This window comes from Carcharhinus amblyrhynchos, chromosome 20 (genome assembly GCF_965287045.1).
Source record: "Carcharhinus amblyrhynchos chromosome 20, sCarAmb.v2.hapA, whole genome shotgun sequence".
NCBI classification, from domain to species: Eukaryota; Metazoa; Chordata; class Chondrichthyes; order Carcharhiniformes; family Carcharhinidae; genus Carcharhinus; species Carcharhinus amblyrhynchos.
Genome location: NC_137343.1, coordinates 48005128 through 48146904, shown reverse-complemented (window position 1 = coordinate 48146904; position 141777 = coordinate 48005128). Strand labels below are relative to the sequence as shown.

At 46.4% G+C, this 141777-nt stretch overlaps 2 protein-coding genes and 1 non-coding gene across 3 annotated transcripts in view; 1 reads left to right on the top strand and 2 right to left on the bottom strand.

The window, feature by feature from the left end:
* The first annotated feature begins 20129 nt into the window (after positions 1–20129).
* sxph (saxiphilin) lies at positions 20130–102548 on the top strand. Its single transcript, XM_080208774.1, has 17 exons — positions 20130–20242; positions 33521–33684; positions 35542–35641; positions 37454–37630; positions 59268–59430; positions 59824–59888; positions 64724–64881; positions 74650–74836; positions 80617–80765; positions 82465–82555; positions 83446–83502; positions 84584–84766; positions 87011–87173; positions 90669–90751; positions 98135–98319; positions 102024–102210; positions 102306–102548. Exons 1-17 carry the CDS (start codon positions 20197–20199, stop codon positions 102347–102349), a joined length of 2202 nt encoding a protein of 733 aa, XP_080064900.1. The 5' UTR covers positions 20130–20196; the 3' UTR covers positions 102350–102548.
* Positions 39036–39234, bottom strand: LOC145356224 (U2 spliceosomal RNA). The gene has a single exon (XR_013889091.1). It is a non-coding gene; the product is annotated as a U2 spliceosomal RNA (small nuclear RNA).
* Positions 102549–131749: 29201 nt separating the features above from the next.
* The window catches only part of LOC145355998 (protein PRR14L), an 11200-nt gene continuing 1172 nt past the window's right edge, over positions 131750–141777 (bottom strand). Inside the window, exons 2-4 of the mRNA XM_080208553.1 lie at positions 140855–140988; positions 135400–135471; positions 131750–133735 (exon numbers count right to left, since the gene is read on the bottom strand). Coding sequence (XP_080064679.1) covers positions 133483–133735; positions 135400–135471; positions 140855–140988 — 459 coding nt within the window. The 3' untranslated portion in view covers positions 131750–133482. The remainder of the gene's footprint in view (positions 133736–135399; positions 135472–140854; positions 140989–141777) is intronic.

Sequence of the window (141777 nt, the reverse complement as noted above, 5' to 3'; positions counted from 1 at the left end):
CACACATACATCCACACACACACACATACATCCACACACACACACATCCACACACACACACATACATCCACACACTCACACATACATCCACACACACACACACATACATCCACACACACATACATCCACACACACACACACATCCACACACACCCACACCCACACACGTCCACACACACACACGTCCACACACACGTCCACACACACACACATCCATCCACACACACACACACACGTCCACACACACACACGTCCACACACACACACGTCCACACACACACACATCCACACACACACACGTCCACACACATACATCCACACCCACACATACATCCACACCCACACATACATCCACACCCACACATACATCCACACCCACACATACATCCACACACACACACACATCCACACACACACACACATCCACACACACACGTCCACACACACGTCCACACACACACACATCCATCCACACACACACACACGTCCACACACACACACGTCCACACACACACACGTCCACACACACACACGTCCACACACACACACGTCCACACACACACACGTCCACACACATACATCCACACACATACATCCACACCCACACATACATCCACACACACACACACACACATCCACACACACACACACATCCACACACACACATCCACACACACACATACATCCACACACACACATCCACACACACGTCCACGCACACACACACATACGTCCACGCACACACACACATACGTCCACACACACACACATACGTCCACACACACACACATACGTCCACACACACACACATACATCCACACACACACATACATCCACACACACACACATACATCCACACACACACATCCACACACACACATACATCCACACACACACACACATACATCCACACATCCACACACACACACACATCCACGCACACACAAACACACACACATCCACATCCACACACACACACACATACATCCACACATCCACACACACACACACATCCACGCACACACAAACACACACACATCCACATCCACACACACACACGCACATCCACACACACACGCATCCACACACACACGCATCCACACACACACGCATCCACACACACACGCATCCACACACACATCCACACACACACATACATCCACACACACATACATCCACACACACATACATCCACACACACATCCGTCCACACACACACATCCGTCCACACACACACATCCGTCCACACACACACATCCGTCCACACACACACATCCGTCCACACACACACATCCGTCCACACACACACATCCGTCCACACACACACATCCGTCCACACACACACATCCGTCCACACACACACATCCGTCCACACACACACATCCGTCCACACACACACACATCCGTCCACACACACACACATCCGTCCACACACACACATCCGTCCACACACACACATCCGTCCACACACACACATCCGTCCACACACACACGTCCACACACACACGTCCCCACACACACACACGTACATCCACACACACACACGTACATCCACACACACACACGTACATCCACACACACACACGTACATCCACACACACTCACACGTCCACACTCACACGTCCACACTCACACGTCCACACTCACACGTCCACACTCACACGTCCACACTCACACGTCCACACTCACACGTCCACACTCTCACGTCCACACTCTCACGTCCACACTCTCACACGTCCACACTCACACACGTCCACACTCACACACGTCCACACTCACACACGTCCACACTCACACACGTCCACACTCACACACGTCCACACTCACACACGTCCACACTCACACACGTCCACACTCACACACGTCCACACTCACACACGTCCACACTCACACACGTCCACACTCACACACGTCCACACTCACACACGTCCACACTCACACACGTCCACACTCACACACGTCCACACTCACACACGTCCACACACACACATACATCCACACACACACACATACATCCACACCCACACATACATCCCCACACACACACATCCACACACACACACACATCCACACACACACACACATCCACACACACACACACACACACACATCCACACACACACACATCCACACACACACACATCCACACACACACATACATCCCCACACACACACACATCCACACACACACATACATCCACACACACACACACATACATCCACACACACACACATACGTCCACACACACACACACATACATCCACACACACACACACATCCACACACACACACATACATCCACACATACATCCACACACACACACATACATCCACACACACACACACACATACGTCCACACACACACATACGTCCACACACACACATACGTCCACACACACACATACGTCCACACACACACATACGTCCACACACACACACACATATACATCCACACACACACACATACGTCCACACACACACACACACACATACGTCCACACACACACACACACACACATCCACACACACACACGTCCACACACACACATGTCCACACACACACACGTCCACACACACACACACGTCCACACACACACACGTCCACACACACACGTCCACACACATACATCCACACACACACATACATCCACACACACACACACATACATCCACACACACACGTCCACACACACACGTCCACGCACACACACACATACGTCCACGCACACACACACATACGTCCACGCACACACACACATACGTCCACACACACACATATACATCCACACACACACGTCCACACACACATACATCCACGCACACATACATCCACACACACACACATACATCCACGCACACACACATACATCCACACACACATACATCCACACACACACACACACGTCCACACACATACATCCACACACACATACATCCACACACACACACATACGTCCCCACACACACATACGTCCCCACACACACACATACGTCCACACACACACACGCACGTCCACACACGCACGTCCACACACGCACGTCCACACACGCACGTCCACACACGCACGTCCACACACGCACGTCCACACACGCACGTCCACACACGCACGTCCACACACGCACGTCCACACACGCACGTCCACACACGCACGTCCACACACGCACGTCCACACACGCACGTCCACACACGCACGTCCACACACGCACGTCCACACACACGTATACATCCACACACACACACACGTCCACACACACACGTCCACACACACATATACATCCACACACACACACACGTCCACACACACACGTCCACACACACACACACACACACACGTCCACACACACACACACACACGTCCACACACACACACACACACATCACATACATCCACACACACACGCGCATACATCCACACACGCGCGCATCCACCCGCACACACGCGCACGCCGCATCCATCCACACGCGCGCGCGCGCATCCATCCACATAGATACATGCGCGCGCGCGCATCCGTCCACACACACTCAACTTTCGCCGAGGCCTAAACACAGTAACCCCCCCCTGCCAACCTGACGCAGCCTCTCCTCGCCACCACCTCCTCTCATTGCATTTTTTGCCACTGGGTCCCGCTGCCAGCTCGATGCTTGCTTTTGGTCACAAACTTGTCTGCCCTCACTGAAACTTACAAAATTATTAGCAGGCTCGACATGGTAGATGCAGAAAGCATGTTTTCTCTGGTTACTCTAGAACCAGGAGACACAGTTGTAAAATTAGGCTTTCTTCACTCAGAGGATAGTGAATGTGTGGAAGATGAAAATGTTCAAGTCAAGATCTAATTGAGTGAGAGAGCAGGCTTGAGCAGCTTAATGGCCTACACCTTGTTCCTATGTTCTTAACATCGGGATAGATTATTTGTGGACATGTCTTTAACCTTAGCATTTTTCTGTCTAATCGCTATGAAGATTTATAATGCAAATTATTTTCTACAACTAATTAATTCCAGCTAACATAGCTGAAGCACCATCACCACAACAACAGCAGCAGTTGTGGAGGTGGTACACCAATAGCTTTAAAGGGCAGCCAGAGAGGAAAGATTCAGCCGGAATCCGGAGAACAAATGAAAAATGTCAGTTTCCTCCTGATCATGCTTTCTGCATGTATTTGAACAGCCTGCCCATTACCGCGCACAATAAACATTTCACTGGCATTTTCCTGGAACTGCTACCCTTTGTTTTGAAAAGAAGCCATAGTTTGGTTTCTGATATTCATTTTTAAATTTAAATTTTTCCTCTGGGAGGAAATATCTGCAGAATCCATCAAGCGTTTTGCAAGATCCCTTCCTCCCTGATGCTTTAATAATACATACAAGAGGCCAAAACAAGTCTGTTAGAATTAAAAGAATAATTGTCCATTTGCACAAGGCAGCTGGTGAGTAAGTGAAGCAAAGACACAGAAGTATCTGGCCTCTTCTGCAGCCTGACAGAGTGTGTCATGGCTCCAATACATTTCTGCACCACTGCCAATGACAGCTCCAAACTGCTTGGAATATGGCAAGTGACAAACACCTGTTTCACACTGCATGTCTTTTTCGATGCCTATGCTAATATGGTGACAGCACATTTCCCACTCAGCAGGCTGGGCTCAGAGATGGGGAAGAGCTAAAGGTAGCCCCACCAGGCGGATGCCAGTTCCTCTGCTCCATCCTGTGGTCTGGGGGGCCAGTGCTCCGGGCAGACCTGTGGACTGCTAAACCTTGCTAGGCTGTCACCTGGTTTGGAAAACTGCACCAAATGGCAAACATCCAATGTGATTTTCCCCCGGGATGGCTGACTAGTGACTAGAGAGAGGACTCGACATCCAAGTAACTCTGGTGGGCAAGATCTCAAAGCTGGAGGCTCATCCAGATGCCTTCCGGCTGGAAAGGAGTTTTTTTTAATCAGTGTCATGAGAAAACACTGCAATGAAGTAACTGTGAAAATCCCCTAGTCGCCACACTCTGGGGCCTGTTCTGGTACACTGAGGGAGAACTTAGCACGGCCAATGCATCTAACCAAGACGCCTTTCGGACTGTGGGAGAAAACCAGAGCACCTGGAGGAAACCCACGCAGACACAGGAAGAATGTGCAAACTCTGAACGAACGGTGACCCAAACCAGGAATCGAAATCAGGTCCCTGGCGCTGTGAGGCAACAGCGCTAACCACCATGCCACCCATTGTGCCACCATGCTGCAGGTAATTCAGAGAGACTGTGCCCCAAAAAGGGAGATGCCCTTTAAAAATTTGATCCAGAAATGAGGCCATCGTTGTGTGGGTGGAGAGTGGGATCCTCTCTGTAAGGCAGCCTGTGATTGCTGTTCCCGTGCATCTGGTCCTCTTGTCCTTTGTGGTGGTAGAGGTTGCGGGTTTGGAAGGTGCTATTGAAGAACCTCTCAATCCCTGACTGTTAATCCATTGACAGGGAGGGTCTGCCACCATCCATCCTCCTGGCTCTGTTCCCAGAAGACCATCTCCAGGCATCTAAACTAGCACCCCCTGACTGTGGAAGCCTGCAGGCTTTCTGGAAAAGCTGAGTGGCAGGTGGGCAGGTAGTCCTGCCGAACCCCTCCATCCTTCAGGATGAAATCATAGAACCAGCATGTGTCAGTGCAGCTGCTTTCAGCTCCTGGTCACCTCCGATCCTAGCCCCGGTGAGGCCCAGGATGTGTGCACACTCAGCCCACCATACTGAATGTTTTTGTGTCTGTTTTATACCTGTTAAACAAGCACAGTATCATTGAATTTCCGCCTCACAACTTTTAAAGTCTTATGTAATAACTAATTGCAACGGGCCAACCTTGGCATGCACTCATCGAGCACTTCCCAAAGTCACACACTCCCAGTCTCAGTTGTACAGCATTTGGCCGAGAGTGAGCAATTTTGCAATATTTTCTTCCAAAGTGTGCCAAGAGCGACAGATGGGAAGTTTTACTCCATAACTTCCTAGTAGTCCATGTAAATTTTCACTATTCCCTTTTTGCAGTTTCTCTCCTCTAAGTGGGAGCAGCAGTGCCACTGATACTATCAACTGTGCCCCAAACCCAACACCAAAACCTTACTATAATACTCAATTCCCACTGCAATAAAGCCCACAATCATCTTTGTCTACCTACAAATGACCTTTTCTATCCAGCTTCGAAAGGTCATGGTTTAGCATCTCCTTTGATGTTCCCATTTGCTCAGTTCACCTTTTTCCCTGAAGGCTCTGACTCTTAGGTACAGCTTTATCAGGTCCTGTAGCTCTTATTCATTGAAGTCAATGTGATAATTTATTTTGGTGAGTATTTTTATTAGGAGGAATGTGAGTGTTGCATTTTTATTGCCCATCTCTAATTGTCTTTGAGAAGATGTTGATGAGCCACCTTCTTGAAGCACTGGAGTCCATTTGATGTAGGTACATCCACAGTGCTGTTTAGGAGGGATCCCAAGATTTTGACCCTGCAACAGTGAAGGAACAACGATATAGTTCCAACTCAGGATGGTGTGTGGCTTATCAGGGAATTTGCAGGTGGTGTTCCCGTGCATCTGGTCCCCTTTGTCCTTCGTGGTGGTAGAGGTTGTGGGTTTGGAAGGTGCTATTGAAGAACCTCTCAATCCCTGACTGTTAATCCAGTGTCACAACTCTTCAACACTTTGTATATGCCTCAGGTTGTCAGTATAAATATATGTAGAATTTCATAGAATCATACAGCATAGAAAGGGGCATGTGGCATATTGTATCTGTTCTTTGGAAGAGTTATCCAATTAGTCCCAGTCCAATCTGCATGTACACATATTCTAGCACATGCTTTCAAAAGGATACCACATAGTTGATGAACAAGATAGAGGAGATAGTTTTCGACTTCAGGAAGTATAGTGGAGGACATGCCCCTGTCTACATCAATGGGGGCGAAGTAGATAGGATTGAGAGCTTCAAGTTTCTAGGTGTCCAGATCATCAACAACCTGTCCTGTCCCTCCTTGCCCATGCTAAGGTTAAGAAAGCCCACCAAAGCCTCTACTTTCTCAGGAGGCTAAGGAAGTTTGGCAAATCAGCTATGATTCTCACCAACTTTTACAGATGCACCATAGAAAGCATTAATTCTAGTTATATCACAGCTTGGCACAGCTCCCCTTCTGTCCAAGACAGTAATAAACCAGAAAGGGTTGTGAACAAAGCCCACTCCATCACACAAACCAGCCCCCCATCCATTAACTCTTCTATACGTCCTGCTGCTTTGGGACCCTATACAACACGGACATACTCTTCTACATTTGTCCGTTGGGAAAAAGATACAAAAGTCTGAGGTCACGTACCAACCGACTCAAGAACAGCTTCTTCCCTGTTGCATCAGACTTTTGAATGGACCTACCTCACATTAAGTTGATCTTTCTCTACAGCCTAGCTATGACTGTGACACTACATTCTGCACTCTCGCCTTTCCTTCTCTATGTACAGTATGCTTTGTATAGCATGCAAGAAACAATACTTTGCACTGTAGCCCAATACATCTGACAATAATAAATCAAATCATGAAGTAGAAAGGGTCATGAGCCACAAATTTTTAGGTGTCCAGATCACCAACAACCTGTCCTAGTCTCCCCATGCTGACATTATAGTTAAGAAAGCCCACCAATGCCTCTACTTTCTCAGAAGACTAAGGAAATTTGGCATGTCAGCTACAGCTCTCACCAACTTTTACAGATGCACCATAGAAAGCATTCTTTTTGGTTGTATCACAGCTTGGTCTGGCTCCTGCTCTGCCCAAGACTGGAAGGAGTTATAAAAGGTCGTGAGTGTAGCCCAATCCATCATGCAAACCAGCCTCCCATCGATTAAGTCTGTCTACACGTCCCACTGCCTCAGCAAAGCAGCCAACATAATTAAGGACCCCATGCACCCCAGACATTCTCTGTTCCGCCTTCTTCCTTCGGGAAAAAGATACAAAGATCTGAGGCCTTGTATCAACCGACTCAAGAACAGCTTCTTCCCTGCTACTGTCAGACTTTTGAATAGACTTACCTTGCATTAAGTTGATCTTTTTCTACACCCAAGCTATGACTGTGACACCACATTCTGCACACACTCATTTCCTTCTCTATGAACAGTATGTTTTGTCTGAATAGCACACAAGAAACAACAATTTTCACAGTATGTTAATAAATGTGACAAAAATAAATCAAACCTAATCATGAAAAATATGAGAGCTTGTGCAGCGAGGACGCAAATAGCTGAATGGATAGGAAATTAATTATAAAATCAAAGCTGAGAATGGGGAAAGCATACTTACTCTGATTGGAGGAAGATACGGAGCAGCATAAGGATCAGAACTGGGATCATTGTTAGTCATCATTTACATGATTGATTTGGACTTAAGGAGATGATTTTGGTAGGAAAAATGGAATAATCACACAGCTCAGAAACTGAAAAACTCAATGGCTCCTTAAACCTCAGCCTCCTCTCTTTCCCCATACCCACTCCCTATGCCCCTCAGGTCCCAATGCCATGAATACCCCACAGATCCCCTATGACATCTCCATGTCACTTCAGATATCTCATGCCCTCAAAGTCCCCTCATATTTTCTCCATGCCCCCTCAGACCCCAAATGCCACTCTATGCCCCCCTGTATCCTCCCTTGTTAATGGGAACTATTTTGCATGCAGCTGTAAAGAAACTAAACCCAGGGCACTGTAATCAAACTTTCATTCAAAGATCTGTTATTGATACTACGAATGGATTTCTCCATTTAAAAAAAATGCTTTAAGTGACCTTTAAGTTGTATAGACAGATAACCATGTACTCTGAAAGCATATCAAATGCTGACTGCTATAGCAAGCTGGTACAATGTTCTGTCCATCCCCCTGAACTGCAGTGTCAACCAGCTGGAAGCATTTGAGACTCAGTCAAACATTCATAATGGACACGGCTATCACAATATTATTACAACTCCCAGAGCCTGAAATTGAAAGAACAAATGGTGTCTTCTCCGTTTCAAAACGGATTGCATGTGAATCAATGAAAGAGTACAACTATTCAAATTTCTTATTCCTTTCAAACACAAGGGGATTTTTTCTGACAGTCAAAGCTGTATACGTATTTAAATTTCTGTGACAAGCATGACACAGAGTTTATTGACACATATTTCTACATTTTTGAATGCATTCTGACACTTTATCCATTGGTAAAGGTACTCTAATGCACGTCAACACTTACACAATAATATGTGTAGTGGTTAACTTACCTTTGCAGAACAGAGCCTTACACTGCATCATTGCTTTAAAACATGTCTAGATTTCAATGCAGCATTGAATTGTGTTGTTTGATGGTTTGGAAACATTTTACACATAGTTTTCAGAATTTCCCCGATTCCTTGACAGGTTTTCCCCAGTGATCACAAACTCTCAAAGTAAGTGAGATTTTCTAAGGCTTTCAAAACCTGCACCAGCACTGGAAAATAGTGCAAATTACTCATCCTCTCAAACTAAAAGTTTATTGGCACCTCACCAATGTGAAATCTGGTTGTGCCACAGTGGTAATACGCTGGGGCAGCATTGATGAGTGCAGAATGGCACCTCCACCTCAAGCTCTAGTATCCCAGAACTAATGACCACTGCTGGAGCTAGAGACAGTCTCCACCAAGAAGTGAAAACATTTTGTGGACTTCAAGCAAGCTGTAGGGTTCAGGGTGAGGGGGAGGGAAGAGGGGCATGACTGGGAGACTCTGCAAAGGACACTGCAAAGCAGTGGGGAGGGGATGTACAAAGAGGGGTACCATCTCAGGGGATGCCCTCAATGAGCAAGGGAGGCAACCCCCACTTTCTTGTCTGGTAACTGTCCGCAGTAAGAAAGCTGCCGGGCTTCTTGCTTTGCTTTCACCTTCCCCTGATGACAAAGGAATTGCGGCAGATATGGAATAAGGGCCTTCCATGATGGTTAGTTATCTACTTAAGGGCCTCAATAGGTATGAGAGCAGTGTTGGGTGGGGGAAGCGGTGATGGCTGATGCCTTACCTGCCTTGGTAATATGTGGGAGAGGACGGAGGGTAGCAGGCTGGCCATGAGCTTTATTTTACATGCCCCCACTATGTCTTCAAATAAACCAGCAAGGTTGCTGTAAAATTCACCCCAAGATAATTAGTAATAAATTCATTTGAGAAATTAGGAGAAGTTTTACTCAAAGAACAGTTAGAATGTGGAACTCATTACCATAATGGCAAATGATTAAGATGCTTTCAAAATGGAAATGGGTGAGTAAATGAGAGAAAAGAAAGTAAATACGCTGAAATGCTGAGATAGATTGATAGAAATTTATGTGAATTGTAAAGAGAAGCACAAACTGGTTGGGCCAAATGGCCTGTTTCTGTTCAGTATGTTCCACGTAATTCCAGTCTTGGATAGCCATAAGGAGTGGGAATAGTTGGCTTTCCCTTCTTTAGTGCAGTGACTCTTAGACAATGATTCCAACAAAGCTTGGCTGAGATCTATTAATCATGAGACTTTGTGCTTTGTCTGACTCTGTCCTACTCAATCCAGAGAGGTCTTGTGACACTGTGGATGTTGTCCCTGCCTCTGGGTTACAAACTCTGCGTTCGAGTCCCACTGGCCATGGAAGTTGTTTGTAACCCGGTTATCAACCTGTAAATCCTACCAATGTGACCATGGCAGGAGTGAGAACAGGAGAGTCTCCTTTCCAGCCATGTCTGATGTGGAGCCCCTCAAGCTACAGTGGCTGACAGCTTGTTCCAGGAAAAATTATCTAAAGATATAGATTTACACATTCTTGGTAAGCTTCATTGCAATTGGTGTGGGAAGAAAGAATTAAAAGACTCAATCCAGCATAGTTACCTAATAAGATGTTAATTTTAATTAAGCTGCTATAACAATTCCCTTTATTGCTTTGAAGCATTGCTAAAATTCTATTATTTTCACTCACAATCTACTATTTGGCAATTGCACACAATAATTCGGGCAAATATTTATTAGTCCTGGATGAACATGAAATATTTCTTCACTCATCAGTTCTGTACTATGGGAAGTGATCTGGTACATTGGAATCCCCTGTTTGGAATAGAAACTTGTCTATCTGGGTCAAATGAATTGCGACATCTGTAACCAGATGTTTCATCCTATTAGTTTGGATAACAATAAGGACCTTCACAAAACAAATGTCTCCAGTTCCAAGTAGGGCTGCAAATCCAAACATGTTATAGGAGGTTACATCAGATAACTTCCTACAACCAGTCTCTTCGATTAGACACTTGCTGGCACTTGCTAACTCCCAGCATGTTATAAAGGTTCAGTGGATGGCACCCATGCCTCTGAGAGGCTGTGTGTTGTTGCTTTTCCCTACCCTAGAGATATAAGCACGAAATCTAGTCTCACACTCCAGGAAAAGGAGTAGGCCATTCAGCCCATCGAGTCTGCTCCACCATTCAATAAGATCATGGCTGATCATCTACTTCAATGTCCTTATCCCACACTCTCCTCATATCTCGTTATATTTAGAAGTCTGTAAATCTCTACTTTAAACAGAACTTCCATAGCACCTGGGGTAGAGAATTCCAAAAATTCACGCCTCTCTGAGTAAAATCATTTCTTCTCATCTTGGTATTAAGTGGCTTTCTTCCTATTTTGAAATTACATCCCCTGGTTCTAGACTCCCCAACCAGGGGGAACCTCTTACCAGCGTGTCTCCCTTTTGTTAGGGTGCTGGACCAGAACTCCAAGTTATCTGATGACACCAGACTAGACCCCAACAATTTTGCTATTTTGACATAAATGTGAGGGTAGGATGATTCGCTCCAGAGTAATTCCACTGACAAATTAGCAATCTTTTATTGTAAAATAAACTTTATTCAATAACACAATTTAAATATAACAAATAAAGCAGCTTAACTATAAACAGTTGAACAAAATGTGAAAATGAAAAGGCAGCAATTTTAATTTCTAATTTATTGCTTTTCAGTTCCAAATAAGCAACATTCCACTTACAGAGTTAAATGTCATTGGGCGACTGCATTGGGCAATGTATTGTTTCCTTTTAAAAATGATTCACTTTTTCTTTTTCTGATCTTTCACCTTCAGGCATGAACCTCGCTGGGATGGGTAGATATGACCTGGATGTTGGTGAGGACCCTAGCCTGAGCCTATGGTGATTCCTCCAGCAGCCAGTTGAGCTCCTTGTCATTGCTGATGCGTGAGCTGCAGGTTGTGGAGAATGACATGAATCATCTTGTGGTTCCGGGGCCACATTGCCCATCCAGCTCCTGGGTCTCAGAGATCAGGTATTCAAGACCAGTGGTCAATTAGATGGGGCATTCAGGAGAGCAATTTTGACTCAGTGAAGGACTGGTGAGTTAGGGTGATGTGTGGCTTGCAAAAGAATTAGTAGGTGGTGATGTCTCCATGCGTCTCCTCTCCTTCCAGGTGATAGAGGTCATGGGTATGGAAGGTGCTGTCACACAGCCTTGAAGAGTAGTTAGCTTTCTTAATCTCTGATATACTTTTAAATTTACTTCTCAGTTGTGCTACATTTAGTTTGTTAATTACATCGTTGACTATTTCTTTACTGTACCACTTCCCCTACCCTTGGCACAGTGTCCTTTTCCCCAGAGTTGGCAAAGACATTATTCCCTTGAATTCCCAAGTGCTTCTGATTACTAATGACTGCTTCCAAATGAAGAAGACAGCTTCCATGACCTTGACAAGCAGTTACGCCTTTCGAGTAGTTTTGAGAGTTTTTAATAATGCTCATTAAAGGGATTCTTTTCATTATAAAGGAACATCAATTTTGAGGATGAATACTCATCCCAAATTGCACCATTTGAAGTTAGATAAGCATTGAATGCTTATGAACTTTTATTTTTATTCAATTATGGGATATGGATGTCACTGGCCGGCCAGCAGTTATTGCCCATCTGTGGTTGTCCTTGAGAAGGTGGTGGTGAGCTGCCTTCTTGAATTGCTGCAGTCCATGTTCTGTGGGTTGACCCACAATGCTGATAGGGAGGAATTCCAGGATTTTGACCCAGTGACTGCGAAGGAATGGTGATATATTTCCAAGTGAGGATGGTGAGTGGCTTGGAGGGGAACTTTATCTGCTGCCCTTATTCTTCTAGATGAAATTGGTTGTGGATTTGGAAGGTGCTGTCTAAGGATCTTTGGTGAATTGCTGCAGTGCATCTTGTAGATAGTACAGACTGCTGCTGCTGAGCATCGGTGGTGGAAGGATTGAATGTTTGTAGATGTTGTATCAATCAAGTGGGATGCTTTGTCCTGGATGGTGTCAAGCTTCTTGAGTGTTGTTGGAGCCGCACCCATCCAGACAAGTGGGGAGTATTCCATCACACTCCTGATTTGTGCTTCAGGGAGTCAGGAGATGAGTTGCTTTCTGCATTCTTCAGCCTAAAATTGCTCACAGGAAAGAATGCACATTGAAATAATCTTTATTGCTTAAATTTTATTACACAGCTGGAGATCATTCAGCCCATTGTGACAGTGCTGGCTCTTTGAAAATGTCATCAAATAGAGCCATTCTTCTGCGCTCTCCCCAATGCCCTATAAAACTTTTCCATTCAAGTACTTTTCAGAATTCCTTTTCAAAAGTTACTTTTGAGTATGTCCTCACCATCCAACATCAAAGAAACTCCTAATTCTCCCCTCTGCTTCTTTTGCACTTTTAATCGCCTTCCACTGAGTTAAAATTTCTCAGTTTGGACGAAATGGGAAAAGAGAGACTTTGGGTGGGAGGGATCACTACAAGAGTAAGCAGGATTTGTTCATGTGAATTTAATAATTTCTCCTCTGTCTCCCCTCACCTCATTAGGGTGCCACACAACTCACGTTAAAACGCCGCTTCCAGAGTATTGACCAAATCAATTTTGACCATTCTTCATATGGTGGAGAATGTCATGGCCAGTTCCCATCATGTCCTGATGCAAGGGTTGCACACTAATACCAAAATTCCATTCCAGCCATGGAGCATATGGCATACTGAAAGAAACAGGCATTGTGACAAATTTCTAACACGGTGTACGTCACAACTGCTGAAATGTAAACTGTCCACTGACTAACTGGTAGAGCTCTGAGAATGGGAAGACTCCCCAGTATAGAGAAAATTTAGAGGGAGCGTGCAGTAGACAAATACCATTGAATAGCCTCTCTCCACAGATGTTGCCAGACTTATTCAATATTTCCAGCACATTCTATTTTTATTTCTGATTTCCAGCATCTGCAGTATTTTATTTTCCCGTTGGATCATTTTCTTTAATTCGTTCAAGAGATATGGTCTTCGCTGGTTAGGCCGACATTTGTTGTCCACCCCTGGAGAAGTTGGTGAAGAGCTGCTTCTGAACTGCTACAGCCCATGTGTTGTAGGTACACCCACAGTGCTGTTAGGGCGGGAGGTCCAGGATCTTGAGCCAGTGGCTGTGAAGGAACAGCGATATATTTTCAAGTCAGGGTAATCAGTATCTTGGAGGGAAACTTCCTGGTGGCAATGTTCTCATGTGTCTGCTGCTCTTGTTTTTCTCGATGTTATGGTCATGTGTTTGTAAGGTGCTGTCTGGAAAGTCTAGGCGAGTTCCTACAATGCACCTTGTAAATGGTACAGACTGCCGCTACCGTGCATCGCTGGTGGAGGGAGTGAACGTTTGTAGATGGGGTGCTAACCAGGCTGCTTTGTCCTGGATGATATCAAGCTTCTTGATTGTTGTTTGAGCTCATCCAGCCAGCTAAACAGTATTCATCACACACCTGACTTGTGGCTTGTAGATTTTGGACAGATTTTGGGGAGTCTGGAGGTGAGTTAATATGACTTGCTGTAGAAGCAGTATCTTTATGGCTGGTCCTGTTAAGTTTCTGGCAATGCCATTGAATGTCAATGGGGTGATAGTTAGATCCTCTCTTGTTGGATTTAGTCATGCACTGTTTCAGTATCTGAGAAGTCACAAATGATGCTGAACATTATGCAGTCAACAGCAAACACTCCCACGTCTGGCTTATCATGAAGGAAAATCATTGATGAAGTAATTGAAGACGGTTGAGCCTAGGATACTATCCCGATGAACTCCAAGTAATGTCCTGGAACTGAAATGACTGACTTCCAACACCCACAACCGTCTTCCTATGCGCCAGGTATGACTCTAACCAGTGGAGAGTTTTCCCTGTGATTCCCATTGACTCCAGTTATGCTAGGGCTCCTTGATGGAAAATGCAGTCAAATGTGACCTTGATGTGAAGGGCAGTCACTCTTACCTCACCTCTGCCATTTAGCTCTTTTATCCATGTTTGAACCCAGGCTGTAATGACACCAGGAGCTGAGTGATCCTGGCGGAACCCTAACTGGGCATCTGTGAGCAGGTTATTGCTGAGTAAGTGCTGTTTGATAGTGCTGTTGATGACCCATTCCATCACTTTATTGATGATCAAGAGTATACTGATTGGGCAGTAGTCGACTAGGTTGCATTTGTCCTGCTTTTTATGTATAGGACATACTTGCTCAATTTTCCACAATGCCGGGTAGATGCCATTGTTGTAGCTGTACTGGAACGTGGGAAGTCCTGGAGCACAAGTCTTAAGTAATATTATTTAAATATTCTCAGGACCCATTGCTTTTGCTGTATCCAAGACTGTTATAGATTTAAAAAGGGTGCAGTTGCTTTAAGAGCTGATCACATGACTGATGGCGATGTCATGAGGGTTTGTGCTCAGGCTGCTAGTTTAATTTCAGTTTTGTACTTGATGTGGTACAGTGAGCAGCTCCTCATTAAAACCTGTTGTGTGCTTGTTTGAATCTACATATGCAAACCAAGTCTTTTATTTTTCTGTTAACCTACAAACCGTAACATAGGACATTACAAGTGCCTTTGGCCACTTTTTGATATTACCATGGGCCTTTTTTAATAGAATCCCATCTTACAAAAAATAATTGGCTTGGCTGCTTTTATGGTATAAGAGCTGATTCCCTGATCTTGCCAACTGGTGTTTATGCTCTACACAAATCTCTTCCCACCACATTTTATTTATCCTTCTGTCCCTTTCTTTCAAGTATCTGGCTTTCCCTTAAAGGCATCTGTGCAATTTGCCACCGGTTCTCAATATTTTGATCATTCCCCTGGGGAAAGAAGTGTCTCATGAACTCTTTCTTGGATTTATTAGTTATTATCTTATTTTTAATGCCTCTATTTTTAGTCTCTTCCATAAGTGGAAACATCTTCTCTGCATGAATTGAGGAATTAAAAGAGTGAATGGATTGTTCATAATTATATTTTAGACTGCTAGGCAGAGTTAGGAGATGATTTGATGACTGATGAATAAAGCTAATCATGACTGATTTGCATTGATAATCCAATCTCCTGCAGCAAGAATTACAAGCTGATCCTCTCATTAGTGTTCTTCCATTGCAATCAAGTTGCTGCAATCTGATTGGTTTTGCTAACCTGGTCTTGGGCTTTCCATTCCAATTCTCTTCCTGTACCTCGTGGTATGAGGCGGACTTTGTCTGTCTGTTTTGTAGAGCTGAGGGTGCCCATATCCATGCCAACATGAAGATTGCCAATGCCCATCTCCATAATGCTTTACCCAGCTTTGCCCTTGCCCCAACTCTCATCCCTGCCTTTGTTGCCTCATAACTTGTCAATGGCAACTTCCAACATGCCATCCAAAAACCTGTTGCTAATGGTCTAACCCTCACCCCATGCTCTCTGACCTACATTTCCTTCCAGTTAAGTAACCTCTTGACTGTGGTGCTAAAGACTTGTGTCCCTCACCAATTTGTTCCAGTATTGTAGCATTTACCTGACAAAGTGAAAAATTGCTCAGGCATGTCCCTCCCCTCAAAAAGTACTTAGTCACCAGTACCCTCACCATTGCTCAGTTTGGGTTCTGCCAGTACAGCACAGCTCCAATTACGGCTTTGGTCCAAACACAAAAAGAAGAGTTGAGGGTGAGAGGAGAGTTGATTGCCTTTGGCATCAAGGCAGTGTTTGCCCAAAGATCAGCTTAGTTAAATTGAAATTAATGGGTATGAGGGAAATCTCTGCACTGGCTGGTATCAAAGCTCACACAAAGGAAAATGCTTGTGGTTTTTGAAGGCCAGTTATCCTAGCCCCAGGACATCACCACACAACAGTGCCCTCAGCCCAATCATCTTCAGCTAGTACATTAATAACCTTTCCTCTCTCATGAGGTCAGACGTGGGGATGTTCATCAATGATTGAGGAATATTCAGTTCCATTTGTAACTAATCAGATAATGAAATAGTTTGTGCCGCATGCAAAAGACTGGGTGGAGATCTTACTGGCTCATCACACCGGTCAATTGGTGTGGTGAGCTGAAAAACTGGCTCATGCCTGGTTTCTCACCTCGTGTGATATTATCGGCTTTGTTTGGCCGGGAACGGCACAGGACTGATTTTAATATTATTTATAATTTAACATTATTATTGGTCCTGGGATGCAGTTGCCTAGGCTCACTTATCTTAACAACTTTGCTGGTGGAGTTCCTCACCAGTGAGGATCACGTATGGTCCCCACGAAAAGGGACCAGATGTGATGGTATCACTGGTGGGGCCAGAAGCCATTGAAACTCCCTGGCTGGTCGGGGGAAAAAGCAAGGGCAGACAGTGCCCCTTCAGCGCTGCCATCTTGGCACTGCCAGCCCGAGACCCTGGCACTGCCATCCTGGAAACCTGGCACCGCCCACCGGGCACTGGGATCCTTTTTAGATTTATCTTGTTGTGATCAACAGAGGGGTTGAATGAAGAAAGGGTTCCTCACCAGGGCATAACCATTTGGATGTATCTCAAATGGACATTAACAGATTTGAGCGCTCGTCCGGGACTTAAACAAATTGTGGGCTTGTGCTGAGATAATTCCTGAGATAGGGGATGGAGGGTCCCAAATTGAGGAATCTCATCTGGTTTAACAAATTTGGGAAACCTCACATTGAGGACTGGTCATAATCCTCTTCAATCGTCTCTACAGCATCCCAGTCACAATGACACTCTACAAGAGCTGAGATCTGTCAACCAATCCTCAGTGGTCTCATAGCTGTATGCCTTCAATACCACAAAGCATATCCATCAAACCCACTTCTCTAGAAATACATCTAATTATCTCAGAATCACAAGTTTGAGGGTTCAGGTCCATCTCCAGAGAATTAAGTACGAAATGCAGGCTAACATCTGTATGCAGTATGTGAGGCGGCATGGTGGTGGGGATGGCATGGTGGCACCATGGTTAGCACTGTTGCCTCATAGCTGTATGGAATGGTTAGAAAAACTCATACTGCCTTCAGAGGAGGCACCTGAGAAAGGTGTGTAAAATATAGTGAAAACCTGATCTTAATGCCTCTGATTTAGCGCGAATTTGGATATAATGCGATGAATCATTGAACCCTTTTTTTTTGCTCTTTCCGGGGAACTGAGAAGGGACCTGGGTTCGATTCCCTGCTTGGCTGACCGTGTGGCATTTGCACATTCTCCCCATGTCTGCATGGGTTTCCTCCGGGTGTTCCGATTTCCTCCCACAGTCCGAAGATGTGCAAATTAGGTGAATTGGCCATGTTAAATTCTCCCTGTGTACCTGAACAGGCACTGCAATGTGGTGATAAGGGGAGTTTCACAGTGCAGTGTTAGTGTCAGCTTACTTATGACTAATAAATAAATAAACTTAAATAAACTATTACACTGTAGGATTCTATGATTCTACGATACTGAGAGTGTGCTGTATTGTCAGGCATGCCTTCTTTCAAATGAGATGCCAAACCAAGGATATTGTTTGCTTTCTCTGATGGATGCAAAAGAGTCCGTTACAGTGATACAAATGACAGCAGGGAGTATGATTTATCCTTCAATCAACACCACAAAATATTGCACATTTGGCCACTATCATATTGCTGTTTGTGGGATCTTGCTGTGTGTAAATCAGCTGCCTCATTTCCTACATTTCAACAATGACTATGTGATAATGGCATTTAATCAGCTGTAACAGGCTTTGGGACATTCTGAGGTTGTAAGAACTGTGATATACATGCAAGTCTTTCTTCTTGACAGTATTCACTTCTGGTCATCGGAACGCAGGGATTCATCTGAGCCTTGGGTGGGTGAAGTGTGAGAGGAACGAACTGTATGGAATGGTTAGAAAAACTCATACTGCCTTCAGAGGAGGCACCTGGAAAGATGCACAAAATATAGTGAAACCCCGATTTTACACATTTAGCGCGAATTCGGATATAATTCGATGAATCATTGAACCTTCTTTTTGCTCTTTCAGGGGAAACCGAAAAGTTTTTGGTGAGTTAATTTCGTGTTTTGTTTTGTTTATTAAAAAGCTTTACTAAAAATTAATTCGTGTTTGAATTTCTACTGTAACAACAATGATTTATTCGTGAAATTCTTTAATTAAAAGGTAATTTACTTGCCAGATGGTAAACGTACAAAAAAACGGGTCAGATAGGGGATAATAGGGGTGTTTTAGGATGTTAAGTCAACATTGGGTCAGTTTGAACGCTAATTTTCTTGAACCCCGATTTAGCGTGACCCCGCTTTTCTTGCGATAACATTTTATGGATCCCAACCATCACGTTATAACAGGGCCGTACCAAGCAAAATAACAAATTCATTTTTCCTTGAAACCAGAGGCTTTTGAAAGTTGAACCTTCCAACTGTTTGACTTCAAGTCTCGTTATACCCTCTTTGGAAGGGGTTGGCAGAGCTTTGAACTTTCTTCAGCAGGTTTTTTTTTAATCCACCAAATTTCTGTAATTGGAACCATCATCCTGAAACAGTTAAAATGCTGCAAAGCAGACCCGTGCTGAGATTTTGACAAGTGCATGCAGTATTGCTAGTTTCCATCCCTTTCAACCCCTGACCACAGTCTGGTTGTAATAAAGAAAAAGAGATAATTATTTCCATATGGAAGATTTGTGATTTCAAATCCCGTTCCCAGCAGCTTCCGAATGTCATTTGTCAGTGAAGAATAGGGCATTTCTTCCCATCCCTAAACTTGCTTTGGACTCAGTTATTGCCAGGTACAGTCTGGAGTGCTCATTGTGTCCTAATAGGAATGTGTGCAGCTCTCTGAGTCAAACCTCACACCGCACACTGCATTTGCTACAATCTGTCACAGGAGCGTGAAGATTGATTGTGAGTAGTGAAGAGAAACATTGGCGATTTCAGCATGAAGGGAGCAATTGTTTTAATCTCATTTATCACTCTTGCTTTTGGTAAGTTTTCTCTCTTGAACTTGTACATCTCGAACACGCGAGCCAGTCCTGGTAATGCATTTCACTGCATAATATATTGCTAGTACACTTCTCTGTGTAATATGTTGGTAATGTATCACACGGTGCAATTTACTAGCCATTATCTTCAGTTCCCTAGCCACCAACTCCATCCCTTGCCCTGGCAACTGTCTGAGCTGAACCACACTATTTGCAACCCAGTGCCACATTTGAATCCTGAGGTGAGTTTCCAGCCACATATTTCCACCTCACCCTGTCTCTGCTGCTGCAGCCCTCACCCCACCATTGTTACCCTTGGATTTGACTATTCCAGCTCACTCCAGGCTGTTATCCCACACTCCATTTTCCATAAACCCAACATCATCCAAAGCTCTATTGTCCATGTCCTAACTCCCACTATGTCCTACTCGCCTATCCATCCCTATGTTATAGAATCTCTACAGTGCAAAAGGAGTTTGTACCGACTGTACAACAGGACATCTTACCTAGAGCCCCCCCCCCCTCCTCTATCCCCGTAATCCTAAGTATTTACCCCACTAATCCTCTTAACTTACATATCTCGGGACACTAAGTAGCAATTTAGAATAGCCAATCCACCTAAACCTGCACGTTTTTGGAGTGTAGGAGGAAACCGGAGCACCTGGAGGAAACCCACGCAGCCATGGGGTAATGTACAAACCCCGCACAGGCAGTCACCCAAGCTGGGAATTGAACTCGGATCCCCGGCACCATGAGACAGTAGTGCTAACCACTGTGCCACCATGCTGCCCCTGAATTCTTTGGCTTCTGGTTAGACAACACTTGGTTTTAAAAATTCTTGCCCTTGTATTCCCCTTTTCACCTCACAACCCTCCAGAGACCTCTGTGCCCCTCTAATCCTGGTATCTTGAACACCCCCAATTTTCCCTTGGCATCCATGCTTTCATCTGCCTAAACTCAAGAATTGCACCCCTCAACCTCAGTGTCCCTTTATTTCTCTTTCCTCATTTAGGAGACTCCTTAAAATCTCTTTGACCAAGCTTTTATCTGGTACTTTTTCATATGGCTTGGCATCAAGTTTTGCTTTATTTTCCTCTTGTGAAACAATTGGAGCGTTTTATCATGTCAGAGGCGTTATAAAAGTGGAAGTTCAGTTGTAATGTGTAATGTACTCTGACAATGTAATTTACAACAGTGACTACACTTCAAAGAGTTGAACTGGCTGAAAAGGGTTTTTGTCTGTTCTGAGACTGTGAAAGGTGGGGTATGAATATAAATCCTTTTTGTTGGAATGCTGCAGTGAAATTGAGGTTTAACATACTGGGTTCTGCAGGAATAGACCGAGGTTCAAGCCCCATCTTGGGCCGAATCTGGCCTGACATTTCCTTAGGCAGTGCTTTGGTGTTAACATAGAATCTTACAGCACAGGAGACCACTCAACCCATTGGACAAATTTTACCGGCACGTTCGCCCGAGAACAACAGAAAATGCTGTTCTCCGAGCCTTGCCCGCCCTTGGAATTGGAGCAGGCATGTCTGTAAATTCCGGCCATTGTGCCTGTTCTGGTTCTTTGGTAGAGCAGTACCATTTTCTGCTTCTCTTTTCCCTTTGCCTTGTAATTTTTTCCTTTCCAAGGTGGAATTCTCCTGGTCTAAAAACCGGAAATTCCTGCCCGACTGTCAATGGGCCTTCACATTGTCCATAACCTGCCCACTACAATTACAGTGGTGGGCCGGGTGGGCAAATTCTGGCCAAGCGTATGTTCAGTTCTCTTTGGAAAATTACTATTTCAGGTAGTACATTCCAGATCATAGCAACTCGCTGGGGGGACTTTTCCCATCCCAGCCACCATAAGAATCATAACAGGGGGGTGTGGGGAGGGGGAGGTCGTTGGGCGCCGACCATGCAAAGATCTGTTGGTCTCAAGGGGGATTTTCCAGTTTTGAGCCGAGGCAGCTGGAAAATCCCACCTACTGTGTCAAAAACATTCTCAACTCCCTCTCTGAATGTTATTGGGTTAAATCCGAGTCCTCTTGTCACTGACCCTATGACTGGAATTTTTGGGCCGTTCACACCAGTAGAATTCTCTGATCCCACTGCAGTGAATGGGGATCTGGCTGAGTGCCAAATTCTCTGTCCTCACTTGCAACAGCAGCAGGGCATGAGTGGCTGGAAAATTCCGGCCTACAGATTTCCTCATCTATTCTCTCAAAACCCCTCATAATTCAGAATGTCTATGAGTGGGGCAGCACAGTAGCAGGGACAGGTAGAGGTCAGAGAGCCCCAGTCAGATCCGACCCTTGCATGAGCCTTGGGAATTAGACATGGAGAAAAACTCAACAAGGGAGAGTCACTCCTGGGCAGCAGACATCATCATTTACTGGGTGGCTCTGGAGGAAACTCTTGGCTGGTTCTTCTAGATTGGTGGCACAGTGGCATACTGGTTAGCACTGTTGCCTCACAGTGCCATGGACCTGGTTTCAATTCCGGCCTTGGATCACTGTCTGTAGAATCTGCACGTGCTCCTGTGTCTGTGTGGGTTTCCACTGGTTTCCTCCCACAGTCCAAAAGACGTGCTGGTTAGATGCATTGGCCATGCTAAATTCTCCCTCAGTGTACCCGAACAGGTACCCGACTAGGGGATTTTCACAGTAACCTAATTGCAACATTAATGTAAGCCTACTTGTGACACTAATAACTAAAGTTTAAGTTTTTATAGTTTATTTACGCTAACAGTTAGAAAAGGGGAGGATAAAAGTGAGAAAAAATACAAGGCAAAGATGGAGGGAATCAAAAGGAGATCACCCAAAAAAAGGACTATGTCCAGTGTATTAAAGTATCAGCAGCATTCTGTGTGTTGTGGACATTTTAAATTGTTCTCAGCCACCACAAGCGAATGAAGGAAGTCTAAATTCCAATGAATGGAGCATTATTCCAGCAGCACAACGGAGTGATCATTTCCTTGTTAGTAAATATAATGCTGGCTGCTTCATTCTAGAGTTTACCTGTTAAATATGTTATTTCTTTTAAATTCAAATGCCCTTCCATTCATTTCTCCAGTGCTTTAAATTAATTTGATTTGGTTTGATTTATTATTGTCGCATGTATTATCATACAGTGCAAAGTATTGTTTCTTGCACGCTATACAGACAAAACATACCGTTCATAAAGAAGGAGAGGAGAGATTGCAGAATGTAGTGTTACAGTCATAGCTAGGGTGTAGAGAAAGATCAACTTAATGCAAGGTAGGTCCATTCAAAAGTCTGATGTAGCAGGGGAGAAGCTGTTCTTGAGTCGGTTGGTACGTGACCTCAGACTTTTGTATCTTTTTCCTGAAGAAAGAAGGTGGAAGAGAGAATGTCCGGGGTGCATGGGGTCCTTAATTATGCTGGCTGCTTTGCTGAGGCAGTGGGAAGTATAGACAGAGTCAATGGATGGGAGGCTGGTTTGTGTGATGGATTGGGGCTACATTTACAACCTTTTATATCTCCTTGCGGTCTTGGGCAGAGCAGGAGCCATACCAAGCTGTGATACAACCAGAAAGAATGTTTTCTATGGTGCATCTGTAAAAGTTGGTGAGAGTCGTAGCTGACATGCCAAATTTCCTTAGTCTTCTGAGAAAGTAGAGGCATTGGTGGGCTTTCTTAACTAGAGTGTCAGCATGGGGGGGGGAACCCAGACAGGTTGTTGGTGATCTGGACATCTAAAAACTTGAAGCTCTCAACCTTTTCTACTTCGTCCCCATTAATGTAGACGGGGGCATGTTCTCCTTTAAGCTTCCTGAAGTTGATGAAATCTCCTTCGTTTTATTGACATTGAGGGAGAGATTATTGTTGCCGCACCAGTTCACCAGACCCTCTCTCTCATTCCTGTATTCTGTCTCGTCATTGTTTGAGATCTCGTGCTATTTAGTTGCATGATAATAATGTTTACCTGCCCATTCCCCAACAATAAGAACAGCTCTGATAATTTTTCATCTATCTTCCTGTGTTAGCCTTGGTAAGAAATGTAGATTATTTGTCCTGGAAACAATTATCCTGCTGTAATCAACAGAAAACAGAACTGGTCTAAAATGGAGGAAGTCAAAAGGGGATCACTCTAAAAAAAAGACTATGTCCAGAGCATTGAAGTATCAGTAGCATTCTGTGTGTTGTGGACATTTTAACTTGTTCTCAGCCACCATAGGTGAATGAAGGAAGTCTAAATTCCAATGCTTTATCTGTCTTTTCTTGAATATAGATGAATTAATGACTTTTACTCCACTCTGAAGTTTTCCTCTATACTCCGAAGAAGGACTCAGGGGAAAGGGGTCTTGGGACACTTTGGAGGCAAATGTTTCACAATAACACAATGAATGGAATCAGGAGTGGATGATATGGCCTATTGAACCTGCCTCACCGTTCCGTGGCCGATCTTGGGCTTCAACTCCACGTTCTCATCCATTCCCTTTATCCCTTATTTCCCCGAGAGACCAAAAATATGTCCATCTCAGATTTAAATATATTCAACGAGGGGGCATCCAAACCCTCTGGATTAGAGAATTCCAAAGATTCACAACCCTCTGAATGAAGCCATTTCCCCTCACCTCAGTGCTAAATAATTGGTCCTCTATCCTGAGACTGAGCTCTCGTGCTTTAGATTTCCCGACCAGTGGAAACAGTGTCTCAATGTCTAGCCTATCAAACCCCTTCAGAATCCTGTATATTCCAATGAGATTGACTCTCATTCTTCTAAAATCATGGAGAATAAGGAGAAAGGTAATAAAGTCTGAAAGCATTGGGGTGGGTTGTGCATTTGTTCATAATGTGAGAGACTGGAACCAGAGCCAGGCATGTTAGTGTAAATAGAACATAGAACATTACAGCGCAGCACAGGCTCTTCGGCCCTCGATGTTGCACTGACCAGTGGAACAAATCTAATGACCCTCTAAACTATTCCAATGTTATCCATATGCCTATCCACTGACCATTTGAATGCCCTTAAAGTTGGTGAGTCCACAACTGCTGCAGGCAGGGCATTCCACACCCTTACTACCCTCTGAGTAAAGAACCTACCTCTGACATCCGTCCTATAATTACCACCCCTTAGTTTAAAGCTATGTCCCCTCGTGTTAGCAGTCACCATCCGAGGAAAAAGGTTCTCACTGTCCACCCTATCTAATCCTCTGATCACCTTGTATGCCTCAATTAGGTCGCCCCTTAACCTTCTTCTCTCTAACGAAAACAACCTCAAGTCCCTCGGCCTTTCCTCATAAGACCTTCCCACCAAAATGAGGCTGAAAAGCAATTTGGGCTGAGGTTGGAGCAGGATGATGGTAAAAGTGTTGCTGAAAGCAACCAGAAGTGGAAATGGGTCAGTGGCGGGAGTGGGACAAGGGCTGAACTTCGGATTTAAAGTGTGGATGGGCATTACAGAACATAAATATAATCAGAGCAGAATCACAGGCAGACTGGGAGTTGAACAGTGGGAAGGGGAATAAAGCTGGTGTTGTAAGCAGAAACTGAAACAGGACCAGAAAGTATATTCTAAATCTGTATTCTTTCAAACATTAGCTTCTTTACACTCTTTGATGATATTGTAACTTCTTACCATGAGTTTTACTGTAAGTGGAGGATATGGGAGATACGAGGCAGATACAACAGTCCCACCTTTAATCTGGAGGCTGAGGCACTTTACCAAGAGACATGGCAACCAGATGTGGCCGTACACATAACATTGAGAATGTTGGCACAAACATTGACATTATGTCAACATACAAAGTGTGACTCATTATCATGACTCATAAAATTACATGAGAGTGCACGGGAAGGGTGTGCCATTTACAAGGCTTTTTATATCAATTTCCCTGGTCTAAAGGGAATGAGGAGTTCCCACTACTCAATCCTTCCCTTCCAATCTTTCAATGAGTGGGCTTATTGCTGCTGCCTGGGACGTGCTACCACTCTTCTCCTGACAGTTTCTGAGGTTGGCAGGGAACCAGCCAGGTCAAGTGTGACAGTGTGACATATTTATAAAGGCAGTTTTCATTACCATAAGGGAGGTGGGTGGTCTGAGTGATTAGATAGAAGACTGACACTAGTTTTCTCACAACTCTGGCTTGTCCCAAAGCACCTTACAGCCAACGAAGCACTTTTGGAGTGTAGCATCTATTAGGAAACACATCAGGCAATTGGTACACTGCAAAGCCCAAATGTATAGTGGTCAGATAATCTGTGGGTTGGGTGATATAGATTGGGTAGGACACTAGCGGGGTTGGGGAGAGAACTTCCCCACTCCCTATTTTCCCTATGTCTATGTGGGTTTCCTCCGGGTGCTCCAGTTTCTTCCCACAGTCCAAAGATGTGCGGTTAGCTGGATTGGCTATGCAAAATTGCCCCTTAAAGACCAAAGATGTATAGATTAGGTGGATTAACTATAGTAAAATGCACAAAGTTACAGAGTAGGGTGAGCCTGGTAAGATGCTCTTTCAGAGAGTTGGTGCAGGCTCGATGAGCTTGATGGGCTGAATGGCCTCCTTTTGCACTGTAGGGATTCTGTGGTTCCATGGTTCTCTATTGGGATCTTTTACATAGGAGCAAGAGTAGGTTATTCAACTACATCATAGCTGATTCTCTACCTCAGCACCATTTTTCTGTACTATCCTCATATCCCATAGTATCTTTAATGTCTCGAAATCTATCGATTTCTGTTTTGAACAATCTCAATGACTGAGCCCCCACAGCACTCTGGGGTAGAAAATTCCAACAAATCACCACCTCTGAGTGAATAAACTCCCCCTCATCTCAGCTCTAAATGGCCTCTCTTATTCCGATTCCCTGGTTTTAGAAATACCAGTCAGGAAAATACCCTTCCTGTATCTACTCTGTTGAGCCCTGTGAGAATTTTGTATGTTTCAGTGAGAACACCCCTCATTCTTCTAAACTCTAGAGGATATAGGCCCGGTCTCCTGAATCTTTTCTCATAGAACAACCCTGTATCCCAGGGATCAGTCTGATGAACCTTTGTTACAATTCTTCTATAGCTAGTATATCCTTGGATAAAGAGACCAAAACTGCATATGACACTCCAGGTGTGGCCTGTTACTTGATCACTTAAACCCAAGGGCAGTACTGATGATTCACCCCACTCAGTTCCAGCCAACCCTGCAACGTAAAAAAAACTGTAACAATAGCCCTGTTAAGTAGGAGTTCAATACAATTGCTCCATACAATTGCAGCAAGATATACACTGATGAGGACAGGAAGGGCCTTAGCTGAACACCTCATCTGGCAGTGCCACACTTCCTTATCACTGCCAAAAGTGTCAGCTTAGATTTTATGTTCGACTTTGGAATGAGACTTGAAAACACGACCTTCTGACTGAGAGATGACTTTGCTACGATTGAGCTGGAACTGACCCATGTCAAAATGGTAATACTGAATGGTAAAATGGTAATAAACAACTTGAACTTTTATTTTTAACAAGGTCACTGTCCATTGCTGCCAATGATGTCTTGAGGACAGCCATTGATCATGGACTAGGCCAAACTCTCCACTCTTGCCCGCAGCTGGGATTCTCTGGTCCTGCTGTAGCGAATGGGGATTTGGCTGAGTGCTAAATTCTCCATTCCCCCCGGCAGCAGTGGTGGGTATGAACAATTGGAGAATTCCGGCCATTATCAAAGCATTTCATTTCAGAGTGTAACTTCACCCCTTGTAGCCTTACAACAGTGAGCTAATATTCACTACCAAAAACTAACAAGTCTCTAGCGCACAAAATCTACCTGCTCGCACAGCACGGTACATCTTACAGATTGACGCTGGTTCCAAGGTGTTTGGACCCACCAGGATTTTCCGTTCAGGGTCCTCCACACCAGTTCCCAGAGACAGCTCCAGGCTAACAGCACCAATTATTGAGATTGTTCCTGATGGACAATGCAACTGCAGTGTGTTTCAAGAAGGCAACTAAGGTGAATTAAACAAATCAGATGTGATGACCACAGGAACTTATGGTCAGAGGGTATAACAGTCTATCCAGGTTAACCAGCGTCAATCTGTTAGATGTACTATGCTGTGCGAACAGGTAGATTTTGTGCACCAGAGGCTTGTTGGTTTTTGGTTGTGAACATCAGCTCACTGCTGTAAGGGACTTTCCAGTCACGTTCGTCTCAAGGTCAGAAAATCCCACCTGAGATCAGTGGACTTTTGCACGGTCCTCCCCATCTGCTACAATTCCCATGGCCGGAGGGATGGGAAAATTCCGCCCAATGCATGACTCAAAAACTAGTTTAAGATTACTTACTAGCATGTGTTGGCCACCAATCCAGTTTAGGCAGATTTCCTCCCCTCCCACCAAAAGTTCATTCAAACATGACATCACCCCCAACTTACCTGGTTCTCAAGAACACACTATTCCCAGTTCATGGAAAGCAGCAACTTCTGTATCCAATCCACAGTGCATTTACCTGTGAATAACATGTGAGTCAGACACTGATCTGACAATCAGTATTTGCAAAAATCTCCTGAAGACTGGGCACAAATATATTTTCTCACTCTCACAGATGACAGGGCCTCTGAAACACACTCCCAACAAGTGATTCTGTTCCTTGAGGGGAGAGGAGTGGGTATTTTTTGGGATTGAGGTAGCTCCAAGATGACATGCCTGGTGGTGGAAGTTCAGAACCAATTCAGACTTGCCTGGTACTTGAACACCTAAACCTGAGGCAGGCAGGTGAATCTGCACTGCCCAAGGGCAGTATTGATGATTCATCCCACTCAGTTCCAGCTAACCCTGTAATGCAAAACTGTAACAGTAGCCCTGTTAAGTAAGAGTTCAAGAATTGGTTTCCTCCAGCAGTCCTGTAGGTTAGGGTTGATTGGCCATACTAAATTGCCCCTTAGTGTCCATAGATGCATAGGTTAAGGAGATTAGCGGGGTGTATGCATTGAGTGTGCCATGTTAGGATACTCTGTCAGACAGTCGATGCAAACTCAATGGGCCGAATGGCCTCCTTCTGACTGTAGGGATACTATGATTCTATGAATTTTCCACATTCTACATTCCTAGGCTGAGGTGCTTAAATCCTGCAGTGTCCTTGCAAATATTTGGGCATTGCTTTAATGCTTTAAACAGCACCAGACTCCCCTGGAGTTAGTGAAGCATTCCCGTGGGAAAGGCTGTGTCTCTACACTGACTTGTGCTGTATATGTGTAGTTTGCTCAGTAGTTTCAGTCAGTGCTTTTTCTGATTGGCCGTCAGTGACCAGTGGGGTACGGCAGGGATCTGTGCTAGGAACCCAACTGTTCACATTATATATAAATGATTTGGAAGAGGGAACTGAATGTATTATCTCCAAATTTGCAGATGATACAAAGTTGGGTGCGAGGGTGAGCTGTGAGGAGGATGCAAAGATGCTTCAACATGATTTGGATAGGCTGAGTGCGTGGGCATCTGCATGGCAGATATAGTATAATCTGGATAAATGTGAGGTTATCCACTTTGGTAGCAATAATAGGAAGACAGATTATTACTTGAATGGATGCAAGTTGAGAGAGATGGATACTCAACGATACCTTGGAGTCCTTGTGCATCAGTTGCTGAAAGTAAGCGTGCAAGTACAGCAGGTAGTAAAGAAGGCAAATGGTATGTTGGCCTTTATAGTGTGAGGATTTGAGTATAAGGATAGGGATGTTTTGCTGCAATTGTATAAGCTGTTGGTGAGGCAACACCTGGAGTATTGTATGCAGTTTTTGTGTCCTTATCTGAGGAAGGATACCCTTGCTATAGAGGGAGTACAGTGAAGATTTACCAGGCTGATTCCTGGGAAGGCAGGTCTGTCATCTGAGGAGAGACTAAATTGGTTAGGATTATATTCACTGGAGTTTAGAAGAGTGAGAGGGGATCTCATAGAAACTTATAAAATTGTAACAGAGTTAGATCGGTAGATTCAGAAAGGATGTTCCCAGTGGTGGGGCGAGTCTAGAGCTGGAGGTCATAGTTTGAGGATAAGAGGCAAACAGTTTAGGACTGAGGAAAGAAGAAATTTCTTCACCCAAAGGGTGGTGAATGTGTGGAATTCACTACCACAAATGTGGCTGAAGCTAAAACGTTGTCTGATTCCAAGAAGAAATTAGATATAGCTCTTGGTGCAAAAGGAATCAAAGGATTATGAGGGGGGGGAAGGGGGGATCAGGATATTGAATTCGATGATCAGCCATGATCAAAGTGAGTGGCAGAGCAGACTTGAAGGGCCGAATGGCCTACTCCTGTTTCTATGCTGGGTTTAAATGACTGCCATTCCTTCCAAAAACAATATTCTGCATTCAGTGGCACTGTAAGTCATGGTCAGAATGGATATGATTGGGTAATTCCCCCATCAATCACACCTGGAGACTCCATTGCTGTAAATCACTTGGATTGAATGAATCGTATAATGTGAGTTATGTAGCTATCTCCTACTGACTGTATTGTGCTGGACAAATCCTTTTGTGGTTGGGGGGGGGGTGGGAGGGAAAGGGTTTGCCGTCATTTCAGATATAGTTTAGAGATTTTCAACTTCTGCCCCATCTCCAACCCCTCAATATTAACCCTTCCATAATTGGTGGGATGGAGGGGGTTAAAAAGTGAAATGCACGGATAGTGAACCCAGCCTGCCATGCACAGGATTTCTGCCATTTATTTGCTGTTTGATGTTGGGATTTCTGATTGACAATTTTATTAACATTGGCCTGTAAAATTCTGTGCTTCGGCTGTGCAGGCTACCCAAAGTTCAGCAAACCCAACGGGCAATAGAGGCTAGAGTCACTGGCTCACCAGGCTTTCCACTATTACAGCACTGCTGGTGGGCTAAGAAGAGCAGGAATGCTTCTAGCACCAATTTAATTAAGGCTGAAGCTACCTCCAGTCTCCCACTCACCGCACAATCCAGTCTCTCCTCACCTCAGACCCAATATCTTCTCCTCCCTAACCCTGATCTCTTCCATTCTCCTGTTCAATCTTCCTGTCCCCCCTGCTGAAATCTCTAACCTCTTTCCCAATCCTGATCTCCTCATTCCCCCAGCCCCGAACTGCCCTCCTCCCAACCCTCATTACCAATCTCCTGCACTCAGGATTTCACCCCACCCTCACTCCCAATCACTTGCTCTCTTCCTCCCCCTCCCCTGTCCCATTCCCCCACCAACATGATCCTCTGCTCCCTCAGCCAGGACCCTCCTTACTTGCCCACCCTGCCTAATGCTGTCCTCTCCTCCTCCTGATTATCAATCCTCTCCCTTCTCCTGGTCTTGTGTTCATTTCCCCATTCTACTGCTTTGTCACCAAATATCCCCAATGACCCATAGCTCTTGCTGCTAGTGCTTCATTCTGCCTACCATCAGACTGCCTGCCAGGTTAGGGGAGCTGCAAGATATTAATGTGGCCCCACCATTAAGATCAGTAGGAACTTTACGTTCCTGACCTTTCTGGGTTCTTTGTCTGTTTTCCCGCTTTTCCACACGCTCCCTGGAATTGCTGCACAGACACGTGGGCTGAATGGCCTTTTTCTGTGCCATAATGTTTCTATGAATTCTACGGTTCTGTGAGGTTAATACTGACACACTAGCCTCAATAGTGTGTCAATTCTCACTCCAGAAAGAAAATTTCAAGGACAGAACCTCTTCATTTTAATAACCCAATGCTGGCAAATAAACATAATATTTCTGACTGTCTTTAAAAAGATACTGTACACATGAACCAACAGACCAGTACTGACACAGGCAAATGAATAGGTAAATTAGATTGCTGAGTGTAAGGACCCAATTTATGCAGTGTTTTTAACCTTGACAAGTTTTGGACTGGACAAATCTAGAGAGCCAGACTGTCTCAACTTTAAAATCAGGTCACACTTACTGGCATGGGGAGGCGGTGGCAGAGTGGTATTGTCACTGCAGTGCTCAGGGGACCTGGGTTTGAATCTCAGAACGGCAGGTGGAATTTGAATTCAATAAAATTCTGGAATTAGAAATCTAATGATGACCGTGAAACCATTGTGTAAAAACCCATCTGATTCAATAATGTTCTTAGGGAAGGAAATTTGTTTCAAGTTCATTTATTAATGTCACAAGTAGGCCTACATTAACACTACAATGAACTTACTGTGAAAATCCCCTAGTCGCTACACTCCGGTGCTTGTTCGGGTACACTGAGGGAGAGTTTAGCATGGCCAATGCACCTAACCAGTACACCTTTCAGACTGTGGGAGCATTGGCTGTATTGCTCAGTGGTTAGAACACTGGTCTTGTAAACCAGAGGTCATGAGTTCAATTCTTCAATTTATGGACGAAAAGGGATTGGTTTAGGTTAGTGGGTCATTGTTTTGTAACTAGTCGGCGCAGCATCGTGGACCGAAGGGCCTGTTCTGCGCTGTAATGTTCTATGTTCTATGTTCTATGCTGGAGCCTGTAGCAAAATTTAGGGCGGCACAATGGCACAGTGGTTAGCACTGCTGCCTCACAGCACCAGGGACCTGGATTTGATTCCCGGCTCGGGTCACTGTCTGTTTGGAGTTTGCACGTTCTCCCTGTGTGGGTTTCCTCTGGGTGCTCCGGTTTCCACCCACTATCCAAAGATGTGCAGGTTAGGGGGATTGGCCATGCTACATTGCCCCACACCGTCAGGGGGAATAGCAGGATAAATGTATGGGGATAGGGCCTGGGTGGGATTGTGGTCGATGCAGACTTGATGGGCCAAATGGCCTCCTTCTGCACTGTTGGATTCTGTGAAAACTGGAACATCCAGGAAAATCCACGCAGACACGGGGAGAACGTGCAGACAGTGACCCAAGCCAGGAATCAAACCCGGGTCACTGTCGTTGTGAGACAGCAGTGCTAACCATTGTGCCACCATGCCACAATACTGTGCCACCATGGTCTGGCCTACATGTGACTCCAGATCTATAGCAATGTGGTTGATTCTTAAATGCCCTCTAAATAGACAATTCAAGGGCAATGAGGGATGGGCAATAAATGCAGGCCTAGCCAGTGAATGTCCACACCCTGTAAATAATTTTTTTAAACGCTCCAGCTTCCATCTCTATGATCTCACCACTTTCTCCAACCCACCGCATAGGCCAGACCATGGTGGCATGGTGACACAGTATTGAGGCATGGTGGCACAGTAGTTATCACTGCTGCCTCACAGCGTCAGCGACCAGGTTCGATTCCCGCCTTAGGTCACTGTCTGCCATCTCTATCTCACCACTTCAGATCCATTCTGAATTGATTCGCTAAGCTTTCCCTGATGTAAATACTTGTTTTGAACTTGCAGCAAAGAAGTTCAGGTGGTGCAACTTATCAGAGATGGAACAGAGAAAATGTGCTGAACTTTCCAAGGCACTCCAAGCAGTGTTACCTCCCACAACGAAGAATTCATTCACAAAGTTGTCTTGCATTAAAGCACACAATATAAAGGACTGCATCAAGAAGATACGGGTAAGGAAGGAAAAATCAATTGTCAGGCCATTGTTAGAATGTAACCAGCGATAACATTGGATCTGTTGTAAAGTGACCAATGGTAACAAGCTGCAAGTGTCAGCTGACCCAGTAAACCATGTAACCAATGACAGAATGATGTGATGATCAGCTGGTCAGCTGACTCAGTATAAATTAGAATCTGTTGGGGATTGTGGGGAGCTTGGAATGGCCCATAGTGGAGTCTCAAGTTTGGAGTAAGTCTCAAGTTTTGGCTAAGATCAAGTGTAGTATGGACTTGCTGTACTTGGTTGAAGTCATTAGGTTACGTTTTAGCTTCATTGGAAGCAATTATTAAAAGCGGCATCTCGGCCTTTTGGCTAAGATGCAAATGAGATCAAGCCTCGGAGGAGATGCAATGTCAACTCCAATCAGCTTGGATCATATAGATCAAGCCCAGGACAGGTGGTGAAAGCCCTGTCTTGTCAGCTTGGATCAGGAGTGTCTCAACTTGTTGAGACTCTGAATTGGACTTGATTGGATTGAATTGGAATAAAAACAAAAAAAAAATGACATTTCTTTATTAAACCTTTTCTTTGATTTATAAGTTGAAGTAAGTTTTGTTATATTTTTACTGTCTACATTTGAAGAGTTTCTTCTGGATGAACAGCCACCAGTTCATGTTTCCTTAATAAAGTATTTATATGTGGCATCTTATAAAATGTTTTGCAATGCTGCACACAAAACGACTTATTTTCATAGATGGCGACTGTCATAATGAAGCAATCTAGTTCAAAGAGTCCACAATCCTCCTACCTAAGAAAGGATAGAGTTCCCATAGAGGGAGTGCAGCAGAGGTTCACTAGGATGATACTGGGGTTGGCGGGACCATCCTATGAGGAGAGATTGGTCTGACTGGGCGTACATTCACTAGAGTTTAGAGGATGAGAGGAGGCCTGATTGAAATGTACAATATTCTGACAGAGCTGGACAGACCACGTGCAGGGAGGGGAATCTAGAACCAGGGGGCACAGTCTCAGGATATGTAATAGACCATTTAGGACTGAGATGAAATATTTCTTCAATCAAAGGGTACTGAGCCTGTGGAATTCTATACCACTGAAGGCTGTGGAGGCCGAGTCACTGAATGTATTCAAGAAAGAAATAGATAATTTTTAAAGATTTTAATGGCTTCAAGGGGTATGGGCTACATGGCATTGAGATCGAGGATCAACCATGACCATATTGAATGATGGAGCAGGCGCGAAGGACTGAATGGCCTACCCTTGCTCCTAGTTTCTAAGTAAAAATCTCAGAAACAACAAAGAGATGAGTGTCTGGTTACTCTTTTCTTGGTGGTGCTTGTCTCGATGAATGTTGGTCTGGACAGTGGAAGGAACTTCCTTCACCTCTCCAAATGGCACCATTGAATCTTAAACTTTCACTGGAAACAGGTAGATGGCAGGTTAATCCATGGCACAGCGGAAGGGTGGCACCTCCAACAACATCAAACTCTGTCAAGTACTGCCTAAAGTATCATCTTAGATTATCTCTTCAACCTATAGAGTGGGGTTTGAATCCACAATCTTTTAACAGAAGCAGAAGTGCCACACATTGAATAATATCTATGAAGTTTTCCTGTTGCTCAGACATAGTGGGTTAGAAATTGGCGTCAGATGGTGACACAAAATGGAAAGCATCTGATTGGCCACCCATTATATGTAGGGCCTGATACTCAATTCCATTGAGTGGCATGGAATTAAATATCAGGTGCTGCGTATGTGGTCAGTCTGATACGGCCTAATTTGCATCACTTCCCAAGACAAATCTCTAGCCAAATGGCTTCTAAAAAGACTAAACAAACTATATGTTTTGCAGGGAAACAAGGCGGATGCCATTTCATTAGATGCTGGTGATGTCTACACTGCTGCAAAATTTTATGATCTCACTGTTGTGGCAAAAGAAATGTATCAGGATGGTGAGTGTCTGTAATTAATAGAGCTTGCAAGCTTCAGCTCGCTGAGCTCTTGCAGTATTGGGGCTGGAATTCTCTGGCCTCGCACATCCCGTTTTCACTGCCTGTGACACCAGAGAATTTGGCACTCGGTCAAATCTCCATTCCCTGCAGTGGGACCGGAGAATCCCAGCTGCGGGTGGGGTTGGAGAATCCGGTTCTGTATCTATACCCTGCATACAGTGAGGGTGAACTCTATTCAATATCTAATACACAGCATTTCCCACTCCCTGTGTAGTCAGGGTGGGTTCTGCGGTATCTATAATAGGGAGTAGTCCATACTCCTAACTCCATTCCTTACCTGGATAACAGTTTGAGGTTAAGCTAGCCTATTCATTACTTTGTTGTCACACTTGATCTTTATGATGAGTTTCCAATATCATATTTGTGTCATTCCTAATATCGCTCATTTCCACCTCCGTAACGTTTCTTGACTTTGCTTGTGCGTCAGCTCATCTGATACTGGAATTCTTGTCCATGCTTTAGCTACTTTTCGATTTGAATATTCCAATTCAGAATAAAATCAGATTAGACATGATCTTATTGAATGGTGAGCAGGCTCGAGGGGTAAATGGCCTATATGTTTGTATGCATGTAATGCACTCCTAGCTGGTCTCCCACATTCTACCCTCTAAACTTGAAGTCATCTGAAAACTTTGCTGCCTGTGTCTTCATCACAGCAAGTTTTGTTGGCCTGTCCTCTCTGTGCTTGCTGACTTTAATTGACCGTGTGTCAAGCAATACTTTGATTTTAAAATTCTCAGCCTTGTTTTCAAATCCGTCCATGTTCTCACTCCACTTTACTTCTGTGCATCCTCCAGCTCTACAAAGGGGAGATGGTGGCGTTTTTGTATTATCACTGGACTAGTATTCCAGAGACATAGGGTACTGCATTGTTCAAATCCCACTTCAACATATGGTGAAACTTGAATTCAATTAAAATAATCTGGAATTTAAAGTCTATAATGATGACCATGAAACCATTGTCGTAAAAGCCCATCTGGTTCATAAATGTCCTTTAGGGAAGGAAATCTGCCGTCTTTACCTGGTCTGGCCTACATGTGACTCCAGACCCCGAAGGAAATCTGCCATCTTTACTTGGCCTGGCCTACATGTGACTCCAGACCCCACAGCAATAACTCTTAACTGCCTTCTGAATTGGCCTAGCTAGTCACTCAGTTAAGAGACAATTAAGGATGGGCAATAAGTGCTGGACCAGCGATGCCCAGTTAATAAAAAAACCTCCAAGGTATCTGTGCTCTTCTAATCCTGATTTCTTGCACATTCCCAATTATAATTGCTTCATCATCAGTGGCTGTGCCTTCAGTTGCCTAGGCTCCAAGCCCTCTCTACCTCACTTTCCTTCTTTAAGACACTTCTTTGAGCAAGTTTTTGGTCATCTGACCTAATAAATATATCCTCATGTGCCTCAGTGTCGCACCTTGTTTTATAATACTCCTGTGAAGCGGATTGGGGCTTTTCATTACATTAAACCCTCTATATAAATGTAACTTCTTGTTCCATGCTTTATTTCTAGTTTTGGTCAGGGAAAAATGTCACACTGAGCAACAGTTAATTAAAACACGTGATCCAAATCTAAACCCAGACTGAACCTGACTTCTGAGTGTTTGATATCAGCACCGAGTGAGAAAATATTTCATCAACCATTTCTAAGATGCAGAAATTCCTTCCCCTCACACAAAGAATGTACAGGATTTTAGCTGTCAATCTCATCATCTGACATTTAACTATCTTCTTTCCTGTTCTGTCTGCAAGGAGGTTGTTTGTATTCTGTGGCAGTGGTGCGAAATGAAAGCCTGGATATTCGGCAGCTGAGAGGAAAGAGAAGCTGCCATAATGGTGCTAGACGAACAGCAGGCTGGAACATTCCCCTCGGATTCCTGCTATCGCGGAATTACCTCCACTGGCACGAGAATCAAACTGTGATCGAAGGTAACCCACTTTCCAGTGTTTGAATTTGAAGTATGGATCATCTGCTCCTGAGACATGCACTGACCAGGAGGTTTCCAGGCTGGTGCTGGGCTGTGTTGAATTAGCGGTAGTAAAAGTGAGAAAATGCTCCTGATCACCTCTGTGTGATCTTTGCTGCAGAATCCTTTTAAAATTGGTACCGTATTGAAGTCTACAGAAAATAACATCTTTTAACTGTGACTGAGGATGTTAAAGTCTGCATTGCACCCATTTGTTTTTTTCCTTTATGTCTTTTGAATGGGACAGTCAAAAACACATTGCCTGGAAAGTCCAGACCAATTTGCTTTAAACCTTTCATAGTAACCTGACACCTGATGGATGCTACATTCACTCAAGGCAAATAGTGGGTTCTCAGTCTTCAACTTCAAGGAGCAGGACACACACTTGTACTGTTTTCATTGCTCCATACCATGTTGCTTAATCCGAGTGAAAATGTTTCTTTAAGTTTCAGTCTTAAATGTGGACTTTGAATTTTAGTCCCATTGAGACGTATAAGATGATGAATGGGATGGATAGGATAGAGGTGGAGAGACTCTTCCCGCTCAAAAAAGACAGTAGGACTAGGGGGCACAGCCTCAAGATAAAGGGGAGGCGGTTTAGAACGGAGTTGAGGAGGAACTTCTTCACTCAAAGGGTGGTGAATCTCTGGAATTCTCTGCCCGTTGAAGTGGTGGAGGCTGCCTCGCTAAATATTTTTAAGAAGCGGGTTGATGGGTTTTTGATAAGAGAAGGGATTAAGGGTTATGGGGAGAGGGCGGGAAAGTGGAACTGAGCCACGACAGATCAGCCATGATCTTATTGAATGGCGGGGCAGGCTCGAAGGGCTAGATGGCCTACTCCTGCTCCTATTTCTTATGTTCTTATGTTCTTATTGCATTTGCAGTACTCCTGTAGTGTCGATGCCAACTACTTCACTCTGTGTACAGAAAGTTGATCTTTCTCTACAGTCTAGCTATGACTGTAACACTACATTTTGCACCCTCTCCTTTCCTTTTCTATGAACAGTATGCTTTTTCTGTATAGTGCACAAGAAACAATATTTTTCACTATATATGAATACACACAATAATAAAATCAAATAAAACTGAGTACACATTTGGAGTCAGAATTAGCAAACTAAGGCTGTCATTTGGGATTTGCACCTTACACCAAGCTCTAGTGTAAATGCCCCTGTACTTTATTTATAAGGGCACATTTTCCACATGGACATTTGCAGGACTTACCCTCACCCATCCTGCCCAAATAACTTAGCACAACTTTTTTTTATTCCAATTCAATCCAATCAAGTCCAATTCAGAGTCTCAACAAGTTGAGACATTCCTGGTCCAAGCTGACAAGACAGGGCTCTTGTCTTCCTGTCTTGGGCTTGATCTACATGATCCAAGCTGATTGGAGTAGGCATAGCTCCTCCTCCAAGGCTTGATCTCATTTGCATCTTAGCCAAAAGGCCGAGATGCCGCTTTTAAAAATTGCTTCAAATGAAGCTAAAATGTAAACTAATGACTTCAACCAAGCCCTGCATGTCCATACTACACTTGATCTTAGCCAAAAGACCAAGAAGCGATACACTTAGCAAAGCTAATCCAACAGGCATGGTAGCACAGTAATTAGCACTGCTGCTTCACAGCTCCAGGGACCTGGGTTCGATTCCTGGCTCGGGTCACTGTCTGTGTGGCGCTTGCACATTCTCCTTGTGTCTGTGTAGGTTTCCTCCAGATGCTCCCGTTTCCTCCCACAGTCCAATGATGTGCGGGTTAGGTTGATTGGCCATGCAAAAAAATTGCCCTTAGTGTCCTGAGATGCGTGGGTTAGAGGGATTAGTGGGTAAATAGGTGGAGATATGGGGGTAGGACCTGGGTGGGATTGTTGTCGGTACAGACTCGATGGGCCAAATGGCCTCCTTCCACACTGTGGGGCTTCTATGATTCTATGTTAACAGGGAGACAACATATAGCTGCCATGCAGATGTCATCACATTTTATTTATGCTTTTCATGACAAGCAGGCCTACTTTCAGGTGGATGTAAAAGATTCCACAGCATTATTTTGAAGAAGTGCAGTGGTCCCAGACAACATTTATCCCTCAACAACACTTAGAAACAGATTGTCCAGTCGTTATCACTTTGCAATTTGTGTGACCTCTCTGAGTGCAAATTGCTGAGCTGTTTTTCCACAACATAAACATACTTCAAAAACGCATTTCATTGGCTGTAAAGGTCTTTGGTATGCACTGAGATCATGAAAGACCATGGCTAGGATTTTCATGGCCAAAGGTGCAGAGGGTAGAGCAGAAGTCCCAAAATGGCTCCTGCACCAGTGCGATTTCCCCGCTCAATTATCCCTGCTCCCTGCCAATGATATAACAGGAATGTCAGCTTTAAAAATGGCAATCTCCATTTACATCAGTTTGAATCTCATTATCAGGTCTTTATGCCTGACCTTATTTTCATTTATGGGACATGGGTGTCACTGGCTGGCTTATTGCCCGTCCCCACATTGCTGTGGCTCTGGAGTCTCCACACTTTCAATTGCCACCCATGGTGTGAACAGAGCTCGCCGGAGATGCATAGCTGATCACAAGCCCTGGGACAAGTGCCGGAGGGGTGGGGGGGGGGGGGGGTGCTGCAGGATCCTGGGATGAGGAAAATGCCAGGGCAGTGCGAGGGTGAGGATATTCCTTAGGATTGGGGAAGAGAGTAGTTTCTGTGAATGTGGGGGAAGCTCTGTATTGGTGGTGGAGGGGAGGGAGGTACTTTTGCAGGGTTGACGGGGGGGGGGGGTGCCGTTCTGTGGTAGAGGTTGAGGGTTTGGTTGGGAGGGGGTGAGGAGTTCCATGCGTGAGTTTGTTATTTTGATTTTGATAATTCAAAAGTCTAAATTGCTTGAGAGATGGGGGTCCAGTCAGAGCGCACCCCGCCAGCATGACACCGTGACATCCGCCCCAGCCATTGTTTTTCACAAAGCGTTTGAAAATATGGCAGCAAAACCCGGCAAGGCAGCCGTTAGGGCTTCTCTCTGCTTTTCCCGCCCGAGCCAGCACTTCGGAAAAAATTGGGAAAATCCAGCCAACAAATGCAAATTCTTCCTTTCAGTAAAAGGCCAATTTTCCAGAGTTATGCCATCAACAGGGACTTGGGATACTTTGGGGAATCACAAGCCAGGCTCCCAGCAGATAACACAAACTTGGAAAATCGCCCCCCTTGGACAAGTTTTGCTTTTACTTGTGCTCCCGTTTACTCCTTGGGGAAATTTATAATCTTTGATTTTGTCTTCCATATTTTAATTCTAGTCTTTTTAGGCACCTCCTTTTACAAAATTAATGTTATTAAGAAGGGTAGATGTGCTATTTTTGTTCACATACAGCCCACAATGACACAAGGCATAACAAATTGAGAGTTTCAAGTTATAACATCTGTTCCATGAGTTATAGATCCAGGATTCTTTTACTGTTACAGATAATTGTAATTTAATTTTATGTTGGCAGCCAGGAAACAAAGAGTACGAATAAACAGGTGTTTTTCCAAATGGCAGACAGTGACTAGTGGAGTACCGCAGGAACTAGTGCTGGGACCCCAGCTATTGCCATTATATATTAATGATTTAGATGAGGGAACTAAATGCAATGTCTTTGAATTTGCAGCTGACACAAAGCTGGGTGGGAGGGTGGCCTGTGAGGAGGATGCAGAGATGCTTCAGTGTGATTTGGACAGGCTGAGTGAATGGGCAAATATATGGCAGATGCAATATAATGTGGATAAGTACAAGGTTATCCACTTTGGTAGCAAAAACAGGAAGTCAGATTATTATCTGAATGGCTATAGATTGAGGGAGGGGAATATGCAATGAGACTTGATGTCCTCCTACACCAGTTGCTGAAGGCATGCATACAGGTGCAGCCAACGGTGAAGAAGGCAAATGGTATGTTGGCCTTCATAGTGAGAGGATTTGAGTATAGTGGCAGGGATGCCTTGTTGCAATTATACAGGGCCTTGGTGAGGCCACGTCTGGAATATAGTGTGCAAGTTTGGTCTCTCTATCTGAGAAAGGTTGTTCTTGCTATAGTGGGAGTGCAGCAAAAGTCACCAGATTGATTCCTGGGATGGCAGGACTGCAGAGGAGAGATTCAGTTGATTGAGTCGATTGAGATGGTGGCACAGCGGTTACTGCTGCCTCACAGAGCCAGGGACCCATGTTCAATTCCGGCCTCAGAACTTCTTCATTAGAGGACCTTAGGATTTGGGAACAGGAATAGGCCGTTCTGCCCTTCAAGCCTGCTTGATAGGATCATCACTGATCTGATTGTGTTCGAAACGCTACTTTCCTGTCTGACTTCACAATTCTTGATTTCCTGGTCTATCAAAATCCCGTCTAATTGTACCTTGAATAGATTCAATGACTCAGCCTCCATGGCTCTTTGGGAAGGAGAACTCCAAACACAAAACAACCCTGAGAAAAAAGATATCGTCTCAACTCTGTGATACAGGGAGACCTTGGGAGAGATTCACTGGCCGCATCGCCAATGGCATGAATCCCGATTGCCCACTGAATCGGGTGTTGGGGCTGGAAGTGGGAATCCCGTTGGGCATGAGGGCTATTGGGATTCATCAGACCTGACCCACCCTGCCAGCCCCAACCAGACTCCCCCCAGAGCAGGTGGCAAGCCAATTATTATGCAAACCCGTTAATTGTAATCAGTGGTTTGATGGCCCATTCACCAGCTCCCTCAGGCAGAATTGCACCAGGTGGGTCTAGGTATTGGTCATCGCCAACGTGGACACCAGGGTCCAGGGTAGCACCATCAGCCACTCAGAAAACATGGGCATCCTCCCTCCCATCACTCAAATCACAGGTCACTCCCCCCCCCTCCACACCATGCAGGCATGAGGGTGACCCAACCCAATCTCCCATCTGTTCTTAGACACTCACTCAGGTCACCCTCCCCCCTCCAACTCCCCACAGGTCTGCTCAGCCCCCTTCCCACTCAGACGCCCCCCAGTCAGCTCCCCTCTCCCCTCAAACTCACTGTCCAGTCCCCTCCCTACTCAAACCCCCCAGTCAGCTCCCCTTAAACTCAGCCCGCTCCCTACTCAGACCTGCCAGTCAGCTGCCCGCTCCCCTCCGAAACCCCCTCCATTCAGCCTCCACCTTACTCAGACCCCCCCGACAGCCTCCCTCCCCTCCCCACCCTAACCCCAATCAGTCCCCCTGCCCTCACACCTTCCACAGTGCCCCCTCCCCAATCAAACCCCCAACACAGCCTCCTCCCCCACCACATCCCACGAAGGCCCCCTCTCCCTCTTTGACCCTCATTCAAGCCCACATTCAAGCCACGCTCCTTGGCAATGCCAACAATGCAGTACCCCTGGCACTGACACCCTAACCTGGCACTTTAGGGGGATGGTTAAGGAGGTAGGTTCAGCGGTCATTTGCCCCTCTGCCACTGCAGACTGCAGAGGATGGGTCCCACAAGACCCCTGGGGGTTGGGTGGGCTCTGGCTGTGGGAAAAGGGTTGACCTTTGCCACTGTCCCCTAGAATGTGGGTCATTTGGCTGGGTTGCCCCTTCTAGACCTGGCAGACTTGAAGGTCACCTTTGGCATGGTGATTTCAGACCGCCCTGTCAGATGTGGAAATTTTGAAATGACCAGGTCACTTTAATCTCCATGTCCCCCAGTCATCTGGCAGATTTTAATATCAGTGCAGCACTCCTTTCTGAGCAAAGATTTCCCTTTCACTGTGTCAGAAGCTGAAGGTGAGAGCAGACCCCTTTGAAGCCCTCTGTCAGAGAGATGTCAATTTCACATGGGGAGGGGACATCATTCTGCCCAGCTGTGCATTCAGCCCCAATGTATTCACATAGCTTTGAAGTTTCTGAGGCTTCCTAGCAAGCTGAAACCTTTGAACCCATCTCTATTCCTTTGGAAACCTTTGATCTCTGTCAATTTCAAAGTGCATTGCTTTGAAAGCAGCTGATTTCTACTCAGGCTCCAGTTTATTTACATTTCCTTTCACGCTTGAATGCATCTAACCATTATTCCTAACTGCAATGTTAACATTGACTCTAAGCCTGATTGACAGCTTTGGTTTCTTCAAAGAGAGTAAGTGGGAATTTCCCCATTTTCAGCAGGTGGGAAAGGGGGCAGAGAATCCAGCGGATGTCCCCAAAATGCCTTTATGCCGGCTGGATTTCCTGTTGACATAGTTCCTGCCCTCCATGAAAAATATAGTGTGGGTCCTGCCATGAAAGGTTGGGAATTCCGTTACTATAGAATTAAATATCGTTAGCGGGCTTCCCCACTGTATTGTCACACCTCCATATAAGGAAACCTCCCATGTCATGTTGGTGGGGTTTAACAACAGGTTTGGATGGCGTCGAGCGAGTAGTTTGCATTGGGGATGTCCAGGTGAGTTCAGCCCCCAAGTGGGTGAGGGTCGTACACAGGCAGTACTCCTGGCAACTGTCCTTTGGCTTTCTTGTGTGCAGTTTTGGTCACCGCACTTGTGGAAGGATATATTGGCCTTGGAGGGAGTGCAGAGGAGGTTCACTAGGCTGATACCAGAGATGAGGGGGTTGGACTATGAAGAGAGACTAAATAGACTGGGTGTGTACTTGTTGGAGTTTAGAAGGATGAGGGGGGATCTTATAGAGACGTATAACATAATGAAGGGGATGGATAGGGTAGAGGTAGAGAGATTCTTCCCGCTTAGAAAGGATAGCAGGACTAGAGGGCACAGCCTCAAGATAATTGGGGGGCAGTTTAGATCGGAGTTGAGGAGGAACTTCTTCACTCAAAGGGTGGTGAATCTCTGGAATTCTCTGCCCGTTGAAGTGGTGGAGGCTACCTCGCTAAATATATTTAAGTCACGGGTAGATAGGTTTTTGATAGACAAGTGAATTAAGGGATATGGAGAGAAAGCGGGAAAGTGGAACTGATCCACTTCAGATCAGCCATGATCTTATTGAATGGCGGGGCAGACTCGAAGGGCTAGATGGCCTACGCCTGCTCCTATTTCTTATGTTCTTGTGTTTATTCTGATGTCTGCAAGACAAAAAGCTTCAACTACACGTCTCTTTTTTCAGGAACATTTATTTTTAATGTTTTTTGCAAGGCTGTGATGCTTTGATCTGTGCCACATTTTGTATCTGATTCTTGACGGAGCGAGATATATTTATTTGGAAATCAGAGAAGCTAGTTACAAAACAGAACAGTTTGATTTTGGCATAGAAGAAACAACGCTTAAATTCCAAAGGCAGCATATTTGTTGAGTACTATCTACACAGTTTTCTGGACCAACATGTTCTGAAACCAACAAGAGAACTGATCATCTTAGATTTAATCATGAACAATGAAACTGTATTAATTATTACTCTAATGTTGACGGAACACCTAGGTAACAGTGACCATGGTATGATAGAATTCAATATCAGGTTTGAGGAGAAAGGTGGATCGTGAACTAAGATTTAGGTTTAGGTAATAAAAACAGAAAATGTTGGAAAAACCCAGCAGGTCTAGCAGCATTTTGGAGAGAGAATCAGAGTTAACATTTCAGATCCAAAATCACTCTTCTTAAGAACTAAGAAATGTGTGGATTTTATGCTATTTTAAAAGGGGAGAATGGGCAAGTGGAGCAAAATTGAGGGTCAGGGATAGGTGAGAGGCAGGAGAGATTCATAGAATCGTACAGTGCAGAAGGAGGCCGTTTGGCCCATCGAGTCTGCACCAATCACAAACCTATCCAGGGCCTATGCCCATGACCCATGCATTTACCCTAGCTAGTCCCCCTGACACTAAGGAGCAATTTAGCATGGCCAATCCATCAAAGCCACTCATCTTTGAATGACAAAGATGTCATGGAACACGTGGAAGACAAAGGGAGTGGTAATGGTATTGGTATTAAAGTCTAAAGCTTTGGTCCAGAGTACATGTTGAGATAGCAGAATAAAGGTCAGTGCTGTCTGAAAGCGAAATAGCAGAATGTGTTAATAGCTGAATAAAGGTCAGCGCTGTCTGAAAGCAAAATAGCAGAATGTGTTAATAGCTGAATAAAGGCCAGCCCTCTGAAAGGAAAACATGCAAACAAGAAACAGTATGGGAAAAAATTCAAAATGGTGGACAGAGTTTGTGGTCTGAAGTTGTTGAACTTAATGGGTGGGATTTTCTAGCCGCGCTCGTCCCAATTTTCAGAAAATTCCGCCTGAGGTCAACAGACCTTTACATGGTTCCCGTGGTGGGTGGGACAGGAAAAATCTGCCGTGTTGAGTCCAGAAGGCTGTAGTGTGTCTGGTTGGGAGATGAGGTGCTGTTCCTCCAGCTTGAGTTGGGCTTCACTGGAACAGTGTAAAGACCAACAATAGAACTGTAGGCATGGGAGCAAGATCGTGAATTGAAATGGTAGGTGACAGGAAAGTTGGGGTCATGCTTGTGGACCGAGCGAAGGTGTTCCACAGGCTGGTCACCCAATCCGCATTTGGTCTCCCCAACGTGAAGTAGACCGTGTTGTGCACAGCACATACAGTAGACTAAATTGAAAGAAGTACAAATAAATTGTTGCTTCACCTGGAAGGAGTGTTTGGATTTTAATAAATCACACCTATTACTCATTGCCACTTCCTTTTGTCTTGTGTTCCGAGACACCTTTATCATTTAATCTCTCTTGCCTCTAACCTATCCCTGATGTTCTATTTTGCCCGACTTTCCCCTCCCCCTTTTACAACAGCATAAAATCCATTACGTTTCTACCTCTCTCCCACTCCAAAGAGAAAAGTTGGATAGATAAACCAAGAAGCTACAGGTTAATCAGTCTAATGTGAGTTATGGAGAAACTACTAGAATCTGTTATAGACTGAACATTTGGAAAAACGATATAATCAGTGAGGGACAGAGATTTTTAAAATGTAAATCACATCTCAAAAACCTAGTTGAACTTTGTGGGAAGTCACTCATGAGAGGGTGTCTTTTGATATTATTTATATGGGCTTCCAGAGGTGTTTGACAAGATTCCTGTAATGACTCAGGAAACCCGACTGGAAAGGAACATAGTTTATTATACAATGCAAAGTAAAACCACTACTGCAGCGTACACACATTAGGCTTGCCTGGGACTGCAGTTCAGTCGGTCCAGTCCTGGACATGCCTTATAAAAGGCTTAGGCAATGAGTTCCAGTTGGGCAGACCATTACTCAACGAGCCCCACAGGAGGTCAATCAGTGATTTTCCATGGACCTCATGGGGGTTATCACGGTCCAATAATCAGTTACTATTAAAGTTTTAAAGTTTATTTATTAATGTTGCAAGTAGGCTTACATTAACACCGCAATGAAGTTACTGTGAAAATCATAACAAATATGGAAGTGGATCGTGATGGAGACAACACATTGGCTTCATTTGGAAGTTATTAGGAGACAGAGGGAAAGGGTAATAGGTATGTATGCGAGAAAGTAATGTATAACTATTTACTGGAGTTATTTGAAGAGGTAACAGAGAGGGCTGATGAGGGTAATACTGTTTATGTGATGCATATGAACCTACAAAAGGTGTTTAATACAGTGCCATATAACAGACTTGTGAGCAAATTTAGCTCATGGATTAAAAGGGACAACGTGGAAATGGAAACAGCTGAATGACAGAAAACAAAGAGTTAATGACTGTTTTTCAGGCTAGAGGAAAGTTTGTAGCGATATTCTCGAGGGGTCAGTATTGTTTTTCCCAATATATATCAATGACCGAGACCTTGGTGTACATACAGGGCACAGTTTCCATGTGGGCTGCACAATGGCACAGTGGTTAGCACTGCTGCCTCGCAATGCCAAGGGCCTGGGTTCGATTCCTGACTTGGGTCACTGTCTATGTGGAATTTGCATGTTCTCCCTGTGTCTGCATGCGTTTCCTCCCATTGTTCAAAGATTAGGTGGATTGGCCATGCTAAGTTCCCCCTTAGTGTAAGGGGGACTAGCTAGGATAAATGCATGGGGCTATGGGGGTAGGGTGCCAGACAAAGTGTGGTCCAAACTGTCCCTAAAGGCAGAACAGGCAATGGAAGAAGACTTAACATTTCATTGGTTGTGAAGGTGGAAGACAGCAATGGCAAGGTCTTAGTCATTGGTCATTGTGTCCATGAGTCCTGGTCATTGTGATTTGAACTTCCATCAAAATCTGACCACCAAGATCATGATGGCATCCCACCTTCAATCAAGTTACATGCAGGCTAAAACCAGGGTCCAGAGAAGGAAAGAGAAGCGATGCTGCACTCTGGGTCCCACTATCTCATGGATACCCTTCCCCATGATCCCAAAGATCCGGAGGTTGGAAATCGGCCTGCTCAGTCACATGAAGACCTGTGACAGAAACTTGCAGCTCTGAATAGACCTCATCCTTGAATTGAGAGCCAACTGATGAGTAGGTGATTGAATTGTGGTGTTTAACATCACTTTAAAAAGTTTATCCACGTGTTTAACTCATTGCAGTTTGTGGGACCTTGCTGTCTCCAAATCATTCAATATACATAAAGAATTCCTATAGTGCAGAAGGAGGCCTTTTGGCCCATCGGGCCTGCAACAAAAGAGCATCTTATCCAGGCCCAACCTCCTACCCTATAACCCTACACATTTACCATGGCTAATCAACACAATTTTTGACACTAAGGGGTAATTTAGCACAGACAATCCACCTAACCATCTTTCCTCCCACAGTCCATCTTTGGACTGTGGGAGGAAACTGGAACTCTCCGAGGAAACCCATGCAGAAAGGAGGAGAACGTGCAAATTCCAGATAGACAGTCATCAAGACAGGAATTGATCCCGGTCCCTGACGCTGTGAGGCAGCAGTGCTAACCACTGTGCCACCCCTAACTGACTGCTGTATATGCCTATATTACAGAGAGTGACTATGCTTCAAAAGTACTTTATTGCTATAAAACATTCTGGGATGCAAAAGATGTTCCATTTTGTGAAAATTCCATTGTTATATTTGATAAATAAACTGAATCATTGATGATCTCTTTATAAATGTAGGAAGTAGCATTGTTATTGTACTGTTTAAATTCTGTGGTTGTGCGCAGAGAGTTAAGGGACTATTCACTTTTTGGCCTTTGATGTTGTGCAGAGAGGAATGGTGAAGGAGACGTTCTCTTTCTCTTGTCAGTTTTCCATCTTGGCAGTCCGAGAGACCAGTGTCGCCAGAGTGTGCTTTTACATAATATGACTCACTATTGTCTAGGCACAAGTCCAAATGATCCAAATAAAAGCAGTAACAGGCTGTCAAACACATTGAAGATTCCAGCTGGATCAATACTCTGAAACAAACAATGATGGCTGTTTTGATATCAGTTTTAAGAATATTGCAAATTTTTCCTGCCCAGTTTCCAAATCCATTTTTGCAACACCTACCTTGAAAGGTATGTGAAAGATCCTTGTTGCTGGAATGATGTACAAAGACTAATTGCTCTGTTCCAAATTCCCTGGAAATGGGTACTGAAGTGCAGTGCGTTTCAATTCTTTCTGCACAAAACAACTTGCAATTTTAGAGCACCTGGAAAACTTCACAGGCTATTAAAGGAGCAGGGAGACATGCAGAGGAGGGAGGTTTAGGAAGCTAATTCCAAACAGCTGCCTTTCCACATGCTTTGTGCTGCTCTGTTGTGCTCTGTCTCACCCTTGTTGATTTCCATCTCTGTGACCGCCTTGCCAATACCATGATCCTCCCCTTCATTAAAGTCAGTGTAAGATAGACTATCTAGCCCTAGAATGACTCTTCTCACTCATCCCGAAGTGTGCAGTAGCTTAAGGGAGAGCTATCTTCAAGATGCATTGCAGCCACTAGCTCCTTCCCCAGCATCTCTGAACCTCGAGGCCTTTACAAAGACAAGGGCAGCAAATGCACGAGGGCACCTTCACCCGCAATATCCTCTTCAAGCCACACATCATCACCTTGGCATAAGAAGTTGGCTCAATATCACCGCCTTGAGGGCAGTTAGGAGCAGGCAATAAATACTGGCCTTACCAGCGATGCCTACATCCTGTGAAGATACTCAGCATCCTGTTCAGTAGCTCCTTAAAATTATCGACCATTCCTCCTATCAGCTACTATTTTTGAGCAATTGTAAAAGGTAGAGCTTGTAAGAGCTTTGACAAACAAATAAAAAGGAAGGTTTTAGCACAAGTAAACATGAGTCCCTTAGAGGCAGAGAATGGAGAAATCATAATGGGAAATAAGGAGATACTGGATGTTTAAAAAATATTTGGGTTAAACAAATGGAGAACCAAGGCTCTAATGAGAAAGAGGAACTTAAAGTAATTACTTTTAGTGAAGAAGTGATATTGGAAAAATTAACCCAAAGCCTACAATTCCTAAGGAGCTGATTGCTAAGATTTAAAAAAAAAGTTGATGTACCCATTTTAGCCTCTTGTAAAGTGGTTGCAGTACAAAGACTAAATGTCTTGCTGTAATTTTAATGCGTTTTGGTGAGACCACACCTGGAGTACTTTGTACAGTGTGGGTCGCTTTACCTAGAGAAGGATATCCCTTGTTTTAGGAACGCAATCAATAGCATGTGCTCTTGGTGCAATTAAGCAAATCGGTTCCTAAACTGATTTTGCAGGTGCACATTGCAAATCTGTTTCTAAGTAGAAAAATGCATATATGTAATATTTTAATTGGCTGGAAAGAAACTGAGGATTGTGTGGCATTGGCTTACAAGAAGCATATTTACCAGATTAACTGAAACCATTTTAAGAGATTTCTATAATTCTTGGGTTAATTTTTAATTTCTTGCAGCCCATTGAAATGAGTCCAGATACGAAAAGGTAAAGATTGAAAGACTGATTCCCCGCACGGAGCTTCCCTAATCTGGTATTTCTGCAGTCTATACTCCTCTTTAGTGAGATTCCTTTGGGTGAAATTTTACTAAACAATTCAAATGCTGAACAAGCAAGAGTTTCAGACCCATTTTCTCGGTGATTTTGAAAATGCAGTCTCATGGCACTTTGTCACTTTTTTGAACAGATCCTCACCACTAGGGGGAACAGAGCCTAAGCTTGCTGGTGAAGCCACTTAGGGGGACAGAGCACTTAGGGTGTCATTGCACAGACATCCCAATATCCCAATGTATTAGGAGATCTCCAGTGCCCTGGGACCAGGAAGAACAGTAAGAAGTCTCGCAACACCAGGTTAAAGTCCAACAGGTTTACTTGGTAGTGAAAGCCACTAGCTTTCGAAGCGCCGCTCCTTAGTCAGGTAGGTGGAAGTTCTGTTCACAAGCAGGGCATATAAGGACACAACCTCAATTTACAGAATAATGGTTGGAATGTGAGCCTTTACAGGTAATCAAGTCTCAAAGGTACAGACAATGTGAATCGAGAGAGGGTTAAGCACAGGTTAAAGAGTTGTGTATTGTCTCCAGACAGGACAGTTAGTGAGATTTTGCAAGCCCAGGCAAGTTGTGGTGGTTACAGATAATGTAACATGAACCCAAGATCCTGGTTGAGGGGTACTCCCCACGTTGGAGATCTCTACTGCCTCCCAAAGATACACAAGGCAAACACACCCAGCTGTCCCACTGTATCGGGCAATGGGACCCTGTGCAAGAACTTCTCCGGCTACGTTGAGGGCATCCTGAAACCCATTGTACAAAGAACTCCCAGCTTTTGTTGCGACACCATGGACTTCCTACAGAAACTCAGCTCACATGGAGCAGTTGAACCAGGAGCACTCCTCGTCACAATGGATGTCTCGGCGTTCTACACCAGCATCCCCCATGACGATGGCATTGTTGCAACTGCCTCAGTACTCAATACTGACATCTGCCAATCTCCAGATGCAATTTTACAACTCATCCACTTTATCCTGGACCACAATGTTTTCACCTTGAATAACCAGTTCTTCATCCAGACACACGGAACAGTCATGGGGACCAAATTTGCACCTCAATATGCCAACATCTTCATGCACAGGTTCGAACAAGACCTCTTCACCACACAGGACCTTCAACCGATGCTATGCACCAGATACATTGATGACATTTTCTTCCTTCAGACTCATGGTGAACAATCACTGAAACAACTATATGCTGACATCAACAAGTTCCATCCCACCATCACCATGGACTGCTTTCCAGAATCAGTTGCACTCTTGGACACATGCATCTCCATCAAGGACGGTCACCTCAGTACTTCACTGTACCGCAAGCCCATTGATAACCTCATGATGCTCCACTTCTCCAGCTTCCACCCTAAACACATTAAAGAAGCCATTCCCTACTGACATCTGCTCAGATGAGTGGATCTCAACAGACACCTCCAGACACTGAAAGATGCCCTCAAAAGAACAGGATATGGCGCTCGACTCATCGATCGACAGTTCCGACGCGTCACAGGGAAAAACCGCACCGACCTCCTCAGAAGACAAACACGGGACACGGTGGACAGAGTACCTTTCGTCGTCCAGTACTTCCCCAGAGCGGAGAAGCTACGACATCTTCTCTGGAGCCTTCAACATCTCATTGATGAAGACGAACATCTCGCCAAAGCCATCCCCAGACCCCCATCTCTTGCCTTCAAACAACCGCACAACCTCAAAAAGGCCATTGTCTGCAGCAAACTACCCAGCTTTCAGAAGAACAGTGACCACAACACCACACAATCCTACCACAGCAACCTCTGCAAGACATGCCGGATCATCGACATGGATGCCATCATTTCACATGACAACACCATCCACCAGGTACACAGTACATACTCGTGCAACTTGGCCAATATTGTCTACTTGATACACTGCAAGAAAGGATGTCCCGAGGCTTGGTACATTGGGGAGACCATACAGACGCTACGACAATGGATGAACACTGCTTGACAATCACCAGGCAAGACTGTTCTCTTCCTGTTGGGGAACATTTTAGCGGTCATGGACATTTGGCCTCTGATCTTCGGGTAAGCATTCTCCAAGGCGGCCTTCACAACAACGCAAAGTCGCTGAGCAGAGACTGATAGCCAAGTTCTGCACATACGAGGACGGTCTCAACCAGGATCTTGGGTTCATGTCACACTATCTGTAATTGCCTCAACTTGCCTGGGCTTGCAAAATGTCACTAACTATCCTTTCTGGAGACAATACACATCTCTTTAACTTGTGCTTAACCCTCTCTCCACTCACATTTTCTGTACCTTTAAGACTTGATGACCTGTAAAGACTCGCATTCTAAACAGTATTCTGTAAATTGAGTTTGTACCTTTATATGCCCTGTTTGTGAACAGAACTCCCACTTATCTGATGAAAGAGCAGTGTTCTGAAAGCTAATGGCGTTTTGTTACCAAATAAACCTGTTGGACTTTAACCTGGTGTGGTAAGACTTCTTACTGTGCTTACCCCAGTCCAACACTGGCATCTCCACACCAGAAAGAAGCCATTTGTGCCATCCAGCCTGCACTGACTCTCTGAAAGAGCATCCCACCCAGGCCTTCCCCTCCCCCCCACCCCCCCCCCCCACCCCTCCTGCCCCCCACAGACATTGCCTACCTCCCCTGCCAATTGCTCCCTGTGCAGGTTCTCCCCCACCCCACTGGTATCAATCGCTCCATATCTGGCACTCCCCTGCCAATTGATCCCTGTGCCAGTCCCTCCCCTCACTGCCGATTGCTCCTTGTGGCGGTCCCTCCTTCACCAACCTCCATGATCACACCCCCATCAGCAGAGCTCCTCCCCCTGCTGATCTCCCCCTATGCAGAACTCCATTCTTGCTTCCCCCCATCATTGTCCCACTACCACTCAGGCCCTACTCCTGCCTGGGCCTCATCCCCTTGGCAATGCCCCTAGCTCAGTTATAGTGCCAGGTAGGCAGTGCCAGGGTGCCTGGCACTGCCAGACTGGCACTTCCCCAAGAACACAGCCTGCCCATGCCCCTGACCACCCGGTGGTCTCTGATTCCCCCCAGCATAGCCATGAATTTTGGTGCCTATTGGTAGGGACCAATGAATGATTGATTCCTGTGGGCAAGAGGGGGGTCCTGAACCTCCTCTCACTCTTGTTGCAAGAATTCTTGCTTTGATGTTGCTAAACATAGCTACATGGGTTAAAATGATTGAGGGACAAACCTTGTTATCTGTGTCTTTATTAGCAATATGTGATAAATAATGTACTTATCAGCATGTTAAGTGTTAGCTGTGGTTAAGTTGGTAGCACTGTATCCCCTGGGACAAACTCCCGCAAGTGACTTCTTACCTCTATCATGCCTCACCTTTGTCCAAATTGTTCCTACATAACTGGTTTCCTGTACTTTAGTCATCCGTCTATTGAGTCACTAATTAATTGCGTATCACGAAATCCAGCTTTTGCACACAGTGAGGGTTATGGGGAAAAAGGCAGGAGAATGGGGATGAGAAAAATAAAGATTGAATGGCGGAACAGACTCGATGGGCTGAGTGGCCAAATTCTGCTTCTAGGTCTTATGGCGATGTCTTAGTTATGAAATAAAGTTCCTTTAGCAGGTCAGCCTGCCGATCAATCCAGTAATAAAGCCAAGGCGATACCAGGTCAGGAGAGTGTTAAGCAAAATATATGCATTGTTAGCTTCCCTAGTCGAGTGGCCTTCATGTGTCTGTAATTTACACGCTCCATTCCATCCCTGGCTGCCCACCACATTTACTAGATTGACAATTATAAGTAATCTATACAGAAGCTTAAATTGTAGCTAATTAATCAGGACCTTGTGATGCGTCTCAGTGATTGCTCTTAGATTTTCCATGATCAAGTGAAGTACAGTTTGCATGATTGAATTGATTTGGCAGAACAGTTTGTTTTCACCATGCGGCAGAGAAACAAGTTTTGAGTCCCTTGTCGCTTCCTGTGAACATACTGTTAGCAATGTATTACTGATATTAGTCAGTGGATGTCCGCAAGATAATGGTGTACTATAGGAATGACGCAAATCAAGAGAATGATTTGTTTGCTTTTGTTCCTATCAACCACCAAACAATATTTTCTAGCTCTACACGGGATTAAAACATGGGTCCACACCAACACTTTGCTGGAAAAATCCAGAACAAGTCTCACTGCTCTATTCCCTCCTCTGAAACCTATCTCTTCCTCTGCGTAAACTTTTTAACCTTCCTTCCCCTTAAAAGACACAAAAGTATGTGTTATGATAAAGCCATGATGTGGAGATGCTGGCGTTGCACTGGGGTAAACACAGTAAGAAGTCCAACCAATTTATTTGATAGTAAACCCACAAGCTTTCGGGGTTTGCCCCTTCGTCAGGTGATTCACCAAAAGCTAGTGAGTTTACTATCAAATAAATCGGTTGGACTTAAACCTGGTGTTGTCAGACTTCTTACTTATGATAAAGCCACAGAGGAACCGTCAGTAGATCTTTGTGGAGTATGAACTGCGTTATTGAGTGAGCAGAGGGAATGGGGAGCAGCCAGTAGGTGTTTTTAACCCTTTAACTTTATCCAGACCGGAGTTGTAGGTCCCAGGGTGAAGACTATCTGACTGTAAGCTGTGGCCTTTTCCATTGGTGGACAATAAAGGGTGTTGGTGATAGGAAACTTCTGTTTGGCTGAATTCCTACACTGGCGACAAGTATGGGATATCCTTTATTTTCCTCCATCTTTCCCTCCAAACAACCTCTGAATTTCAAGAATTTCTCTGGTTTTAAAAAAAAGCAAGGATGCCTAATTTGGAAAAACTCGAGCCGTAGATATTAGTAGGGAAAACTGGGTCCAATACACTGAGTACTTGCATTACCTCTTCTGTGCTAGCAGCATTGAAAGAGACAAAAAGCAAACATCATGCAAGTCCCCAGCTCTTAGTGTAACGAGAAGTCTGACCTAAAAGGATGCCCTTGACTCAGAATCTTTTAATATACTGGTAAGCCTGGTGAATAAACCACTACAACCTAAAGCCCATGATTCTCTGATGAGACCATTTCACCACGTCTGGGAGAACACCTGGGGAACCTATCATTGAGTCCTTGGCTAGGTTGGGAAACGAGCTGAATACTGTTGCATGTCTATTTATGTTTATTGGTGTCTCCTTTTACATTCACAGGTGATTTGGTCCACCTTGTTGGCCAACAAGGGGCATACACACGGTGGGTCGTGCGAGGGCTGCTCTTGGGTGTTGCTTCAAGAGTTGCCTAGTGCCTCACGTCGTTAGTGTACGCTTAAACTGGACCATCTGACGGGCAACACGACAGCTCAGTGACTATCACTGTTTGCTGTACAGTTACAGGGGCCCGGGTCGGATCTCCAACTTGGGTCGGTGTCTGTGGGAGTTTGCACATTCTCCCCGTGCTTGCGTGGGTTTTCTCCAGTTTCCTCCCACACCCCAAAAACGTGCTTTTTAGGCTGATTGGTGTCAATAAATTGTCCCTGAATTGGATCTCCCTTAATCTGGCGCATATATAATTCCCTAAATTTGCACCCCCTTTATTGTGGAGTTCCACTAGAAGTAGGCAAAACGTCGATGATCGACTAAAGATTTGAATAAGGCACTCACTGAGTGTTAAAATGGATGGCGCAGGCTTGAAGGGCCTGTTTCCTGTGCTGTACTGTTCTTTGTTCTTTTGTATTGAATTTGGACCACCTCTTAGTGAGGTTGCAGGACAGATTGGTATGTGGCATAAATGACCCAACCATCCAAGAGAAACTGCTGGTAGAACCCAATTTGGACTCTCAAAAAAACCACTGAGAGCCTTGTGAGCTGAGAACACAAAAAAAGTAGCTCAGAAGCTACAAGGGGCATCAGGCAGCAATGTCTTCCAACTAGGGAGAGGGATCTCAAATAATCAGTCCTCAACGGAGAGTGCTAGTGTCAATCAGGTATTAAAGGGCTGCATTTGATATGGGAACCTTAATGTCACCACCAGGAACAGCAGTGTGCCAACTGAAGAGCATTAAAGAACATACTCCAGAAAAGTGTAGTTGCCAGATGACAGATTACTGCAAACACTGTCATTAGACACAGCTACAGCAATGTTTCAGGAACAGGCCAAATGTGTGATGCCTGGGAAGAAAGCTGAGGCTGGTGTCTGAGTATACCATGCAGGTATCCCCTCTTCCAGAGACAAACATTCCAACTGAATCTTATTGTACCAATAAAAGTTACCCTGATAATGGTGAAATTATAGTAATCCCTGAAAGATGGAGGTGGATACGTGAGCTGCAGTCTCCATTATAGGGGAACAGACCTGTAAGCATCTCCAATCAGGCATCCAACTCCTGAAGTTGGAAGATACAGAGGCCAGGCTAGCCATCTACAGGGGGGAACTTTTACAAATAAAAGGCACCAAAGTGGCCCCAGTGACTTAGTGACAGCAATCAGCGAGTTCCCCCATTCATTGATGTGCAGGGGCACAATCCTAGCCTTATTAAGAGAGATTGGCTCCAGCAGATTGGCTCAACTGGTTGGAGATCTCCAGGCGAGGCGTGGGGGGAACTGTACAAAGTTACCAGGATAACCTGGAGTTTTGCAGGAGGGCCTGGGGAAAATAGAAGGAGCCAAGACCAAGATTTCTATTGACCCCATTGCTACACCTAGGTACTTGAGAGCCAGGCCAAGTCCCTTACTCCATGCTGGAGAAGGTGGAAAGTGAACTAGGGTGCCTTGAAAGTGTGGGTATAATAAGGCCAGTGCAATTTGTAGAAAGGACTATGTCTGTACTCCCTGTTCTTAAGGCCAACAAATCTTTGTGGGGACAATAAACTGATGGTCAATCAGGTTTCCAAACTCGATAAATACTGTATGCAGCAGATTGAAGATCCGTACACAAAGGTGACAGGTGGCAAGATGTTATCCATGCCTATCTCCAGGTTGAATTGGAAGTGTCCTCCCTAAACTATCTGACAATCAACATATAAGGACTCTATCAGTACACCAATTTATCTTTTGGGGTCTCATCAGCATAAACATAGAAGCTAGAAGCAGGAGTAGGCCATTCAGCCCTTCGAGCTCACTCCATCATTCATTTTGATCATGGTTGATCATCAAATTCAATTACCTGAACCCCTTTCTCCCCATTTCCCTCGATCCCTTTAGCCCCAAGAGCTAATCTAATTTCTTCTTGACATCAGACAACATTCTGGCCTCAACTACATTCTGTGGTAGTGAATTCCACATATTCGCCACTCTTTGGGTGAAGAAATTTCTCCTCACCTCAGTTCTAAAAGGTTTACCCCTTACCCTCAAACTATGACCCCAAGTTCTGGGCTCTCCCACTTTGGAACATTCTTTCTGAATCTACCCCGTCAACCCTGTTAGAATTTCATAAGTTTCTATGAGATCCCCTCTCACTCTTCTGAACTCCAGTGAATATAATCCTCACCGACTTAATCTCTCCTCATATGACAGACCTGCCAACCCAGGAATCAGCCTGGTAAATCTTCACTGTACTCCCTCTATAGCAAGAACATTCTTCCTCAGATAAGAACACCAAAACTGCACACAATATTTCAAGTGTGGCCTCACCTATACAATTGCAGCAAAACATCCCTATCTTTATACTCAAATCTCTCGCTATGAAGATCAGCATACCATTTGCCTTCTTTACTGCCTGCTGTTCCTGCACTCTTACTTTCAGCAGCTGATGTACAAGGGCACCAAGGTCTCACTGAGTATCTACCGCTCTCAATTTACACTAATTCAAATAATAATCTGTCGTCCTATTATTGCTGCTGAAGTGGATAACCTCACATTTATCCGCATTATACTGCATCTACCATGCAGATACACACACACGCTCAGCCTGTCCAAATCACGCTGAAGCATCCCTGCATCCTCCTCACAGTTTACCCTCCCGCCCAACTTTGTATCATCTGCAAATTTGGGAACAATACAGTTCTCTCTTCCAAATCATTCATATATAATGTGAACAGTTGGGGTCCTGGCACAGATCCCTGTAGAACCCCATTAGTCACAGACTGCCAATCAGGAAAGGACCCATTTATACCAACGTTTTGCTTCCTATCTGCTAACCTGCTTTCTATCCATCTCAAGACATTGCCTGCAATTCCATGTGCTTTAGGAGTATCTATCAGCCATGATCTCACTGAAGTGTGGAACTCCATGGCCTCCCAATAAATGGCCTCCTTTTGTTCCTATCTTCAGTTGTAAAGCACAACTTTAGGATCATAGAGCCATAGAATCCCTACAGCGCAGAAGGGGGCCATTTGGCCCATCGAGGCTACACCAACTACAATCCCAACCAGGCCCTGTGGGAGCACCTGGAGGAAACCCATGCAGACTCTACACAGACCCAAGCTAGGAATTGAACCCAAGTGCCTGGCGCTGTTTGGCAGGAGTGCTTACTGCTGTGCCATTGTTCTGCCCCAATATATTTTATAGCCAGTGAAGGAATTTTGAAGTGTAGACCTTTCCCAGGACACTGGCCCTCCACGGCAGAGTATCCTACAGACGGTTCTCTGAAGGCAACTGGCCCTATCAGGTAGCATCAACGGGACTGATATTAACCGGCACAAACCCAACGATATATTGACCAGTGTCTCATTGATTCAGTGGTTCTTTCAAAACTGCCCTGGGCTTGGAAACTGTGGGTCTTGCATTTGTTCAAACCTCCGGGTGGCCATTCATAGCATCTCCTTTGATTTCACAGCCACCAGTAAGTTCTTCAGCACAGCCTGTGCTCCGGGGGCCGGGATTTCCTTCCCCAACCTCTGCATGCTCTGCCAGGGCAAGAAGTCCTACAACAGAGAGAGGAATTACTTCTGTGAAACCACTGACAACGAGCCTTACTACGGTTCCGAAGGTGCTCTCAGGTAGGTTATCTCTGAACTCGGGTGGTTAACCTGCTCAGATAGATTGCTGCATGCTTCTGGTTGAGCCTGGCAGTGAAGTTCCCTGCATGAATCACTACGATTCTGAATCTTACTTGATGTTTGATTGTTGGTATGTGATTGTTTACTATCTCGATAAAATTCTGGTCAAATTCATAGTAGATATTAGCTGTCAGCCACAGAAGATAAAAGCAAATTACTGCGAATGCTGGAATCTAAAACAAAGACAGAAAATGCTGGAGAAACCCAGCAGGTCTGACAGCATCTGTGGAGAGAGAATAGAGCCAATGTTTTTCGGGTCATCGGGTCATATTTTGTGGTTAAAGTAAGCACAAAGTTTCTAAGATGCTTCTGGTTTCTGGCCTTCTCTTGCAGGTGTTTGGATCAGGAAAATAGTGATGTTGCCTTTCTGGATAGCACAGCTCTGGACAACATTGATGGTAAGTAATATCACCTGATTTTACTTCCTTTAGGTTTTGTTTTGTGAGAGTTGGGGCTCCCAGATCTCGTTCACAGAACCCTGGCCTTCGTGATAGATCCGGTTATTTTAAATTGAAAAATAGTGCCCAATCAAAGACAGCTGTTTCACTGAGTGACTGAGTGAGGATCTGAGTGAGCAGGGGTCTGAGTGAGCGGGGGTCTGAGTAGGTGGGTGAGGGTCTGAGTGGGTGGGCAGGTGACAGAATGAGGGGGCCGGGGTCTGAATGATTGGGTGGGGGTCTGAATGAGTGGGCGAGGGTCTGCGTGAATGGGCGAGTGTCTGAGTGAGTGGGCGAGTGTCTGAGTGGGTGGGCCGGGGTTGGAGTGAGTGGGTGGGGGTCTGAATGAGCGGTGAGGGTCTGTGTGAGTGGGCGAGGGTCTGAGTGAGTGGGCCAGAGTCGAAGTGAGTGAGCAACGGTCTGAATGATTGGGCAAGGGTCTGAGTGGATTGGCGGGGGAATGAGTAAGTGGCCAGGGGTATGAGTGAAGTGGGCAGGGGTCTCAGTGGGTGAGTGAAGGTTTGAGTGGGTGTGTGTGAGGGGTTGCGGGTGACGGAGTGTGTGTGTCAGATGTAGGTGAGAGGGTGTGTGAGTGAGTGGGTGCTCCTATTAAAAATAACTAAGGGAAGATAAGTCTTCGAGTATTTGTTGAATAATAAAATGTTTTAATTCTAATAAATGTATTCATATAAGACATAGAAACACATTTTAAGTTTGCTTTTGTATGTTTGTACTATAACGCAGTAATAAATTTTTTGCGGTTTGATTTTTCAATATGATAAGGATGTTCTTATGCATTCCGTCAGTACTCATGGGAGTGCTCATAAGGTTCCACGGCTGGAAGTTTGGGAAACCTTGTGCTGGAGTATTCCAGGTAGAGATTTGTCACATACACTCGCTCCCCATTCGGCTGCTGTAACAGCAGACTGCACAGTTGCCCTGTAACTGCTTCCTCTCTGCAGAGGTTAGTGGATGTCAGCAGCCACAGGGTGACTGTCTGCCCTAGAAAGCCCTTGTTAGGCCCCATTTTGAGATGTGTGGAGTTTTGGTTGTCAGAAGGTGGAAATTACTGCTTCCTGAGCAGGAGTGGGGGACAGCAATCTTCAGATCATTTAAGTGATGGTGAAAAGAAGAATTTGGGATTTGTTCTCTGAGGAAAGAGAAGATATAAAAATGACAATTTAAATATTGAAGATTATAATGGGCATTGACAGTATTGATCCATTAAAATAGGAGACTGGGAGTAAGAAAGGAAATCAGATGGAATCTTTTACAGAAAGGACCAAAATGGGTGTGATTAGTCATCGAGGAAGGTTTTAAAGCAAATGATCTCTTATTCAAATATCCCTGCCCTTGGTGACTGTACCTTCAGGAGTTCTGGAACCCCCTCTCCTTCATTAAGAAGTTCATTAGAATCTACCATTGACTTAGTTTTCAATCACCCATCCTTCTGCGGTTTGTTGGCAGCTGTCAAAAACTGAGATCACTGGAAACACTCAGCAGGTCAGGTAGCATCTGTGGAGAGAGAAGCAGAGGTAAAAGACAGTCTGGATGTCTGCATCTGGGCCTAAGGTTCTCACCTATTGAAGCAATGGAAGCTTGGACACACGCACAGCTCACAACTTCCTGACAGTAAACCGCAGACAGGAAGCCCCGGTGCATTCAGACGTTTACAACCAATTGTTGAAGAGCGAAACTTAGACCAGTTATTGATGCTTTGGTGAGAATATTGGCTGCTGTATTATAATTAGGATTGAGTGTATAACCCAGTTGTTGAAGTTAGGACCACTTTCTGTATCAGTTGATTGTCTGGAGAATGATGTCTGTAGGAGTTTTGAAATCGTGAGGAAATTTCAATTCTCTGGGTGGGATTTAACAGCCATGCTCGTCCTGAAGTAAAATCCCGCCTGAGGTCAACAGACCTTCCATGCGCCATTCCTCGCCTGCTCCAATTTCCATGGCAGGTGGTTCGGTAAAATTCTGGCCACTATTTCTGATCCTTTGAGGGCTAGCACCGATCAAAATTGCTGTGAAAGCTGCTGTAGTAACCCAATCTGTTCACCAATATCCTCCAGATTTGCCACCACTGCTTGGTCTGGACCAACACAATTCCGGTCACATATGACCTGTTTGAGGCTGAATGTCCTGGTTACATTGAGATGGACAATCAAAGTGACCTTATCAGCATCACCCATGTCTCAAGCAATTCAAAAAGAATCATGCACAACGCTAAAGACAGTAATATTTAACACACATCTCAGGCCTGAGACTGGGTGTCAGCATTCAGTCAGTGCAGACTCGATGGGCCAAATAGCCTCCTTCTTCACTGTGGGGATGCTATGGTCAATGATTGAGCACTCATTCAGTATGTTCCCTGTATTATCCTCAGGGATTGTGGGGTTTTAAATGATTTGTCACAGCTGCTAAGCTTTGGTAAATGAGGATGTTTTCATTGTTGGTGTCTGTCAAATTAACATAGTGGAGGGAACTATTGTAACAAGTAGAATTGTCCTGGATGCCATGGATCAATACATTTTGTGAGTATTTCCAGGTGCTACTCAGGACACTGTTCTGAGCCTCATGGATAGCATTTTAAAAGGTGAACTTCCCATCAATTGACAGAAATAAACAGAAGAACAAGATTCCACATTTTACTGTAGTAAACAAACTAAAAGCTATGTAGATCAAACACTAATTACCAGCCAATTAACACACCCAACTAAAGAAGATACTTTTGTATTAAGTAGTTAATGCAATTGCAATACATCTTACAGCTCCTTTTGCTGGATAAAACACTCCTGTCAGATATGTAGCCTTACAAGATCAAGCACAAGTTTCTTTATTAGTCACAAGTAGGCTTACTTTAACACTACAATGAAGTTACTGTGACAATCCCCTAGTGGCTACCCTCCGGTGCCTGTTCGGGTACACTGAGGGAGAATTTAGCATGGCCAATGCACTCTAACCTGCACATCTTTCTGACTGTGGGAGGAAACCAGAGCACGTGGAGGAAACCCACGCAGACACAGGGAGAATGTGCAAACTCCACACAGACAATGAGCCGAGCCAGAAATCGAACCTGGGTTCCTGGCCCTGTGAGGCAGCAGTGCTAACTACTGACCACTGTGCTATCCTATGTTGTTCCCAGATTTCGAGCAGGCTCACTTCTCCCTGGAATGCCGGGTCTGAACTTCCAACGTTCTCTGAAAATCATTCCACATAGTCAGAGTATTCCAGAACTGACTTCTAGCGATAAGGCCCACTTCGATTACTCCATGTTCATTAAATCTCCAAAATCTGCTCAATCCTCTTCTCTGCGAACAGAGAACCAGCTCTCACCAGCATCCTGCTTGGTTGCTACCACAAAACTCTTTCCCCGCTCTTCATAGCAGTAGCTGCATTGTCCCTCTCCCCCGGTATTTATGGCCGCAATTTTCCCAGCTTGCCCTGGCATGTTCAGAATGAGCCGGTAAAATGATACGAGAGTTGAGAAATCAGGATCACACACTATTTCTGGGCTCTCGCGATCATACCAGGATTGGATTTCCAATGCCGTCTGCCTCTTGCCCATTTCCAGCGAGAGGCTGAATAAATTATCTCAATTTATTTAAATGGTGTTTAGCATGTGATTAGTGAGCCCTGCACTCAATCATCCAGGCTCACTTGCCTTTACAGCCTTGCTGGGAGAGGTTCTCTCTGGCGAAGAAAATATCTGCACCCCATGAATGGGGAACAGTCGTGTTGCCCTTGCCAGTAGAATTGGAGGCCATTGAGGAGGTCAAGGGAAGTGGGGGGGGCAGCTCCCCTTGGGCATTGCCAGTCTGACATCTTGGGACTGCTCGCTTGGCACTCTGACGCTACCCATCAGGGATGGGCCCCAGGGGGGCTGAGCTTGGAGAAGTGGGGCCTGTGATGGCAGGGACTGGAGGGGGTGGAGCCTGGAGGGGGGGCACGGGCTGGGGTGCTTAATCAGGGTGGGGGACTGCTGCACACTCTACCTGTGATTGGAAGAGGAGGGGAGGGGAGTGGGTCTGCAACCACTTGGCAACTACAATCGGTGGGGGGAATTGGGGGGCTACATTTTCAGGTGTGTGGTGGTGGCGATCGGCAGTGGGCCCTTGCAATTGCGGTGTGGGAGGACTGGATTCAGCCTGGCTGCAGCAACAGAGTCCTGACAGCTCTGTCTCTGTCAAAACTCTGTGGTTGCAGTTGCGTGTGTGTAGACACAAAGGTCTACACATGCGCAATAGCTTCCTTTGTTGCTGGCTGGTGAATGAAGCCCTGTCCACAGCCTCGAGTATCTAGAAACAGTCTAGTCCATTTTTTCATGCACCAAATGCAGAAGATTGAGAGTAAATCTTGCCCAAAAATTGGAGCTACAACTCTCCTATTTTCACGCTAACTGGACACTAAGGATTTTTCTATAGGCCTCTGCCCTTTATGTCCAAAAGCAATTGTCCCTTCTCTGTGTCAAAGTGTGAAGCCCTCACTTGATTTTCAGTAGGTTTCATTTTTTTTATCCATGACAATCTGACCACATGTACCTGTCACTGGGTAGAGGTTTACTGTGACCAGAACATTCTGTTTCCAATCCTGGTCTCTTCCCACCCTGGTAAGTGCTTTCTGAGGCTGTGGGTGGAGTTTTACAGTCCTGTTGTGGAGGGGCAGGACGGGGCTGGAAAATGCAGCAAACTCTTTCAAGTCCATTGATTTTGACAGGACTGGAAAATCCAGCCAGTGGGCGGGGCTGTAAAATTCTGACCTCTAACAAGTAAGTGTCGAATTATTCTCCTCAGCATCAGAAGCAACCAAGTACAAACTGCTTTGCACTGATGGGACCCAGGCCGATCTCAAGGACTTCAGGAAATGTAATCTTGGACGAGGACCTGGCAATGCCATTGTGACCAGATACAACTACAGAAAAATAACACGGAAATTCCTTGGGCTGGTTCAGGTACATTAACCTGCTGCTATGTGGCAGGATCCAGACTGTTTTATTCGATCGATGATGTGTCTGTTAATAACTATGTTACAGCAGTGCTGGCTGTCTGCATGAGCAAGTCACCCAGTTTTATACCCCTCACTCATCCTTGCAGATTATTTCTCTTCAAACGATTAAACCTGCCTCCATTACACTTTCGGGCAGCGCATTCTAGATCCTGACCACTCAAAAAATGTTCCTCCTCATGTCACTGTTTCTCCTAATCACCTTAAATCAGTGTCCATTGGTTCTTGCCCCTTCCACAGAGTCATAGAGGTTTACAGCATGGAAACAGGCTCTTTGGCCTAATTTGTCCATGCCGCCTTTTAATCTAATCCCAATTGCCCGGATTTAGAACATAGAACATTACAGCGCAGTACAGGCCCTTCGGCCCTCGATGTTGCGCCGACCAGTGGACCCAATCTAATGACCCTCTAACCTAAACTATTCCAATGTTATCCATATGCCTATCCAATGACCACTTGAACCCCCTTAAAGTTGGTGAGTCCACAACTGCTGCAGGCAGGGCATTCCATGCCCTTACTACCCTCTGAGTAAAGAGCCTACCTCTGACATCTGTCCTATAATTACCACCCCTCAATTTAAAGCTATGTCCCCTCACCATCCAAGGAAAAAGGCTCTCACGGATTTGGTCCATATCCCTCTGGAGCCATCATATCCATCTAACTATCTAAGTGCTTTTTAAAAGATAAAATTGTACCCATCTCTACTACTACCTCTGGCAGCTTATTCCAGACACTCACCACCCTCTGTGTGAAAAAATTGCCCCTCTGGACACTTTTGTATCTCTCCCCTCTCACCTATGCCCTCTAATTTTAGTCTCCCCTAATTTTGGGAAAAGATGTTGACTATCTAGCTAATCTGTGCCCCTCATTATTTTATAGACCTCTATAAGGTCAGCCCTCAGCCTTCTATGCCCCAGAGAAAAAAGTCCCAGTCTATCCAGCTCCTCCTTATAACTCAATCCATCAAGTCCCAGTAGCAATCTAGTAATATTTTTCTGCACTCTTTCTAGTTTAATAATATAATTTCTATAATAGATGACCAGAATTGCACACAATATTCCAAGTGTAGCCTTACCAATGTCTTGTACAACTTCAACAAGACGTTCCAACTCCTGTATTCAGTGTTCTGACCGATGAAAACAAGCATGCCAAATGCCCTCTTCACCACTCTGTCCACCTGTGACTCCACTTTCAAGGAGCTATGAACACGTACCCCTAGATCTCTTTGTTCTGTAACTCTACCCAATGCCCTACCATTAACTGAGTAAGTCCTGCCCTGGTTCAGTCTACCAAAATGCATCATCTCACATTTGTCTAAATTAAACTCCATTTGCCATTCGTCAGCCCACTGGCCCAATTGATCAAGATCCCGCTACAATTGGAGATAACCATCCTCACTCTTCACCATGCCACCAATCTTGGCCTCATCTGCAAACTTACTAACCATGCCCCCTATATTCTCATCCAAATCATTAATATAAATGACAAATAACAGTGGGCCCAGCACTGATCCCTGAGGCCCACCGCTGGTCACAGGCCTCCAGTTTGAAAAACAACTCTCTGTAACCACTTGTCAAGAAAATTCTGTCAAGAGTTCTGTCAAGAAACTAATTTGGTATCCATTAAGATACCTCACCCTGGAAACCAGTGAGATTTAACTTTATGCAACAATCTATCATGCAGTATCTTGTTAAAGGCCTTGCTAAAGTCCATGTAGACAGCATCAACTGCACTGCCCACATCTACCTTCTTGGTTACCCCTTCAAAAAACTCAATTAAATTTGTGAGACATGATCTTCCGCTCACAAAGCCATGCTGACTGTCCCTGATCAGTCCTTGTGTCTCTAAATGCCTGTAGATCCTGTCTCTCAAAATATCTTTCAACAATTTACCCACCACAGATGTGAGGCTCGCTGGCCTGTGGTTCCCAAGCTTTTCTCTGCAGCCCTTCTGAAACAAAGGCACAAGATTTGCCACTCTCCAATCTTCAGGTACCTCACCCATGACTGTCGATGATTCAAATATCTTGGCTAGGGGACCTGCAATTTCCTCCCTAGCCTCCCACAATATCCTGGGATCCACTTCATCAGGTCCCGGGGATTTATCTACCTTGATGTGCTTTAAGACATCCAGCATGTCCTTCTCTGTAATATGTCCACTCCTCAAGACATCACTATTTATTTCCCCAAGTTCTCTAACATCCATAATTTTCTCAACATTAAATACTGATGAGAAATATTCATTTAGGATCTCACCCATCTCTTGTAGATCCGCATATTGATGACCCTGCTGATCCTTAAGAGGCCCTACTCTCTCCCTTGTTACTCTTTTGCCCCTTACGTATTTGTAGAAGCTCTTTGGATTCTCCTTTGCCTTATCTGCCAAAACAAACTCATGTCCCCTTTTTGCCCTCCTGATTTCTCTCTTAATTCTACTCCTACTCTTCAAGGGATTCACTTGATCCCAGCTGCCTATGCATGTCCTGTGCCTCTTTCTTCTTCTTGACCAGGACCTCAATATCCCAAGCCATCCAGGGTTCCCGTCTTCTGCCAGCCTTGCCCTTCACTCTAAGAGGAATGTGTGTGAGACCATTTTCCCCTTATCTACGGTGTCCAAACCTTTAATGATTTTGAACACATTTATTGAATTTCCTTTTAAATCTTCTCTCCTCTCAGGTGAATAACTCCAGCTTCTCCACTTTCTCCACATAACTGAAGGTCCCCATCACTCAGCCAACTCTCATGAATCTTTCATGCCTTCATGTCCTTCCTAAAATGTGATGCTCAGAATTGAAATACTGATGAGAACTATTCATTTAGGATCTCACTCATCTCTTGTAAATCCGCACGTAGATGACCTTGTTGATCCTTAACAGGCCCTACTGTCTCCCTTGTTACTCTTTTGCCCTTTATGTATTTGTAGAAGCTCTTTGGATTCTCCTTTGCCTTATCTGCCAAAACAATTTTGATACTCCAGTTGAGGCTGAACCAGTATTTTATAGAGATTCTTCATAACATCCTTGCTTTGTGCTCTATGCCTCTGCTTATAAAGAGCAGGATTCCCTATGCTTTATGCTGGAATAACTCAGCATGTCTTGAAGCATCTGTATGGAGGGAAAACACAATTAGCGTTTTGAGACTTTTCATTGAACTAAAGAGAGGGAAGATGTTTAAGTTTATTTATCAGTGTCACAAGTAGGCTTATCTTAACACTGCAATGAAGTTACTGTGAAAATCTCCTAGTTGCCACATTCCAGCACCTATTTGGATTTACTGAGGGAAACTTTAGCATGGCCAATGTACCTAACCAGCACGACTGTGGGAGGAAACCGGAGCACCTGGAGGAAACCTATTCAGACATGGTGGGAACATGCAGACTCCGCACAGTCACCCAAGTCGGAAATCGAACCCAGGTCCCTGATGCTGTCAGGCAGCAGTGCTAATCACTGTGCCACCCAATATGTTCAATTCTGGATTATTTTCTGCCCCAAGCACTGTATTTTATATTAACAGTCAGTTGAGGAAATGAAAATGCTGGTATTGAGTGTTAATTAATCACTTACCATGTTTAGACTCTACCAAATGATCCTATCCTCCAGAGAGGAACTAGGCTGAACCAGAGACTCCCTATAGAGCAGAAAGAGGCCATTTAACCCATCGAGTCTGCACCAACTCAGCATTTTATTCACCATCCTTACCCTCCTCCCTATCCCCGTAACCCCCTGCATTCACCATGGCTAATCCAAGGGGCAATTTAGCATGGCCAATCCACCAAACCTGCACATCTTTGGGCAGTGTGAGGAAACAGGAACACCTGGAGGAAACCCATGCAGACACGGGGAGAATGTGCAGACTCTACAAACAGTGACCCAAGGCTGGAATTGAACCCAGGTCCCTGGCACTGTGAGGCAGCAGTGCTAACCACTGTGCCACCATGCCTGGTACAGGAGGAAAATTGATGCTACTTTTCTGTTATCCTTCAGTGACTGGGGCTCCAAGGGGCCTTGTTGGGTATGTGGAAACTGTGGTTTAGTCCACTCGTTTGCAGTGAGAATCATTGCTTGTAAGCTGCACTTTCATTTGGGTTAGGCCAATCCCATAAGCACATCCTCCCATTCATTTATTGTGAGAGACGGAGGGTCCTAAACCAACGACAAGCTGGCCTCTGGTTGGAAGTTTAGGATCGGCCCGCTTTGGGAAAGCTCCTTGTTCCTGATGACGTGAGAAACAGTAGGAATCCGGATGTCACAGATGGAAGTAGGATTGTTAGCACCATCAGATCAGCCATGACCTTATTGAATGGGAGAATCAGGCTTGAAGGGCCAAAGGGCCTGCCCACTCCTGTTGCTATGTTTCTGCGATGAACTACATGATTGTGACTGCCCTCTTAGTCCTTTTTTTTACAATTCACTCATGGAATGTGAATGTCATTGGCGAGGCCAGCATTCATTAAAGGTTTCATTAAAGGGAAGTCGTGTCTGACAAATTTACTGGAGTTCTATGAGGATGTGTCTAGGGCGGTGGATAGAGGAGAGCCGGTGGATGTGGTCTTTCTGGATTTTCAGAAGGCGTTTGACAAAGTACCTCACAAGAGGTTATTGCAGAAGGTCGAGGGACATGGAGTTGGGGGTAGGGTGTTAGTGTGGATAGAGGACTGGTTGTCAAATAGGAGGCAGAGAGTGGGGGTCAATGGGTGCTATTCGGATTGGCGGATGGTGACTAGTGGAGTGCCCCAGGGGTCGGTGCTGGGGCCTCAGCTTTTTACCATTTATATAGATGATCTGGAGGAGGGAACCGAGTGTAGGGTGTCGAAATTTGCTGATGACACCAAGATTGGGGGAACGGCAAATTGTGCGGAGGGTGTGGAGAGTCTGCTGAAGGATCTAGATAGGCTGGGCGAATGGGCCAGGAAATGGCAAATGGAATTTAATGTTGGCAAGTGTGAGGTGGTCCACTTTGGTAGGAATAATGGTAGGAAGGACTATTACTTATGTGGCGAAAAACTGCAGCAGGCGACGGTGCAGAGGGACCTCGGGGTCCTTGTGCATGAGTCGCAAAAACCCAGCTTGCAGGTGCAGCAGGTGGTCAGGAAGGCGAATGGGATGCTGGCCTTCATAGCGAGGGGGATTGAATATAAAAGTAGGGAGGTCTTGCTGCAGCTGTATAGGGCATTGGTGAGGCCGCAGCTGGAGTACTGTGTGCAGTTTTGGGCGCCGCACCTGCGCAAAGATATTTTGGCCTTGGAGGGAGTGCAGAGGAGGTTTACTAGGCTGATACCGGAGTTGAGGGGGTTGAGCTATGAGGAGAGGCTGAATAAACTAGGCTTGTACTCGTTAAAGTTTAGAAGAATGAGGGGAGATCTCATTGAGATGTATAAGATGATGAATGGGATGGATAGGATCGAGGTGGAGAGACTCTTCCCGCTCAAAAAAGACAGTAGGACTAGGGGGCACAGCCTCAAGATAAAGGGGGGGCGGTTTAGAACGGAGTTGAGGAGGAACTTCTTCACTCAAAGGGTGGTGAATCTCTGGAATTCTCTGCCCGTTGAAGTGGTGGAGGCTGCCTCGCTAAATATTTTTAAGACGTGGGTTGATGGGTTTTTGATAAGAGAGGGGATTAAGGGTTATGGGGAGAGGGCGGGAAAGTGGAACTGAGCCACGACAGATCAGCCATGATCTTATTGAATGGCAGGGCAGGCTCGAAGGGCTGGATGGCCTACTCCTGCTCCTATTTCTTATGTTCTTATGTTCTTATTCATTACCCAACTTTGTGAAGGTGGTAAGCTGCCTTCGTTCTTAAACCACTGCAGTCCATGGGATGTAGTTGCACTGTACTGACCAGAACTCTCCACTCACCTGACGAAGGGGCAAACCCCAAAAGCTTGTGGGTTTACTATCAAATAAACTGGCTGGACTTTAACCTGGTGTTGTGAGAGTCCTTACTGTGTAGGTACACCCACAGTGCTATTAGGGAGGGACTTCCAGCAACTGTGAAGGAACAGCGATATATTTCCAAGTCTGGATGTTGTATGGCTTGGAGGGGGACATCCAGGTGATGGCATGATGCTCTTGTCCTCCTAGATGGTAATGGTTGTGGGTTTGGAAGGTGCTATCTGAGAAAACTTGGTGAGTTCCTGCAGTGCATCTTGTAGGTAGTACACACTGCTGCTACCGAGCGTTGGTGGTGGAGGGAGTGAATGTTTGTGTAAGGGGTGTCAGTTAAGCGCGCTGATTAGGCCTGGATGGTGTGGAGCTTCTTGCTGTGGTTGACCACACCATTCTGTTCTAACACCTCTCCTCCATTGCTCAACTCACTGAGACTGCCCTCACTTGCTTCTGCTCTTACCTAATGAGCTGTAACTGGAGAATCTCACAGAGGTTTACAGCATGGAAACAGGCCCTTCAGCCCAATTTGTCCATGCTGTCCAGTTTTTACTTCAAAGCAAGTCCCAATTGGCCACATATGGCCCATATCCCTCTGTACCCATCTTACCCATGTAACTGTCTAAATGCTTTTGAAAAGATAAAATTATACCCATCTCTACTACTACCTCTGGCAGCTCATTCCAGTCACTCACCATCCTCTGAGTGAAAACATGATCCCTCTGGACCTTTTTGTATCTCTCTCCTCTCACCTTAAACCTATGCCCTTTAGTTTTAGACTCTCCTACCTTTGAATAAACTAGGCTTGTACTCGTTAGAGTTTAGAAGAATGAGGGGAGATCTCATTGAGACGTATAAGATGATGAATGGGATGGATAGGATAGAGGTGGAGAGACTCTTCCCGCTCAAAAAAGACAGTAGGACTAGGGGGCACAGCCTCAAGATAAAGGGGAGGCGGTTTAGAACGGAGTTGAGGAGGAACTTCTTCACTCAAAGGGTGGTGAATCTCTGGAATTCTCTGCCCGTTGAAGTGGTGGAGGCTGCCTCGCTAAATATTTTTAAGAAGCAGGTTGATGGGTTCTTGATAAGAGAGGGGATTAAGGGTTATGGGGAGAGGGCGGGAAAGTGGAACTGAGCCACGACAGATCAGCCATGATCTTATTGAATGGCGGGGCAGGCTCGAAGGGCTAGATGGCCTACTCCTGCTCCTATTTCTTATGTTCTTATGTTCTTACCTTTGGGAAAAGATGTTGTCTATCTAGCTGATCTACGCCCCTCAATATGTTATTGACTTCTATAAGATCATCCCTAAGCCTGGGGCTGGGGATATGAAATTCATTACAAGAGAACATTAATCCCTAACCCAATTCTCAAGTTTTAATTTGCTGAAATTTCAGACTATCCAGGACAAACAGTGTGAGGAATCAGAGGCAGTGGAGGAATTAAAAGGGGTGGTGGGTGTTCTGAGTGTAGGATCCAATGGTATGTTCTTAGAGGACCCAGAAATGTTGCTGAGCAATGGCATTTAGGTGACAATGAGGAGAAGGCCATTGTGAGCGCCAGAAGAAGTGGTATCATACCATTGGATCCTACACTGAGAACACCCACCACCCCTTTTAATTCCTCCACTGCCTCTGATTCCTCACATTGTTTGTTCTGGATAGTCTGCAATTTCAACCAATTAAAACTTGAGAATTGGGTTGGGGATTAATGTTCTCTTGTAATGAATTCCATCCCCAGCCCCGCCACTGTCTCAGGCTGAATCGCAAACCCGATGCCCTACTTGATTTCAAGCTGAGTTTCTGAGCCTCCATCAACCTTTACACCGTCACCCATTTCTGCCTCATCTCAGTCCACCTGCTGTTGAAATCTTCATTCATGCCTTTGTCATCGACCGACTTAAAGATTCCAATGCTCCTCTGGCCAGTCTCCCACTTTGTAGCCTTCACTGCTACAAAACACTGCTACAAAACACTGCTGCCCATATCGCTGTGGCACTGTGTTCAATTCCCTCCACAGCCTCTCTCCTTTCTGTCTCTGTAACCTCCAGGACTCTAACCTGGTGTTGTGAGACTCCTTACTCTGTAACCTCCTCCAGCTCTACACTCTCCGTAATCTCTGCCTCTCACATCCTCAGTTGTGATTACTTCACCATTGGCAGCCAGTCCTTCAAGTTGCCTAGATCCTAATGGCCTCTCTAAACCTCTCTACATCTCTCAAAATAAAAACAGAAAATGCTGGAAAAGCTCTGCTGGACAGACTGTAGAGAGAGAAACAGAGTTAATGTTTCAAATTCAATATGACTCTTCTTTCAGAACTGCAGAGCCCCTCTCCTTTAGTAAACCAAGCCTTTGGTCATCTGCCCCAGTATCTCCTTATGTGGCTCCATGCCAAATGTTGTTTGATTATCACTCCTGACAAGCCCTGATGTTTTACTATGTTCTAGATGCTATCTAAATGCAAGTTATTGTTGCTGGTGCTGTTGTCTCTGCTTCAGCTGAGGACTGTTATAGAATGACATTTTGAGAATCGCATTGTGTGATATTATTATGTGAATACTTATGTATGTCCATATCCTCCCAATAAAGTTAATAAATGTGTAATGTTCTTGGAGTAGGAAAGATAGGAAACATGAGAATCCTAGACTGTTGTAGCACACCCAAGATTTCATTGGATGAAAATGTTTTTGGAAGATGTCTGCTAACTAGGGGCAGCACGGTGGTTAGCACTGCTGCCTCACAGCACCAGAGACCCGGTTCGATTCCTGGCTTGGGTCACTGTGTGTGTGGAGTCTGCACATTCTCCCCGTGTCTGTGTGAGTTTCCCCCGGGTGCTCCAGTTTCCTCCCACACTCCAACGATGTGCAGATTAAGTTGATTGGCAATAGTAAGTTGCCCCTCAGTGTCAGGGGGAATAACAGGATAAATATATGGGGTTATGGGGATAGGGCCCGGGTCAGATTGTGGTTGGTGCAGGCTCGATGGGCTGAATGGCCTCCTCCTACACTGTAGGGATTCAATGAGTCTACGAATTGCCCATTGTGATTTCAAGAATCTGCAAAAACCCTTAAGAAAGGGGATAGACAATATCAGAAGTGACTCTTGTGGGAATGAAACCCCATTGTGTAGGTACTTCCCTATGGAACAATTCAAAATTAAACTCATCGCCCCATTAACACAGTCACTCCCAATTTGATGCAAACTCACTGAGCCTTCTTATGATAACACCCGGTATTTTCCATGGCCATCACACTTCTTAGAATAATATAAGGTAATGTTGTTTAAGAACAGCGCAATGCTTTACTTAGAATCTACTTCAAATCCTTGGGAACCACCCTGCACATCGATCACAATTAACATCATTGAGAGTCTTACAGCATAGAAGGAGGCCATTTGGGTCAGCAAGGCTGTGCAAGCTCTTTGAAAGTAGAATCCAATCAATCCCACACCCTTCCCCTTCCCCAAGCCCAACAGATTCTAAATATCTGACCAATTCCTGATTTGAAAGTTACTGTCGAATTAGCTTCTTTCAGATAAAGCATTGTCAAACTCGCTTTAATAAAAATTCCTCAACTCCCCCTGGTGTTTTTTGATGATTAATTTAAATCTGTGTCCACAGGCTACCTTCCTGCCAGTTTCCCCGTATTCACTCCATCAAAATTTGAAAATAGCATTGACCTTCCCCTTAAACTGCTCTGCCCTGGGGAGAGCTATTCCAGTCTTTCCACATCACTGGAATGAATGAGACTTGATCGGGAGACTATCCAGAAGTAAGATCATTGCTGTGTCACAGTTGGGGAATGGTTTGGGGCTAACGGCTTGGTGCTTATTGCAGCATCTCTTTGGGAGAAACGGGAAGCAGTTGCGGCGGTTCCAGCTATTTGGCTCGGCTGGTTTCAGCGGGAGAAACCTGATGTTTCAGGATGCCACTCAGAAGCTTTTGCTTCTTGCAGACGATGCTGACATCAACCAGGTGCTGGGGTTAGACTACATCGCGCTGCTGAAAGGACTGGGCCATGGAGGTAATGCGGTGATGCAATCTCTCTCAGCTACGGTTTAATATCTAACACTTTCTCCCTCTCTTTCACTCTGATCAACGGATTTGAAACGTGAAACCTGTTTTCTCTTCCTACAGATGCTGCTGAGTTTTCCCAGTATTCCCTGCTCTTACTGTTGATGCTGTTAACAGTACTGGTTAAACATTCCCCCAGTCACCAGCAGAGATTAATTTGGCCAGGATACTTTGTCTTAGATAGGAAGAGTGATGAGGTCCTGCAGCAACAGTTTAGGGATTCAGGTAGAAAGTTAAAAAGCAGGAACTCTAGGGTTGTAATCTCAGGATTGCTCCCTGTGCCATGTGCTAAGTGAGGCTAGGAATAGGAAGATGGTGCAGTTCAACATGTGGCTAAACAGCTGGTGTAGGAGGGATCTCCTCAGGAGCAGGTAGACCTGAAGGATGAGTTGCATCTAAACTGGAAGGGCATAAATGTTCTGGCTGGGAGGTTTGCTACTGTCAAACGGGACTGTTTAAACTAGTTTGGCGGGGGGGTGGGAACCAAATCAAAGGGGAACCAGAGAGTAGGGGTCAGTAAGACTCAAAGAAAGAGCAGGCAGAGTGTGGTTACTAATCAAAGAGGGTCTGATGAGCTGAAGTGCATTTGTTTCAATGCGAGAAGTGAAAAAGGAAAGGCAGATGAATTTAGGGCTTGGATTAGTACTTGGAACTATGATGTTGTTCCTATTACAGAAACTTGGACTTCAGTAAGGCCTTTGACAAGATCCCTCATGGCAGACTGGTGCAGAAGGTGAAGCCATATAGGATCAGAGGGGAGCTGGCAAGGTGGATACAAAACTGGCTTGGTCATGGAAGACAGAGGGTAGCAGTGGAAGGTTGTGTTTCTGAATGGAGGGCTGTGACAAGTGGCGTTCGTCAGGCATCGGTGCTAGACCTTTTGCTGTTTGTAATGTATATAAATGATTTGGAGGAAAATGTAACTGGATTGATTAGTAAGTTTGCAGATGACACAAAGGTTGGTGGATTTGCAGATAGGGATAAGGACCATCAGAGGATACAGCAGGATATAGATCAGTTGGAGACTTGGGCCTAGAGATGGCAGATGGAGTTTAATCTGGACAAATGTGAGATAATGCATTTTGGAAGGTCTAAATATACAGTAAGTGCAGAACCCTTAGGCAGAGGGATCTGGTTGTACAGGTACACCGGTCACTCAAAGTGCCAGCGCAGGTGGAGAAGGTTGTCAAGAAGGCAAACTGTATGCTTGCCTTCATCGACTGGGGCATTGAGTTTAAAAATCGGCAAGTCATGTTGCAGCTTTATTGAATCTTAGTTAGGCTGTGCTTGGAATAGTGTTCAATTCTGGTTGCCACAGGACGTGGAGGCTTTGGAGAGGGTACAGAAAAGATTTACCAGGATGTTGCCTGGTATGGAGGGCATTAACCAAGAGGAGAAGTTGGAGAAACTTGGTTTGTTCTCAACGGAAAGACGGAGGTTGAGGGGCGACCTGATAGAAGTCTACAAGATTGAGAAGCACGGATAGAGTGGATAGTCAGAAGCTTTTTCCCAGGGTGGAAAAGTCAATTACTAGGGGGCATAAGTTTAAGGTGCAAGGGGCAAGGTTTAAAGAAGATGTACGAGGCAAGTATTTTACACAGAGGGTATTGGGTGCCTGGAATTTGCTGCTGGGGAAGGTAGTGGAAGCGGATATGATAGTAACATTCAAGGGACATCTTGACAAATCCATGAATAGGATGGGAATAGAGGGATACAGTCCCCGGAAGGGTCGGGGGTTTTAGTTCAGTTGGGCAGCATGGTCGGGGCAGGCCTGGGGGGGCCAAAGGCCCTGCTCCTGTGCTGGAATTTTCTTGTTCTTTGTTCTTATTAAATTGTGTTTAATTTTGGACTTTTCCTTTTTGTCAATCCTTGACTACACACTCACTGTTGTTGATGTAACAGCAACTCTGACCAGATAACTATTCACCTCCTTTAACTCAGTAAATTATACCTTCATGCATACAGATTGAGAACAAGCAAGAGCTGGAGGGTAGCTGTGTGAACTCAAAGTACATTTAACATTAGAAAACCAGCTTGCAGGTGCAGCAGGTGGTCAGGAAGGCGAATGGGATGCTGGCCTTCATAGCGAGAGGGATTGAATATAAAAGTAGGGAGGTCTTGCTGCAGCTGTATAGGGCATTGGTGAGGCCGCAGCTGGAGTACTGTGTGCAGTTTTGGGCGCCGCACCTGCGCAAGGATATTTTGGCCCTGGAGGGAGTGCAGAGGAGGTTTACTAGGCTGATACCGGAGTTGAGGGGGTTGAGCTATGAGGAGAGGCTGAATAAACTAGGCTTGTACTCGTTAAAGTTTAGAAGAATGAGGGGAGATCTCATTGAGACGTATAAGATGATGAATGGGATGGATAGGATAGAGGTGGAGAGACTCTTCCCGCTCAAAAAAGACAGTAGGACTAGGGGGCACAGCCTCAAGATAAAGGGGAGGCGGTTTAGAACGGAGTTGAGGAGGAACTTCTTCACTCAAAGGGTGGTGAATCTCTGGAATTCTCTGCCCGTTGAAGTGGTGGAGGCTGCCTCGCTAAATATTTTTAAGAAGCGGGTTGATGGGTTCTTGATAAGAGAGGGGATTAAGGGTTATGGGGAGAGGGCGGGAAAGTGGAACTGAGCCACAACAGATCAGCCATGATCTTATTGAATGGCGGGGCAGGCTCGAAGGGCTAGATGGCCTACTCCTGCTCCTATTTCTTATGTTCTTATGTTCTTAAAAGGTTTGAGTCGTTTGACCAATCTTTGGAATTGATATGAATTACAAAAATACTATTGCTGGAATCATATGAATGTCACCCAATGGTGATCTTCAATTATTTTGTGATGAATTGATTATTTACTGAACAACTTGCCAATTCAAAGTGAATCTAATGGGAAACTTAAATATCAATATTTTGAGTGGAAATGGAACTAGCTACAAATTCCTCAACTCATTGCATTCAGTTTTTTTCCCCCCATTTATCCACAAATGTACATGAATATATTCTGACACAGTAAATTTGGCAGACTATGGGTGGCATTCTCTGCCAATATTGGGAATTATGATGTGCAGGGGATTAGGACTTGTTTTGGTGGAATAACATCTCTGACCAGCAGAAAGTGAGTTTGGAAATGTGTTCTTTGACTTTGTTGGTGGGTTAAAAGTGAAAGCTTAAAGGGGAATTTCCCGCTATTCTATCTCGGGAGCCAAATTTGCGTTCATTCACATCTCATGAATGCTCACTACATGACTAACTCACCGGAATCATGTTCTGTTTAAACCAATGGATAATTAGAACAGTCTGTTTCCCAACTATATATACATGAAGTACTTTTGGCAAGCTTCACTTTGTCAAGAACCGCACCTAGTTCTCCTTTTAGAACCAGCTCTCTCTCGTTGTTAATGTGTAAACGTGATACTCAACTGTTATTATCCCAGCGAATGATATCAGGATTCAGCTTTCCGGCTCTCTTTCTTATGAATACATCACAACTCACATATTTTTCTCTCTTCCTTTCTTTCCCTCAAGAGGAGTCGACCTTCAAGCTAATATTTACAACCTCCTCCTCCCAAACAAACAAATAACAATAATCCATAAGTATTGACTTATTTGAATCTTTCAGTTATCCTAAAAGATGTGATCATGATCATTTGGATTGCGTGTGAATGATATGGAAATGAATAAATGTATGCAGGTGGTAGGTGTTAACTGACCGTTCACCTGAGCTCCCTTAAGATAGAAGCAGACTTAAACTGTGGTTGCTGGGTTAGGGAATGTCTGTGTAACTCTGTAAATAAATGTACAAGTGTGTAAAGATTGGTTCCAGTTCTATCATTCACCATCTGATCATAAAGGTTTACAGCATGGAAACAGTTCCTTTGGCCCAAGTTGTCCATGCCACCCTGTTTTTACCACTAAACTAGTCCCAGTTGCCCACATTTGGCCCATATCCTCTATACCCATCTTACCCATTTTCTGGAATAGAACACCCAACTCCACACATTATTGAATGCTCACCAAGTGAGAGTTTCATGAGTCGCACTGAAGCCTCATAAAGGACCAGAACCTCACCCAAACTGAGGTCTTCGATTTCAAGAGATGAATGACCTCCTGACTAGAGGTGAATGGCTGCTCTGAGAGCAAAAGACTACTAACAACACTTCATTCCTTCAACCCAGAATAGAGTTGCCAGAATTGGAAGAACACACAGACCTCAAAGACTCGTAGGACTGGACGTGGTTGTAGAGGCTGGAAGGGTTGAGGCTATGGAGGGTTTGAAAACAAGATGAGGGGGAAGAGGGTGGTGGATAGAGAAGTAAGAACAGAAAATGTTGGTGATACTTAATATGTCGAGGAACATGTGCGGACAGAGAAATGTTTCTGGTTCATGTTCCAGTTCAAGAATAATGCTAAAATCTAGCAGCAACCCAGACATGGATAGGGGTCCAGCAACTGGGGGAGGGTCAAAGTTAAGTGATGTTGGTGGTGGAAGGAGGTGGTTTCGGTAACTGAGCCAGGGGCTTGTGGTCGGGCTCCAAACTTCCTAACGTGTAGTAGGAAATACTTTGTCACCCAGGCCTGGATGTTGAACAAGCGAGGTGACATATCTGAGGCAGAGGGTTCACGAGGGATGATGCTGAGATAGTCCTTGAGTCATTGCATACATTTAGAATCTGATATGGGGGAGAATTGTCACTTATTTATACAGAGTGTGGCAGCGGGCAGGAAAGGCGGTACTGAAGCTGCCAGCCCCAGCAACGTAGTGTTTTAAAGATCATTGTTAAAGGCTGCCCTGGTACACAAAAGTCAGAATGGAACCCCTCCCTGTCTGTAACCCCCTCCCCCATGCAAACCCCCCACCACCCTGGCACTGCCTTTGGTATTACCCCCGGCACAGCTCCCAGTACTGCCTGGCACCTCCCAGACACTGTCCCCTGGCACAGCCTCTGGCATGCCCAGACACTGCCCCCGGCACTGCTCCTAATACTGCCCCCTGTCACTGCCTCCTGGCAAAGAACAACACAGCCCAACGAGCCCGCGCCGCCATTTTATCATTATGAGCGCCCTCCTCTACCTATGACCTTTGTCTACACCTATTGGGGAAGATTGAGGGAAGGCTAATTTAGGGACAATTTGTTACACCAATCAGCCTAAGAGCACGTTTTTGGGGTGTGGGAGGAAACTGGAGCACCCGGAGAAAACCCACGCAATCACGGGGAGAATGTGCAAACTTCTGCAGACACCGGCCCAAATCCATGTATCTGCGCAGCAAACAGTGATAGTCACTGAGCTGTCGTGTTGCCTGTCAGTTGGTCCAGTTTAAGCGTACACTAACGATGTGAAGCACTAGGCAACTCTCGAAGCAACATCCAAAAGCAACCCTCGCGTGTATGCCCCTTGTTGGACAACAAGGCGGACCGAGTCACCAGTGAAGTAAGAGAAAAGACATCAAATTACCTCTTGGCACTGCTTGTTGTCCTGCATCAGCAGTGAATGGATGACGTGTATTGGATATCCACTTACAGAGCTATGGAGGGAGGGTAGATAGAGGAGGTAGGTTGTATGATAAAACTTCTATCTAAAATGTCCAACCAGAACTCAGAACCCCGGTCAGGAGAGAAAATTGGTGGGCTGTTGGTGAGGTAGACTGTAGGAGGGGGTGATGGAAGGGTGGTGCTGCGGCATGGTTGTAAAACAAAATGTGCATTTTCCAAATGTAATATTGTGATGTTGTTCTTTGTCAGGGAGCTCCTTGGAGAACAGCATTGTGCGTTGGTGCTGTATTAGTGCAGCGGAGCAGAGCAAGTGTGAAGAATGGGCCCTGAAAACAAAATCTGACCCATTAGTCTGCATCCGAGGAACATCAATGAGTGACTGCATAGAAATGATAAAGGTGCATCATTTCACTGAATTTTAAATTTAGCATCATTGCAAAATCAGTGCCTATCTAATATATACACCGTCTCTTTGAAATATCAACATTACCTTGTCCTAAAGTTTCACACCACATAGGGAGGTGATGGCAAAATGGTATTGTCACTGGACTAAAAATCCAAAGACCCAGAGTAATGCTTTGGGGACCTGAGTCCGACTGTGAAATTTGGATTCAACATCATTCTGGAATTATAAGTGTAATGATGACCATGAACCTATCTGATTCACTGATGTCCTTTAGGGGAGGAAATCTGTTGTCGTTATCTGGTTTGGCCTACGGGTGACTCCAAGGACCCTTGCAATGTGGTTGACTCTTAAAATGCCCTCCAGCGATGCCCAGATTGTAAAGGAATTAAAAAATTGTCCATGTTGGTTGGCATAGATATGCTTCCTTGAAGAGCATGAGTATTGAATGATATAGAGAAAGAACAGAGAATGGGAATTAAGAGGATAAAAAGTTGCCATGGCTGACAAAATGGTGGCGTCAACTCAGTGAACCAAATGCCCACTCCAGTTTTTTGCCCACATATTCTGTACACAACTTGGACAGTATCCACATAACTGTACCCATTACAAGGGGCAGTACCCACGTAACTGTACACACAACATGGACAGTATGAACATAACTGTACTCACAACATAGGGCAGTATCCACATAACTGTACCCATAACATGGGACAGTGCCCACAGAACTGTATACATAATATGGAGCAGGAACTGCATAACTGTACACACAACATAGGGTAGTATCCCATAATTTACCCTCAACATGGGACAGTACCACATAACTGTACCCACAACATAGTGTAGTATTCACATAACTTACGCTTAACATGGGACAGTGCCCACATAACTGTACCCACAACATGGAACTGTGCCCACATAACTGTACCCACAACATGGGACAGTATCCATATAACTGTACACATAACATAGGGCAGTATCACAGAACTGTATCCATAACTGGGCCTGTACTGTGCTGTAACGTTCTATGCTCTATGTTCTAACATAGGGCAGTATCCGCACAAATGTATCCCAAAATGGGACAGTGCCCACATAACTGTACACACAACATGAGACAGAATGCATGTAAGTGTGTTCCAAAATGAGGAACTGCCTACAGAATCACAAGTTCAGGATGCTCCTTTAGGAGTGAATGGATAAATATTGGCTTTAGGTAGAAAATGAAATATATTTTTTGCCAAACATTTCTAAGCAGGGTAACAGATATTGCCATTCGTTTACACCTTGTAAAATATTATAGTTGTACTAAGATGATGTTGATGGAGATGAGGTAATTTGGCCTGGTGTTGGTCACCCATCAGAACAAATCCTCTGTGTCTCCTTTTAGGCATCCCAGTGATCTGAGGTTTCTATCTTCACTTCCTCATTCAGAAATCCATCTCAGAATAGAGGGTGTGTTTCTGATGAATGGTCTGTTTGTCTCTACACATGCTGCCAGACCTGCTGAGCACTTCCTGCATTTTCTGTTTTAATTTCAGATTTTCAGCTTCTGCAGTGTTTTGCTTTTGTAATCGTTTCGGTTTCGGAAGTTGAATCCTCTGTATGCGAGGGAGAGGATTTTGCTGTCAGATTTAATCTTTCCTGTAATCTTGGAGCTCAGAGCCTAACGAAAGAATTTCTTTATCTTGTTGAAGAGGGATGAGGTGGATGCAGCCTCCCTTGATGCAACTCATGCTTACATCGCTGGGAACTGTGGTCTTGTCCCTGTGGTGACTGAATATTACGGTATGTAACTCAGTCACTTTGGTACTTACATTAGTTTTGATGGACATTTGTAATGATTGAGTTGAAGGTGGTTGTAATGGAGAAGAGAATGTGACTTGCATTCAGGAGCAATATCCAATGGCACAGGTTAGGTGCAACACAGATTGCACACTTTTAGTCCAAGATTCCTGTGATGCATTTTCCCTTCCAGAAATATGACAGAAGAATTCCAATATCAAGGCACTGAATCCAAAGCAGAGCCTCAGTTAAGGTTCAGGCTTTGGTATCAATGTCATTTCAGATAGGGAGCCAAGTGCGTACTGTATGATAGAATCCCTACAGTACAGAAGGAGGCCATTTGGCCCATCAAGCCTCTACTGACCACAATCACACCCAGGCTGGTTTGTGTAATGCAGTGGGCTTTGTTCACGATCTTTTGTAGCTTCTTGCAGGAGCAGGGGCTGTGATACATCCTGAACTCCCCCAAGTTACCATCCCTTCCGAATTGTCATCGAGTCTCTCCCAATAAAGAGTAGACTCCAGGACAAGGCTGAGAGTGTTCCAGGAGGAAAACCATTGGGGGCAAAAAAAAAATGTTTTTCCATCTTCTTGTTTCTTTACTAGTTACAATAAATGCTGGTGGGTAAAAAACTGTTTGACTGGAGATCAAATGATGAAACTTCCAGCAGTGTATCTAAAGGGGACAACCCGACCCCAGTACTGGGTAAATATACCCTTTGTGCCCCACATATGGCTCACTCAATGATAGTAATTATCATGCAAGACTTATCCAATGTGACATGTATTCACAAGCACATTCTCACACAAAGCACCTTCAAGTCACACACGACACCAACATTGTAAACCGCGTGTAAATCTTCCAGCTGGATGTTATTTGTTCTGTGTTCCAGGGGAAAAATGTGCAACAGCGAATGGGAATAACGGAGAGACACACTTTGAGGCAGAAGGTACAGTGCTCATAACCACCTGAAGAAAAATAGAACAAAAGATGGGCCGAAGGGCCTCTCTTTATGCTGTAGAACTCTATAACTCTATGAAAAGTTAGATTCTGCGGGTGTTGGAAATCCAAGGTAAAAGCAGAAAATGCTTGGAATATCCAACAGTTCTGGCAGCATCTGTGCAGAGAGAGAAATACGGAGACATCTGATGGAATGTCTTTGACCTGAAACGTTAACTCTATTCCTGCCACTCCTGATGCTGCCTGACCCGTGGGGGGGGGGTTTCCAGGAATTTTGTAATGAGTATCCAAGGATTTGGGGTGTGATCTGAAAGTCCTCTCCTTACATTAACAGTGGAGCGAGTGCGGGAGGGAATATTGCCAGTTGCAAGTTGCGGCAATCACCAACGTAGTTAATGACAGACACATCACTGAGGTGATCACACTTTAACTAGGTGTGAGCAGCCACTTGAATGGCAGAACAGGCTTAATGGGGGTGATCCTACTAAAAAAGTTGCCGAAAGATCTTGAAAACAGAAGAGAATCGCACCCATCTTTGGGTGAGCTCCCAGACACAGTCATATGGCACTTAGAAAAAGAAATTAGACAAAGTGTGATTCTCGCCAGTAGGGGGAGTGGGCGGGGCCTATTCATACTGAGAAGCTGGCTGCTGGCTCTAAGGGCAACATTGTGCAGTGTCCTGATCTTCCAGTGTATTGTGTACACTGATCTGAAAATAAGCAAATTAATATTTAAATAAGCCCACTGATTACCCTGGCAGAACAGAGCCAGTAACATTGCGAGAGGTGAGAAACCGGGTACAAACCCATTTTTTTGCCACTTGCAGGATCTTACTGGCTTGCCATACCCATTGATCAGCATGATGAGCTGGTATGATTGTCCCCCCCAGTGTGTTTCAACACCAATGTAATTGAACCTGATAATGTTGGAAACTTGCTCGCTGTATTTGCCTGATATGAGTGACTCCTCATGATAAGTGGGTATGGTGTAGGCGATAGGAATGCTGTGGCTTTCTTGAAGTTACCGTACTCCATTTACCTACGTGCCACACCTTGTGATCCTGTCCCCAGTTCTGCCTCCGGTCTATGCTGTTGCTGTGGTGAAGAAGACTTCTCGGAGCGAGAAACTATTTAATCTAGTGGGAAGGCGAAGCTGCCACGGCCACATGTACAGTCCAGCAGGGTGGCTTCTCTTAACAAAATACACCATCAGATCTGACCAAAACACCACTGACATCTGCAACATCAATAAAGGTAAGAGGGATCCAGCACTAAGCCTGTGTGTGTGAGACAGAGCAAGAGAGAGACAGGTTCAAATATTGGATGCATCAGTTCCACCATAAACATGAGCCTTACTTAATATTTGTCCTGGAGTCTTCAGGGATTAATGATTAGTCTCGAAGATATCTCTGTAAGCAGCTCCTTCGTACAGTTTTATTTATTTCATTCATAAAAATGTATAAAAGACGAGAAGGAGAGAAAGGTTGTCTGAACATTAATCAGTTGAGTGAGGAAGGACAGAATTTCCCTGTGGGCTTCAGATCTCTAATATCTGGATGCGTTGGGGACCCCACAGCAACTACACAATATTACTGGAGGCAGCCTCCTAATTGCTCACCTCCAGGCTCACTTCCAATTAAGGATGGCAGTTTGAATTTTTAAATATTATTCCTCCGTGGGATATGGGCATCGCTGGCAGGACAGCAAATATTGCCCATCTGTAATTGCCCTTGAGAAGGCTGTGATGAAGTGCCTTCTTGAAACGCTGCCATGTATGTGGTGTAGGTACGCCTCCCTAGCTGTTAGAGAGGGAGTTCTAGGATTTTGACCCAACAACAGTGAAGGAATGGCGATGTATTTCCAAGTCAGGATGGCGAGTGACTAGGGGGGTGTTGTGTATGTGGTGTCTGTCTCTATAAAACAGAAGTGGATCATTTGATCTGAGAGTCAAATGGGAACTGAGTGAGTGATGACCTCAGAGGGTGGTGTCCTCTCTTGGGAAGAACCATCTATCAGCCATGTAGGTAACACCATAAAGATCGAGCATGATTCCAGGGCAGTCTAGAGCTGCAATTTCTTATTGATAAATATCTTTTGTTCCTAATAAAGTCTACAATCTCTTGATGAAATCTCTTCCACTTAGAAAGGAAACCAGAACTAAAGGGCACAGCCTCAAAATAAGGTGGGGGGTGGGGGGGGTCAGTTTAGAACAGAGTTGAGGAGGAACTTCTTCTCTCAGAGGGTGGTGAATCTCTGGAATTCTCTGCCCGTTGAAGCGGTGGAGGCTACCTCGTTGAATATGTTTAAGTCACGGGTAGATAAATTTCTGATAGACGAGGAAATTAAGGGTTATGGAGAGCAGGCGGGTAAGTGGAACTGATCCACTTCAGATCAGCCATGATCTTATTGAATGGCAGGGCAGGCTCGAAGGGCTAGATGGCCTACTCCTGCTCCTATTTCTTATGTTCTGATGAAATCAGAAGTGCCATGACCTAACAGAGGGGAACCTCCAGGTGTTCCCGTGTGTCCACTATTTGAAATGTTGGCCCTTGCCAGTTTACCCAGAGGGCCAATACTTCTGAAGTCTTGCGAGCCACAGTGGGCACTCTGGGACTGAAAGAGATCTTCAACGGATAAGTCAAGCCAGAAGGGAACAATCCAGGCTTGGATTAAGTACTTGGCAAGTGACTGCATGATAAGAGCATATATAAATAGATTAGGAAGGAAGTTGGAAGCACAATTAGGAAGGCAAAGTGGAGCAATAAAACTAAATTATCAAGGAAAATGAAACAAAATAGTAAAATATTTTCTTGTTAATAATAAATGAATGGCTGGGAGGGGGATAGAGAGAATAATACCACAGATATTAAATAGTTATTTTGATTTGGTATTTATGAGGGACGTAGAATCATAGAATTCCTACAATGCAGGAGAAGGCCACTCGGCCCATCAAGCCTCTGACAGAGCGTCTTAACCAGGCCCACCCTCTGCCCTATCGCTGTAACTCCATACAGTGTGTTAGGTTGCCAACCAGCCGCTTGCATGCACTGCAGAATACACCTGGAAGTGGAGATGGGTGAGGGAGGCCAGCACTTCTGGATCCAGATCACACCCTCCACTCTTTCAGTTCAGCTTTCGCTGAGGCACTGTGCCACGGACCCGGGTTCAATTCCTGGCTTAGGTGACTGTCTGTGTGGAGTTTGCATATTCTCCCCGTGTCTGCGTGGGTTCCCTCCAGGTGCTCTGGTTTCACCCCACAATTCAAAGCTGAGTGAGTTAGGTGGATTGGCCGTGCTAAATTACCCATAGTTTTAGGGGGACTAGCCAGGGTAAATGCATGGGGTTGTGGGGATAGGGCCTGGATGGGGTTGTGGTCAGCATAGACTGAATGGCCTCCTTCTGCACTATAGGATACTATGATTTTGGCTCTGCAGAGGGAATGGAAATTCCATCCCTTTGTATGATAAGTTCATCTCTTTTTCTCCCATTGATTTCCAGCGTATACAAATTACTTCCGCAAAGGCTGTATGCCCGGAATGAATGCTAAAGGCAAACTTTGTAAAGTCTGCATTGGAAGGGAGCATATTAGGTCTAAACCATTTAATCAGAGGTGTGCAGCAAACCATGATGAACTTTACTATGGCAACATGGGCGCCTTGCGGTAAGTGTTACACCATGGAAACTGATAATGTTTATCTGCTTTGTTTCTGCTGTGAAGCATGTTGGGATGTTTTGAGATTGTGAAAGGCATTATAAAAATGCAAGTCTTCCTTCTGTCTCCTTTTCTGCCCATTCACTTAAGTAAATAATAACTCAGCATGGAGAAGTCCTGGTCCGATCCCTGTGTGTCCCAGTTGTAGCTGGAACAACAGTTTGGGGGTTGCTACTGGCATCAGCCTCCCTTCTTAGGGAGGAGAAAAGGTTTATCAGAGTTCTCAATCAAGAACAGTTTCAGTAACTCCCACTGTGCCTACTCTACAGTGGACATTGGGTGGGAACTAGTTGGTTAGCTCAGTTGGCTGGACGGCTGGTTAGCGATGATAACAGTGTGGGTTCAATTCCCATACCAGCTGAGGTTATTCATGAAGGCCCCACCTTCTTAACCTTACTCATAAGAATACACCTGGAGATGGAAATGGGTGAGGGAGGCCAGCACTGCTAGATAGCCTGAGGTGTGCTGACCCTCAGGTTAAAGCTCCACAAAAAGCTCCCCCCTCAAAGGGATGAGCAGCCCATGGTCATCTGGGACTATGGCAACTTTACCTTAAAGATTCAATCTGCAATTCAATGCACAGTTTTGGTCTTATCTGAGGAAGGATGTTCTTGCTCTAGAGGGAATGCAGAGAGGTTTAACAAGCTGAGTCCTGGGATGGTGGGACTGATGTTTGAGGAGAGATTGGGTCGGTTAGGATTATATTCATTGGAGGAATGAGGGGCAATCTCATAGAAACCTATAAAATTCTAATGGGATTAACAGGATAGATGCAAGTACGGTGTTCCCGATGGTTAGAGTGTCCAGAACCAGGGGTCATAGTATGAGGATACAGGTTAGACTGTTTAGGACAGAGACAAGGAGAAATTTCTTCACCCAGAGAGTAGTAAGGCTGTGGAATTCACTATCACAGAAAGCAGTCGAGAACAAAACATTGTATTGTTTTCAAGAAGCAGTTAGATATAACACTTCAGGTGAAAGAGATCAAAGGATGAGGGGGAAGGTGGGATCAGGCTATCCCTGAGTTGGATGATCAGCCACAATCATAATGAATGGCGGAGCAGGCTTGAAGGGCTGAGTGGCCTCCTCCTGCTCCTTTTTTTTTTATATCTCTATGTTAATCTCTGGCTCCCCAATTTCTGAACCCCACTTGACCATTGATTTTAGTTTACATGTGAATAGGTAAGGTACTGAAAGGATGCTAGCATTCATGGAATCACAGCCCTGGAATATCGGGTACAGTATTGCTCTCCTTATTTGAGGAAGGAGGTAAATGTGAAAGATTGGACAGGCTAGACTTGTATCCACCGGAGTTTAGACGAGTAAGAGGTGACTTGATTGAAACATATAGGCTGGGATTTTACAGCCTCGCTCGTCCTGAAACTGTAAAACCCTGAGGTCAACGGACCTCTCCATTGTCCACCCCTCACCTGCTCTGATTCTCATGGCTGGAGGGGTGGCCATAAGATCTTGAGGGGTCTTGACAGGGTGGGTGTGGAGAGGATGTTCCCTCTTGTGGGAGAAGCTAGAACAAGAAGTCACCGTTCAAAAATAAGGGGTCACTTGTTTAAGATGGAGATAGGGAGAATTTGTTTCTCTGAGGGTTGTGAGTCTCTGGAACTCTCCCTCAAAAGGCAGCGGAAGCAGAGACTTTGAATATTTTTAAGACAGAGCTGGATAGATGCTTGATAAACAAAGGGGTGAAAGATTATTGGGGATGGGCGGGAACGTGGAGTTGAAGCTGAAATCAGTTCAGCCACCGGCATACCCACATCATGATACTGAATAGCAGAGTGGGCTCAAGGTGCCAAGAGGCTTACTCTCGCTCCTAACTAGCATATTCATAAAGAACTACAGAAGAGGAGTGAGACTAAGAGTTCAAATTAAAATGAAACTCTGACTTTCACAGCGATTCCAAAGTTAGATTTGATCTGATGAAGCCCAAGGATAGTATGTTATTGGAGCTAGTGGAAGCAGACTGGAGCATCGCAAACAGTCCTCAGGAAATGCCAATTGAGAAACCATAGGAGGAGGCCATTCAGCCTTTTGAATCTGTTCTGCCATTAAGATCTATTGACCCATTTTTCTCCATATTACTTGATACCCTACTTCATAGCATCTATCAATCTTCATCTTGGACCTTGGTGGAAACTCATCTCATCCTGAGATGAGCTGATGATCTCATTTTTGTGCCATCATTAAGACCACCTCTTTAATATTGCTTGACTTTGCCCATCTCAGTGCAAACCCTCATCCATGCCATTGTTCTCTCCAGACTTGTCTACTCCAACACATTCCTGGCTGCTCGCCCACACTCTACCATCTGTAAACTCGTCCAAAACTCTGTCTCTTCACTTGCACCAAGTCCCATTACCCTCTGCTCACTGGTCCCAGAAAGCAATATCTTCATTTTAAAATTCTCGTTCTTGTTTCAGATCCCTCCATATGCTTGTCTCTTCCCAATCCTGCAATCTGTCCTCACAAACCTCTGAGACAAGTACTCTCCTCCAATCCTCTTCTGCATCCCCAATTTTAATTTTTTTGTGTTGTGCCTTCAGTTGCCTCAGCCTCAAGCTCTTGAATACCTTCCCTAAAACTCTCTACCTCACTTTTCTACTTTAACCACTCCTTAAAACCTATTTTGGTCATCTGATCTAATATCTCCTTAAGCGGCTCAGTGTCATATTTTGTTTAATGCTTCTATGAAGCATCATGGGAGGTTTTGTTATGTTAAAGGTGCTATATAAATATAAGTTGTTATTGTGTCTATTCATATATCCAAAGGCCTGTTGCCTCACTGGTGGATAAATCCTAAATTGGAATACCAAAATCTGACAGTTAAAGTTTATTTATTATTGTCACAAGTAGGTTTACGTTAACAACGCAATGAAGTCAATGTGAAAAGCTCCCAGTCACCACACTCCAGCGCCTCTTCCAGCACGTCTTTCGGACTGTGGGAGGAAACCTGACCACCCGGAGGAACGTGGGAGAATGTGCAAACTCCAAAAAGACAGCGATTCAAGCCAGGAATCGAACCCAGGTCTCCGGCGCTGTGAGGCAGCAGTGCTAACCGTTGTGCCACCGTGCTGCCCCAGTTATTTCCACCAGCTGTCTGGCATGGAAGTTGGGAGTTAAATTGACCTGGAATCCTGGAACAAAGTTAATTCTGTCACTGGGGCTTTCCAGCCTCTCTGGCTCCCTGCACACGGTACCTCTGGCCTTCACTGTGACATTAACCTCAGATTTGCCAGTGTGCCAGGAGTGAGACACTGAGCATCAATGCTGGTGATGTTACAAACTCCCAGTGCGGGTGTGAGCAATCACACGGAACATTTTATCACCGGGCTGAAAAAGAACTGGGTTTAAAAAAACTGTATTTGTATTACCAAAATTCAGAAGGAAAATCATTTCTCTTGCTCCATGACTGTTGTGCTCATTTTCCAGATGTTTAGTTGGGAATCCCAGTGGGAAAAGTCTTGGAGATGTTGCCTTTCTCGAGCATCACAACTTAATGGAAAACATAGAGAGTAAGTTTGTGATATTCTGCGGTTAAAGAATATCTCCACTGTGAATTATTTGGAAGCAGATGAAGATTTGTGCTCCTATACTTATGGTACGGGTGGGTTTGATGTGACCAATAAAGGGCAAATTAACAATATTGAGATCTAAGACAGTGAGATGTTTAATTTTCTCTTTCTGTAACCAGAGGAGAGATGAGCAAACTGAACATTTCTTCACACAAATGATTGTTATAGTCTGGAATACACTGCCTGGAAGGGTGATGGGTCAATAGTACTTTGGGGAAAGGCTGGGGAATGATACCTATTGCATAGCTCTATCCCTTCATGGAATTCCTTCATGAGTGTTGCTGGTGAAGTCAGCATTTATTAGAACATAGAACATTACAGCACAGTGCAGGCCCTTCGGCCCTCAATGTTGTGCTGAGTTATGTCCAATCCCAAGATCAAGCTATCCACTCCCTATCATGGTGTGTTCCATGTGCCTATCTAATAACCACTTGAAAGTTCCTAAAGTGTCCGATTTCATTATTGAACCACCTTAGTTATTCTTGAGAAGGTGGTGGTAAGCTGCATTCTAAGACACTGATATGTATCTGTATAAGACTCCTTGTTTGGCCTTGGCTGGAGCACTGATTTCAGTCCTGGACTCTGCACTTTAGGAAGGATGTGAAGGCATTTAAGAGAGTGCAGAGAAGATTCACAAAAGTTGTTCCAGGAATGAGGGTGGCACAGTGGCACACAGCACCAGGCACCCAGGTTTAATTCTGGCCCTGGGTCACTGTCTGTGTGGAGTTTGCACATTCTTCCCTTGTCTGTGTGGGTTTCCTCCCACAGTCCAAAGATGTGTAGGTTAAGTGGGTTGGCCATGCCAAATTGCCCCTTAGTGTCCCAAGATTTGTAGATTAGGTGGATGGTAGATGTGTGGGGATAGGGCGGAGGGGTGGACCTGGTTAAGATGCTCTTTCGGAGAGTTGATACAGACTCAATGGGCTGAATGGTCTCCTCCTGCACTGTAGAAATTTAATGTTATGAAAATAGATTGGAGAAGTTGGGACTGTTTTTCTTGGAGAAAAAAAAGCTGAGAGAATAATTGGTTGAGGGATTCAAAATTATGATGTGCTGGACAGAATAGATAGGGAGAAACTGTTCCCACTTGTGAGAATATTGAGAATGTGAGGGCACTGATTTAAAATAATTGGCAGAAGTAATATGAGGAGGAATATTTTCACACAGTGAGTGGTTCAGGCCTGGAATGCACTGCCAGGGAGTATGGTGGAGGCAGCTTCAATTGAAGCATTCAAAAAGGGTTTAGACAGTAATCTGAAAAGGAAGCATGTGTAGGCTTATGGGACAAAAGCAGGAGAATGGTGCTAAGGGAACTGCTTGTTAGAACCATAGAACCCTACAGTGCAGAAAGAGGCCCTTCGGCCCATCGAGTCTGCACCGAACACAATCCCGCCCAGGTCCTACCCCCATATCCCTACATATTATACCCACTAATCCCTCTAACCTACACATCCCTGGACACTAAGGGGCAATTTCTTAGCACAGCCAATCAACCTAACCCGCACATCTTTGGAGGAAACCGGAGCACCCGAAGGAAAGCCACGCAGACACGAGGAGAATGTGCAAACTCCACACAGACGGTGACCCAAGCCGGAAATCGAACCCAGGACCCTGGAGCTGTGAAGCAGCAGTGCGAACCACTGTGCTACCGTGCCGCCCTGTTTGGAGAGCCGGGGCAGACAGGATGGGCTGAAGGGCCTCCTTCTGCACTGTAACAATTCTGTGTTTCTTGACCCGCTGCAGTCCACGTGATGTCCATTGTGCTCATCCAGGAAAATGGAGACTATTCCATCACACTCCTGACTTGTGCCTTGTAGGTGGTGGGTAGTCTTTGGGGAGTCAGGAAGTTTGTTACTTGCTGCAGAACTCCCAGCCATTGCTCTTGTAGCCACAGTAATTATATGGCTAGTCCAGTTCAGTTTCTGATCAATGGTAACCCCCAGGATGTTGATGGTGGGAGATTCAGTGACAGTGATGAAGAGGCGATGAATGAATACTTTTCTTCAATGTTCATCAAGGAGAGGGGCCATGTTTTTGAGGATGAGTGTGTGATGCAGGCTGATAGGATGGAGGAGGTAGATGTTCTGAGGGAGGATGTATTAGCAATTTTGAAAAACCTTAGGTTGATAAGTCCCCTGGGCCAGATGGGATATATCCTAGGATTCTTTGGGAGGCAAGGGAGGAGATTGCAGAGCCTTTGGCTTTGATCTTTGGGTCCTCACTGTCCACGGGGATAGTGCCAGAGGACTGGAGAATGGCAAATGTTGTCACTCTGTTCAAGAAAGGAAATAGGAATGACCCTGGTAATTATAGACCGGTCAGTCTTACTTCGGTGGTCGGTAAGTTAATGGAAAAGGTCCTGAGGAATAGGATTTATGACCATTTAGAAAGATGCAGCTTAATCCGGGATAATCAACAAGGATTCGTGAAGGATAAGTGTTGCCTCACAAATTTGATTGAATTCTTTGAGGAAGTAACTATGTGTGGATGAAGGTAGAGCAGTTGATGTCATATACATGGATTTTAGTAAGGCGTTTCATAAGGTTCCACATGGTCGACACATGAAGAAAGTAAGGATGTGTGGGATAGAGGGAAATTTGGCCGATTGGATAAGTAACTGGCTGTCTCATAGAACCACAAGCTTTCGGGGTTAGTCCCTTCGTCAGGTGAATGGAGAGTTCTGGCCTCAGACAGAGCATATAAAGCACAGACTGTTTAGAGATTACTGATTAGAATGCGAATCCTTACACCTAACCTGCTGTTCAAGACCTGAAGTGGTTGACAATGTGAGTGGAAGGAGCACTGATCACAGGTTAAAGAGATGTGTATTGTCTCCAGACAGTACAGTAAGTGAGGTTTTGCGAACCCAGGCAAGTCACAGGGGTTACAGATAGTGCGACATGAACCCAAGATCCCTGTTGAGACCGTCCTCATGTGTGCGGAACTTGGCTATCAGTCTCTGTTCAGCGACTCTGCGCTGTCGTGTGTCGTGAAGGCCGCCTTGGAGAATGCTTACCCAAAGGTCACAGGCTGAATGCCCGTGACCACTGAAGTGTTTGCCAACAGGAAGGGAACAGTCTTGCCTGGTGATTGTCGAGCGATGTTCATTCGGTTGGATTAAAACCTGGTGTTGTCAGACTTTTTACTGTGTTTACGCCAGTCCAACGCCGGCATACCCACATCATGTCTCATAGAAGACAGAGAGTGGTGGTGGAGGGAAAATTTTCAGACTGGAGACCAGTTACCACAGGGATCAGTGCTGGGTCCTCTGCTGTTCGTGATTTTTATCAGTGATTTGGAGGAGAGGGCTGTAGGGTGGGTCAGTAAATTTACTGATGACACCAAGATTGGTGGAGTAGTGGATGAGGTGGAGAGCTCTTGTAGGCTGCAAAGAGACATTGGTAGGATGCAGAGCTGGGCCGAAAAATGCCAGATGGAGTTTAACCCTGATAAGTGTGAGATGATTCATTTTGGTAGGACAAACTTGAATGTGGATTACAGGGTCAATGGCAGGGTTCTGAGGAACGTGGAGGAACAGAGAGATCTTGGGGTTCATATTCACAGATCTCTGAAGGTTGCCACTCAAGTGGATAGAGCTGTAAAGAAGGCCTATAGTGTGTTAGCGTTTATTAACAGGGGGTTTGAGTTTAAGAGCCATGGGGTTATGCTGCAACTGTACAGGACCTTGGTGAGACCACATTTGGAATATTGTGTGCAGTTCTGGTCACCTCACTATAAGAAGGATGTGGAAGCATTGGAGAGAGTGCAGAGGAGATTTACCAGGATGCTGCCTGGTTTGGAGGATAGGTCTTATGAGGAAAGGTTGAGGGAGCTGGGGCTTTTCTCTTTAGAGTGAAGGAGAATGAGAGGCGATTTAACAGAGGTTTATGAGATGATGAGGGGTTTAGATAGAGTGGACGTTCAGAGACTATTTCCTCGGGTGGATGTAGCTGTTACTAGGGAGCGTAACTATAAGGTTCATGGTGGGAGATATAGGAGGGATGTCCGAGGTAGATTCTTCACTCAGAGAGTGGTTGGGGTGTGGAATGCACTGCCTGCTGTGATAGTGGAGTCGGACACTTTAGGAACTTTCAGGCGGTTATTGGATAGGCACATGGAGCACTCCAGAATGATAGGGAGTGGGATAGTTCGATCTTGATTTCGGACATAGCTCAGCACAACATTGAGGGCTGAAGGGCCTGTACTGTGCTGTTCTATGTTCTATGATGCAATCAAACATATGTATGGTTGTCAAGGGGCGAGGTACTCCTGTTGGAGATGGTCTGTGCTTGACTTTTATTTTTTATTTTATTCATTTGTGGGACATGAGCAGCATTTATTGCCCATCCCTAGTTGTCCTTGAGAAGGTGATGGTGAGCTGCCTTCTTGAATTGCTGCAGTCCATGTTCTGTGGGTTGACCCACAATGCCATCAGGGAGGGAATTCCAGGATTTTGACCCAGCAACTGTGAAGGAACGGCCGATATATTTCCAAGTGAGGATGGTAAGTGTCTTGGAGGGGAACTTGCAGATGGTGGTGTTCCCATGTATCTGCTGCCCTTGTCCTTCTAGATGGAAGTGGTCTTGTGTTTGGAAGGTGCTGTCTGAGAACCTTTGGTGAAATGCTGCAGTGCATCTTGTAGATAGTACACACTGCTGCTACTGAGTGTCGGTGGTGGAGGGATTGAATGTTTGTAGATATGGTGCCAATCAAACAGGCTGCTTTGTCCTGGATGGTGTTGAGCTTCTTGACTGTTGTTGGAGCTGCACCCATCCAGGCAACTATTCCATCACACTCCTGACTTGTGCTTTGTCAATGGTGGATAGGCTTTGGGGAGTCAGGAGATGAGTTACTTGCCGCAGTATCCCTAGCCTCTGACCTGCTCTTGTAGCCACTGTGTTCATGTGGTGAGGACGTGGATGTGCCGGCGTTGGACTGATGTAAACACAGTAAAAAGTCTGACAACACCAGGTTTTAGTCCAACCGAGAGTTCGCCATTCACCTGACGAAGAGGCAGTCCCCTCGAAAGCTTGTGAGTTTACTATCAAATAAATCGGTTGGACTAAAACCTGGTGTTGTCAGACTTTTCATGTGGTGAGTCCAGTCAAGTTTTTGGTCAATGGTAAACCCAAGGATGTTGACAGTGGGAGATTCAGTGATGGTAACACCATTGAATGTCAACTCACATAGTTAGAGTGTCTCTTATTGGTGATGGTCATTGCCTGGCATTTGTGTGGCACAAATGTTACTTGCCAGCCTAAACCTGAGTATTGTCTGGGTCCTGCTCCATGTGGATCGGACTGTTTCAGTTACTGAGGATACTGGAAAGTAGGCCTTTGATGAAGCAGCTGAAGATGGTTATGCCTAGGACATCCCTGAGGGACTCCTGCAGTGATGTCCTGGAGCTGAGATGATCTGTAACATCTACAAGCAATTTTCCTTTGCGCTCGGTTGGACACTAACCAGCAGAGAGTTTCCCCCTGATCCCCACTGACTCGTTTTCCTCGGGCTCCTTGATACACGCTTGGTCAGATGCTGCCTTGATGTCAAGGGCTGTCGCTCACACATCACCTCTGGAATTCAGCTCTTTTGTCCATCTTTGGACCAAGGCTGTAATGAGGTCAGGAGCTGTGTGACGCTGGCAGAACCCAAACTGAGCATCAGTGAGTAGTGTGTTGCAGAGTAAGCATTGATGATAGCATTGTCTACAACACCATCTATCACTTTGCTACTGATGAAGACTATGCAGTATTGTTATTAGATTGGATTTGTCTTTCTGTTTATGGAAACAGAATCCTGTTTGCAGGATTTACCCTGCAAACTTCCTAAACTTTTTGAGCAGATGCCATTGTTGTATCCATTTTGAAACAGATAGGCTAGGGCCATAGCTATTTTCGGAGTACCAATCTTCAGAACAGTATTACAGGTGGTATGTTGCCACGTTTTGTACTTTTGTCTTATCCACATCATTTTCAACCATTTTTATATCACATGATGGGAATCAAATTGGCTGAAGACTGGTATTTGTGCTGCTGGCCTTTATGTACTATCACAGATAGATTGCTAAGGGCAAGGTAAACAGGTTTCTCTCTTGTGTTGGTTCTCTTAACACTTGCCCCAAGCCTGTCTCCTTGAGGACCCAGCCAGCTGAGTATTGGTGCTGCAGAACCATTCCTGGTGATGACTATTGAAGGCCCCCACCCAGAGTACACTCTGTGTCCTGTTACCATCACTGCTTCTTTCAAGTGGTGTTCAATTTGGATGAGTTCTGATTGGTCAGCTGAGGGAGAGCATTGGGTTTCCTTGCCCATATTCCATTTTTGACCTGATTCCTTGAGATCTCATGGAGTCTTGATTCCAGGTTAAGTACGCCCAAGGTCATTCCCTCCAAATATATACCGTGGGCGGCACAGTGACACAGTGGTTGGCACTGCTGTCTCAGAACACCAGGGGCCTGGGTTCAATTCCCGGCTTGGATCACTGTCTGTGTGGAGTTTGCACATTCTTCCCGTGTCTGCATGGGTTTCCTCCGGGTGCTCCGGTTTCCTCCCATGGTCACAAAGATGTGCAGGTTAGGTGGATTGGCCATGCTAAGTTGCCCCTTCTTGTCCAAAGATGTGCAGGTCAAGTAGATTAAATGTGAGGGGTTAAGGGCAAAGGGGTGGGGAGGGGTTGGCCTGGGTAAGGTGACTGGACAGTCAGTGCAAACTCGATGGGCCGAATGGCTTCCTTCTGCATTGTAGGGATTCTGTGATCTTCTGTTACCAAATTGCCACCTTTGGCCATACCCAGGAGGAGTCTGAGATATTGGCTGTAGGATAAGATTTGGTATATATGACTGTCTTGGGCTGTTGCTGGACTAGTCTGTGGAATGGCTCTCCCAACTTTGGTACAAATCTTACCTAAAGGTTAACTGGATAGGATGCTGCTTCGTATTTCTGGTGCCTTGGTTGGGGTCAGGTAATTAATCCATTATTTGTAATATTTGACTTATTTTGTAATGGTTTCATCCAATTCAGTGACTTGGTCAGCCAGTTCAGAGGGCAGTTATTAGTCAGAGACCTTGGTGTGGGTCTGGAGTCACATGTAGGCCAGGTTAGGTAAGGACAGCCGAGTTCCTTCCCTAAAGGAGACTAATGAGTGACACAGTCATAAGCGGCTAAATGGCCTTCCACTGTGCTGCTGAGTTCCATTTTAAGTGAATTTGTTAATGCACTCACTGCAGATAGCAATTTGGATTTGTAATAATGTTCTGTTAGATTTCTAAAGAAAATTGTGTACTTTGAACGTAGTCATGAGCTGTATTGACTGTCCCCTGAACAGGTCTGGGCAAAAGTGAATGGGCCAGTGGTTGGACACCAGGTGACTTTGAGCTGCTGTGTCCAGGCGGAGAACGTGCCCCAGTGACGGAATGGAAGAAATGCAATTTGGGCCCCATCCCTCCAAATATCGTGATGACCAGATCTGTCATTGCCACCAAGGTCTACGACTTCCTGATGAAAGCCCAGGTCTGTGTCTTCTTGGTGGTTCATATTTCTCTCAGAGCCTCCCCCTCCCCTCGGAGCCCCTCAGCCCACCCTCCCCTCGGAGCCCATCCTCCCCTCAAAGACCCCCCCCCCTCTCCTGAGAGTCTGCTGTCACTGCTGGGAAGGAAGGGTTCAGGTTTGGTGAGGTGTTGTTTAATAGTTTCAAAATCAAAAACCAAAGATGTTAAAGGGGCAGCAGTGAGAGGCGGCACATGTGGAGAGGAGACAGGTTGTCCAGTGGCAGTGTAATAACACACATCACCCTCGTACAGCCAGGTGCAACTTCATTCCTTAATTTTCTTGTGCTGATGGGGAAGATACTGAGCTGAAATAAGTCACTTTGCCCCTTTGCCCCACCTTAACATTGTTTGTTAAGGCAGCTTGCTCAGCATCTTGGATCTGCTGCTGCACAGAGCAGACAGAGTGAGAGCAAGAATTCCTTTTGGAGTGAAGTCAAATCCTAATTGCTATCTCATCCTCAGTCACAATGCAGCCCCTGGTGACAATTCCCTAATATTATTTGTGGTACAAGTGTCCCCCAGGGCCAGTGAGTCACTTCCAAAGGCAAAATTAAATGGCAGTCCCAGAAGCAGTGGATGGCACGAGCCTCTGTTTTCCTTGCTGAAGCTGAGCTGATCCCTCCTCCTGCTAGGAGAAGCTGAAGAAGGAATTTGTAGAGCGTGAGGGGGTGCTGCATTGTCAAAGTGTCAGAATTGTTAAACTAAGGTCCATGTTCATTCATGTGATGGACCTGAAGAATGATAACAAGATTTCGAGAACCTGTAGGGGCTGGAAATTGGAAATAAAAACAGAATACACTGGAAATACAGCTAGTCCTAATGCCCAATCTTGAGTTTATCCACCATTTTCTGTTTATATTGCAAGAACACTGTTTGCTGTGCAGATACATGGACCTGGGTCGGATCTCCGACTTGGGTCGGTGTCTATTGGAGTTTGCACATTCTCCCCGTGCTTGTGTGGGTTTTTCTCCGGGTGCTCTGGTTTCTTCCCACACCCCAAAAACGTGCTTTTAGGCTGATTGGTGTTAACAAATTGTCCCTAAATTGGATCTCCCTTAATCTGGCGCACATGTAATTCTCTAAATTTGCGCCCCTTTATTGTGGAATCCAAGAGATGTAGACAAAAGTTGTAGGTAGAAGAAGGATTGGAAAGAGGCAGTCAGTGTTAAAATGGGCGGCGTGGGCTTGTAGGGCCGAAGGGCCTGTTTCCTGTGCTGTGTTGTTCTTTGTTTGTTCTAAACACTATCTTCATTTGTATTCACAAGGCTCCAGTATATCAGTCAGTATATCTTGGGAAGCAATGTAGGTTGGATTTATCTGTGGGTAGTTTGGCAGATATATCCTAATAACTTAGCCAGCAAGGTCTCCAGCCATCAGAAACAATGTTGAGATTGACCAGCTAACCTGGCTCATTAATGATTCCTGAATAAGCAATCCTGACTGAAATCCTTCCCGTTTACTGCCAGAGTTCACCATATTTATCAAATTTTAAAAAACATCTCCTTGCTTGCTGCAAAAACCAATTCAAATTAATCCAATTCATGGTCCCCATAAAAGAGATGCACAAGATCCAAACTGACAAGAAAAGGCATTGGGTCTGGTCTTGAGCTCGATCTGATGTTAGATCTTAGCCAAAAGACATCAATCCTTACTACCCTCTTAGCCAAAAGGCCGATAGATGTCACCATAAAGGAGCTGGCAGCAATCAGCTCACCAATGCCCCATGTCATCTGTTGGAGCTCTCTCTCCAGCAGCAATCCTTACCTCCCTTGTAGTAGCTGAAACTCGGCTTTTGGCATCCGGCACTGAGGCTGTCTGAGTCCCGGTGAGGCAGGAGCGTGCACAGCAAACTGAGTCTTCTCTGGTGGATTTCTCACTGACTTGGTGTTCCAGACTTTTCTCCAAAGCCTTTCTCCCCTCTGAGCACGTGTGGGCTTTGGGCGGGGTTCAGTCTCCAAGAGAGTCCTGATATTCAGGCCTGGTCTAATGCTTCCCTTTTCTTCTATTTCCAACTGTTTTGTTAAATTTTGATCCTTCTCTTGACAACACATTCGACTACTTTATTTGCGGATTCAGCTTACTACGCTTACTTTGAGATTGGGCAATGGGTTCATATAAGCACATCCAATTGACCAAACCAAATCTCCATCATTTGGCAAAGGAGACAGTGATAAGGTTAACACCATTAAACCTGTTTATTAAAACTGTCCTGTTTAGGTTCTTTGGACATCACTGTCACCTCTTGGGTGGCAAACTAGCATGTCATCCGTGTGTTAAAAGACTGTCCTGATTGTATTTCCAACAGTCGATCATTCTGTCCTGTTACCTCCACTCCCAGATAAAGTTTCGGTTTTACAAAATTGCTTTTAATTCCTCCATCTCTGGCAAGTATTTGCCAAATATTTATGTCAGTGAATTTCCTGTGCCATTACAGTGAGTCAGCCCAGATGACAAAGGGTGGGCAGTGAAAAGTGGCAGTAATCCCTCTGTAGATGGAGTATAATGTTAGCAAATGTGAGGTTATCCACTTTGGTAGAAATAATAGTAGGAGGGATTACTATTTAAAAGGTGAAAAGCTGCAGCATGCTACAGTGCAGAGGGCCCTGGGGGTCCTTGTGCATGAGTCGCAAAAACCCAGTCTGCAGGTGCAGCAGGTGATCAAGAAGGCGAATGGGATGCTGGCCTTTATAGCGAGGGGGATAGAATATAAAAGCAGGGAGGTCTTGCTGCAACTGTACAGGGCACCGGTGAGGCCGCAACTGGAGTACTGTGTGCAGTTTTGGTCCCCTTATTTGCGCAAGGATATATTGGCCTTGGAGGGAGTACAGAGAAGGTTCACCAGGCTGATACTGGAGATGAGGGGGTTAACTTATGAAGAGAGATTGAATGGACTGAGTCTGTACTCAGAGTTTAGAAGGCTGAGGGTGGATCTTATAGAGACGTACGAGATAATGAAGGGGATGGATAGGGTAGAAGTAGAGAGATTCTTCCCGCTTAGAAAGGATAGCAGGACTAGAGGGCACAGCCTCAAAATAAGTTGGGGGGGGGGGGGGCTGCAGTTTAGAACGGACTTGAGGAGGAACTTCTTCATCAAAGGGTGGTGAATCTCTGGAACTTTCTTCCCATTGAAGTGGTGGAGGCTACCTCGCTGAATATATTTAAGTCACAGGTAGATAGGTTTCTGATAGACAAGGGAATTAAGGGTTATGGGGAGCAGGCGGGTAAGTGGAACTGATCCACTTCAGATCAGCCATGATCTTACTGAATGGCGGGGCAGGCTCGAAGGCCTACTCCTGCTCCTGCTCCTATTTCTTATGTTCTTATGTACCACACTCCATTGGCATTGGAAATTAGTCTGGAAAAGGGGTTTAAACTCATGACTTTGAGTCTCCTATCACGAGGAACAAATAATCCTTGCTATTCACGGTTTTAGCTTATTGGTCTTCTTAGGCATCATTAGGAAATCAGGACAAGATATTTCACTAGAAGGGCATTTAAATGGATGGGATGCTTGAGATAAGTGATGGAAAGCCAGGGGTTTGACTGTGAGTAACCCTGCTACAATCTATGGAAACCATAGCCACCACATTAGCCCATGTGCGCTATTACCATCTTCGTTCTTTGTCTTTTGAAACACAGCTTAATGGTCTCCTTCTCAATTGACAGGAACATTTTGGGGTTGGCTCCGACTCGGAATTTCAACTTTTCCAGTCCCGTAGATACGGGGAGAGGGACCTGCTGTTCAAAGACTCCACAAAATGTTTGACCCATGCCACTCACTTGAACTACATGAACATCCTAGGTGAAGAATTCTTCAGTCTGGCTGAATCCGTTTTCAGTTGCACAGATTCGGGTAATACTCATGATTTTCTAACTCTTAAGAGGTGCAATCAAACTTAACACCATCGGGAAAACCTAATGGAGATTTCTTTACTTAATATTCAACAGAAATCCTCGAATTCTGCACTCAGGATGTCTGCAACACCTTGTGAATGCGACGCTCCAACCAACTCTCACACCCTGGTGACAAGGACCCACCCTGAGCCAAAGGTTGAGATTAGGTTACTCCACCCATTATTATTGAGGCATTGGACAAAACGCTTGGTCACCTTCTTCAGTGTTACTTTAATGCAGTTGGTAATTGTTTTAAATTCATGAGTAAGTTTGTGAGGTGATTTTGACATTGGTGAATGGTGTAACAAGGATGATAACAGCTCATCATAAAGCACTCCCAGTTTTAAGCACTCCCATTCTTGCCATTTGTCACCCAACACATCCATCCTTGTGACACACTGCCTTCCTACATCAACCAGAAAGCAAAAAGGTTCATTATCCAACTGTTTGACCTGTCAGTGAAACAGCCTTTCTTTCCCCCACCATTTTCAATACTTTTATATCCGGTAAACAGAAACATTAGGAGAAAATGATCAAGAAATCTATTCTTCTTTTAATATCCTGATGGTTTTTCTCCAGGGTTAGACACAGCAATGTCCTGGAGATTGTGATCTTCAATTCCCACAAACTCCAGGCCATTCTCGGAGAATTAGCAAAGCTGGTAGGCTATTCCAATTCCTATTCCTATTCCAGGTTAGGTTGATTAGTCATGCTAAGAAATTGCCCCTTAGTGTCCAGGGATGTGTAGGTTTGAGGGATTAGTGAGTATAATATGTAGGGATATGGGGGCCTGGGTGGGATTGTGTTCGGTGCAGACTCGATGGGCCGAAGGGCCTCTTCCTGCACTGTAGGGTTTTATGATTCTATGAACTCACAGGAGTAGGAGGCTCCACAAATACCCCCATCCTCAGTGATGGAGGAGCCCAGCACGTCAGTGCAAAAGACAAGGTTGAAGCTTTTGCTATAATCTTCAGTCGGAGGTTGATGCCAGTTTTCAGCCAATTCAATTCACTCCACGCGATAGCAAGGAACAACTGAAGGCACTGAACAGTGCAAAGGCAATGGGCCCTGCTAATACTCTGTATGGTACTGGAGACTTGTTCTCCAGAGCTTGCTGCTCCCCTGGCCAAGCTGTTCCAGTACAGCTCCAACACTGGCATCTATCTGACAACGTGAAAATTACTCAGTTATGTCCAGTGCACGAGAAACAGGACAAATCAAACCATCCCATCAGTAAAGTGATGGAAGGGGTCATTGAGCGGCACCAGCTTAGCAATAAGCCTGCACAGTGACACTCGGTCTGGGTTCAGGCAGGGTCACTCACCACCTGACCCTGCATCAAACATGGAAAAAAAGCTGAACCCCAGAGACAAGCTGAGAGTGACAGGGTGGAGAAAGGGGCGGGAACGGTTTAATATTTCAGGATATATGATCTTCAGGGAAGGAGGTAAAAGAGGAGGGGGGTGTCACAATGTTGATCAGGCAATTAGTTACAGCATTAAGGAGGGATGACATCTTAGAATGTTCTTCAAATGAATCAGTAATTTCACAGATGATATGAAAATTAATAGGGTGATAAATAGTGAAGAATATTGGCCTTAGAATATAGGAGGATATAGACAGGCTGGCCGGATCAGTGACAAATCGAATTCAACCTGGAAAGGTGTGAGTTGATGCATTTGGGCAGGACAAACAAGACAAGGGAAACCTTGGGAAGCAACGAGGATCAGAGGAACCTTGGTGTGAATGTACACCAGTCCCTTAAGATAACAGGACAGGTAGATAAAATGGTTAAGAAGGCATATGGTACACTTTCCTTTATTATTTGAGGCACAGAGTTTAAGAGTAGGGAGGTTATGCTGGAACTGTATAAATGTAAGTTAGGCCACAGCTAGAGTATTGTGTGCAGTTCTGGAATCTACATTATAGGAGGACATGATACCATTGGAAAGGGTGCAGGTGAGATTTATCAGGATGTTGCCTGGACTGAAGAGTTTTAGTTATGAGGAGAGATTGGATAGACTGGGGTTGTTCGCCTTGGAGCGGAGGAGGCTGAGGGCATATGGCTGAGATGTCTAAAATTATCCTCCCGGTGCTCCGGTTTCCTTCCACAGTCCAAAGATGTGTGGGTTAGGTTGATTGGCCGTGCTAAGAAGTTGCCCCTTAGTGTCCAGGGATGTGTAGGTTAGAGGGATTAGTGGGTATAATATGTAGGGATATGGAGGTAGGGCCTGGGTGGGATTGTGTTCGGTGCAGACTCGATGGGCCGAAGGGCCTCTTTCTGCACTGTAGGGTTCTATGATGAGCATCTATGATTATGAGAGGCATAGAGAGGGTAGATAGGAAGAAACTTTTCCCCTTGGTGGAGGGATCAATGACCAGGGGGTGTAGATATAAGGTAAGGGGCAGGTGGTTTACAGGGGATGTGAGGAAATACTTTTTCACACAGAAGGTGGTGGGAGTGTGGAACTCACTGCCTGACCTAGGTGAGGATCTAGAAACTATCATTTATCACGAAAGAGGTAGTGTTAGAACAAAGAACAACCCAGCACGGGAAACAGGCCCTTCGGCCCAACGAGCCCGCACCGCCGCATCACCCTACACCTATTCTACCCTGCATGTCTACGAATGGGACCCTACTCAGTCAGATTCAGGGAAGAAATAGTGTCAATTTGGTAAAAACCGATTAGCCTAAGAGCACATCTTTGGGGCGTGGGAGGAAACCGGAGCGCCCGGAGGAAACCCACGCATCCACAGGGAGAATGTGCAAACTCCCACAGACACAGGCCCAAATCCATGTGTCTGCACAGCCAGCAGTGCTAGTCACTGAGCTGTTGCGGCGCCCGTCTACCGGTCCAGGATCAAGCACACACACCGACATGAAGTACTAGGCCACTCCCGGACTTCCAAGAGCAGCCCACGCACGACCCGCCGTGTGCATGCCCCTCGCTTGACACGAGGTGGACCTCCACCTGTGGAATAAAGACAAAAAATATTAATCTTACAGCCTGCCCTTCCGGTGTCTCCCGAGGTTTAACCCTATTTAATAGCCCCTACCATATCCCTCCATTCTCGTTTCACTCATGTGCCTATCTAACTGCATCTTAAACGAGTCCAACGTTCCTGCCTCCACCACCCTACTCGGTAGCGCATTCCAGACCCCCACAACTCTCTGCGTAAAGAACCTTCTTCTCACCTCCAAATTATACCTCCCCCCCTCACCCTTAAATGATGACCTCTCGTGTTCGTACCCAGTCTAGGGAGCAGTCTCTCACTATTAACTCTATCTATTCCCTTCAGTATCTTATATACTTCTATCATGTCCCCTCTCAATCTCCGTCTTTCCAAGGAGAATAGCCCCAGTTTCTTCAATCTCTCCTCGTAACCCAGTCCCCCCATGCCAGGCAACATCCTGGTAAACCTCCTCTGCACCCTTTCCAGAGACTCCACGTCCTTCCGGTAGTAAGGTGACCAGAACTGGACGCAGTACTCCAAATGCGGTCTAACCAACGTTCTGTACAACTGAAGCATTAGACGGCAGCTTTTATACTCTATGCCCCTTCCTATAAAGGCTAACATCCCATAAGCCTTCCTAACAACGTTCTCCACTTGTGACGCAACCTTCATGGATTTGTGAACCTGCACTCCCAGGTCCATCTGTATGTCTATACTCCTAATCGGCCTACCTTTTATCACATAGCTCCTCTCTGCATTATTCCGTCCAAAATGCATCACCTCGCATTTGTCAGGATTAAATGCCATCTGCCACCTATCTGCCCACTGCACCAACCTATCTATATCCTGTTGTATCACCTGACAATCCAGTTCCGTACCCGCCAACCCTGCCATCTTGGTGTCATCAGCAAACTTGCTGATCACACCACCTACGCCCTCTTCCAAGTCATTTATGTAGACTACAAAGAGGGCAAGTTAATGGGGCTAAAGGTAGACAAATCTCCTGGTCCTGATGGAATGCATCCCAGGGTACGAAAAGAGATGGCAGGAGAAATAGCAAATGTACTTGTGGTACTAGTGGTAATAAGGATGGTAGTCTGCCTCCCTGGAGCAGGGGTACAGGATGTATCGGAGAGGATAGAGGGAATTTTGAAGGGTGAGGGGACCCAGGCAGAAATAATAATACACATAGGAGAAAAGGACGTAGGAAGACTAATCTGTCGTGGAACTGAGCCACGACAGATCAGCCATGATCTTATTGAATGGCGGGGCAGGCTCGAAGGGCTAGATGGCCTACTCCTGCTCCTATTTCTTATGTTCTTAAGACAGAGTAGGGCAGATGTACGTAGGCAATTTAGGGAGTTGGGGGCCACGCTGAAGAGCAGAGCCTCCAGGGTTGCATTCTCTGGGCTGCTGCCTAGTACCAGCAGGGCTAGGAATAGTGAGATCCTGCAGCTGAATGCGTGGCTGAGGGATTGGTGCAAGGTAGAGGGCTTCACTTTTGTTGATCACTGGGAAGTATTTGTGAGAGAAGGGCACCTGTACAGGAGGGATGGGGAAAATTTGAACGGGAGGAGGACAAATGTCTTAGCTGGGAGGTTAGCTGGAGTGTTTTGGCAGGGTTTAAACTAATATGGAGAGGGGGTGGGGATGAGACTGATAGCTTATTAGGCACTGGGATTGGGAGTGAGTTGGGTGACAGGGTAGGTTTGGGTGAAAGGAAAATTATCAGGGGAAAGGAGGATCCGAGTGGGCCTGGAGGGTTGGAGTGCGTCTGTTTTAATGCAAGAAGTGTAACGGGTAAAACGGATGAGCTTAGGGCCTTGATGATCGTGAGGAATTTAGATGTGGTGGCAGTGACGGAGACGTGGTTAAGGGAAGGGCAGGACTGGCAGCTGAATATTCCTGGGTATAAGTGTTTTAGGTGTGACAGAGGAGGGTTGAAGAGAGGTGGTGGGGTGGCGTTGTTAGTTAAGTAGCACATCGCAGCGGTGCAGGGTGAGGATAATATGGAGGAGTTAGGGATTGAGTCGCTGTGGGTGGAATTGAGGAATAGGAAGGGAGAAATTATGATGCTAGGGGTGTACTATAGGCCACCCAACAGCCCAAGGGCAGTGCAGGAAGGCATTTGTAGTGACATTTTAGATAGGTGCAGAAAGAATAGGGTTGTTGTAGTAGGTGACTTTAATCTTCCTGGAGTGGATTGGAAGGTGCCGAGAGCTGGGGGTACGGATGGGGAGGCATTTGTAAAATGTGTGTTGGAAGGGTCCTTGGAGCAGTACGTAACTAGCCCAACTAGGGAGGGGGCTATACTGGATTTAGTGTTGGGTAATGAGCTGGGGCAGGTGGTTGAGGTTGCTGTAGGCGAACATGTGGCTAACAGTGACCACAAGTCTGTCTACTTTAGGATAAAAATGGAAAGGGATGAGTGCCGTCCAAAGGGGAGGGTGCTGAACTGGGGGAAGGCGAGCTATAGCTGGATTAGGAAGGAGCTGAATGATACTGATTAGGAGGGGTTGTTAGCGGGCAAGTCCACAGTTGGCAAGTGGGAGGCTTTCAAGGGCAAACTGATAATGTTGCACGAAAGGCATGTGCTGGTAAAGAGGAGGGATGGGAAAGGTAGGATTAGGGAGCCATGGATCACAGGGGATATTGAGGACTTGGTCAGGAAGAAGAGAGCGGCATATGTTAGGTTGAAACAACTGGGAATGGAGAGGGCGCTGGAGGAATATAGAGAATGCAGGAGGGAGCTTAAAAGGGGAGTTAGAAGGGCGAAGAGACAGCATGAAATGGCTTTGGCTGATAGGATTAAGGATAATCCAAAGGCATTTTACTCTTATATTAGGGACAAGAGAGTGGTTAGAGGGAAAATAGGTCCTCTTAGGGACAAAGGAGGGGAACTATGCATTGAGTCTGAGGGAATGGGGAAGATCCTGAATGAATACTTTGCGTCGGTATTCACAAAGGAGAGGGGTTCGGTGTCTTGTAATGTCTTGGAGGGAGTTGTAGATCATTTGAAGGAAATATCCATTACGAGGGAGGAAGTGTTAGGGTTTTTAGGTATCATAAAAACGGATAAAGCTCCGGGGCCTGATGGTATTTATCCCAGGCTGCTTAGGGAGGTGAAAGATGAAATTGCTGGGCCTCTGACGCAAATCTTTGTCTCTTCTTTGGACACAGGTGAGTTCCCAGAGGACTGGAGGGTAGCTAATGTGGTACCGCTGTTTAAAAAGGGTAGTAGGGATAACCCTGGTAATTAAAGACCGGTGAGTTTGACATCAGTGGTAGGAAAATTGTTGGAAAAAATTCTTAGGGATAGGATGTATAAACATTTGGTACGTTGCGATCTGATTAGGGATACGCAACATGGCTTTATTCAGGGGAGGTCTTGCCTTACGAATCTGGTAGAATTTTTTGAGGAGGTGACAAGAATGGTTGACGATGGACGAGCCGTTGATGTCATCTATATGGATTTCTGTCAGGCGTTTGACAAAGTCCCCCACGGTAGGCTGGTAGAAAAAGTTGAGGCACACGGGATATAAGGACAGGTAGCTAGATGGATTGAAAACTGGCTGGGCAACAGGAGACACAGAGTAGTAGTGGAAGGGTCCTTTTCTGGCTGGAGGTCTGTCACCAGTGGTGTGCCGCAGGGCTCAGTACTGGGACCTCTTTTTGTAATATACATAAACGACTTGGAAGAGGGCATACGTGGTGTGATCAGCACATTTGCGGATGACACCAAGATGGCAGGATTGGCGGATACTGACGAAGATTGTCAGGTGACACAGCAGGATATAGATAGGTTGGTATACTGGGCAGATAGATGGCAGATGGAATTTAATCCTGACAAATGCGAGGTGATGCATTTTGGAAGGAATAATGCAGGGAGGAGTTACATGATAAAAGGTAGACCAATTAAGAGTATAGAAATGCAGAGGGACCTGGGAGTGCAAGTGCACAAGTCTCTGAAGGTGGCAACCCAGGTGGAGAAGGTTGCAAAGAAAGCTTATGGAATGCTAGCCTTTATAGGAAGGGGTATAGAGTATAAGAGCTGTCGTCTAATGCTTCAGTTGTACAGAACGTTGGTTAGACCACATTTGGAGTACTGCGTCCAGTTCTGGTCACCTTACTACTGGAAGGACGTGGAGACCCTGGAGAGAGTGCAGAGGAGGTTTACCAGGATGCTGCCTGGTATGGAAGGGCTGGGTTATGAGGAAAGATTGGGAAAACTGGGGCTCTTCTCCTTAGAAAGACGGAGATTAAGGGGGAATCTGATAGAGGTGTATAAAATAATGAAGGGTATAGATAGAGTCAACAGTGGTAGGCTTTTCCCTAGATTGGAGACAACTATCATGAGAGGTCACGATCTAAGGGTGAGGGGGGAGAAGTATAATTTGGATACTAGAGGGAGGTTTTTCACACAGAGGGTCGTGGGGGTATGGAATGCGCTACCAAGTAAGGTGGTGGAGGCAGGCACACTGGACTTGTTTAAGGTTTACTTAGGCACATGAGTGAAACAGGGATGGAGGGTTATATAAGATGGTTTTAAAAAGAGTCAGAGCCTCGGGTCGATACTGGAAATGTAATAGTACATGTTAATGTTTTGTCTCTTTTAATCCACAGGTGTCGGTCCACCTTGTTGTCTAACGAGGGGCATGCACACGGTGGGTCGTGCGTGGGCTGCTCTTGGATGTTTCGAGAGTAGCCTAGTACTTCGTGTCGATGTGTGTGCTTAAACCTGGACCAGCAGACGGGCACCACAACAGCTCAGTGACTATCACTGCTAGCTGTGCAGATACATGGATTTGGGCCTGTGTCTGTGGGAGTTTGCGTGGGTTTCCTCCGGGCGCTCCGGTTTCCTCCCACACCCCAAAGATGTGCTCTTAGGCTGATTGGTGTACCAAATTGACCCTACACTATTCTCCCCTGGATCTGGCTACAATAGGGGTACCATTCGCATACACACAGGGCAAGGTAGGTGTAGGAAAATGCTTTAAAATGACGGCACGGGCTCGTTGGGCCGAAGGGCCTGTTTCCCGTGGTGGGTTGTTCTTTGTCTTTGTTCTAATTTACCAAAATTCACTGGACTCTGGGGTAGTTCTCACAGATTGAAAACAACAAATGTGACGCCATTGTTTAAAAAAGAAGGAAGACAAAAGTTGGGTAACTATAGGCCGATTAGCTTATCTCTGTAGTCAGGGGGCACAGGTGAGTGTAATGGCCATCACTAAGGAGAAGGTTCTGGGGAAACTGAAAGGTCTGAAGGTGGATAAATAACTTGGACCGGATGGACTACACCCCAGGGTTCTAAAAGAGAAAGCTGAGGAAATTATGGAGGCATTGGTGGTGATCTTTCAGGAATCATTGGAGACAGGGAGGGTACCAGGGAACTGGAAAGTAGTGAATGTAACACCGCTGTTTAAGAAGGGAGGGAAGCAGCAGATGGGAAATTATTGGCCGATTAGCCTGACTTCGGTCATTAGCAAGATTTTAGAGTCCATGATTAAAAATGAGATCGCAGAGTACTTGGAAGTGCATGATAAAGTAGGACTGAGTCAGCACGGCTTTGTCAAGGAGAGGTCATGTCTGACAAACCTGTTAGAGTTCTTTGAGGAGGTAACAAGGAAGTTAGATAAAGGAGAACCAGTAGATGTGATTTATTTAGATTTCTAAAAGACCTTTGATAAGGTGCCACATAGGAGACTTAAATAAATTAAGAGCCCCTGATGTTAAGGGTATGATCCTGGTATGGATAGAAGATTGGCTGACTGGCAGAAGGCAGAGAGTAGGGATAAAAGGATCTTTATCAGGATGACAGCTGGTGACTAGTGGTGTGCCTCGGGGTCAGTGCTGGGAACACAACTTTTCACAATATACATTAACGATTTGGGAGTCCTTGTTCAAAATTCTGTTTGTTCTTATTAAGGGCTTGTTCTGTGCTGCAATTTTCTTTGTACTTTGTGTATAAGGAGTATAGTAGGGGGCTGAGAACACAGCCTTGTGGGGGACCAGTGTTGAGGATGATCGTGGAGGTGTTGTTGCCTATCCTTACTGATTGTGGTCTGTGGGTTAGGAAGTGCAGGATCCAAAGGGAGGAGCCGAGGCCCAGGCCACTGAGTTTGGAGATGAGTTTCATAGATATAATGGTGTTGAAGGCTGAGCTGTAGTCAATAAATAGGAGTCTGACATAAGCGTCCTTGTTATCTAGATGTTCCAGGGTTGAGTGCAGAGCCAGGGAGATGGTGTCTGCTGTGGACCCGTTGTGGCAGGAGGCAACTATAGTGAATCGAGGCAATCGGGGAGGCTGGAATTGATTCATGCCAAGACTAGCCTTTCGAAACAGTTCATAATGATGGACATCAGAGCCACTGGATGATAGTCATTGAGACACGCTGCTTGGCTTTTCTTTGGTACTGAGATGATGGTCATCTTTTTGAAGCAGATAGGGACCTCAGATTGTTTCTATACTCATTGAAATTTAGAAGAACGAGGGGAGATCTTATTATAAGATTATGAAGGGAATAGATAAGATGAGGAGGTTGTTTCCACTGGTGGGTGAAACTAGAACTAGGGGACATAGCCTCAAAATAAAGGGAAGCAGCTTTAGGACCGAATTGAGGAGGAACTTCTTCACACAAAGGGTTGTGAATCTGTGGAATTCTCTGCCCAGTGAAGCAGTTGAGGCTACCTCATTGAATGTTTTTAAGGCAAGGATCGATAAATTTCTGAACAGTAAAGGAATTCAGGGTTATGGTGAGCAGGCGGGTAAGTGAAGCTGAGTCCATGAAAAGATCAGCCATGATCTTATTGAATAGCGGAGCAGGCTCGAGGGGCCAAATGGCCTACTCCCGCTCCTAGTTCATATATTCTTATGAGAGGATGGTGAAGGCAGAGACCCTCAAAACATTTAAGATGTGCACTTGTGATGCCAAAGCATACAAGGATATGGGCCAAATGCTGGAAAATGGGGCTAGAAGGAGTTAGATGGTTTGTCTTTAACCAGCACAGAGGCAATGGGCCGAGGGGCCTTTATCTCTGCTGCAGAGCTCTACGTATGCATCTATAATTATCACGTCAAGGCTGCATTTGACTGAGTGTGACCCCTAATAAAGGTGGAATCAGTGAAAACTCTCCACAGAGCGGAGTCATACCTGGCACTAACGAAGATTGTTGAAGGATCAGTCATCTCAGTTCCATCTCTCAGGAGTTCCTCAGGGTTAGTGTCCTAGACCCAACCATCTTCAGCTGCTTCATCAATAACCTACCCTGTGTCACAAGGGCCGAGGTGGAGATGTTCACTGATGATTGCACAATGTTCAGCACTATTCGTGACTCTTCAGAAACTGAAGCAATCCATGTTTAAATGCAGCAAAACCTGGACAATATCCAGGTTTGGGTTGGTAAATGACAAGAAACTCTTCTGTCAGGCAATGACCATCTCCAAGAACCACAGGTCAGAGGCTGGGAATCCTGCAAAGAACAAAGAACAACACAGCACGGGAAACAGGCCCTTCGGCCCGACGAGCCCGCGCCACCATCTTAACAATGTGTTTTTCCTCCTCCACCCTTGACCCATGTCTATGCTTATGGTGCCCCCATTGGAAACCAGATTGAGGGGAGAATAATTTAGGGACAATTTGTTACACCAATCAGCCTAAGAGCACATCTTTGGGGTGTGGGAGGAAACCGGAGCACCCGGAGAAAACCCACGCAAGCACAGGGAGAATGTGCAAACTCCCACAGACACTGGCCCAAATCCATGTATCTGCACAGCAAACAGTCACTGAGCTGTCGTGGTGCCCATCTGCTGGTCCAGTTTTAAGCGTACACAAATGACATGAAGTACTAGGCTACTCTCAAAACATCCAAGAGCAGCGTAAGCATGACCCACCATGTGTATGCCCCTCGTTAAACAAGGTGGACCGACACACCTGCGGAGTAAAAGAGAGAAACATCAACACATGTAACAGTTGATTTCTAGGAACGTCCCGAGGCTCTGATCCTTATTTAAAACAGTCTCCTATAACCCTCCATCCCTATTTCGCTCGTGTGTCTATCTAAGCAAACCTTAAACAAGTCCAGCGTGCCTGCCTCCACCACGTTACTTGGCAGTGCATTCCATACCCCCATGACTCTCTGTGTGAAAAACCTCCCTCTAGCACCCAAATTATACCTCTCCCCCCTCAGCTTAAGCCCGTGGCCCCTCATGATATTTGTCTGCAACCTAGGAAAAAGCCTGCCACTGTTTATCTATACCATTCATTATTTTATACACCTCTATTCGATCCGCCCTCAATCTCCGTCTTTCTAAGGAAAACAGCCCCAATTTACCCAATCTTTCCTCATAACCCAGTCCTTCCATAGCAGGCAGCATCCTGGTGAACCTCCTCTGCACTCTCTCCAGGGTCTCCACGTCTTTCCGGTAGTAAGGTGACCAGAACTGGACGCAGTACTCCAAATGCAGTCTCATAAGAACATAAGAAATAGGAGCAGGAGTAGGCCATCCAGCCCTTCGAGCCTGCCCCGCCATTCAATAAGATCATGGCTGATCTGTCGTGACTCAGTTCCACATTCCCACCCTCTCCCCATAACCCTTAATCCCCTCGCTTATCAAAAACCCATCAACCCGCGTCTTAAAAATATTTAGCGAGGCAGCCTCCACCACTTCAACGGGCAGAGAATTCCAGAGATTCACCACCCTTTGAGTGAAGAAGTTCTTCCTCAACTCTGTTCTAAACCGCCCCCCCTTTCTCTTGAGGCTGTGCCCCCTCGTCCTACTGTCCTTTCTGAGCAGGAAGAGTCCCTCCACCTCTATCCTATCCATCCCATTCATCATCTTATATGTCTCAATGAGATCTCCCCTCATTCTTCTAAACTCTAACGAGTACAAGCCTAGTTTATTCAGCCTCTCCTCATAGCTCAGCCCCCTCAACTCCGGAATCAGCCTAGTAAACCTCCTCTGCACTCCCTCCAAGGCCAAAATATCCTTGCGCAAGTGCGGCGACCAAAACTGCACACAGTACTCCAGCTGCGGCCTCACCAATGCCCTATACAGCTGCAACAAGACCTCCCTACTTTTATATTCAATCCCCCTCGCTATGAAGGCCAGCATCCCATTACCCTTCCTGACTACCTGCTGCACCTGCAGGCTGGGTTTTTGCGACTCATGCACAAGGACCCCGAGGTCCCTCTGCACCGTCGCCTGCTGCAGTTTTTTGCCATGTAAGTAATAGTTCTTCCTACCATTATTCCTACCAAAGTGGACCACCTCACACTTGCCAACATTAAATTCCATTTGCCATTTCCTGGCCCATTCGCCCAGCCTATCTAGATCCTTCTGCAGACTCTCCACACCCTCCGCACGATTTGCCGTTCCACTAATCTTGGTGTCATCAGCAAATTTTGACACCATACACTCGGTTCCCTCCTCCAGATCATCTATATAAATGGTAAATAGCTGAGGCCCCAGCACCGACCCCTGGGGCACTCCACTAGTCACCAACCGCCAATCCGAATAGCACCCACTAACCCCCACTCTCTGCCTCCTATTTGACAACCAATCCTCTATCCACGCTAACACCCTACCCCCAACTCCATGTCCCTCGACCTTCTGCAATAACCTCTTGTGAGGTACCTTGTCAAACGCCTTCTGAAAATCAAGAAAGACCACATCCACCGGCTCTCCTCTATCCACCGCCCTAGACACATCCTCATAGAACTCCAATAAATTTGTCAGACACGACTTCCCCTTAACGAAACCGTGCTGCGTCTGCTCTATCAAGCAATTTGTGAGCAGTCTCACAAACGTTCTGTACAACTGCAGCAATTAGACGCCAGCTCTTGTACTCTATACCCCTTCCTATAAAGGCTAGCATACCATAAGCTATCTTCGCAACCTTCTCGACCTGTGTTGCCACCTTCAGAGACTTGTGCACTTGCACTCCCAGGTTCCTCTGCATTGCTATACTCTTAATAGGTCTACCCTTTATCATGTAACTCCCCTCTACATTATTCCTTCCAAAATGCATCACCTCGTATTTATCAGGATTAAATTCCATCTGCCATTATCTGCCCAATATACCAGCCTATCTATATCCTGCTGTGTTGCCTGACACTCCTCCTCACTGTCCGCCAATCCTGCCATCTTTGTGTCATCAGCAAACTTGCTGATCACACCACGTACGCCCTCTTCCAAGTGATTTATATATATTACGAATAGAAGAGGTTCCAGTACTGAGCCCTGCGGCACACCACTGGTGACAGACCTCCGGCCACTACTACTCTCCGTCTCCTGTTGCCTAGCCAGTTTTCAATCCATCTAGATACCTGTCCCTGTATCCCACGAGCCTTAACCTTTTCAACCAACCTACCATGAGGGACTTTGTCAAACGCCCTACTGAAGTCCACATAGACAACATCAACGGCTCGTCCTTCATCAACCGTTTTTGTCACTTCCTCAAAAAAATTCTACCAGATTTGCCCTGAGTAACTCATCTCCCGACTCAATAAAACCTGTCCACAGTTTACAACGCACAAGTCAGGAGTGTGATGGAATACACTTGCCTGGATGGGTGTAGTTCCAACAACACTCAAGAAGCTCGACACCATCCAAGACAAAGCAACCCACTGGCAAATATTCACTCCCTCCACCACTGACATACAGAGGCAGCTGTGTACACCATCTACAAGATCCACTGGAGGAACTCACCGAGGCTCCTTAGGCAGCAGAGACATGGGAACACCATCACCTGGATTTCCCTTCCAAACCACTTACCATCCTGACATGGAACTATATCGCCGTTCTGTTATTGGGTCAAAATCCTGGCACTCCCTCCCTATCAGCACTGTGGGTGTACCTACACCACATGGGACTGCAACGGTTCAAGAAGGCAGCTCACCACCACCTTCTCAAAGGAAAGTAGGATTGGGTAATAAATGCTGGCCTTGACCGAATGGAGAGAAATCTTACACCAATCAGGCAGATCGGGAGACCCAGGGAACCGCCCGCCCACAATCCAGTCCCAGGAAACTGTCTGTCAAGGGCTGCCAGCCAATCACAGACTTGCAGCTTCAATGATTGACAGCACCTTGGAGAAGGATGTAACCAGAACTGAATTCCAGTAGGGGCAGGAAGGTTTAAGGACAGGTAGGTGCAACACCATCTCACCCAAAGATGTGCCCCTCCTGCCTCCAAGCTTGCTACCTCTGGGAGAGAGGATTCTGTCCTGTGGCTCAGGCAGCACCTTTTGAGGTTTGGAGCCAAAATCCTTCAGCAGGACATCATGCCTGCTTCTACCTGTGTCACTGCTTCCCATGTGGACCTTGACAACTAGATCCTCCCCCATCTAGTCCAAGTTTGTCTCCAGTCTTTAGCCGTGGCATTGGACAGGCAACACAACTTTCAGAGCTCCCAGTTGTGGCTGCAGACAGCAGTGTCTATCATCCTGTCTATACGGGTGATAAGATCATCTCTTCACACTCTGCTCACCCCACCTGAATGGCTTCCTGCACCGTGATGTAATGGTTTGGTTTGCCCTTTCACCCTGTAGCTCTTGTTCTCATCCACACAGGCAGCAAGACTTTCATATCTGTTGGCCAAAGCCCATTCCTGGCTACATTCTGGTTGTCTGCCTGACTCAGTCACAGCATCCAGTCTCTCACCATTGAGCTACTTAACGTAAGGGGTGTCACTCTCTGAGGAATAAAGTATCCAGGTAACTCACTAATGTCCCATGTTGTTGGCAGATCGAACTTCCGCTCAACAAACTGGGGGTTAAATTCCATGACCTGGAAACACCTCGGATGTGATAGTCCGCTAATTCCCACATACTGCAGTTATATCACACCACCTGCTCTACCATGTCCATCTAAACTTATTTATATGGTTAATTAATTAATTAGTGATTCAAGGGCAGCACTGTGGCACAGTGATTAGCAATACTGCCTCACAGCACCAGAGACCCGGTTCAATTCCAGCCTCAGGTGTCTGTGTGGAGTTTGCGCATTCTCCCCATGTCTGCGTGGGTTTCCTCCCACAGTCCAAAGATGTATGAGTTTGGTGGATTAGCCATGTTAAATTTCTCTTAGTATCAGGGGACCGGCTAGGGTAAATACCTGGGGTTACAGGGATAGGGTCTGGGTGGGATTGTTGTCACAGAACATAGAACACTACAGCACAAACAGGCCCTTCGGCCCACAAGTTGCGCCGATCATATCCCTACCTACCAGGCCTATCTATAACTCTCAATCCCGTTGTCGGTACAGATTCAATGGGCGAGATGGCCTCCTTCTGCACTGGAGGGATTCTATGATTCCATGATTCTTATCAGTCTCCAGCTGTGTGATAAAAGAAAAAATGAGAGAGAATTAATCGGGTAGAAACTGAGTGGGAGAGACGGTTCAGTTCTGAGGTAATTCGCAGGTGAGTCAAAGTTTCAGGAGATTTAATGACCAAGAATTTTCTACTAAACTCACCATCCCTCACTCCCATTCCCTATAGTCAGGAAAAATGGGGAGAACCAAGCACAAACTGTTGGGCATAGTTGGATAGGTCTTCAGATGGTTGTAGTCTTGGGTAAGTTCAACAGTTAGTATTTAATAACCAGAAACTATCTGCAAGGGGATTGTAAAGATCCAAGCTGGGAACTGTTTCCATGCTTGCACTGACACACAGCTCTGTCCTCTATTTGCTGATCATGTGTTCTCTTACATTACAGTGTGGGCGATACTGTACTCAGTCCCACATTAACCATAGAAAATTACAGCTCAGAAACAGGCCCTTCTTGTCTGTGCCGAACCATTTTTTTGCCTAGTTCCACTGACCTGCACTTGAACCATGTTCCTCCACATCCCTCTCATCCATGAACCCATCCAAGTTTTTCTTAAATATTAAAAGTGACCCCACAGTTACCACTTTATCCTGCAGCTCATTCTGTGGGAGTTTGCGCATTCTCCCCGTGCTTGCGTGGGTTTCCTCCGGGTGCTCCGGTTTCCTCCCACACCCCAAAGATGTGCTCTTAGGCTGATTGGTGTAACAAATTTTCCCTAAATTAGTCTCCCCTCAATCTGGTTTCCAATGTGCAGCGCCATAAGCGTAGACAAAGGGTCATGGGTGGAAGAGGGAACTCACAATACAAAGAACAACACAGCACGGGAAACAGGCCCTTTGGCCCAACGAGCCCATGCTGCCATCTCAACAATGTGTTTCTCCTCCTCCACCCTTGACCCATGTCTATGCTGAATGTTGAAATGGCGGCGCGGGCTCGTTGGGCCGAAGGGCCTGTTTCCCGTGCGGTGTTGTTCTTTGTTCTTTATTCCACACTCCCACCACTGTCTGCGTGAAGAATCTCCCCTAATATTCCCTTTAAACTTTTCTCCTTTCACCCTTAACCCATGCCCTCTGGTTTTTTTCTCCTCTAGCCTCAGTGGCAGGACCCTTTATGTGCCAGACCCTTGTACTAGAGTTAATACACTCTGATCCATACTGTGACTGGCATGGCCAAGCAGTGTTAATATAGTTTAAAGAGTGTCTCCTGAATTCTCTGATGCTTTTTCAATGTCTGTCAACGGGACTATCCAAAACCCAAAGAACATACAAAAACACTGAGTAAGACTCACAGAATCCATTCCTAGCGCAGTCCGTGTAACATCTGCTCTAAACCAACCGTCACACATGAAGGAATAGCCTCCGATATTCTCCTGGCTCAGTGCTGATTCTCACTCACCTAAACAAGCTGAGGGTGTGACACACAGGATTAAGGGAAAAGGTGCAGCTGCTGAACATTCCCCTCTGTCCGTATCCGCGATCCTGCTGTCCTCACACTGGAGACACGTTAAACGTTTCAGCCTGTGCTTGACCCAGAATATTGCCCAATCCATTTTGAAGAAAATCAGCCTTGACGAGAGAGAACGTCCTGTCTACGTTGAGATGGGTTTACTGTGCGCCTCCCTGCTGTTCAAAGCATGGCTGGGGTGACTGGTGAAAGCTGAGGGTATGGAAGCTGTTTAAAGTTGAAAGGGAGCAGACAGTTGCTACAAATCATGAAGGGGCCCACTTCTGGTGTTAAAATCAGGCACACATTGCAGGGAAGGTTTGGGAGCTTCCTCAGTGAGTACCCACTGGCCCAGACAGTGATGCTGCTTCTATCTATGGCACAGTGCTTAGCCGGGTTCGATTCCCGGCTTGGGTCACTGTCTGTATGGAGTCTGCACATTCTCCCCGTGTCTGCGTGGGTTCCCTCCCACAGCCTGAAATATGTGTTGGTTAGGGTGCATTGGCCATGCTAAATTCTCCCTCTATGTACCTGAACAGGCGCCAGAGTGTGGCAACTAGGGGATTTTCACAGATGCACCATAGAAAGCATTCTTCCTGGTTATATCACAGCTCGGTATGGGCTCCTGTTCTGCCCAAGACCGCAAGAAACTACAAAAGGTTGTGAACATAAGAACATAAGAAATAGGAGCAGGAGTAGGCCATCTAGCCCTTCGAGCCTGCCCCGCCATTCAATAAGATCATGGCTGATCTGTTGTGGCTCAGTTCCACTTTCCCGCCCTCTCCCCATAACCCTTAATCCCCTCTCTTATCAAGAACCCATCAACCCGCTTCTTAAAAATATTTAGCGAGGCAGCCTCCACCACTTCAACGGGCAGAGAATTCCAGAGATTCACCACCCTTTGAGTGAAGAAGTTCCTCCTCAACTCCGTTCTAAACCGCCTCCCCTTTATCTTGAGGCTGTGCCCCCTAGTCCTACTGTCTTTTTTGAGCGGGAAGAGTCTCTCCACCTCTATCCTATCCATCCCATTCATCATCTTATACATCTCAATGAGATCTCCCCTCATTCTTCTAAACTCTAACGAGTACAAGCCTAGTTTATTCAGCCTCTCCTCATAGCTCAATCCCCTCAACTCCGGTATCAGCCTAGTAAACCTCCTCTGCACTCCCTCCAGGGACAAAATATCCTTGCGCAGGTGCGGCGCCCAAAACTGCACACAGTACTCCAGCTGCGGCCTCACCAATGCCCTATACAGCTGCAGCAAGACCTCCCTACTTTTATATTCAATCCCCCTCGCTATGAAGGCCAGCATCCCATTCGCCTTCCTGACCACCTGCTGCACCTGCAAGCTGGGTTTTTGCGACTCATGCACAAGGACCCCGAGGTCCCTCTGCACCGTCGCCTGCTGCAGTTTTTCGCCACGTAAGTAATAGTCCTTCCTACCATTCTTCCTACCAAAGTGGACCACCTCACACTTGCCAACATTAAATTCCATTTGCCATTTCCTGGCCCATTCGCCCAGCCTATCTAGATCCTTCTGCAGACTCTCCACACCCTCCGCACAATTTGCCTTTCCCCCAATCTTGGTGTCATCAGCAAATTTCGACACCCTGCACTCGGTTCCCTCCTCCAGATCATCTATATAAATGGTAAATAGCTGAGGCCCCAGCACCGACCCCTGGGGCACCCCACTAGTCACCAACCGCCAATCCGAATAGCACCCATTGACCCCCACTCTCTGCCTCCTATTTGACAACCAATCCTCTATCCACGCTAACACCCTACCCCCAACTCCAAGCCCCCTGACCTTCTGCAATAACCTCTTGTGAGGTACTTTGTCAAACGCCTTCTGAAAATCCAGAAAGACCACATCCACCGGCTCTCCTCTATCCACTGCCCTAGACACATCCTCATAGAACTCCAGTAAATTTGTCAGACACGACTTCCCTTTAATGAAACCGTGTTGCGTCCGCCCTATCAAGCAATTCCCTTCAAGATGCCTCGCAATTTCCTCCTTAATGACGGATTCTAACATTTTACCTACCACAGACGTTAAACTAACCGGCCTATAATTCCCCGCCTTTTGCCTGGCACCCTTCTTAAACAACGGCGTAACATTAGCCGTTTTCCAATCTTCCGGCACTTCCCCGGAATCCAGCGACGTCTGGAAAATAACCACCAAGGCATCCACTATAACCTCCGCCATTTCTTTCAGAACCCTCGGATGCATTCCATCCGGTCCTGGGGACTTGTCCACAATCAGCCCCTCCAGTCTGTCGAGCACCACCTCTCTAGTAACAGTAATGTCATTAAGACCCTCCATTCCTACCACCTTTCCATCTCTAACACCCGGCAAATTATTCACGTCCTCCTCCGTGAAGACAGAAACAAAAAAGTTATTCAAGACCTTAGCCATATCCCCATCCCCTACCACTAGCTCCCCTTTCTCATCCTCTAAAGGACCAACGTTCACCCTAGCCAGCCTCTTCCTTTTTATATATTTATAAAAACTCTTGCTATCCTTTTTTATATTAAGTGCTAGCCCAGCCTCATAGCTTCTCCTACCCTCCTTTATCAACTTCTTTGTCAATCTTTGTTGACATTTAAACCTTTCCCAATCCTCTTCTCGCCCACTGCTCTTAGCTACTCTAAATTCCTCCGCTTTTAATTTAACACTTTCCTTCACCTCCTTCGTTATCCACGGCTTATTACCTCTCTTCCTACTGTCCTTTTTAACCATCGGAATAAATTTCTGCTGAGCACCAAGAAAGATCTCCTTAAAGATCCTCCACTGCTCCTCAGCAGACCTACCTTCCAACGCACTCCCCCAGTCCACATTTGCCAATTCTTCTCTCATCCTACCATACTCCCCTCTATTCAAACAAAGGACGCGTGTCCGGGAACCCACTTTCTCCTCCTCCATCTGCACCAGAAACTCCACCATACAATGATCACTCTCTCCAAGAGGATCCTTCACCGCAAGGTCCCTAATTCTACCCGCCTCATTACATAGCACCAGATCCAAGATAGCTCGCTCCCTCGTCGGCTCCAACACACACTGTTCAAGGAAATTATCCCGGCAGCATTCCAAGAACTCCTCCTCGAGCCCACCTCGTCCAACATGGGTCGACCAATCAATATGCAGATTGAAATCTCCCATAACTACTGCCGTCCCATTCCTGCACGCTGCACTTATTTGCGTGTTAACAGCCCGCCCCACCTCCAGATCATTATTCGGGGGCCTATAGACGACACCCACCAGCGTCTTCCTCCCTTTGCTGTTCCTAATCTCCACCCACAACGATTCCACGTTCTGCTCTTTGGCTCCGATATCATCCCTTGCTACCACCTTGATACTATCCTTAATCAGCAGAGCTACGCCACCCCCTCTTTCCTCCTGCCTATCTTTCCTAAACACTTGATAGCCCTGTACATTCATCTCCCAGTCCCTGTCACCTTGCAGCCACGTCTCTGTAATGGCCACCAGATCGCCAGATCGTATCCATTTGTGTCGATCTGCGCCACCAGCTCATCCACTTTATTCCGAATGCTTCGTGCATTCAGATAAAGCGCTTTCATCCCAGCCTTCACCTGGACCCTATTTGCCGTAACGCCACCAATTGGGACATCCTCGGCCTCTTCCCTTACCTGTACCCTATCCTTAACTTTAGACCTCGTAGCGTCACCTACCCTCGCACCCTCCCCCCCCCTAATTAGTTTAAAGCCCTGTCTACAGTCCTCTTTACTCGATTCGCCAACACTCTGGTCCCAGCACGATTCAGACCAACCCCATCCCGCCCGAACAAGTCCCACCTACCCCAATACTGGTGCCAATGCCCCATAAATTCGAACCCATTCCTCCCACACCAATCCCTGAGCCACCCATTCACTTCCTTTATCCTGTCAACCCTACGCCCGTCTGCACTCAGTTCAGGCAGTAGCCCAGAGACGACCACCTTGTCGGTTCTACTTTTTAATTCCATTCCCAGCTTCTCATACTCCCTCCCCAGATCCTCAGTCCGCACTTTGCCTACGTCGCCGGCACCCACATGTACTACAACGACCGGGTTCTCACCCTCCCACTCCAGGTTCCTCTGCAGCCCAGCTGCAACATCCTGTACCCGAGCACCAGGCAGACAACACACCCTTCTGTGCACTTTGTCATTGTGACAAAGGACAGTGTCAATACTCTTCACCCCACTATCTCCAATCACTACTACGTTCCTTTTCACCTTCTCTTTGCCTATGTCCTGCTGCATCACTGTACCGTGTGCAGTTTGCTCACCAACCTCACCTCTGAATGTAGCCCAATTCATCATGCAAACCAGCCTCCCATCCATTGACTCTGTCTACACTTCCTGCTGACCCTCCGACAGCGCGGCGCTCCCTCGGCGCTGACCCTCCGACAGCGCGGCGCTCCCTCGGTGCCATAGTGAAGTGGTAACTCAGAGGAGTTGCTGGTGAGAGGGCAGCTGACTGAACGAGGTGGATAAGGCTCCTCACTACCCAATATTCATCAAATATCTGTATTTGAATAGTTTATAGGAAAGGTTCAACTCTTTAATTTCACTTGCCTGGTACTTTTAACCCCTTGCTGAAACATTTTGCAGGAATTTGAATGGTCTGACGTTGGGGATCCATAAAGCAACCCAACCAGCTCTCAGGGAATCACCGAGGTCCAAACTCCTGGTCTGCGATGGGGTTGAATTTGGTGGAAGAGAGGGGGAGGCTGGGGTGAGCTGGGGATAGGGTGGAAATGCTTCCGGCAGTATTCAGGCCCTGTATTAATGCTCTGTGTGGCTCAGTGGTGTAATTCACCACAACGAGTCTCCATAATGCTGGGGGTTTCATTACATCATCCCTCAAACACCCCATCGCACACTCCCATTGATCCATCGTGTCGGCAAATGGCCATACCACAGCCAATTGGAAAGCAAGTATATTCTACAAAACCCAGTGGATGGCTTGTGACTTCCTCTCCCTCCACGTCTGATATTTATAAAACTAACAAAAGAATGGACAAACGGCTGACTGAGTTTTCAGCAGGGTTGCTTACAGCTGTGTCCTAGAGATTGAGATTTGAAGGACAATCCCTGATGATGTTAACAATTCCAGCATTGTGCGGCATTGTTAAATGAACAGATCAGCAAATTGCCAAGCTCAACCTCTGCTCAGTTGACTCGAGTTTAAGGAGGGTTGTTAGTGGAATGGATTCACTTCCTGTATTAGCAGGCAGGGAGGTGGAGGTCCCCACCTGAAGATCAAATACGGGGAGGTCCCCTTTTGAGGAAGGATATATTGGCCTTGGAGGGAGTGCAGAGAAGGTTCACTAGGCTGATACCGGAGATGAGGGGGTTAGCCTATGAAGAGAGATTGAATAGACTGGGTCTGTACTCATTGGAGTTTAGAAGGGGGGATCTTATAGAGACGTATAAGATAATAAAGGGGATGGATAGGGTAGAGTAGAGAGATTCTTCCTGCTTAGAAAGGACAGCAGGACTAGAGGGCACAGCCTCAAGATAAGGGGGGGCGGGGGGGGACAGTTTAGAACAGAATTGAGGAGGAACTTCTTCACTCAAAGGGTGGTGAATCTCTGGAATTCTCTGCCCGTTGAAGTGGTGGAGGCTACCTCGCTGAATATATTTAAGTCACGGGTAGATAGGTTTCTGATAGACAGGGGAATTAAGGGTTATGGGGAGAAAGCGGGAAAGTGGAACTGATCCACTTCAGATCAGCCATGATCTTATTGAATGGCGGGGCAGGCTCGAAGGGCTAGATGGCCTACTCCTGCTCCTATTTCTTATGTTCTAATGTGGACATGGATTCCCCTCCACCTCAAATCAGCTGGTTAGGTCTCAGGACACAGCTTCACTTCCCTTTGCAAAATTAGTCTCTTCCTTCCTGGCGATTAAGATCAATTCTGAAGGGTGTCCTCACTGGTGAGGCGCGAGGAGGTGTTGAACTAGCCCGAGTCACTGCCTTCAGGCTCGAAAGTGTATCTGCCCTGTGGGGACATTGCCAAAGTTACTGCCTGCTCATTAGCTAAGATGCAGGTTGATATTAATGACCACATTGCAGCGTTTGAAATTCTCTCAGCCAACAGCACAATAATTCCCTAAAAGACAAAATAAAAGCACAATAATTGCATGCTCACCTCACTGGTATTTATCCAGGCTGGGAATTCTGCAGCAAGTAACTCACCTCCTGACTCCCCAAACCCTGTTCACCATCTGCAAGACACAAATGTGATGGAATACTTCCCGCTTGCCTGGATGGGTGCAGCTCCAACAACACTCAAGAAGCTCAACACCATCCAAAATAAAGTAGCCTGTTTGATTGGTACCACTTTCAACATTCACACCCTCCACCACTGATGCAGCAGCAGCAGTAGTGTACACCGTCTACAAGATGCCCTGCAGATCAATGGCACCTTCCAAACTCATAACCTCTACCATCTAAAAGATCAAACACAGAAGCCGGGGGAACACAAGTTTGCCTCAAAGCCATTCACCAGCCTGACTTAAAAAATATATCACTGTTCCTTCATCAACACTGGGTCAAAATCCTGGAACTTCCTCCCGAACACCACCACTGGGACTTCAAGGCAGCAGCTCACCATGTTTGAGAGCAATTAGGAAAGGGCAATAATTGTCGCCCTGTCCACATCACAAGAGCGAGTTTAAAAAAAAAGGGCATTTTGCCAATGCACTGGACTTGCCCTTCAGAGAAAGAGGTCAGTTTAATAATGTCACAGTTAATGGCTGGGATAGAGTCCTTGTTTATATAAGGATAGCAGAGTGATAAACACAGTTACCTCATAGCTCCAGGGACCTGGGTTCAATTCCCGGCTTGGATCACTGTCTGCAGAATCTGCACATTCTCCCCGTGTCTGCATGGGTTTCCTCTGGGTGCTCTGGTTTCCTCCCAGTCCAAAGATTTGCCGGTTAGGTTGATTGGCCATGCTAAATTGAACCTTAGTGTCCCAGGATGTGTAGGCCAGAGGGATTAGCGGGGTAGATAAGTGGTGTTATGGGGATGGGGCCTGGGTGGGATTGTTGTTGATGCAGACTCGATGGGCCGAATGGCCCCTTTCTGCATTGTATGGATTTTATGAATAAGGAATGGGCGCCTTGAGACTAAATGGTTTCACTGGTCCCTCTCAGAGGTTTCACTCTGGCCAACAAACTGATGAGGAAGCTGTTATTTCCACATGAAAAATACAAATCAAAAAAAAAACATTTTTATTAGTATCATTGAAAATATACACAGATAATTCTCAAACAGAACACAATTAATGCAAGAGCTACAGAAAGGGCACACAATTCACTCGAGCACCCAGAAGGTGCTAGTTATTTACAATAAAGTGGATTCGAAGCTGGTCGCGTGCAGGATATTCTGATTGATCAGACCAATCCAATAACCAGTAACCAGCACCATCCTTGAGGTATCATCTTCCCGGCTAAAGGTTGGAACCTCCAATATAGACAATGCAAAGGCAACCAAAAAGAGATGGAATATAGGACCCAGCCCCCCCCCTCAGGAGCAGATACACACACACACACACACGAGTGGGAGGGTTTCCCCAATGACTCTTAGTGGGCAATGGTGGCAGTTCCCACATGGCGGACCCGGGGTTCCAGCCGAGGCAATGGTCACTCGGGCTGGGCTGGAGATTTCACCTCCGCCCCAAGGTTCCGCAGGCAGGACATTAGAGAATGAAAGCCAGTTGGCGTCAGGCAGGGTCGAGACTGCCCCCTGGCCTCCTCCAGTTGGCTGCAACTGATGGCCTGGATGAGGTAGCGTGGAATCTCCGAGGAACGATTCAACAGGCTCCTGAACGGAGAAGGGCACAGAGAGGTGGTCAGGACACAGAATCCTTCCAGACAGTCCGAGGTGTGAACAATCTGCAGTGTCGTTCCCCAGAGATTTCCCATCTCTTTGTTTTTAGTGGGGGGGTCTGGTGAATAGGCAGCAGGATAGTTCAGGATCCGGTACAGTTGAGATTATACCACAGTCCCTCCAGGGGATACAGGAGGCACTCAACAAGACAGAATCATCTTTCAGGTGAACAGTTGCTTCCACCCTCACTCCCCGCACATCAAACTAAGCTTTGCTAATTGAGACAGAGATCAGATTCACATTGTATGTTTCCAAAAAAACTGTTGGCATATAATTCTTTTGCTCGAAGAGTGCACACAACACGCACCATACACACACACACCACACAGACATACTCCATCACCAAATATTGGCGCCATTTCACCAGGACAAAAGTAAACATTCAAGTAGAATCAGAGAATCCCTACAGTGCAAGAGGCGGCCATTCGGCCCATCGAGTCTGCACCGACCACAATCCTAGACCTGATCCCCGTAACTCCATGTATTTTCCCTCTTAATCCTCCTGACTCTAGGTTCAATTTAGCACGGCCAATCAACTTAACCCGCACGTTTTTGGACTGAGGGGGGGAAACTGGAGCACCTGGAGGAAACCCATGCAGACACAGGGAGAATGTGCACACTCCACACAGATAGTGACCCAAGGCCGGAATTGAACCCTTGTCCCTGGCACTGAAGCAGCAATGCAATTACTGTGCCGTTGTGCTGCCCCGACTACAGATTTAATCTTAGTTTGCAGTTTTAGACGTGGTTTGTCTTTTGTTCCCAGGAGCTGCTAATTTAGGAGGAAGTCTTTGAAATGAAGTTTAAAGTTTTGATGTGTTGCAAATCTAATTATCAGTCCATTTGAAAACACCAGGTGTCAGTTATGTGGATTGGGAGGAGATCGAGAACACGTGTGAGCAGAACATTTTCCCCAAAAGTGTAAATGATTAATTAGCCTCAAAATAAACATGTTCCCCACTCACCTCGATCCAGATGTTATCCAGTTCAGGCTGTAGACTGAAGGACAGGGAGAGGATGTAAATAAGGTTGAGAGTGCAGAGAAGGTTCACAAGGATGTTGCCGGGACTTGAGAAGCTGAGTTACAGAGAGAGGTTGAATAGATTAGGACTTTATTCCCTGGAGTGTAGAAGAATGAGGGGAGATTTGATAGAGGTGCATAAGGTGAGATGGGTATAGATGGAGTGAATGCAAGCAGGCTTTTTCCACTGAGGCTAGAGGAGAAAAAAACCAGAGGGCACGGGTTAAGGGTGAAAGGAGAAAAGTTTAAAGGGAATATTGGGGGGGGATTCTTCACACAGAGTGGTGGGAGTGTGGAATGAGCTGCCAGATAAATGCGGACTCACTTTTAACATTTAAAAAAAAACTTGGACGGGTACATGGCTGAGAGGGGTGTGGAGGGATATGGTCCAAGTGCAGGTCAGTGGGACTAGGCAAAAAATGGTTTGGCACAGACAAGAAGGGCCAAAAGGCCTGTTTCTGTGCTGTAATTTTCTACACTTCTATGGCAGGAGAGAACGTATTAAAGTGATACCTCACACCACCTCGTGTCGGGCAGCCCACAAAGCAACAAGCGAAAGCCACAGGGGGAAAAATAAAGTGACAAATCAAACTGAAAGGTCTCGGACCTCCTGGCACAAAGTCTGGTGATATAATCAGATAATTGGGATGAGGGAAACAGGGACAAAAGGAAGAGAAAGAGCTTCAGAACCATAAGTACATGTGCTTCAGCGTGAATCGAGGTCAGTGTAGAGATGTGAGCACAGAACCCCAATCCAGTAACACCATAGCTGCTCCGATGCTCCTGCTAGTTACTGCACTGGATCGTCTCACTGCAGACACTCTCCAAGATTGTGCTCAGTCACACATCCTAAAGGCAAGCCTAGGTTTGTGCAGTCTGCTTGTTCCCCATGATTGTTGTATGGCTGCACACCATATCAGCTCAGGGGAACATAGGTCAGTACAGAGGGAGTGCCGCACTGTCAGAGGGTCAGTACAGAGGGAGTGCCGCACTGTCAGAGGGTCAGTGCTGAGGGAGTGCCGCACCGTCAGAGGGGCAGTGCTGAGGGAGTGCCGCACTGTCAGAGGGTCAGTACAGAGGGAGTGCCGCACTGTCAGAGGGTCAGTACAGAGGGAGTGCCGCACCGTCAGAGGGGCAGTGCTGAGGGAGTGCCGCACTGTCAGAGGGGCAGTGCTGAGGGAGTGCCGCACCGTCAGAGGGGCAGCGCTGAGGGAGTGCCGCACTGTCAGAGGGTCAGTGCTGAGGGAGTGCCGCACTGTCAGAGGGTCAGCGCTGAGGGAGTGCCGCACTGTCAGAGGGTCAGCGCTGAGGGAGTGCCGCACTGTCAGAGGGTCAGTGCTGAGGGAGTGCCACACTGTCAGAGGGTCAGTGCTGAGGGAGTGCCGCACTGTCAGAGGGTCAGTGCTGAGGGAGTGCCGCACTGTCAGAGGGTCAGCGCTGAGGGAGTGCCGCACTGTCAGAGGGTCAGTGCTGAGGGAGTGCCGCACTGTCAGAGGGTCAGTACTGAGGGAGTGCCGCACTGTCAGAGGGTCAGTGTTGAGGGAGTGCCGCACCGTCAGAGGGGCAGTGCTGAGGGAGTGCCGCACTGTCAGAGGGTCAGTGCTGAGGGAGTGCCGCACCGTCAGAGGGGCAGTGCTGAGGGAGTGCCGCACCGTCAGAGGGGCAGTGCTGAGGGAGTGCCGCACCGTCAGAGGGGCAGTGCTGAGGGAGTGCCGCACCGTCAGAGGGGCAGCGCTGAGGGAGTGCCGCACTGTCAGAGGGTCAGTGCTGAGGGAGTGCCGCACTGTCAGAGGGTCAGTGCTGAGGGAGTGCCGCACTGTCAGAGGGTCAGCGCTGAGGGAGTGCCGCACTGTCAGAGGGTCAGTGCTGAGGGAGTGCCGCACTGTCAGAGGGTCAGTACTGAGGGAGTGCCGCACTGTCAGAGGGTCAGCACTGAGGGAGTGCCGCACTGTCAGAGGGTCAGCGCTGAGGGAGTGCCGCACTGTCAGAGGGTCAGCGCTGAGGGAGTGCCGCACTGTCAGAGGGTCAGTGCTGAGGGAGTGCCGCACTGTCAGAGGGTCAGTACTGAGGGAGTGCCGCACTGTCAGAGGGTCAGTGCTGAGGGAGTGCCGCACCGTCAGAGGGTCAGTGCTGAGGGAGTGCCGCACCGTCAGAGGGGCAGTGCTGAGGGAGTGCCGCACCGTCAGAGGGGCAGTGCTGAGGGAGTGCCGCACCGTCAGAGGGGCAGTGCTGAGGGAGTGCCGCACCGTCAGAGGGGCAGTGCTGAGGGAGTGCCGCACCGTCAGAGGGTCAGTGCTGAGGGAGTGCTGCATCGTCGGGGTCAGTGCCAAGGGAGTGCCGCACTGTCGGGGGGTCAGTGCCGAGGGAGTGCCGCACCGTCAGAGGGTCAGTGCCGAGGGAGTGCCGCACCGTCAGGGGGTCAGTGCCGAGGGAGTGCCGCACCGTCAGAGGGTCAGTGCTGAGGGAGTGCCGCACTGTCAGAGGGTCAGCACTGAGGGAGTGCCGCACTGTCAGAGGGTCAGCACTGAGGGAGTGCCGCACTGTCAGAGGGTCAGTGCTGAGGGAGTGCCGCACTGTCAGAGGGTCAGTACTGAGGGAGTGCCGCACTGTCAGAGGGTCAGTGCTGAGGGAGTGCCGCACTGTCAGAGGGTCAGTGCTGAGGGAGTGCCGCACCGTCAGAGGGTCAGTGCTGAGGGAGTGCCGCACCGTCAGAGGGGCAGTGCTGAGGGAGTGCCGCACTGTCAGAGGGGCAGTGCTGAGGGAGTGCCGCACCGTCAGAGGGGCAGTGCTGAGGGAGTGCCGCACCGTCAGAGGGTCAGTGCTGAGGGAGTGCTGCATCGTCGGGGTCAGTGCCAAGGGAGTGCCGCACTGTCGGGGGGTCAGTGCCGAGGGAGTGCCGCACCGTCAGAGGGTCAGTGCCGAGGGAGTGCCGCACCGTCAGGGGGTCAGTGCCGAGGGAGTGCCGCACCGTCAGGGGGTCAGTGCTGAGCGAGTGCCGCACCGTCAGAGGGTCAGTGCTGAGCGAGTGCTGCACCATCAGGGGGTCAGTGCTGAGCGAGTGCCGCACCGTCAGGGGGTCAGTGCCGAGGGAGTGCCGCGGGAGTGCCGCACTGTCAGGGGGTCAGTACTGAGGGGGCTGAAGAATCAGGGCCTGGTTCTTGGCTCCCTGGTGGTTGGAAAGGGTCACATTCTCTGACAGAGGGGTCCCGGTCAACACCACTGGGACTGATCTGGTCATTTCTCACCTGCTGTTTCCAGGACTGTGCTGCCAAGGTTCTACATTTGGTGATGACACACCAAAGAGCAACTCATTAGTCCTGAAGCTCTTGGGGACATTAAGGATGTGAAAGGGGCTATATAAATGCAAGGCGCTTAAGCTCTGCACAATCTCCAACAATGGGGAGTGCAAGCGCTCACTGACTGCTAATTAATCCAAATGTAGAAACAGAGTTTCTCAAAAACCCCTCCAGCTCCCAGACACAGGCCCAGCTGAGAAAGGCCCACTCCAGCTCACTGATATTCTACACCCAATTCCAGCTGCCAGCTGCTTAAACAGCTGACAGCAACTTCCTTCACCCCTTCCGACTACTTGGAGCATTATTCGCTTTTACACAAACTCCTCGACATTAACCGGGATCTCGTTAGCTTTCCAATAAACCGCACAGGGTGTAACGGACAGTCACAATCTCTCGCCATTCCTGTCTATTAAAGGTCAGCTCTTGTTTGGGGTAGAGAAACTGTTAGAAATAAAAGACTTTGATTACCTTTAGAATGTCCCAAAGGTCTTGTCAGCAAGTGAATTGCTGCTAAGTGCCAGCGCTGTTTGTAACTTAGAAAACACAGGTGCCAGGTCATTTACATTTTATTTATTAGTGTCACAAATAGGCTTACATTAACACTGCAATAAAGTTATGTGAAAATCCCCACACCCCTGCGCCTGTTCGGGTACACCGAGGGAGAATTAAGCATGATCCGGCACATTGGTTAGCACTGCTGCCCCGCAGCGCCAGGGACCCGGGTTCGATTCCCGGCTCGGGTCACTGTCTGTGTGGAGACTGTGCATTCTCCCCGTGTCTGCGTGGGTTTCCTCCGGGTGCTCCACGGCTGGAATCGAACCCGGTTCCCTGGCAGTGCGAGGCAGTGGTGCTAACCACTGTTAAATCTCTGCCCGCCAGCATCTCCACATTAGCAATCTCTCATACCCACCCGAGAGGGAGGAGAGAAGGGCCTCGGTTTAACGTCTCATTTATAGAACAGCATCTTCTACAGTGCAGCACTCAGTTAGTGCGGGCTCGAATTGTCCGCTGGGATTCCGGATTGAGCCGTGCGGCTCCGGGATGAGAACGCTCCGACGCAGCCATGGGAAAACTCAGACAAACCAGCGAGCATCTGGACCCCTGTCCCGTGAGAGATAAGGTGCGGGACTGCTTCCGTTCCACCCTGCACGCTGGGTCCCTCGCTCTGCATCACTCAGACCGGCGTACAAATTCACATTCACCTCATTCCAGAGGGTCTCCTCTGAAGCGGGTTACGAAGGGACAGGGTAAACGCCAGTTTGTGTCAGTGAATTTCAGCTTCTGAATACTCAAAAGCATCAGCAAACCTTCACTGCTTCAAAGGGGTTAAATCTGCAGTAATCGTCAATCCAGTTCGCACGACTGCTGCAGGTTAAAAGCACTCTCCCAGTGTAAAAACTTTAAAAAAAAGAACCATACACAATCAACGTGGAGTAAAAAGCGTAGCCAGGTACCTGACAACACAAAACCTCTTGGCTGATGCTGCAGGTTCTATCATTCCTGTTGGAAAAGGGAGCAAGATGCCAGCTTCAAGTTGCCGATCCCTCACTATTCATTCCCAACGGGTCAGTGGTACTTGGCTCAATTTATTGGGCAACGCAGACAGATAAGACCAAAAAACAAAATCATTTGTGTTTCAGTCTTTACTTTGGAATACTTACTTTAGTCTCAAGTTGCTTAGAGATAATATTTATATTTTAAAAAAAGACACAGCATCCACCCAAACTGATCTCAAGTTAGAAGCCACAGCGTTAAGCAATTCACTGAACAGTTAATGCAGCCCAAACCCACTGAGGGCTGACTGCAGGATCTTTAATCCTTGTAAACACGAGACGGAAGTTTCTGCATCACGTTCAAGCCGCTCGTTTCCTCAGCGTGGCAGCTTAAGCCGGGAATCGCTTTGCAGTAAATCAGTTCTCGCTGGAAACCGGGAGCAAGGAGAGCTTCCTCCTTCAGCCGGGGACCAAGAAGCTGCAAACTCTCTCCGCCATCCCATTCGGAATCTCTCTGCAAAAACCAACACTTCAGCAAAGGACCACCTTCCCCCTCTCCGTTGCTGCTCCCGTAACAGCCCGTGTGGAGCAGCACGGAGCGCTGTTTAAAACAAAACCGGCGCTCCCGGTTCCTTTTGCATGCAGCGACTGTTGGGCTGCTCGCCATCGGCTTTCCCCAGGCAGCAGAGAGCGAGGTTAACCCTCTGAACTCGGGCTGCGTAGTGTAAACAGACCCGGGGCACTCTGCGGGCAAGCGCAAGTCTGGCCAGCTGGCTAGTTCTGTCCACAGTAACGTTAGTCCTCTCCAGCCAGGAAGGCCTCCAGTGCGTCGAGCTTTTGGACCAGCAACGAATCAATCTCCCCTTCCCGTGTTGTCGCCTTCCTGGCCCGCGTCCGGCTCTGAACCTTCACCCCAGCGTGCGCTCGCCTCTTCCGGGGAAGTGTGTAGTCCTGGAATTCTAACAGGCGTTTGCGCTTCTGCAGACTGGTGCAGATGAGCGAACCCTTCTTCAAAACCGGCTCTTCGAATATCGTCTCCAGGTATTTACTGTGGGGGAGAGAAGGAGGAGAGTTCAACTGGCTAGAAGCACATCAACAGTTAGATAATGTCTGTGCTAACTCCTACCACAGAATCAGTGCTGTGTAATCTCTGAGGGCTGTGACTAAGTGACGCCGCGACAGGAAGGCGACGGCCCAGTGGGATTATCGCCAGACCACTAATCCAGGAACCGAGCAAATGTTTCTGGGGACCCGGGTTCAAATCCCACCACGGCAGATGGTGGAATTTTAATTCAATTAAAAAATATCTGGAATTAAGAATCTACTGGTGGCCGTGAAACCATTGACAATTGTCGGAAAACCCCATCTGGTTCACTGATGTCCTTCAGGGAAGGAAATCTGCCGTCCTTACCCGGTCTGGCCCACATGTGACTCCAGAGCCACAGCAACGTGGTCGACTCTCAGCTGCCCTCCAAGGGGCAACTAGGGATGGGCAATAAATGCTGGCCCAGCCAGCTGCCCACGTCCCACGAACGAATAAAAAATACTCCTGCCTCTCCTGGCTTTATCGGGAAAGACTCCTCCAGGCAAGGGGAGCGAGCTGTACACGAGAGCGACAGCCTGAGGCAGTGGCTGGCTCCCAGTGGATTGAAAACTGGGCCCTTGCTACCACGTTCCTGAGGGGGCGGGGGGAGCTGGTTACAAACAGGGCTTCTGGAAAAGGTTTACAAAGTCGAGGTTGAGAGGTTTAAGGGGGAAACGGGAATCGGAGAGGGAGACAGGAGGCTGGCGATAGTTTTGGATTTCTGATCAGGGAAGGCAGAAAATCAGAAACCCTCGATTTGAATGTGGACGGGAAGGGGAGGATGAAGGCGGGGGGGGGGGGGGGGGGGGCACCGAGGAAGTGGGAATGGGCGGATGGGGCTTTGGTTAAACTGGAGTTGCGAGCACAGTAAACACGGGGACACGAGAATAATCACCCGGGAGAGACTCGATTCGGGACAGCAGGTTTTCAGTGATGGAGGGTCTGAGATGGCGGGGGGGTGTAGGTGGGATATAAAGGAGGCTGATGGTGTTTCGGAGGGCTGGGGTGTATGGGTAACACTGTACAGCGGGAGTTTGCACATTCTCCCCGTGTCTGCGTGGGTTTTCTCCGGGTGCTCCGGTTTCCTCCCACACCCCAAAGATGTGCTCTTAGGCTGGATTGGTGTTACAAATTGTCCCTAAATTAGGCGTACCTCAATCTGGTTATGGTTCCTTTATTGTGGAGTCCAGTAGGCGTAGACAAAGGTCACGGGTAGAGGAGGGCACTCACAATGTTAAAATGGCGGCACGGGCTCGTTGGGCCGAAGGGCCTGTTTCCCGGGCTGGGTTGTTCTTTGGGTCAGCTCTATAAATGGTTTATTCAGCTGAGGGGGGCTTGGCTGAGAAACAGCAGCAGAATCAAAGTGAACAGCAGCTTAGGTCTTCAGATCCACTCCGTACCTACCCTGCACGGCCCAGTTACCGGTCTTTATCCCCTCTTCCCAACACAATCCGGGAAAAGGTGGCCTGCTCCTGGGATTTCTCCTGCACCCCGGGTCACTGGGAACCCCATAAACCTCAGACAAACTCTGGGTGGCTCCCAGAGGCACAGACTGACACAGTCTCTCCCTAAACCAAACCAGTCTAGGCTGCAGTCTCTGAATAACACAACGTAACCCAGCAACATACCTGTGTGCAGATGGGGACTTGTAATTCTGGTTAGTGTATATCTCCTCCAAACTAAATTCTTTCTTTTTCAATCTAGAAAACAAAACAGTCTCCAATTAATCACCCAGAATAACACACACTGTACACACTGTCTATACGCAGGGATAGGTCAGAATAACACACTGTACACGCTGCCTGTACGCAGGGATAGGTCAGAATAACACACTGTACACGCTGCCTGTACGCTGGGATAGGTCAGAATAACACACACCGTACACGCTGCCTGTACACAGGAGTAGGTCAGAATAACACACACTGTACACGCTGCCTGTACGCAGGGATAGGTCAGAATAACACACACCGTACACGCTGCCTGTACGCAGGGATAGGTCAGAATAACACACACTGTACACGCTGCCTGTACGCAGGGATAGGTCAGAATAACACACACTGTACACGCTGCCTGTACGCAGGGATAGGTCAGAATAACACACTGTACACGCTGCCTGTACGCAGGGATAGGTCAGAATAACACACTGTACACGCTGCCTGTACGCTGGGATAGGTCAGAATAACACACACCGTACACGCTGCCTGTACACAGGAGTAGGTCAGAATAACACGGGTCACGGGTCCCCAAGGTACACATCTGCAGTAAATGTTTAGAACTGCAGCGATTGAGGGCCCGGATCAGGCAACTCGAGGGGCGACTGGAAGATGCGTTTCTAGTTAGGGAGAATGAGGAGATAATGGCTGGGAAACATGAGCAGGAGGAGGTCTCAAGGGCGGAAGAGAAGGGAGGATGGACGACTGTTAGGAGGGGAAAGAGGAAGAAGAAGAGTAGTCAGGGTCCCCCGGCCTCCCCAGAGGCCCCCCAAGGTTCGTCGGCAGGGGCACAGAAAAATAGGAAGGAAGGGGAGACTGATTTAGAGGGACGGAAAGGGTCTGGTAAGGTGATAGTGGTAGGGGATGGGAGGGTCCGAGGGATTGATAGGAGGTTCTGTGGGCAAGGGCGCGACTCCAGGATGGTGGTCTGCCTCCCTGGAGCAGGGGTAAAAGATATAATGGAAAGGGTAGAGGGAATTTTGAAAGGGGAGGGGACCCAGGCAGAGGTCATAGTACACGTAGGGGAGGGGGACATAGGAAGGAGGAGTAGGGGAGAGGTCCGTAGGCAATTTAGGGAGTTGGGGGCCAAACTAAAGGGCAGGACCTCTAGGGTGGCACTGTCTGGGTTGCTGCCCAGTATGAGCAGGGCTAAGAATGACGAGATCATGCAGTTGAATGCATGGTTGAGGGACTGGTGTAGGGTAGAGGGGTTTACTTATGTAGATCATTGGGAGGTGTTTAGGAGAGAAAGGCAACTGTACAGGAAGGGTGGGGAGGATTTGAACGGGAGGGGGACTAGTGTCTTAGCAGGGAGGTTAGCTGGGGTGTTCAGGAATGATTTAAACTAATAGGGAGGGGGGGTGGGGAGGTGGTTGGGAGAGAGACGGGTGGAAGGAAAATTATAAGGGAGAAGGTGGTTCCGAGGGACATTTGTGGGTTGAACTGTGTCTGTTTCAATGCTAGGAGTGTGGCAGGGAAAACGGATGAGCTTAGGGCCTTGATGTTTGTGAGGCAGTTGGATGTGGTGGCTGTAACGGAGACGTGGTTACGGGAAGGGCAGGACTGGCAGCTGAATGTTCCTGGGTACAGGTGTTTTAGGTGTGACAGAGGAGGGTTGAAGAGAGGTGGAGGGGTGGCACTGTTAGTCAAGGAAAACATCACAGTAGTGCAGAGGGAGGGCGATATGGAAGAGATAGGGATTGAGTCGCTGTGGGTGGAGTTGAGGAATAAAAAGGGAGAGATCACACTGCTAGGGGTGTACTATAGGCCACCCAACAGCCCAAAGTCAGTGGAGGAGGGAATTTGCAGGGGCATTTTGGACAGGTGCAGAAAGAATAGAGTGGTTGTAGTGGGTGATTTTAATTTTCCCGGAGTAAATTGGAGGGGGCCTAGAGCTGGGGGTACGGAGGGAGAGGAGTTTGTGAAATGTGTTATGGAAGGGTCGCTAGAACAGTATGTAACTAGCCCGACTAGGGGAGGGGCTATACTGGATTTAGTGTTGGGAAACGAGCCAGGGCAGGTGGGTGAGGTAGAGGTAGGCGAACATGTGGCGAACAGTGACCACAAGTCCGTCTACTTTAGGATAAAAATGGAAAGGGACGAGTGCCGTCCAAGCGGGAGTGTGCTGAACTGGGGAAAGGCGAGCTATGGCAGGATTAGGAGGGAGCTGCAGCAAACTGACTGGGAGGGACTGTTAGCTGGCAAGTCCACGGTTGGCAAGTGGGAGGCTTTTAGGGACAAAATGAAATGGTTGCAGGGGAGGTTTGTTCCGGTTAAGCAAAAGGATGGGAAAGGTAGGATTAGAGAGCCGTGGATTACGGGGGATATTGAAGACTTGGTTAGGAAGAAGAGGGAGGCGTATGATAGGTCAAAACAAATGGGTACGGAGTGTGCGCTGGAGGAATATAGAGAGAGTAGGAGGGAGCTAAAAAGGGGAATTAGAAGGGCGAAGAGAGGGCATGAGATGGCTTTGGCCGGTAGGATTAAGGATAATCCTAAGGCATTTTATTCCTATATTAGAGGCAAGAGAGTAGTTAGAGGGAAAATTGGTCCTCTTAGGGACAAGAGTGGAGAGTTGTGTATTGAGTCGGAGGGAATGGGGGAGCTCCTGAATGAATACTTTGCGTCGGTATTCACGAAGGAGAGGGGTTCGGAATCGTGCGGTCTCTTGGAGGGAGCGGAGGTTCAGTTGCAGGATATAGTTATTACGAGAGAGGAAGTGCTAGGGCTTTTAGGTAGCGTAAGGACGGATAAAGCTCCGGGGCCTGATGGTATTTATCCCAGGCTGCTTAGGGAGGCGAAAGATGAAATTGCTGGGCCTCTGGCACACATCTTTGTCTCTTCTTTGGACACAGGTGAGGTCCCAGAAGACTGGAGGGTAGCAAATGTGGTCCCGTTGTTCAAAAAAGGTAGTAGGGATAACCCTGGGAATTATAGGCCGGTGAGTTTGACGTCGGTGGTAGGGAAGTTAATGGAAAAAATACTTAGGGGTAGGATGTATGAGCATTTGGAGCGTTGCGATCTGATTAGGGATACGCAACATGGCTTTGTTAGAGGGAGGTCTTGCCTTACGAATCTGGTGGAATTCTTTGAGGAGGTGACAAAAACGGTTGACGATGGGAGAGCCGTTGATGTCATCTACATGGATTTCAGTAAGGCGTTTGACAAAGTCCCTCACGGTAGGCTGGTAGAAAAGGTTAAGGCGCATGGGATACGAGGCCAGGTAGTTAGGTGGATTGAGAACTGGTTGGGAAATAGGAGACAGAGGGTAGTTGTGGAGGGTACCTTGTCGGGCTGGAGGCCAGTGACCAGTGGTGTGCTGCAGGGCTCAGTACTGGGACCTCTCCTCTTTGTAGTCTACATAAATGACTTAGAAGAGGGAGTAGGTGGTGTGATCAGCAAGTTTGCTGATGACACCAAGATGGCAGGGTTGGCGGGTACAGAACTGGATTGTCAGATGATACAACAGGATATAGATAGGTTGGTGCAGTGGGCAGATAGGTGGCAGATGGCATTTAATCCTGACAAATGCGAGGTGCTGCATTTTGGAAGGAATAATGCAGAGAGGAGTTATGTGATAAAAGGTAGGCCGATTAGGAGTATAGATGTACAGAGAGACCTGGGAGTGCAGGTCCACAAATCCATGAAGGTTGTGTCACAAGTGGAGAACGTTGTTAGGAAGGCTTATGGGATGTTAGCCTTTATAGGAAGGGGCTTAGAGTATAAAAGCTGCCGTCTAATGCTTCAGTTATACAGAACGTTGGTTAGACCGCATTTGGAGTACTGCGTCCAGTTCTGGTCACCTTACTACCGGAAGGACGTGGAGTCTCTGGAAAGGGTGCAGAGGAGGTTTACCAGGATGTTGCCTGGCATGGGGGGACTGGGTTACGAGGAGAGACTGAAGAGACTGGGGCTATTCTCCTTGGAAAGACGGAGATTGAGAGGGGACATGATAGAAGTATATAAGATACTGAAGGGAATAGATAGAGTTAATAGTGAGAGACTGCTCCCTAGACTGGGTACGAACACGAGAGGTCATCAATTAAGGGTGAGGGGGGGGAGGTATAATTTGGAGGTAAGAGGAAGGTTCTTTACACAGAGAGTTGTGGGGGTCTGGAATGCGCTACCGAGTAGGGTGGTGGAGGCAGGCACGTTGGACTCGTTTAAGATGCAGTTAGATAGGCATATGAGTGAAACGGGAATGGAGGGATATGGTAGGGGCTATTAAATAGGGTAAACCTCGGGAGACACCGGAAGGGCAGGCTGTATGATTAATATTTTTTGTCTTTATTCCACAGGTGGAGGTCCACCTCGTGTCAAGCGAGGGGCATGCACACGGCGGGTCGTGCGTGGGCTGCTCTTGGAAGTCCAGGAGTGGCCTAGTACTTCATGTCGGTGTGTGTGCTTGATCCTGGACCGATAGACGGGCTCCACAACAGCTCAGTGACTAGCACTGCTGGCTGTGCAGACACATGGATTTGGGCCTGTGTCTGTGGGAGTTTGCGCATTCTCCCTGTGGTTGCGTGGGTTTCCTCCGGGCGCTCCGGTTTCCTCCCACACCCCAAAGATGTGCTCTTAGGCTAATTGGTTTCCACCAAATTGACACTATTTCTTCCCTGAATCTGACTGAGTAGGGTTCCATTCGTAGACATGCAGGGTAGAATAGGTGTAGGGCGATGCGGCGGCGCGGGCTCGTTGGGCCGAAGGGCCTGTTTCCCGTGCTGGGTTGTTCTTTGTTAACACACACTGTACACGCTGCCTGTACGCAGGGATAGGTCAGAATAACACACACTGTACATGCTGCCTGTACGCAGGGATAGGTCAGAATAACACACACTGTACACGCTGCCTGTACGCAGGGATAGGTCAGAATAACACACACTGTACACGCTGCCTGTACACAGGGATAGGTCAGACTAACACACACTGTACACGCTGCCTGTACACAGGGATAGGTCAGACTAACACACACTGTACACGCTGCCTGTACGCAGGGATAGGTCAGAATAACACACACTGTACACGCTGCCTGTACGCAGGGATAGGTCAGAATAACACACACTGTACACGCTGCCTGTACACAGGGATAGGTCAGACTAACACACACTGTACACGCTGCCTGTACACAGGGATAGGTCAGAGTAACACACACTGTACACGCTGCCTGTACACAGGGATAGGTCAGAGTAACACACACTGTACACGCTGCCTGTACACAGGGATAGGTCAGAATAACACACACTGTACACGCTGCCTGTACACAGGGATAGGTCAGAGTAACACACACTGTACACGCTGCCTGTACACAGGGATAGGTCAGAATAACACACACCGTACACGCTGCCTGTACACAGGGATAGGTCAGACTCACCTCTTGGCTTTGGGCAGACCCATGGGGGTGAGATTAGTGTCTTGTTTGGGAACACTTCTCCGGATTCGGATTTGGGACACTTTCCTCAGAGATGCCTTGGATTTGCTGACAGGCTTGTCCTCAGCTGTAGGTTCCTGAAGAGAAGGCAGGTTACTGTCAGATCAGAGTTAATTCTGCCACCCTCCAACTTGGCCCACCGCTCAACTGGATCATTGCTGATCTATTTTTAGGTCCATCACTTCACCTTGTGGTGTAACCCTTCACCCCGACCCTGACCCTATACAGCCTTCTATCCCTGTACCCATGTCATTAATGTAGATTGTGAATATCTGGGGCCAGGAGTCTGAACCCTGTGGCATCCCACTCGTTACTTCCTGCCATCCAGAAAAGAGCCCATTTATCCTGACTCTCCGTCTTCTGTCCATCAGACAGACACCTATCCAAGCTAATAAATTATCCTAGCCCCAGGTGATCTAACCTTGTGAATTAAGCTTATGTGCGGCACCTAATCAAACGCCTTCCGGAAGTCCAGATATACTACATCAGATTTTTTTCATAACCCCATGCTGACTCTGATGGATAGTGTTTTGACTTTCCAAATGTCCTGATATTGCTTCCTTGATAATTGATTCTAACACTTTCCCAGTAACAGATGTTAAGCTAACTGGTCTGTAATTTCCCTCCCTCCCTTTCTGAATTACATTAGCATTTTTCCAATCAACTGGAACGTTTTCTATGTCCGGGGAAATTTGGAATATTATAACCAATGGATCTATTATCTCTGCTGCTGCTTCCTTTAATACCCTCGGATGTAGGCCATCAGCCGGGAAGACTTATCTGCCCTCAGCTCAATTGTTTGCTGAGTACTTTTTCCCTTTTGATGTTGATTGTTCTAAGTTCTATCCTTCTATTACCTCTGACTT

Coding starts and splice junctions, on each gene's coding strand:
- sxph (XM_080208774.1), top strand. CDS start 20,197: ATGAAGGGAGCAATTGTTTTAATCTCATTTATCACTCTTGCTTTTG. Junction 87,174..90,668: donor GGCAACATGGGCGCCTTGCG/GTAAGTGTTACA, acceptor CTCATTTTCCAG/ATGTTTAGTTGGGAATCCCA. Junction 90,752..98,134: donor CTTAATGGAAAACATAGAGA/GTAAGTTTGTGA, acceptor TCCCCTGAACAG/GTCTGGGCAAAAGTGAATGG.